Source organism: Meles meles, chromosome 11 (genome assembly GCF_922984935.1).
Source record: "Meles meles chromosome 11, mMelMel3.1 paternal haplotype, whole genome shotgun sequence".
NCBI classification, from domain to species: domain Eukaryota; kingdom Metazoa; phylum Chordata; class Mammalia; order Carnivora; family Mustelidae; genus Meles; species Meles meles.
The window spans coordinates 22393548-22537726 of record NC_060076.1 but is presented as its reverse complement, the minus strand read 5'-3'; the positions used below and the strand labels follow the sequence as shown (position 1 = coordinate 22537726).

At 38.9% G+C, this 144179-nt stretch overlaps 1 protein-coding gene and 1 pseudogene across 1 annotated transcript; one reads left to right on the top strand and one right to left on the bottom strand.

Annotated features, from left to right (window-relative positions):
- Positions 1 to 9305: 9305 nt before the first annotated feature.
- LOC123952549 lies at positions 9306 to 14880 on the bottom strand (annotated as a pseudogene).
- Positions 14881 to 51818: 36938 nt separating this feature from the next.
- Positions 51819 to 142332, top strand: MUSK (muscle associated receptor tyrosine kinase). The gene is made up of 14 exons (XM_046023209.1): positions 51819 to 52234; positions 62685 to 62811; positions 67861 to 68012; positions 72872 to 72999; positions 73888 to 74029; positions 100018 to 100142; positions 110025 to 110184; positions 120142 to 120148; positions 126849 to 127112; positions 131901 to 132076; positions 138183 to 138384; positions 138884 to 139075; positions 140224 to 140372; positions 141528 to 142332. The coding sequence occupies exons 1-14, from the start codon at positions 52156 to 52158 to the stop codon at positions 142208 to 142210; spliced, it is 2586 nt and encodes an 861-aa protein (XP_045879165.1). The 5' UTR covers positions 51819 to 52155; the 3' UTR covers positions 142211 to 142332.
- The last annotated feature ends 1847 nt before the right edge of the window (positions 142333 to 144179 follow it).

Here is a 144179-nt window from a genome sequence, read left to right as displayed (position 1 = left end):
GATGGTATACATGACTAAACCTAGTTAAATCCTCTAAATAAACTTAAGGTTCTGGTAGGTGGGTATGGAGGTCTACTGATCTTTCAGCTGACAAGTCTCCTATCTAAATTCCCTCACTTTATTAAACCTGCCATCTATCAATCTGGAGTGGTCTGCCTTTTTGATCTCTCACTGCCCTGAAGGCAGAGGGGCAATTTTCAGATTACACCTGGGAAACCTTCAAATTTGAGAACCAATAATATAGATATTATGAAATATGTATCAGTAGTAACCTATGGTTAAGTAAATTCAATATTGTAAACCTCCCAAAGTGTCTATGTCTAATATAAAATTTTCAAATTCTGGCTTTGTGTACATAGCGGTTTCTGATGATCTATGGAGTATAACCCCTAAAACTTAATGACTTAAAACAATTATTATTAACTTTTAAGATTCTGTTGGTTAATTGGGATCAGTTGACTGGGTCTCATTCAGCTCTCATGGGATTCCAATTACACAGAGGCTGTGGCTGGAGTTACCTAGAGCCTCAACCGACAAGGACATCCAAGATGGCTTCTCCACTCACAATGTGAAACTCAGTGCATTTCCATGTAGTTCTCTTTCCAAAAGAAAAGCCCAGACTTTTGATATGGTGGCTCGCAGCTTCAGCAGGCAGGAAGCAGAACCACTGGGCCCGTTAAGAGTGATGACTGGATATGGCATGCTATCACTTCAGCCATTCTCTAATGGTCAAGCAGACAGAAAGCCTATCTAATTTTAAGGGGGTGGAGAAAGAGACTCTACCTCTTGACTGGGAAGCAGTGAGATCAACACTGCAGAAAATCATGTGGAATGAAAATTATTATCGTGGACCGCTTCAGAAAATACACTCTGTCACTCAGTATTAGAAGCAAATCTATCACTTTTAAGGATCTCTTACCTATTCTTCAACTTGCCAGCCTCATAGCTAAGGATTCTAAGCCTTCAAAGAGCTTTAATGTACTCAGTGGGTCTTAAGCTGATGTAAAGTCTAAAAAAATAGTAACTTTCTCTTATTTCACTACTTGATAAAGGACCAATTTTCAGTAGCTTAATTTATCCCTTATGGAATGTGATTTGATCTCAGACTTACAAAGTTTGCAAACTTGAACAGTTTAAAATGAAATAACATACTCCACTAACTTCTGTTCCTCCTGTTAATCTGTGCCTTGTTTTCTTCTAGCCAGATGTTTCTCATACTTCATTTGCCTAACAATATTCAGACTAGGAAACGATTCTAGCATTAAAATGATGCACCAAGCATACCCACATTTATTTTCCATATCCTTGGCTCTTTCTAGATCTGTCTTGCATTTTTCAACATCCTTAATTTCTATTGGACCCAGATGGAATCTAAGTTTGCCAGGAAAGAAAGAAAACCAAACATGCGCCAGTATTTTATACTCTTCCATGCTATATGGAAAAGGTCTGAAGATACAATACGCTCTTTAAAATCATGCACACCAGGCATTTAGTTGAAGAAAGCGTGGTAGCCAACTTCTGAAATGGCCCCCAGTGGCCCCTAATGACCTCTGCCTCCTGATATCCATGGAATTTTGTAATTCTTTCCCTTTGAATGTGGGTTGGACATAATGACTTACTTCCAACAAGTAAAATATGACAAAGTGTTGGGACGTCACTGTCAAGATTCGGTTTCAGAAGACTCTATTTTCCATTTTTTCACTCTCTCTCACTCTTTCCCTCTCTTGTTCTGAGGAAAGCCAGCTGCTGTGTCATGAGATGCCCTATGGAGAAGTCCACATGGCAAGGAACTCATGTCTCTGGCCAACAGCCAACAAGGCCCAGCAGCCTGTCTACTGTCACGTAGTAAGCTTCAAAGTGGAACTTCAGAAGCCTGTCGACAGCTGTATGTTCCGAAGCTGACCCTTCCACTGTCAAGTCTTGAGATAAGTGCAGCCCTGGGCAGCATCATGACTGCTACCCTGTGAGGTGCTCTGAGCCAGAAAACCCAGCTTAGCAACACCTAAAATTCTGAACTATGGAAATGTCAGATACTAAACACTTGTCACGGAAAGCCACCAAATCGTAGGGTAATTTGACATGGCAGCCGCAATTTGGGTACCTAAAATTTATAGAGAAAGCTCATGTCTTTGGCTCTAAGAACAAGGAAAAGTCCTCCTGTGGTCCAAAGTGTATGGAGGGAATCAACATTTTTTTTTCTCTCCTTTCTCTTGCTACTTCATTTTGAGGGCAGCCCTGGTAGCACAGTCTCTATACAGAGAGGGGGGATAAAACTCTAAAAGAAATTCTGGCTTTTTACCATAAGAGACAGAAAGCATAGGGGAAATTCCAGGGACTAGAGAGCTAGAGGAAGATTCCCTAATTCTATGTATGAACTGATACAAGTTGTCATTCATGAGCTGCAAGTGCATGAACAGACACACAGAAGAACAGCTTTGAGAACTGAGATGCAATATAAACCACTACCCATAACCCTGACTAACCTCTCCACAGTGCATGTATGGAGCAGACGCATGCAACACAGGAAAGTGTTTGAAAACTAAACTTACACCAGAATCACCACCCACAGAAAGAGAGAGAGAACTTGTGGTCTAAACCTAACTGGATTGATTGTGTGATAACATAAAATAACATAACATAACATAACATAACATAACATAACATAACATAGCATAACATAATGTAACAAGATTGGCATCTCCAAGGGATTTTAAAAAGACCCAGAATCTCACAATACCATACCCAAATATCCAGGATATAACCCAAAATTACTTCAGAGAAAAAGAAAGATCTGATCACTTTTGAAGGGAGAAGACAGTCAACAAATTCAGACCCCAAGATGTTTGGTATCAGACAAAGATGTTAAAGGAGCTATTTATTATACACATGCTCCCTAAGGTAAAAGTGAATATTCTTCAAACTTTTTTTTTCCGTTTTTTTCTCTTTTTCTTAATTTTTACTATTGCATGCAGAGATAACATTTCACCTACATAGAGGCATTTCTTCCAAAGAGCGTTTTTGTTCAAACTGGGTTTTTTTCTTTTTTCCTTTTCTTTCTTTCTTTTTCCTGTTGCATGTAGAGATAACACTTCACCTACAGAGAGGTATTTCTCTCACAGACCTTTTGTGTTCAAGTTGTTCTTCCCTTTTCCTTTTTTTTTCTTAAGTTTCACTGTTGCATGCAGAGATAACATTCTACCTACATAGAGGCATTTCTTCCATAGAAATGTGAATATTCTTAAAATGCATGACAAGCAGAATTCTTGAGCAAAGAAATTGTAAAAATGAACCAGATAGAGATTTAAAAACTAAAAAAATACATTATCTAAAATTTTAAAAGATTAGTGGCTGAAGGGGATGACAGAGGAAATATTTAGTGAACTTAAAAGTAGGTAAATATGATCCAGTTTGAAAGACAGTCAAAAAGATTTGGAGAAAAAAAAAGAACACAGGTACAGTTACCTGTGGGACAATATCATAGTTTTAATATTCATGTCATTGGAGTCTCAGAAAAAAAAGAAGAAACTGACTGATGCAAATATATATATGTGTGTGTATCTATATATATATATTTAAAGAAAATATAGGTAGACACTTCTTAAATTTTGCAAAAGACAAATATATAGATGCAAGAAGTTCTGAGAACCCTACAAAGGATAAACTGAAAACAAAACAAAACAAAAACCCATGCTTAGCCAGATATACCAAACCAAACTACCAAGAAACAAAGATAGAGAAATAGATAAAACACACAGGGAAACAATTTGAATGACTGTGGATTTCTCATCAAAGACCATGTAGGCCAAGGATGGTGAAATAATGACTTTTAAGTGAAAAAAAAAAAAAAAAGGAATAAAGGAATTGTCAACCCCAAATTCTACATCCGATCAGGAATGATGGCAAATAAGGATATTTTTAGCTGACAGGAAACTAGAAGAACTAGGAACTAGCAGACCAGCTCTAAAAGAAATATTAAAGGAAGCTCTTAAAGTTGAAGAAAAATGATACCAGAGGGAAACCTGGAACTACGGAAATAAAAAAGAGTGACAGAAATGATAAATATAAAGGTAAACATAATAGATTACTTTTCTCCCTTTTGAGTCCTTTAAATATAACTGTCAAACGCAAAAAGTATAAAATTAATTGTCTGGGGAGGCTTTCAATGTGATTATGTGAATGTATATTAAAAGTATAACATAAAGAAAAGAGTATAAAGGGACCTATGTGGTTATAAGGCTTCTACATTTCTATGTGTTCCAATTAAAAACAGAGACTGGCAAATTAGATTTTAAAGCAGACTCAGCTATATGTTGACTACAGGAAATCTATTTTATATATAAACACAGATTGATAAAAGTAAAAGGAAGGTAAAGGATATATTATGAAAATACCAATCAAAAGAATACTGTAGTAGACATATTAACATCAGAGCAGACTTTAGAACAAGGATATATTATCAGTATAACAAAGGATATTAAATTAATTATTAAATACTAATAAAGGGATAAATTCTCCAAGACATAATAATCCTTAATATGTGTACTGCTAACAATAAGCATCAAACTACATGAAGCAAAAACTGATAGATCTAAAAGAGGAAGTGGACAAATTAACAAATATAGTTGGATATACCTACAGTCAGTAATCAATGGAAGAATCAAATGGAAAAATCAGCAAAGATATGAGACTTGGGGCACCTGGGTGGCTCAGTGGGTTAAAGCCTCTGCCTTCGGCTCAGGTCATGATCTCAGGGTCCTGGGATCGAGCCCCACATGGGGCTCTCTGCTCTGTGGGGAGCCTGCTTCCTCCTCTCTCTGCCTGCCTCTCTGCCTGCTTGTGATCTCTGTCAAATAAATAAATAAAATCTTAAAAAAAAAAAAAGATATGAGACTTAACACTAATTGCCATTTATAGAACACTTTATCCAACAATAGCAGAATATGCATTATTTTCAAATATTCATAGAACAGTCACCAAGATAGATCATTTTCTAGGCCATTAAAAAGTCTTAATCAATTTATAAGAATTGAAATCATACAAAGTATGTGCTCATTATAAATGTAATTAAACTAGAAATCAATACAGAAAGACATCTGGAAAATTCCAAGACATTTAGAAATTAAACAACGAATGAGCCAAGAGAAAAATCTCAAGAGAAATTAGAAAATATTTTTAACTGAAAGGAAATGAAAATGCAACCTATCCTAATTTATGGAATATGGCTAAATCAGTACTCACAGAGAAATTTGTAAAATTAAATGCTTATATTTAAAAAAAAAGAAAATTTCAAGTTGGTTATCTAACCTCACATTAAGAAACTAGTGAAGAAGAACAAATTAAACCAGAATAAGCAGAAGGAAGGAAATAATACATACATTACTACGGGAGTGTATTCTTCAAATATATGAAGAGATATATATGGAGTAGAAAACAGGAAAATCAGAGAAAATCAATTAAACCAAAGAATAGATCTCTACTAAAACCCCAGCCAGACAAAACATGGAGAAAAAATAACACAAATTACCAACATCAAAGGGAAGATAACACTACAGATCTCACAGATACTACAAGGACAGTAAGAGAATACTACAAACAACCCTAAACCCATAAATTCAACAACTTAGATGAGATGGATGAATTTCTTGAAAACTATCAACTACCAGAAGTCACGCCAAACCAAATTTTTGGTGACTGGAAGGCATTCATTCATCTCAGAAAACTCTCCAGGTGTTATTCGGGACAATTCCCTGCTCCCAGGTGCTATTTCTCCAGCATCAGGCTGACTTCCCATCTCCACCCTCCAGCTACCAACAGAGATTAGTTCCAAATTTTGGCCATTGATTCTCTGGTTGCCCCTTTTCCTTATAAACTTCCAATTTCATCTCTTCACCACCCCCTCTCTATCCCTACACCCTCACGATTTTTGTTGAGAGGAGAATATAATCTTCGGAAAGGATAGCCTAGGCTTCTATGGAAAATTTTTTGAAGAGTGTCTGATTAGCTTGAGTCCCTCTCCTTCTTATCTGCTGCCCAAACTTTCTCAGCAGCAACGTGTGCACTTGGTATTGGTGCTCATTCAGGAAGAATCAAAGCACTTCCCTGCTACTCTGTACGTGGCCAAGCTCTCAATCAAGAGCCTTTCTTCATCTAGCCACACTATTTTCCAAATCAACCTGTTATCAGTAGCATGTGGTTTGTCTCAGGAGCTTTATTTCCTGCTTTGAAGAATCAACAGAGTTCTCAGAGTTGAAGAAGGCTCCTTGCTCAAATAATCGTGATAAGGTTAGGATGCTAAAAGGACATCTGCTATAGCTCTTCCTTCTAATTTATACAATTTATGCCTGTAGATCTTGGTTTATGGATTAACTTTTAGGGTTCCTCCTCTCTTGTCAACTTCCCAGGTAGTCTGTGTGAGTTTATAATAAAATGGGAAATACATATTCAAAAACACAATTCTCATCTCTGATAAATGATTAAGAAGATTTTTACCAATTTCTTATAATTTTGGAGTTGTATCCCCCAACTAATACTAACACTGGACAAATATATATTCTCAGGCAGCATTTGCCACTCCCTTGACAGGTATGACGAGTTACATTCCTGGCAATATTTTGAGAGAACACAAGAGCAATGGAGTTTGTAATAGATTCACTAATGAAGCCAAAAAGTTATAACGTTTGAACTTCCCAAAAGCCGCCCCCATAATTAATACGAATTTCTTTAAACCACTAGAACTGGGCCTCATTCCTCTCCCACACTCCCTGGGAATTCTGACTGCCATCCAGGATCTTCCCTATGATTTAAGACCAAGAGGACATGGTCTTTATGGTGTCTCCCAAACCGGACTTCTCTTAGTTACATGTTGACTACCCGTTTCTCCTTGAAGTGATCCCCAACTTTGCAGAAACACCTGAATGCTGGCACCAACACCTCTCTGAGCTGAGCCCCTGCCGTGTCTTTTTAATTTTTTTTGTAACCAAAATCCATGGTATGTGCTTCTCTAAGAAAATACAACTCCTGTTCCCTTCTTTTCTGTCTTTCAACAGCTAGCAGGCACTGCCTACCATCCCTCTTACACAAAATTACCTCTTTATGTTCTACCCCTTATTTAAACAGGTATTTCCCTCTTTTGTTCTCTTGTTTCCCTTTCTAAATCCCTAGGAGTATTACATTTAGGGCTTGATTTTCACTTGGAAATGTTTTCCATATTTGTGGCACCAGTGCCACCAGAGGACTTATAGTAGGTCAAGTGAAGAAAAACAGTGCAGAATGAATGGAGAATTAAAAAAAAAAAAAAAAAAAAAGCTAAAACTCTTTTGCAACAGATCAAAATGTCAGTCAATTATTTTCTGCTAGAACACATTTCATCAAATAATTCATGGCTATTCTAAGAACTATTGCTAGTTGGATTAATCAAAAAAAATGAATTTGTATAGTCATTCTCCTTTAAAACACAGATTTTCAGATTTGAATGTCTGAGGAATTTTTTAAATTCTTTTAAAAAGATTTATTTATTTTAGAGAGAGAATGTGCACATGGGGAGGGGCTGAGAATCTCAAGCAGACTGCCTGCTGTGTGTGGAGCCTCATGCAGGACTTGATCTCACAACCCATGAGATGGTGACCTCAGCCGAAAATAAGAGTCAGACACCCAAGTGACTAAGCTACCCAGGTGCCCCAAATGCCTGAGGACTTTTTAAAAACACTAATACCTGGGTCTCAGTCACAAAGACTGATTTAGCTTGTGTGAGTTGCAACCTGGGCATTAAGATTTTTCGAAGTTCCCCAGGTGACTCCATTGTGCAACAGAATGACTTTACCGTGCAGCCAATTTATCATGAGAACCATCACCAGAGTCTAATAAAACACAGATTGCTAGAGTTGCTGATTCAGTAGGTTTGAATGGGACCTGAGGATTTCCATTCCTAATAAATTCCCAGCAGAAACTGTTGTTCCAGAGGTCATACAGTGAGAACCACTGCTTTCTTTCTTCCCTTTTTTTTTAAACATGTAATGTATTATTTGTTTCAGGGGTACAGGTCTATGATTCAACAGTCTCACACAATTCACAGCACTCACCATAGCACATACTCTCCCCAGTTTCCATCACCCCACTACCCCATCCCTCCCCCGCCCCACCCCAGCAACCCTCAGTTTGTTTCCTGAGACCAAGAGTCTCTTGAGTTTTGTCTCCCTCTCTGGTTTCATCTTGTTTCATTTTTCCCTCCCCCTATGATCCTCTGTCTTGTTTCTCAAATTCCTCAAATCAGGGAGATCATATGATAATTGTCCCTCTCTGATTGACTTACTTCATTTAGCGTAATACCCTCTAGTTCCATCCATGTCGTTGCAAATGGCAAGATTTCGGGGGTTTTGATGGCTGCATAATATTCCATTGTGTATGTGTGTGTGTGTGTGTGTGTGTGTATACCACAACTTCTTTATCCATTCATCAACTGATGGACATCTAGGCATCTAGGCTCTTTCCATAGTTTGGCTATTGTGGACATTGCAGCTATAAACATTGGGGAACACGTGCCTCTTCGGATCACTGTATTTGTATCTTTGGGGTAAATATCCAGTAGTACAACTGCTGGGTTGTACTATCTTCAACTTTTTGAGGAACCTCCATGCTGTTTTCCAGAGTGGCTGAACCAGCTTGCATTCCCACCAACAGTGTAGGAGGGTTCCCCTTTCTCCACATTCTCGCCAACATCTGTCATTTCCTGACTGGTTAATTTTAGCTTTTCTGACTGGTCTGAGAACCACTGCTTTCAAGTGCATACAAATCACCTACAGGTGCAGAGGAATCCTGTAAAAGGCAGGTCTACTTCAGTCTGTGTGGGATTGGAGTAGAATTTCTGCATTTCTAATAAGCTTTCAGGAGATACTAATGCTGCTGATCCACAGACCATACTTTATACAGCAAAAGATTAGAGCACAGGAAATTAACTATTAGAGTAGGACATTCATAAAATAAATACGATTTTGTGAAATAATGAGAAAAAAAATTTAGTACCAAAACACCATTTTGAAGCAAATTTTCAACTGTAATTTCAGTATCATCACACGGATATATGAGAAAAATTTCATGACCTTTGAAAATTATGAAAAAATGCTTGAAGTCATAGAATGAGAAATTCAAAATTACTTTTTTCAGGTTTTATATGTTTATTCAGAAAATGATTCAATTATGGATGATGAATTTTTAGCACTATGAAATCCAACAGTTTAAAATCCCTTTTCCCTGCAATTCTGTTTATTACACTTTTTTTTTGTAGTCCTGAAGAATTACTCTTAAGTTTTTCATGCATTCAGGAATTTTGCATGATCTCTGATATGATCAGGAATAAAGGCTGCAGTGAAGCTGTATCTATCATCACAACCCTCTTAAACCTAAAAACAAGGACTTTCTTTTCTGTGCAGGCAGCTATGAAGTTACCAAGCAGTGACTGTCCATCTGGAAGGAACTGGTCATCTTTTCCTTCATCAATTATTATGTCTAGCTGAGCACCTGGATAGGACTTTGCAAGCTGGATAGCATCATAAGTCTTCCATTTATTTTGATCTGTCCCTAAATATCTACTAAAGGATTTTTTTTTTTTTTTTTTTTTTTTTTTTTTTTTTGTCCCAAGACAGAGCACTGGGTTGCAAACTGGAGCAAAGGCAGATACAGATTTGTATTTTCCAGGATTCTTTGGAGCACAAATCAGAGTTTCATGGCCTCCCATGGAGTGGCCAAAGACATCCTTTGGGGGTCCACTGGAAAACTGGCATTTATAAGTTGGGGAAGTGCCCTAGTTACATAAGAATACATTCTGTATTTGGGGCTCCTGGGTAGCTCAATTGGCTAAGTGTCCAACTCTTGGTTTCGACTCAGATGATCTCATGGGTGGTAGGATCGAGCCCGGAGTCAGGCTCAGTGGGGAGTCTGCCTGACCATTCTCTCCCTCTGCCACTCTTTCTCTCTCTCCCTCTCTCTCTCAAATACATAAATAAATCTTTTTTAAAAATGTAAGTCTTGTGGTAGTTTTTAAAAATCAGTGCCTGAAAAGTGCCTACAGAGTAAGAATTGGAACCACTGGGCTCCTGAATAAGTAATAATTTGAAGGCCATTTTCACAAAAGAGTTCTAATATTACAATTTTATAATTCTGTTTCAGCTCTCATATTTTTTATTTTCTAGGCTTGAGGTTAGCAGACTCAACAATTTTTACACTCCTACTCTGCAAGTGTTTATCCAGTTTTACGTAAATGACAAATCAATCCCTGAATTTTGTTAAGTGCTTTCTATTTTTTGGATAGTGAAGGTCTTATAATAGGGTGGAGAGAGAACATTTGGTTCCTTTTGTGACCTTCTCATACACATTTTAAAGCAATGGCTTCAGTTTTAGGAACTGCTGGCTTTTGGGAAACATCTGAATGTGAGACTTCCAAATTCTGAGAGAATAAGCAAATAACCAAATAAAATGGCATTATAGTGTGATAACTGAACCTTTTAGACTCAAGATTCTAGATTTTAGAGGAAGTGGCCAATATAAAAATGGCAAGAAAGAGATCTGTTAGAAAATGATAAAGAATGAGATAAAGCCATCCTTCAAAAGCAGGAATAAGACATTAAGCAGATTTTAGTAAAAATAAAATCAATAATATATATATTTCTCCCTTGCAAAATTAGGATTATTCTCACCAGTCTGAGAGCTCATGTTTGACGGTATAGAGGCTCTGGGTGATCAATACAAGTAAACAAGACCTGATGGGGTGACAGCCCGTTTGGGCTCTCAGTAAAATGAGAAGGTTCTACTTGACACTGTTTCTTAGTCTATGGGGGCAGGAGGAGGACACACAACACTTTGAGAAGCTTATGAAAGCTATAGATCCTCTCTCCAGAAAAATTCACAATTTGCATGTGATTCCATAGATTCCAGATGCCCTGACCAGGGCTGATGGATGGGGTTGCTTAGAGCCCAAGTGAACACACACGTTACACAGTACTTGGCACAGAGGAAGTTCTATATGTTGGTGATGATGGTAATAAACAGTTTTGTTTCACGAGGTGAAGAAGCAGGAAAAAACCCACTTGTTTCATATATGGGATTTCATTCAAGCTAGTCATTAGAGAACACTCCTCCCGGATTCTGGCAACAGGCGATCAGCCTCTACTGTCAACATCTGTTATTTTGAATGCTCCTTCTTTCCTGTTTTTAATCAATAATTTTTGGCAACTTGGGAGAAGATCCATTTAAGAACTACTGACTATTTATTAATTCCTTTGTACCAAGCTCTCTGATAAGCAATTAGTCTGCATTAGCTCCTTTAATCCACAGAAATCCTAGTAAGTAAGGTTTACTAATGAAGAAGTTGAGGCTTCCAGTAGTAACTAGTGATCCCACAGACTATTGTGTGCCATGAGCAGCTCCGTTCCACAAAGTGAAAAATAGATAAAACACTATTCATTTTTTAAAATAAATCAACCTTCGTTAGCCCAGGAATTACTGAAAATTTCTTCCCGGTTCTTTTTTTTTTTTTTTTTTTAAGATTTTATTTATTTGTGTAAGATAGAGAAAGCGAGCACAAGCAGAGGGAGCAGCAGGCAGAGGGAGAAGCAGGCTCCCTGTTGAGCCAGGAGCCCAACATGGGACTCGATCCCAGGACCCTGGGATCATGACCAAGCCAAAGGCAGACACTTAACTGACTGAGCCACCCATGCATCCCTTCTTCCAGGTTCTAACAACAGTCTGTTAATACTCATTTTCACTGTCTGTTATTTAGATTGTCATTATCTCCTGATTTTCGTCAATATTTTCATGTGAACTCTGGACAAGGTAAACTAGGAGCCGCTAGCTCTTGAATACGCCATTCTGACCAGAACTGTCATTTCTACCACGTAATTCCCAACATTGTCATTTGGTTTCCTTTCTAGCTTTGGCCTTCGTCAAGAACTTGCTCCCTGGAATATAAAATGAACCTGATTCTATGCTCTATACTTGCATACCTTGTTTTCCTTTTCATTCATCTTGGTTTCATGCTAAACATGAAATTAGCTAGAACATTCCACTTCAAAGTATTCACTGCAAGGTTGTGAAGAAAAGAACACCATTTCTGTAAAGACTACCATGCTCGACTTTACTTGGTAAATATTTGCCATTAATGTCAGTAGGTGATAGAAACTGCTCATCCTGTGATCATCTGCTTTCTCTTTATAGGCTTTTAGCCTCTGCCCTCTCCTCTCACCACTTAAAAGCTTTTCTGATGCATACTCACATTTTGGCCTCATATTGTCATACTCTACACATTATCCTTGAGTGGCTTCATCCACTTTCAGATATTCATGACATGCAAAGCTCCATTCCCAGCCCAGACCTTTTTCCAAACTCTCGACTTATTAAATCATTAACAACTTGGATCAACCATCCAGTTTCCTGTGGGCATCTCAAACTCCACATGTCCAAAACAAAGTTATTATCTTCAACAATCCTTCTACCTCCTGAATCATCCACTTCCCTCCCACCATTCACCCATACAGAATTAACTTCTGATGTTTCTCACCACCCCACAATTATCACCTGCATTAATTTATCCTTGTGAAACTCAGAATCACCTATATTCATTGATCCATGAATTGTTAATTGCTACTTTCTGCATATGCAAATAGGAAGAATAACATTCACTTACCCCAGGAGGGTGGGGGTTGGAAGGAGTTGCAATTGTTTGAAGGCTCTAATGTATTTTTGTGTGATTAAAATGATGGTATACCTTTGAATGAATTTAAGTATAAAAGGCAAACTATTCCATCCACTTAACTTTTTTTCTTTTTGGCTTAGAAAATGTTAATATTTTCACTCAAGCCATCTGGGTCTTGGAAATATCATGTGCCTTTGATGACTATATGTGAAAACTATTTTTTGCATCTTTAAAAATTCCTGAAGGAATGCTATTACTCAGTTTGTTTTCCTTTCTATTTTTCTGACAACAAATTACAATTAACTTGCAATTCAAAAGACAAATCTGAAATACATTTAAGCAGTTCCAAGGGAACATCACAGATATCAAATGACCATATTAATAGCTATAGATAATTCAAGGGTCTCCTTGACTAACTGTCTTTTGTTTGGATGTAATTTTCTCTCATATTTAAGAAGTCCTTCAGCACCATCGGCTCCTATAATACTTTGCCATGTTTAAAAAATGTTATTCCCAGACACGGAAGTTTTGAAATTATTCCATCAAAAAGTTTCTTAAAGAAAATAAATTGGAAAAAGAATTTCCATTCCTCCTAGCTTGTTTCTTAACAAACAGCAAAGAGGACGTTTGTTACCCAAGAAACACAGTGCTACACGAATATTTTGTTATAATCAGACTTTTCCCTTCTGATTTTCCCTCTGATCCTAAGGCTAACTAATACCTGAGGGAACAATATTTTATGTGCTATATGTACAATCTGTGCAATAATATGCCTTTCGGAGATGCAGGTCTCATTTTTTAATCGGAACTATAAAACGGGGTGAATTTTCATGTAGTCTTGTCCATTTTATGGATAGACACTGAACAAATGACTACATTGCCAAAATAAATTCCCCAAGGGAAGCTGATAGACTGGAGCAGTAACACCAGTAAAAGAAATCCAACAAAGGAAATAGATTCTTCCTCTATGAAACCGAAGCATACTCTTAGAGAAAAATCAGACTTTTCCAGGGCACCTAGGTGGTCCAGTTAGGTGGTTAAGCATCTGACTCTTGATTCTGGCTTGGGTCATGGTCTCTTGGTCATGGGACGGGTCACTAGGGAGTCGGCTTGAGATTCTCTCTCTCTCCCTCTGCCTCCCACCCCCCACCCCAGGACCCTGGGCCCTCTCTCTCTCTCTGAAAGAAATAAATTAATCTTTAAAAAAAAAATAAAACTTTTCCAATTTTTTAAAGATTTTATTTATTTATTTGACAGAGAGAGAGAGAACACAAGTAGTCAGAGAGGCAGAGAGAGAAGCAGACTCCCTGCTGAGCAGAGAGCCCAACGCGGGGCTCCATCCCAGGACCCCGAGATCATGACCCAAGCCGAAGGCAGAGGCTTAACCCACTGAGCCACCCAGGTGCCCCAAACTTTTCCAATTCTTGACAGTGGTAGTAGAAGATTAGGCAGCTGACTTTTTCAATGTGTACAACTCCAAGTCAGTGATATTGATTTAGAAATATAAACAAGTGGCATTAGGATAGTGATACTGACATTGTTGTATACAGAGTAAGAACAGGCCAGTTGTCTTCCTGAGGAATTCCAAGTATGGATGCTAAATTGTTTACAGATCTATTCATCCTTTCAGTCATTATTAAATATACATCGAACACCTGCTAGGTCTAGACTCTATATTAGTTTTTGGAATGAATCAATGATTTTCTTTTAATTATAATAAAATGTATTAATTATCTTGTAGATGTAATTTGGACCTCCATCCTCTGGTATTTTTCTACCTGAATCCATTTTCCACACATGAGCCAGAATTTACTTTTTTTTTTCAAAGATTTTATTTATTTATTTGACACAGAGAGAGAGAGAGAGAGAGAGAGATCACAAGTAGGCAGAGAGGCAGGGAGAGGGAGAGGGGGAAGCAGACTCCCTGCTGAACAGAGAGTCCGATGCAGGGCTCCATCCCAGGACCCTGAGATCATGACCTGAGCCAAAGGCAGCGGCTTAACCCACTGAGCCACCCAGGCACCCCTAGAATTCACTTTGTAAAGTTAAAATTAAATTGCATGATAATGCTCAAACTCCCTTATAATGGTTTACAAAGACCTTTACGGTTTGACTCTTGCTTACCTCTCCTGCCTTGCTGTTCCACCTTGCTCTCCAGCCATATGAATTACTAACCATTCACAAACAGGTCTTTGCATGCTGTTTCCCTAGCCAAATGCATTTCCTCCCCCTCCTTGTCTGACTCTTTCCCCCTGACCTTTAGTTTCTAGCCTAAACATCTCTTTGGCTAAAACTTCAAGGACTAAAGCGTGGGCAGGTGAGCCTCTTAGGCAGTCAAATGCTCTGCTCCTGAGCTACAGGCAAAGGTGAACTTCTCACACACCATACAACACTCCGGGCCTTATACCGTGTAGCCCCTATCACGGCAAGTGATTTCCTTGTCTCGCTCCTGCTAGACTGTATCCCCCTCAAGAACAGCACTACACTTGGTTTGCTCTGCAAACCTCATGACGTGAAATACAGCCTTGGCACATCTTAGTGATAATAATTTGCTAAATGAGTAAGTCGAAAGTTGAACTATGCTTCCTTCCCATTCATCTTGGTAAGGTCATTTTACAGTGATAAGCATGTGAGATAAGGAAAATTATCCTTAGCCTCACTACTTGACTGCATAAATTCAGACATCTGAGGGTAAATGCACATAGTAAAGCATCTTCTCTTTTCCCCGCCTCATACATTTTAGTTATTTATATTATTTTAGTTATTTAGTTCAGGAAAATGATTCATCATGAAATCAATAATGTCTGATCTTTCCTACTGAGAATATTAAGTGGCTTCTTCTTGCTTTATGTTTTATGATGGATCAAAATACAAGGCATCTCCAAAATCAACTTAAATCTTTTTTTTTTTTTTTTTTTTAAAGTAAGGTAGAATGAACTGCTCTAGAGAAATAGTAGAGAGATGAGAACTCCATCTGGATAAATTATTTGGGCCCGCACAGTGTAACATTAAAAAATACTGAACTTCTTTTTTTTTTTTTTTTAAGATTTTATTTATTTGACAGACAGAGATAAGTAGGCAGAGAGGCAAGAAGAGAGAGAGGAGGAAGCAGGCTCCTTGCTGAGCTGAGAGCCCGATTCTGGACTGGATTCCAGGAACCTGGGATCATGATCTGTGAAGATCATGATGAGTGAAGGCAGAGGCTTTAACCCAATGAGCCACCCAGGCGCCCCAAAAATACTGACCTTCTGAAAAAGTTTTATTTCATTGGTATTTTCTCTTTAAATTTATTGATATGGATATGGCACCCCCGTTTTACAGCATCATTTTAAGAGATATCTATAGATCCCAAGATCAAATCTGAAAACTAAATAAACATATATCTACATATATTTGACCGGAAGGAATTAGATCAAACGTTAATGACAGTTACCTATGGCTGCATTTTATTTTCATTTTCACTCCTCTCTATTTTCCTAAAGTTTGACCAAAACGTCAAAAGAAAACCAACAAACATTTAACACACAGGAATGAACAGAAAAGATAGTAAGATTGTTCAAGAGAGAAATTAGTAAATATGGGTGTTCTGTAAGTTTATACTATCTTTAAAATTCTACAATTTTGGGGCGCCTGGGTGGCTCAGTGGGTTAAGCCGCTGCCTTCGGCTCAGGTCATGATCTCAGAGTCCTAGGATCGAGTCCCGCATCGGGCTCTCTGCTCAGCAGCGAGTCTGCTTCCCTCTCTCTCTCTGCCTGCCTCTCTGTCTACTTGTGATCTCTGTCTGTCAGATAAATAAATAAAATCTTTAAAAAAAAAAATTCTACAATTTTATGACTTCTCAATTGTATTATGCAAAAATCTGTAAGATTTCAGTCTGTACTAGATGCAGCGGGGATTCAGATAGAAATGTCTATTAAACGTTCTTTCACAATAGAAATAATTAACGAAATAGTTTACATATGACCTTGGTCATAATTAAAGGTGAATGCCTTGCACCTAGTAGTCACTGAATAAATCCACTGATTGGTCAATGAATGGTAAATGACCTTGGTGTTAAAACTGTGTCTCTGCTGCCCTCCAGTGGCTCATGTGCTTAACTCCAAAAGAGAAAATCAAGCGCCTTCCATTCCCAGACCCTTGTTTGAGAGGAGTATGAGTGCTCAGATTTGGGGGCTTGGTATTCCTTTTGGGAAGAATTTTGTATTCAACCTCTGTGATAGAACCTTGGTAGGTCAAGGCCAAACGCATTATCTGTCTCCTTCCACCTGCAAAAAGCCAAACTGAAGCAATTGCAACAGATGGTGTCAATAAACAATATGTTTATGTTCACATTTCATAGGGATTTTTTCATTTGTGTCACCACAAACTTTTAGTAAGAAATTGTAGTGAGGGGTGCCTAGGGGGCTCAGTCAGTTAAGTGTCTGCCTTTGGCTCAGGTGATGATCTCAGGGTCCTTGGATTAAGCCCTGGCTCTGCCCTCTCCATGGCTCGTACTCTCTCTCTCTCTCAAATACATAAATAAACCCTTAAAAGAAAAAAGAAATTGTGGTGATAGTAATAATAATAATTGCAACTCCTTTATTAGAAATAGCTCTGGCTCCTTGTTTTTTTTTTCTTTAAAAAATTTTTTTTAATTATTTTTTTAATTTATTTTTATTTGTTTATTTACAGCATAACAGTGTTCATTGTTTTGGCATCACACCCAGTGCTCCATGCAGTACGTGCCCTCCCTATTACCCACCACCTGGTTCCTCAACCTCCCACCCCACCCCCCACCCCCCCCGCCGCCCCTTCATAACCCTCTGGTTGTTTTTCAGAGTCCATAGTCTCTCATGGTTCATCTCCCCTTCCAGTTTCCCTCAACTCCCTCTCCTCTCCATCTCCCCATGTCCTCCATGTTATTTGTTATGCTCTACAAATAAGTGAGACCATATGATACTTGACTCTCTCTGCTTGACTTATTTCGCTCAGCATAATCTCTTCCAGTCCCGTCCATGTTGCTACAAAAGTTGGGTATTCGTCCTTTCTGATGGAGGCATAATACTCCATTGTGTATATGGACCACATCTTCCTTAACCATTCATCCGTTGAAGGGCATCTTGGTTCTTTCCACAGTTTGGCGACCGTAGCCATTGCTGCAATAAACATTGGGGTACAAATGGCCCTTCTTTTCACTACATCTGTATCTTTGGGGTAAATACCCAGCAGTGCAATTGCAGGGTCATAGGGAAGCTCTATTCTTAATTTCTTCAGGAATCTCCACACTGTTCTCCAAAGTGGCTGCACTAACTTGCATTCCCACCAACAGTGTAAGAGGGTTCCCCTTTCTCCACATCCTCTCCAACACACGTTGTTTCCTGTCTTGCTAATTTTGGCCATTCTAACTGGTGTTAGGTGGTATCTCAATGTTGTTTTAATTTGAATCTCCCTGATGGCTAGTGATGATGAACATTTTTTCATGTGTCTGATAGCCATTTGTATGTCTTCGTTGGAGAAGTGTCTGTTCATATTTTCTGCCCATTTTTTGATATGATTATCTGTTTTGTGTGTGTTGAGTTTGAGAAGTTCTTTGTAGATCCTGGATATCAACCTTTTGTCTGTACTGTCATTTGCAAATATCTTCTCCCATTCCGTGGGTTGCCTCTTTGTTTTGTTGACTGTTTCCTTTGCTGTGCAGAAGCTTTTGATCTTGATGAAGTCCCAAAAGTTCATTTTTGCTTTTGTTTCCTTGGCCTTTGGAGACATATCTTGAAAGAAGTTGCTGTGGCTGATATCGAAGAGGTTACTGCCTATGTTCTCCTCTAGGATTCTGATGGATTCCTGTCTCACGTTGAGGTCTTTTATCCATTTCGAATTTATCTTTGTGTACGGTGTAAGAGAATGGTCGAGTTTCATTCTTCTACATATCGCTGTCCAGTTTTCCCAGCACCATTTATTGAAGAGACTGTCTTTTTTCCATTGAATATTTTTTCCTGTTTTGTCGAAGATTATTTGACCATAGAGTTGAGGGTCCATATCTGGGCTCTCCACTCTGTTCCACTGGTCTATGTGTCTGTTTTTATGCCAGTACCACGCTGTCTTGGTGATCACAGCTTTGTAGTAAAGCTTGAAATCGGGTAACATGATGCCGCCAGTTTTGTTTTTGTTTTTCAACATTTCCTTAGCAATTCGGGGTCTCTTCTGGCTCCATACAAATTTTAGGATTATTTGCTCCAGCTCTTTGAAAAATATCGGTGGAATTTTGATCGGAATGGCATTAAAAGTATAGATTGCTCTAGGCAGTATAGACATTTTAACAATGTTTATTCTTCCAATCCAAGAGCATGGAACAGTCTTCCATCTTTTTGTGTCTTCTTCAATTTCTTTCATGAGTGTTCTGTAGTTCCTCAAGTACAGGTCCTTTACTTCTTTGGTTAGGTTTATGCCCAGGTATCTTATGGTTCTTGGTGCTATAGTAAATGGAATCGATTCTCTAATTTCCCTTTCTGTATTTTCATTGTTAGTGTATAAGAAAGCCACTGATTTCTGTACATTGACTTTGTATCCTGCCACGTTACTGAATTGCTGTATGAGTTCTAGTAGTTTGGGGGTGGAGTCTTTGGGGTTTTCCATATAAAGAATCATGTCATCTGCGAAGAGAGAGAGTTTGACTTCTTCCTTGCCAATCTGGATACCTTTTATTTCTCTTTGTTGTCTGATTGCCGTTGCTAGAACTTCTAATACTATGTTGAACAGAGTGGTGAGAGTGGGCATCCTTGTCGTGTTCCTGATCTCAACAGGAAGGCTGCAAGCTTTTTCCCATTGAGGATGATATTTGCTGTGGGTCTTTCATAGATAGATTTTATGAAGTTCAGGAATGTTCCCTCTATCCCTATACTTTGAAGTGTTTTCATCAGGAACGGATGCTGGATTTTGTCAAATGCTTTTTCTGCATCAATTGAGAGGACCATGTGGTTCTTCTCTCTTCTCTTATTGATGTGTTCTATCACACTGATTGATTTGTGAATGTTGAACCAACCTTGCAACCCAGGGATGAATCCCACCTGGTCATGGTGGATAATCTTTTTAATGTGCTGCTGGATCCTGTTTGCTAGGATCTTGTTGAGAATCTTTGCATTCATATTCATCAGTGATATTGGTCTGAAATTCTCCTTTTTGGTAGGGTCTTTGCCTGGTTTGGGGATCAGGGTAATGCTGGCTTCATAAAAAGAGTCTGGAAGTTTTCCTTCTGCTTCAATTTTTTGGAACAGCTTCAGGAGAATTGGTGTTATTTCTTCTTTGAAAGTTTGGTAGAATTGCTCTGGCTCCTTGTTAAGGGCTGATGGTGTTGTCATGGGCCGTTAGACATCAAAGTTCCCATCAATGGTGCATATTAATGAGCTGCCCGGAACTCTAAACTTACAGATCACCTAAGTGTAGTACTAGAGAAAAATGTTAACTCGGCAGCAAATACCGTCAGCAAATATCAGTGCTGCCACTGGCGAACACTAGGACTATATTTTGGTATTGCCCTCATCTGTGAGAGTTATACCCTGAGCTCATTTGGTCGTTACAGTGGCTGGAGGACACCTTCTAGTTTCCAGAACTTTTTTTTTTTTTTGACATTGGTTATTATCTATTCTGAGATATCCTGCACTTCAGGCCTCATCCTGCCATTTTAGAAAATCCTCTCCAAATGAGTTATCTTCTCCATGACTTTTTTTTAGATTTATGTATTTATTTTAGAGAGAGACAGAACAAGAGAGTGTGAGTGGGGTGTGGCAGAGGGAGAGAGAATCCCAAGCAGAATCCCCACTGAGCCAGAGCCCAACTGGGGCTCAATTCCAGGACCCTGAGACCATGACCTGAGCAAAACTCAAGAGTCAGACACTTAGCTGACTAGCCACCCAGGCACCCCTATGTAACTTTTTAATGCTTATTTTCCCCTGTTATTGTAGTTGTTCTGGAATATCCTTCTAGTGTAGAGCAAGGAGTCTCTTGATTCCTTGCTCATCTGCCGCCACCACACCGCCACGTGAGATGATTACTTCTATCTTTCTCATCTGCAGTCTGAGTGAAAGTCTCTTATTTTATTTCGTCTCTTACTTTCTTACTCAAACAATTTTTTTCCTTTTTGGTGGTATGGAAGTATGAGGTATTAGCCTTCATAAACAAGTATTTGTGTTTTCCTTATCCTTTATTCCTTATTTATTCCTTATCCTTATTTTTTCCTTATTCCTTATGAGAATTTTGTGTATTATATTGATGTGGGTTTATTTGGCAAATGTATTGTTTTGTGCTTCTTTACTTCACAGTAATTTTGTGACTTGTTTTCAATTAAAATACTGGGAATATTACAAAAGAACATCTTATTTTTACAACTAATCTTAAGAGAATAATTCTCTCACAAAAGCCTTATTTTATAATACTGAAGCATTTAAAAAAATTACGTGGTAATGCAATAAAACCAAACACATTATTTTTTTTAAAGATTTTATTTATTTATTTGATAGAAATCACAAGAGAGGCAGGCAGAGAGAGAGGAAGGGAAGCAGGCTCTCCACTGAGCAGAGAGCCCGATGTGGGACTCGATCCCAGGACCCTGAGATCATGACCTGAGCTGAAGGCAGCGGCTTAACCCACTGAGCCACCCAGGCGCCCAAAACCAAACACATTATAATACCATCTCTATTCCATCTGTTCCAATCCACTACTAGCAGAATATATTTGAGATCAGAACATTAAGATAATTTCATTGACCAGTGGGCATTATTGAGTAAGGGGGAAATTCATAAGTGGAAACACACTGCACTTGAAAAGCGAAGACATCAAGCTTGGTTTGCAATCATAAAATAATAAATTAAGAAGACATTTTTCCTTAAGAACTTACACACAAAACTAAAGGAAAGGACTGGATTCTGGTACGCTTTTCATTCTTGCTGTAAAAAAGGTGAACCAAGAACACAATGAGAATTTGTTTTAAAACACCAATTTGTGGTACTTAGTTATGGCAGCCCTAGGAATCAAATACAGTTTTCTTAGGGAATTATCCATTTTCGCAAGGTCTTAAAATTTTATTTGTATCGACATCTATAAAGCAGTCCCTTGTGATTTTTAAATGCTTTCTGCTTCAATTTGTTTCTACTCAATTTTTCATTGTGTATTTTTAAACTTTTTTTCTTGATTAAATTAGTAGTATTTTGTCAATTTTATTTTGCCACAAAATGGGGATTTTATTTATGAGTTAGATCTACTGTTTTCTCTTCTAAACCTCAACAATTCTTGATTTTATCTTTACTATTTCCTTGCTTATTTCTTTCTTTGGCTTGCATTATTTATCTTTATTATTCTTGTTTGTCCCCCCCCCCCCCCCGCCTTGTATTTTGATCTGGAAATTTGATTCATTTATTTTCATTCTTTCATTTTTATTCATAAAAATATTTAAGTCTATGAAGTTGCCTCTGACCAGTACTTTAAATATATCCAATAGATTCTGATACATAGTATTTTCATCATTAGTTTTCAAAAATTCTGTAATTTCAGTTTGTATTCCCTCACCATCTATTAGGCAAGAGTTGAACGGAACACTTTCAAATTTTCACTTGGACTTCTGTTTTAATTTTTATTTTTTGGCTTTGTGATAAGATAATGCAGAATATTTCTACTTTATGATCCTGACTGCTATTTTCCTCATGACATGATCTATGGTCAATTTTTGTAACTGCCATGTGTACTTAAGGAGGCTTAAACGAGAGTTTAAAGTTTTATATATCCTTGAGATTTTTTTTTCTCTTTAAGATTTTATTTATTTATTTGTCAGAGAGAGTGCACAAGTAGGGGGAGGAACAGGCAGAGGAAGCAGCAGACTCCAAGCTGAACAGGGAGCCTGATGAGGGACTTGATCCCAGGACCCTGGGATCATGACCTGAGCTGAAAGCAGATGCTTAACCAACTGAGCCACCCAGATGTCCCTTCCTTGAGATCTTATTATCAGTTTGGTGTTTGTTATCTCAAGTCTATCATATTATTTTATAATTACAATATATATTTGTTGAGTTCTTTTTCTATATATTGTATCTTTTCTTCACCCTTTTACCTTTTAAAATTTCTTTTCCTATTTAGAAAGTTCTAGTGTTATCCTTCTTCTTACTCCTTTTAAATGCCTTTAGTCCTCTCTTTCTTCTTTAACCTTTTACTCAGTATTTTATTAGTTTTTCTGATATCCATTTACTCTCCCCTATTCCCTATATTAAAAGAAGAATGAAATTATTCTACCTTCCTCTTTGGCTGTCCCTTCTCCTCTCATATTTTCGTTGCACTATTTATACTCATCAAAGAATAACTTCTAATATATAGCATACAACATATTCTTCTACCATCCTCGTCCGCATTTTTTTTTTAAAGATTTATTTATTTGACAGATAGAGATTACAAGTAGGCAAGTAGGCAGAAAGGCAGGCAGAGAGAGAGAGAGGAGGAAGCAGGCTCCCAGCCAAGCAGAGAGCCCGATGCGGGGCTCGATCCCAGGACCCTGGGACCATGACCTGAGCCGAAGGCAGAGGCTTTAACCCGCTGAGCCACCCAGGCGCCCCGCATTTTTTGTTTTGGTCTTACTGAGATCTACAACCGAATGTATTAAATGTGTGCCGTTAGCCTTTTTTGGTTGAAGTTTCAGCAGTTGTATCTTTGGTTAGAAGAAGCTCTTGCTCTAGTAGATTACTCAAGAAAGGCTGTTGAGTATAGAATGTCCTGCTCTTAGCATATTAGCACAGATAGATGAAAGACAACTTGCCTTTACATAATTCTTGGTTCACACCTCCCTTCTTGGAGCTGTTTGAAAATGCTGTCAACTGATGCCTTGCTTTATATATGTTCCTCTAAGAAATCTGACGCTGGTTTAATAATCTTGTTCTTATAACTTATTTGATTTTTTTTTAAACTGGTGGCCTTGAGAATCTTTTTCCTCATTTTTAAACTATACTAGTTTTAGACTCATAGGTCTAATAGAGTATATCACCACATTTATCATGGTGGGTCAATTTTTCCTTGTATATGGTGGGCCCTTTCAATATGTAAATATAGGTCTGGTTTGTTTCCAGAAAGTCTATTAGATTAGACTTTTAAGTATTAGTTCTGTTGTACTGTTTAATTTTTCCTCCTTCTGAAACTGCAATTATACCTAAGCTAGTTCTTCTTTGCTTGAATACCATCTTAATCACTTTCCTTTGGCCTTTAAAAAAAATCTCTGTTTTTCATTTCCATTGTTGCTTTCTTACTATCATTCATTGCACTTTATTAAATGTTCACTCATATTTTTTCTTCCTTGGGTTCTCCATAATTTAGTCTTTATTTTTTATATGATTCCCCTTGCCCCCTCCAGTTCAATCAATTCCCATTTTATTTCTTCCTATTTTGGCTCTTGGATTTTTGATCCAATCTGTTTTGTTCTGTAATGTTTTGCTTTAATTCCCAAATGCTAGTTTCAGAATATCTAATTCCACTTGGAATATCGTGTTATAGTTTCCTTCTGCTTTGCTTTTCTTTTGTTTGAGGAACAGTTCCTCAAGGGCCAGGTGCCCCTTATGAAATTCTTAATTCAAAAACACCTTCTTCTGTCAATGTATAAAGTATAATTTCTTTCGAGATGGTGCTTGTTTTTCTGTAGGGAATAAAGAAAAATGTGTGCTTTTTGACATTTTTATTTCCTTTTGTCTTCCAGGATCTTAAATTTTGCTCTTTTGTTTCTTTTTTTCATTCACTCTGAATTTTCCAAGACAAGTCTCTCTCATCTTTTTAAGCCTTATCTCCCCCTCAAGATTTACTCTTTTCCAATTGCTTCCTTATGTCCTCTGTACATTTTTAAGCCCATATCATAAGGTCACTACTCCTCTTCAGTATTTTTACACTTAGGGTTGATTTTCTTTCTCTCAAAGTGATTTTTAGATCAATATTAGGTCCACTGACAGTTCCCTTTCTCTCTCACACAGTTTTGAATGGGCTGCTATTGCTCTCAAATTACACTTCTGTCAGGAGTATGAGATAGAGTTCACTGGTCTTTTGTTTGTATTTTTCTAATTTTACACATAATTTAAACTCTACTACAGAAGTTTTTTTTTTTTAATATTTTATTTATTTATTTGACAGATAGAGATCACAAGTAGGCAGGGAGGCAGGCAGAGAGAGAGGAGGAAGCAGGCTCCCCAATGAGCAGAGAGCCCGATGCAGGACTCGATCCCAGAACCCTGGGATCATGACCTGAGCCGAAGGCAGAGGCTTTAACCCACTGAGCCACCCAGGAGCCCCTACTACAGAAGTTTTACATAGTTATATTTGTCCCTATTGTTCTGACTTTTTTTAAAAAGAGGCTATGGTGGGAGATTTGAATTTACACCACTGCCTTTGCTTTGGGCTCTCCAGATGCCACCAATTTTAAGTGGTAGATTTTAATATATTTATATGTTTAATATATTGTCATCAACTTGATTAAAAGTAACTTTGAAAATAATGTGCATTTTTTTAAAGCAAAACATCCCACAAAGCTGCACAAGATGCTTTTCAGCAAAAGACATGTTGAAGTTCAGGCTTCTGCTCAAAGAGCAACTTCTTTTGCAACAACCAGAATCACTACCAAGCATATCTGACATATCAAGGGGACATGGGACAGTTGCATAGATATCACAAGTGGGCAAATACTGTTAAAGTTTTCTCAACGTGAAAGATGGATTAAGATAATTATAGCAATTTTGATTCTGTGCCTCAATAGTGTTATAGAATGGTTATTGAAAAGGTAGTGTGCAACTGCTAAGATGAACCATTAGTTGAATATGGGTTTGTTGTGAAAAAGTACTATCAGATTATCTGGACTCCTTTTTTTTTTTTTTTTTTTTTTGACAGGATAGATAGAGTTGGGGATTACTGTAGATGCAATCCAGAAGTGTGAATACATTTGACAAATCTTTTAGTAAATCCTTTTGGACAAATTAGGAAAATGTAGGCTGTATATTTCTTATTTGTTTCCTATAGGCTATTGGACTTATCTTTGTGACAGATACTCACTCCTTCATATAAAAGAGGTCCATCAACACATTCTTTTTCACTACCATTGTCCTAAACAATTTTTCCTTATTTGTTTCTTGTTTATCTTTACCTGAACTTCTGACCTGATTTCATTTTCCTATTTATGACTTCAACTTGACCCTTGGAATTCATTACAATTTGCTGGCTCACAGCTATATTTGGCTAGAATTCATATTCTCTTGGATAATTTCTATGAAAGAGGAGGCTATAAATTAAAGGTGATAGAGCTATAATATAAAACAAAGGGATAAGAGAATATTAGAGTGCATATTTCAGATTTTGAAAACCATTTTAATGGTATCAGACATAGTTAAACTAAGTGAATTTCACAAGATTTCTTCTTATGTATTCCTCTTTTTTCTCAAATATGTTATAATGTTTGATTCTGATAATTATTGACTTTCCTATGTTCTCAAATTTTTTGTTGTTCTAGGGAACACTCCCGACATGATCAGCAGATGGCACTGCTAACTTGAAGAATGAATTTCTAGATGCATTTAAAACTGAAGACATGACTTCTTAAAACTATTAACAGACACTATTTTTTCATCACACATGTGTCTTGTAGAATAATGAGAAATAAAGTTAAACAGATGGAAGAAATTTAATGTCATCCATATACAGTTAAAGTCACTATGAACAATTCAGTGCATAGCCATGTTTTATATTCATATATTTAATAAAAATGGAATATCTCCTGCAAGAGCTTAGTAAGCAAGTTTTTTAATGAGCCATGTATTATAAACAAATTACCAGGTCATATTTCAAAAACAAAATTTTTTGTGGCTGTAACTATATTATAATTTAGTTAACCAATAACACGTCTGAAATTTGGGTTATTTCCAATTTCTTATTCTCATAAATAACACTGTCATGAACATCCTAGTGCCTAATTCTTTACTTACAAGGTCACATAACTTAACTGCCTCCACAGGACAAATTCCTAGAAGTAGAACTTCTATTTTAAAAATATCTATATTTTTAAAGTATTATTTTTAAATTGGTCCCAAGAAAGGAAATACTAATTTACACTCTTTTCTCTCCTTGGTTTATATACACTGTATATTAAAATATCATTTGCTTCAAAATAAGTACAAAGCGTAACTTTTAAAAAGTTCTTTGATTAAATATTTTCAAACATTTTATAGGTTTATGACCTACTTGATTTTTGTGAATTTCATTAAATTCATGTCTTTTACTCTTTTTGAAAAACAAAATAATTCATGATTTCTCTACTTATTTTGTAAGCACTCTTGACATATTAAGGTTATGACTGCCATTAAGTTTATCCTAAATAGGGCACTTGAGTAGCTCAGTCATTAAGCATCTACCTTCAGCTCAGGTCATGATCCCAGGTTCCTGGGATTGAGCCCCACATTGAGCCCCACATTGGGTTCCCTGCTCTGTGGGAAGCCTGCTTCTACCTCTCCCACTCCCCTGTTTGTGTTCCCTCGCTGACTGTCCCTCTCTCTCTCTCTAATAAATAAATAAATAGATATTTTTTAAAAAGATCATCCTAGGGGCGCCTGGGTGGCTCATTGGGTTAAGCCGCTGCCTTCGGCTCAGGTCATGATCTCGGGGTCCTGGGATCGAGTCCCGCATCGGGCTCTCTGCTCAGCAGGGAGCCTGCTTCCCTCTCTCTCTCTCTGCCTGCCTCTCTATCTACTTGTGATCTCTCTGTCAAATAAATAAATAAAATCTTAAAAAAAAAAAAGATCATCCTAAATATCCTAGTGCCATTAACCCAGGAATAATGTAGAAGAACATTCTTTTACTTTAGAAATAATATATGTCTCATTTTTAAAGTTTATTGAATTATTCTTTGGGTGTTATTTTAGGATTAATTTTAATAAATGTCCTCAGGGGCTGCAAAAAGAGTTAGTCTACACTTGTATGCTATAGAATTCAAAATTTACAATCCTGTTATATTTCTCAAATCCTCTACATACCATCATTTATCTTTTGACCACTTGGTTTCTCATAAAAAACAGCTGCTAACATTTTCTGCAATCTACCGGATTCTTTCCTTTACATATTTTACCATTATATTATTTGATGCATTAAAGTTCATAATTAACATTTTCGGTGTGAATTTTGCATTTTGGTTCAAAAAAAAGTTCTTTGCCCTATTTCAGTTGTTTCTCTCTATCTCTTTAATCTCAAATTATACTTAGTATACTTCTTAATGTATCAATTAGTATGTTAGTAATATATCAATCAATAGATACTTCTAAAGTGGTTGAAAAGTTTGATCTTTCAATAGCCCTAAATATTGTACTGATAAATGTTTTCTACATTTTTTCAGTGGTTTCCTTCAAATGGTAGCCCTTCCACATACCACATATTATGAATTATTAAGGTCTAAATTCCATAATATAAATGTTATAAAGAAGGATGTGTTTCTTATGTACTCAGTACTTAGGGACCGCCTAAACTGGAATAAAATATTCCCATTGAAATTAATGGATTTTTAAAAATAATGGTCATTCCCTTAATGATGGTTTTCAGGAATAATTTAAAATCTTTAAATATGGGATAGGTATATTTCCTTATCAAAACATCCATACAAGGTAGATATTATTATTATACTATTTTAGAGATGAGGAAACAGAGGTTAGATTATTCCCCCAAGGTAAGGCGGCCAGGATCCAAACCCACATGACAAAAATATCTAAATTTGTGGTTTTATTTCCACAACCATCCCAGAGAGAGAAAAACCTATGAATTTTTAATGTCTTTTGTTGAATCACCTGTGGGAACTTTCATCTTATTTTATATAGTTGACATAAGCTCTTTACGCACTATAGTTAGTAATCAGTTACAATGTCAGTGACAAACATTCACCCTTAATTTCTCTTAGGGAGAGAATGGTTCTACCTCATTCCTGATGTCTATGTGTGAACTCTATTTGCATACAGTTCCTAGCTATTTTCTGACCTTGTTATCACTCTTCCGAAGGAGAAGAAGCATGTGATCCCGCTGATGAGTTTTGGAGGAAACTTCCCCCTCAGTGAGACAAGAGGAACAAGCTCTGTTCTGTTCCTTTATGTTGTAAGTTTGACCGGGCAGGCTCTTTATGTAAAGGTCTAGGTTGGTGGAAGGTTGTCTGTGAGTGAGTGGGTATACCTGCCTAATACAGGGACTTTATACTAGTACACCGCCAATCACTGTAACAACATTCTCCAACATTAGCTTAATAATGACAGAAATGGTATTTGGGCCCCTATTGACTGATGACCTCTTTTATTCTTCAATAGGTACAGAAGTTGGGCAGAGAAGAGAGGTAATATTTACTGGACAATTTGCATTTCAAAAATTTGGTGTTTTCGGGGCACCTGGGTGGCTCAGTGGGTTAAGCCGCTGCCTTCGGCTCAGGTCATGATCTCAGGGTCCTGGGATCGAGCCCCACATTGGGTTCTCTACTCAGCAGGGAGCCTGCATCCCCCTCTCTTTCTGCCTGCCTCTCTACTTGTGATCTCTCTCTCTCTCTCTCTCTGTGTCAAATAAATAAAAAAAAAAAAAAAAAAAAAAAAAAAAAAAAAATTTGGTGTTTTCTTCTCAATGATGTATTTTTTATAATATAAAATATTTTAATTTTTGTGAGTCAAATTTATTGCTGCTTTTTTTTATTCCTTAGATTGCTTTTATCCTTAGAAAATCTTCTCCTATGCTAAGAGCATTCAGGATTTATCTATATTTTCATCCAACTAATATACAGTTTGGCTTTTTGTTATTTAAATTCATGTAAAATTAGCCTATGTACATGATGAGAAGTGAAGATTTCTTTCCTAAATAATTAAGAAAACACCCTGGCACAACTTTTTAAATTTTCTTTTTTGGGTGCGTGGGTGTCTCCACCAGTAAAGCGGCTGCCTTCAGCTCCAGTCATGATCCCAGCGTCCTGGCTAGGATCAAGACCTGTGTGGGACTCCCCACTCAGCAGGGAGTCTGCTTCTCTCTTTGCCTCTGCCCTCCCCCCACCCATGCATGCGTGTGTGCTCTCTCTCTCTCTAAAAAAATATAAATAAATAAATTTCCTTTTTTCACAAAATTGCTATAATTTTATCATATACCACCTACTTATGTGTGTATATATACATATGTATTTATGCAAATGTGCACCTATATATATGCATGCCTTTACCCACATATTAGTACTGTCATGTCTCTATCAATTACATACCCTGTTGATTCTTTTGCTAAAGTTCTATTTTTCAATTACCACAGCTACATTTTTTTTATTGAAGTATAGCTGACATGCAATATATACCTATTTTTTTTTTAAGATTTTATTTATTTGACAGAGAGAGAGATCACAAGTAGGCAGAGAGGCAGGCACAGAGAGAAGGAGGGAAGCAGGCTCCCCGCTAAGCAGAGAGCCCGACGCGGGGCTCGATCCCAGGACCCTGGGATCATGACCTGAGCCGAAGGCAGAGGCTTTAACCCACTGAGCCACCCAGGTGCCCCTATACCTATTTTTTTAATCATGTAAGGAAAGTTCTACTTTGCATATCTGATTATGTGAATACATGTTATAATCTACACCATAACGTAAAATACTATTTTGCAGCTATCAAGTTTGCAAGCAAATGTTTAAATCCATTTCCTACAATAGCTTTTATTATTTTATAAGTATGATATTAAGCACTGTCCATGTGTACGAGGAGTCTGTGAGCTAGGCCGTGGACTGTACTGTGGATTGTGCTACCAGCTGGCCTGTTGCATGACAGAGAATGGTCACCACCAGTCACAAATTACATCTGTTTGTGCTTCTATTTGTTAGACAATCTGGCACCAGTAACAGCTGAGAAGAAAGATTTGCCAACAGCTTGCTTGATTGATGTGTCTAGAGTTATCTCTAAATCCAAGTAAAATGTTAAGTGCTATCAAGAAATCATAAATCAGGCATATCTCTGATCCATGAGGTCTTGCTAAAGCTTTTATGACACCCATGTGGGAGAGGTACGATTGGCTGATATTCAAAAAGAGAATTTGGATCTGCTTGTTCCACACCATTAATTTGGTCACATTTTTTTAAAAGATTTTATTTATTTATTTGACAGACAGAGATCACAAGTAGACAGAGAGGCAGGCAGAGAGAGAGAGGAGGAAGCAGGCTGTCCGCAGAGCAGAGAGCCCGATGCAGGGCTCGATCCCAGAACCCTGGGATCATAACCTGAGCCGAAGGCAGAGGCTTTAACCCACTGAGCCACCCGGGCGCCCCTAATCTGGTCACATTTTTTACCTGATTGAGCTGTAAGGTATACCAGAAGGCCTACCACTTAAGTCATGATAATAAAAAAACAAAAAATAAAAAACAAAAACAAAAGTGGGGGGTTTTGATCAGGTAAGAGGAATATAGATAGCATCAACTAAGAATGCAGAAGGTGGCTGATACTAAGGAGTATGTTGGGAAAACAGATGACCTGTGATCTAGGTTACCTGTTTTGGGGTAGCCAGACATCAATCCGGACAGACATGAACAGAGCAGTGAGGCTGAACACCAACCAGTAGGACACAACCTTGGGGGGAATCCCAGCACTAAACCTTCATGGGTTATGACAAGAAGTCTTCACATTTTATATCTGTGAAAACTCTAAATGCCCACGAGAGCATGCAAAAGTACCTCTTTATCAGGCAAAACTTAAAAAAAAAAAAAAAAAATCCTGATCTGTTGTATTAGATGAATACCACCATTGACTACCACCTCTGCCTAATTTAGGGGGAAAAGGAATTACAGGAAGAGTATCATGAAGCTCACAGAATCAACAGGAAGGCTGGCGAACCAACCTTGGAAACGGGGTAAAAATCGAAGACAAGTTAGGCGGGAGACACTATGTCAAAGCAAGGGCCAAGGAGTCACTGGGCTCTGCAGACATCTTGGCAAGAGCACTTATGGCTGGACTCTGCTGCCGCCATGTCCCCTGCCGGTGAACAACATTCTAAATTACCATTGGCTCCTATCTGACTCACTCAAGATTCAAGTTCCTGATTCAGAGCATCTGATTGGCTGGTCCTGTGCGTGTGCCCACCTGCTCTGGAGGCAAGGGTCAAGAAACTGAGAAGTTGAACTTCTTTAATGTAAGGGGTGCCTTGACTCCTTAGTAAGTCCTGAAGAGTAGGAAGGGAGAAAGTCTACATGTTGGGTAGCAGAGAAGAAAAAAAAAAAAATAGCACCTCCTACATACACACATAAATATATCAACAATGTAGTTCTATACCTAAAATTTAAACATTATGAATATTTGTTACTTATATAATAAAATTGTTACTTATAATAAAAACCTCTTTCTCTTTCTGCAATACTTTGTTTTGAAAAGGATATTTCTTAAGGTCTGGTTTTGGTTTTGTTTTTTTCTTCTCCTTTTGGTGAGAGAAGTATCTTCTGTTTATTTATTCTTTTGATAAGCACCTGGTATATCTCCAAGAAACTGGGTGCTTGGATGGACCCTTCTGGATTTCCCCCAAGTAAGGCCGAGCTCTAGCTCCTTGATACAGTAGCCCAAATGGAGTACAGAGGGATCTGGGTAGCGAGCAATCCTGGCAGGTAAATCTCATTTCTGGGCTTTCTCATCTGTGTCTCTCCAAAGTTACATATCAAATACCTCATCCTGTATGTCTGGATCTCACTCCTGGTGCGGCCTCAGCTATGGAAACCCATGCATAAATCATGTCACTTACCGGAGACTATTCCGACTTCTGCCTCCTCCTAATTTAGCACTCTGAACAGTTAGTGGCCTGAGTCTTGGCAAAAGTTTTACAGTGTTGCCATTGTTAGCAGCCAGTGACTTGACAAAGCCTTCCTTGGTTCAGAACTCTCAGGATGGTTACTCTTGAACCCTGTTGGACTCCCCTCCAACACTGACACCATCAAAGTCTCTAAGCAGCCACTGCCAAAGGCCTTCTAGGAGGAGGGTTTTCCTATGATCTGATGGTCCATTTCCAACTCAAGCCTTGGACCATATAAATTAACGTATGTTTATAATTCTTAATTTTTGCAAAGCTTTAATTTCGAGGGCAATGCCTTCTTGGTGTTCAGAAGGCTCCAATCTTTAAGGCAAATGATTTGCAAGTCAATCCTGATTAGTCTTCTTTAAACAGGTCTCATGTGCCCTTTAATAACAGAAATTCTAGCATTTGGACGGCACCCTTGCTAGTTTCTTGTATGAATGCAGTTGTTTCTCCATTTCCTGGCTGATTCCACTAGTTACTGGGAAGGGAAATGCTAGACATCTGTTGTCAAGTAGCCAACTTGTCCCATAGATGGCAACGTGATCTGCAATCTTTTTTTATGTATTTTTTTTTATCTTCTCCTTTGAATTCTTGTGTCTTTACTCTCTTTCACCATTGACAGAAAGGTAGGAGGCAAAAATGAATTAAGCAAGAAGGGAAACAGCACATTTCTCGCATATCCCCACCTCTTGGAGAGGCTGATTCCTGTGAGCTTCATTTCTCTCCCTGCCCTCACACCTACCTAGCTAACAACTGCTCAGCTCAAATGCTACCCTCTCGGTGGGGGGAGGGGGGGATCTCAGACTGCCCTCCCCATTGCTGGACCCCCCCATAAGTGCCTAGAGTGCCCCCCAGAGTGCTCTAAACAGGCCTCTCTCGCACTTATCCACACTATTTTAATTTTTGATGTATTCACCCACCTCCCCAGCCAGACTGTGAGCTCCCTGATAGAGAGGGCTCGTCCCTGTATTCCCAGGGTCAAATTCAGTTGGTTAAAAGAATGAACAGGTTTGGAGAAGAGAAGAGTCAGGAAGAAAGGTTTCCTTAGAACCTCTAGAGAGTTTCTAAATTGGCAACATTTAAGATCGCTCATGCTTTGTTCGGCCAATACAGGAGGACAAATGGGAAGAATAAAGAAAGAGCTGGATTACTGGAACTGATAACCATTTTTGTTTATGTTCTGTTAAAAGCACAGTGTTAAGGGTTAATTTAGTGATTGTAAATAGTTACTAATAGCAAATAATTATAAAACAGCTTTTGATAGTAGCTTCTACACAACCCCAGTTCTTTATAATTCCTGCACTATTCGGTACTGGTAGAAAAATGAATTGTTCACTGTGAAAATGCCACCCATTAGTGCCACAGCTCCCAAACGATATACAGTCCTGTGTTTTATGGCTCTCAGCTGCACACTGCCTGGAAGATACTTTAGACATGAGCCAACTTTTTACATCTAACAAATGCCCAGTAAAAGACACTTAGAATTCCAGTTGGACTAAACTTGCCCCTTCTCCAGAGGGCACATAAATGAATAAATACAAGGAAATCCCCTCCCATCGCACACACACATATGCACGCACGCAATCCTCAGAGCAGCTGTGTTATATTATAAGTTGGAGGCCTTTTGTTAGTTCAGATGTTTCAGGTCTGCAAAGGCACTCTGGAGAAGAAATAAATATTATGAGTAAGTCTCGTTTCCATGCTTGTAGTGGGGAAACACTTACTAGTACCGTTTACTACAGTCTTATACTGCAACAATCTCATAAAAGAATACCAGCATTACTCACTCAGCACATGACTGCTAAGACAAGATGGTGTCTGTTTTACTCCCTCAATATTCAAACATGATTTCATACAGACGCTTTCCCAGATGGACTTTCTTTTCAGTAAAACTAATCAGAACAATCACAGAATGTGCTTGCTAAATCCAGTCTTTTTTTTTTTTTTCCCCCTAACCATTCATCTCTCTTAACTTTTACTGGGTAGAGCATGTAAATGAAACTTCACAGACAAGAAAGACTGGATATTTGCAGGTTGTCAAAGGAAAGGCAGGTTGGAGTTGCTGGGGAACTCAAGCTGGACTCCAGATCATTCCATTGGAGGATCTGGTGTTCTGCTGTGAAAGCTCAGAGCCTGAGGTTGACTAATTTGGGAAGAAGATAATATACTAGAGATTGATATAAATGTGGCTTTATTAATTTGGGAGGAGAAAGGACTCTCCTAATAACAAAAATACTACAACTCTGCACAATCATTGCATTCTCTTGTTATTATGAAAGCATGTGTGAAGCCAAAGTATAATAAGATTGTTTAATGAACATAAAGTCAGCACAAGGGGACACAGAGAAATCTATTTTTAATGGCACTGAGAGCTCGATGTGTCCATCTCCCTCTGAGGTTCTGTTGAAGGGATTAGAAACACTCTGCCAAACTCAACCCGAAGCCTGGTACATTCTCTCCCCATTCTTCACTAACTTCCACTAATCCATCTAATCTCAGCTCAATTATCACTTTCTTAGAGACGCCTTTTTTGGTCTTCTTGTCTAAGAAAGGGTCCCCACCGGACACTCCAGAGCACTCCGTAAGTTCTCTTTATAGCACTTCCCTCAATGCTTAGATTCTTATCTAAGGTCCGTCTGCCTCTAGACTGTAAGCTCTAGGAGAGCAGGAACCACGTGTGTTTGGAGTCCTCCTGGCTTCTCGGTGCCAGCCAAGTGCCTGGCATATCTATCTGCAAGCATTCAGGACACACTTGATACATGAATAAATGAGAAAAGCTCACCCAGGAGGTGTGCAGGGTAATGGCGAAGGGCACAGGTGCTAGATTCAGAAATCCTGTCTCTGCCTCTTCAGTAACTACGTGAGCGTAAGCAAGTTACCAAACAGGATTCTTTATAAAATGGGAAAAGTGAAAGGGCCTGCCTCCCAGCATTCTAGTGAGGATTAAATAAATTAATAGATATAAAGCACCACAGAGTGAGCCCTCAAGCAGAGTTAGCTCTTAATACTGTCTTACAAAGGATAATTCTAAGAGAAACTGAAACTTAATTGCTAAAACTCAGTTTCCTTGGGATGTTACTGGGATGGGTAGAATTCATATGAACCTTTGAAGATATGTATTCATGTTTCCATGGTTTAGCAACTATCTTTCTGATGACTTCCATTAAGGATGGAATGTATTCAAACAGGTTTTACCCAAGCCCTTCCAGCCTGGAAGTCACTTTATCTTCTTTCATGGTGTTTTGTGTCTGTGTACTGACCCATTATGCATGAACATCAGAACTGAACTCTAATGGCAGGTGTTTTTTACCCTTTTTTCCATGTTCTTGGGTGGGTTATGCTTGTAACAATGCATTGTGGATAACAATATTCATTATAGCATTTAGAAAGTAGAAAAGGACATAATAAATATTCATAATTCTGTAACAAGAGAGGTAATCATCGTTGTATTTGTTTTATTTGGTTTTAAAGGCTTTACTAAAAAATATTATGGGGCAAAGCACCATATTTAACAATCACATATTATAATGTTGTCAGGCAAAACTGGCATGGTTGTTAGAATCTTAGCCCTTGGTTCATTTGTTGAACATGTTTTTGTTGAGTGTCTAATATGTGCCAACCAGAGATCAATGGAACAGAATAGAGAACTCAGAAATAAATCCATGAATATTAGTTCAACTAATTTTCCATAAAGGCACTATGAATACACAATGGAGAAAAGATAGTACTTTAATAAATGTTGTTGGGAAAACATGATATCCATATGCAAAAGAATGAAATTGGACCCCTATCTTATACCATATACAAAAATCAACTCAAAATGGATTTAAGACTTAAACATAAGACCTGAAATTATAAAACTCCTAAAAGAGAACATAGCAGAATAGCTCCTTAACATCAGTCTTGGCAATAATTGTTTGGATTTGACACCAAAAAGTAAAGGCAACAAAAGGAAAAATAAAAAAGTGGGACTATATTAAATTAAAAAGCTTCTGTACAGCAAAGGAAACCATCAACAAAATGAAAACGCAATCTATGGGATAGGAGAAAATAACCGTAAATCATATATCTGATTAGGGACTGATATCCAAAGTATATGAGGAACTCATACAACTCAAGAGCAAAAACAAACAATCCAATTAAAAATGGGCTGGGGGGCACCTGGGTGGCTCAGTGGGTTAAAGCCTCTGCCTTTCGCTCAGGTCATGATCCCAGGGTCCTGGGATCGAGCCCCACATCGGCTCTCTGCTTGGCAGGGAGCCTGCTTCCTCCTCCTCTCTCTCTCTGCCTGCCTCTCTCCCTACTTGTGATCTCTATCTGTCAAATAAATAAATAAAAAATCTTAAAAAAAAATGGGCTAGGGGCTGAATATCATTTTTCCAAAGAAGATATACAAATGGCCAACAGGTACATTAAAAGGTACTCAATATCACTCATCATCAGGGAAATTCAAATCAAAAGCACAACAACACACCACCTCACACCAATTAGAATGGTGTCTAAAAATCATAAAATCTAAAAATCATAAAAAAATCCAAGAGATGACAAGTGTTGGGAAAGATGTGGAGAAAAGGAAATGCTTGAATGCTTTTGGTGGGAACATGAACTGATAGAGCCATTATGAAAAACAGTATGGAAGTTCCTCAAGAAATTAGAAACAGAACTTAGAAGCCAGCAATTCAAAGAAAACAAAATCATTATGAAATAGACATCTGAACTCCCATATCCACTGCAGCACTACTCATAATACCCAAGATAAAGAAACCACCTAAGTATCCATTAATGGATGGGTGGGTAAAGAAAATGTGGCATATACATACAGTGGAACATTATTCAATCTTAAAAAAAAAAAGGATATCCATTCGTGACAACATGGATGAACCTGGAAGACATTAACGCAAAAAGAGATAAGCCACACATTATGGTACAGTATAACTTCTATGCAGGATCTAAAAAAAAAAAAAAAAAAAAGTCAAACTCAAAGAAACTAAGAATAGACCAGTGTTTGTCTGGGAAACTGTAAGGTGGTGGAAATGAGGAGAGGTTGGTAAAAGGTACAAACTTCCAGTTATATGATCAATAAGTTCTGAAGACCTAATGTACATCACAGTGACTGCACTTAATAACACTGTACAGTATACCTTAGATTTACTAAGACCATAGATCTTATACATTTTCACCAAAAAAACATAACTATGTGAGCTGATGAAGGTACTACTTAGCTTGATTGTTGGAATCATTTCACTATATATATATATATATATGTATATACATATATATATATATCGAATCATCAAAATATCTTAGAAATTTGTCAAATAAACTTCAATAAAGCTGAGGGAAAACCTACCACTTTCCACTTGGACTATCAATTATAGAGATATATTAAAATCTTCTCTAGCGGCTATAGATTTGCCAAAGTCTTCTAGCAATTCTATACATGTTTCCTTTATGTATATTGGGGCTATATAATTTGATGTATTAAGCTACAGTGTGTAACAGGAGGTCAAAAAGAACCATATATTAATGGAACACAATGTACAAATATACAGAATATTTGATATTACCCTCCCATTTGTATGCTCATGGGAGAAATCAGTAGTCAATCATGGCATGCCAGTCTGCTCCAACATTACTCCAGAATATGTTTTAATATTCCACTCTACGCAGTCATCTTAGTTGTTGCTCAGAGTAATTCCTTTTCCCTTTCCCTGGCCTACCTTAGTATGTTCCTGAAGGACAGAATATTCTAAAAAGATAGAATTTCAGATAAATGGGATGAATAAAATATTATTCAAGAAATAATGGTAGAACAATTGATGCTTTAGGAAAGAATGCCATATTCTACTTTCTATGATATAATAATTCTGACTAAAAAAATTCAATATAAAAATAATCAACTCCTAGAAAGTCTAGAAGAGAATATAGATGTAATCTTTTCTTGGGATCCAGAGAGCTTTTATGACCATAAAACAGAGGTGGATTTGCAATGACATGGGTGGAACTAGAGGGTATTATGCTGAGCGAAATAAGTCAATCAGAGAAAGACAATTATCATATGATTTCTCTGATATGAGGAAGTTGAGAGGCAGAGCGGGGGTCTTGGGGGTAGGGAAGGAAAAAATGAAACAAGATGGGATCAGGAGGGAGACAAACCATAAGAGACTCTCAATCTCACAAAACAAACTGAAGGTTGCTGGGGGGTGGAGGGGTAGGGAGAGGATGGTTGGGTTATGGACATTGGGGAGGGTATGTGCTATGGTGAGTGCTGTGAAGTGTGTAAGCCTGATGATCCACAGACCTGTACCCCTGGGGCAAATAATACATTATATGTTAATAAAAATAATTTTTAAAAAATGGAGGTGAGGAAGAAGTTATAAGAAAAATCTCTGATAGATTAAGATTTATAAAAATTAAAATCTTGTTTTTCAGTCATAAAAAAGCAAACTGAATGAATGAGGGAAAATTTAGCAGTGTGTACAATAGTTAAAGTTCTTAATGCATAAATATCTTGTAAATTGAATAAGAAACAGACAAACATCCTAGAGGAAAAATAAACTAGGAACAAATTCATATAATTTACAAGAGATTTAATTAATTATTAATTATTATTAATTATTATTAATTATTAATTATTAATGACAAATACATCGCATAAGGTTACATTTCACACTAACAATAAAATAACACAAGATACCTTTTTTAATCATCAAATAACCATGAAGAGCTCAGAAATGAGAAAGCTGTGGGGCACCTGGGTGGCTCAGTGGGTTAAAGCCCCTGCCTTTGGCTCAGGTCATGGTCCTAGGGTCCTGGGATCGAGCCCCACATCGGGCTCTCTGCTTGGCAGGGAGCCTGCTTCCCCCTATCTCTCTCTGCCTGTCTCTCTGCCTGCTTGTGATCTCTGTCAAATAAATTAATTAATTAAAAAAAAAATGAGAAAGCCATGACAGACTGCACATAGGGGAAATATCTGGAACGAAATTTGAAAATACGCACCCAGGGCCCCATAAGTCCTCACACACATTGATTCAGTAATTCCATTTCTATAATGATCTGAATTAGATATAATGATCTACAATTAGAACATCACGTGAAATAGAATGGATGAGATGCTGACACTTTATTCCTAATAGGTAAAAATTGGAAATAACTAAAACTGGTGAATGGTTACAAAGACAACAGTATATCTGTACATTAACAATTAAAGTTGTAATAATCAATGATGGTGGAAATATACAAGAAACCATGTGCTGTGTGCTTCAAATTTTATTTAACATGCATTTTCTATATATTTAATATGAAAGAGATTGGAATATAAATGCACAAACATGACAATGACGTTTGTTTTCTAAGTCTCTGCTTGACCCTGAAGTGCTTGGCTGTTGTTTATATTCTCGGTATTTTATGATTGTTTTCCTATTACTTTTTAAAAGTGAAGTAATCAGAAAAAGATTTCTCAGAAGAAAATGTCAGAGAACAGAGAGTGCCTAAAAATCACATCAGTTTATTGCAGTTCCCAAATATTTCCTAATGCAGAGAGACACAATCAAAACTGTTTTATTACACTATTGTAATATGCCCAAGAAAAATCTCAAAAATCCAGCTTTGCTCAGGAAGATAGAAGACGTCTCCTTGAGTACACATTGTAATCCTGCAGAAAGGCGTGTGTAACTCATGGCTCAAAATCTCTAGGACTGTCCCTCGTCAGCACAGTTCAGTCCGGCCCCTTGCCCTGGGCTAACCTAAAGCAACCCCTAAGTCTGGTCCAGAGGCCACACAGCCAGGCTTTGAGAAAGAGCCAGAAGCCCTGTTGGTTTGCCTACCCTAATCCTGTGATTACCAGAACATTACAAAAATAAGACTTATCTGTGGGTTTATATTTTTATTAAATTAAGTCTCCTGAGAGCATCATGGTTATGCATAAACCACATTTATTAATCCTGGCATAGCTCAGAGAGATCACTGCAAAAATAGACTATGAATAAATTGACCACGTCATACTTACTCAGTGTGCAGTGTAATTTTCCTAGTGTTATTTTGTGCCACTGAGCCACTGAATGGCTGAGGGGCTAAATGAAGGCTTCTCTTTCCCTGAGGTAGTGTAGTTTTCAAAACTGGAAAATTCCTTTCCACGCAGTGTTGACATTAGTACACACTTTCTGAGCCTTTATTTATCTAGCAGAGTCAATTTAAGTGTACTGCACTTTTACAGAAGATGCGAGAAGATGCATCTAGCATCTAGAAGCCATTCAAAATGACTGAATTCAAGACTATAAAGAAGCGTTGTCATAATCTGTGTGTGTGACCAGCAATTACCGCTAGGAAAGGTGAAGGACAACTTGACTGCATTCATTTTCTGATCGTTTAATCACATGGCCAAAAAAGGGGCTAGTTTTGGGAAGCAATTTGCAAAGCTACTTTAAATGTGGTGTTAACAGTCCAAACACATTCTGCTTCAGATTTCCAAAATGAGGATTCCATGAATCAAATTAAGTCGAACTGAAATTTCATACATGCATAGTTCTCCTAAGACAAAACATCGTCCGCAGTCTTAGCCTTTCACTCTGCAATTTGAAATATTCCTCCTGCTCAGGTCCCCAGCAACCAGCCTATGGGCAGATCAGACGGCGCTCCCATTCCTGAACTCCCTCATCCTCTCAGCGGCCTCTGACCAAGTGGAGGGCTCCCGTCTTCTTAAGGAACATCTGTCTCTTTCCCCCAACCACGTACAGGCCCGTACCTCCTCCGGCTTCTCTGACAGTTGTTTCTCACTCTCTCCTGCCTCATTAACTTGCTCTTCCTCCTCAATACAGCCTCTTAAAGCCGACGTAACTAGGAGCTCAATCCCGGGCCCTCGCTTTTGCTCCGTCTGAACTCGCCCACGACCTTCCATGGTGGCTCATGATTAAACAACATCCATGTGCTGAAAGCTCCCCCACTGGTTTTCTGAGCTGCACACCTAAGTCGGTCCTACCTAGCAGGCATTTTTATTTGGAGGTCACGTGGCTTCCCAAATCGGAAATCACGATTAAGAACACTGCCCTCCCTAAACTGTTTTTTAATCCGATCTTTAGCATCTTACGACACGTCACCACATGCACCCAGGTGCTCTCTCCCAAATCCTCAACAACACTTCTGCTCCCCCTTCTGCTTCGCCAAGTCCTATTGTTCTGAAACCCCTGATAGAGGCAGCAATCTTTTTAGAACCTCATCTCGGAAGTGACCCATCATCACCTCCGCTGGGTTCTGGTCATCAGAAGTGGGTCATGAACTCCAGACCACACTCAAAGAAAAAGGATTCCGCCGCTGGCGGCCATCTTGGAGGCTGCCTGCCCCACCGCTAAGGCAGGCTCCCTGAGGGTTGCTCTGAACCCTGCCAAGAGCTTCTCTCCTTACACCACCACATGGCCTACTGGAAGCAGTTGTCGATGTTTCCTTTGGACTCCAGGGCCTGGCCTAGCGCCTCGCCATGACCTGCTGAACTGAACTGAATTGTGCATCTTTCAGCCTGGATCGGAATATATAAACAGTGCTGGGACTCAACCGAGAAATGAAGCTCCTAAGACAGGATGTTTCCTTTGGAGGTGATCTCCCGGTCCCCTAAAAGCAAGTCTAACATATTTGAGGAATCTGTGGTAGGAGTCTGGAACACTCCAATTATAATGAAGAAGCGGAAAGGAGACAGGCAGTGAGAAAGAAGGATGGCTCTGTCATCCTGGTAGGAGCTTACATAATGGTTTTCAGTCTTTTGTGTCTACTCATCATACCTGGGGAAACTCCAGATGAGGTCTGTGATGAAGGGAAGAAGAAAAGAGAAGGCGACAGAAGGGAAAGTTGCAGGGTATTCAGGTGCCAGTTTTATCATAAGAGGAACCAAGGAAGGGCATTTGCTTACCACCTTCAGGTTCCCAAATGAGAAAGGCTACGGAGGCGCCACATCAAATCCAATCAAAGACACTCTGTTTCTGTATACAGAATATGTCTTGAATTCCTGCTCACCCTTCCCCCTCTAATTTAGCCAGGTAAGTAATACAGATAACCTTTCCTCTCTACCAAAACATAGACTTCACAAATGCAGCTCTCCACAACTCCAGCTCTGCCTTCCCTCCAGCATTCAGTGGGCCTCCAAACAATCATTTCCCCAAGCTGCAAAATGTGGTTCTGCATGACGTAATATTCCATATACTACCAAAAGGAAAGGCGTGGGTGAGGGGGAGCCCTAAGAGAATAAGCCAAGGAAATCTCTTTAATCTTCACTCCTCTATCAAGAGAATCCACTAGCAAGGCCTAAATTCTTAGGGAGAAAGGAGGATGTGGTTATTATTATTCCCTCCTTCATCATAAAATAGGTACCAAGTGCTACAACATTGAGTACTCTGCTAGGCACAGGAATCACAGACATAAAGGACACAAAAATCAGCCTTCAACAGGTTCGCCTTCTTGTGGAGACACAGAGGCAAGAGCAGGTTAAGAATTCTACCATAACAGGGGCGCCTGGGTGGCTCAGTGGATTAAGCCGCTGCCTTCGGCTCAGGTCATGATCTCGGGGTCCTGGGATCGAGCCCCACATCGGGCTCTCTGCTCCGCAGGGAGCCTGCTTCCTCCTCTCTCTCTGCCTGCCTCTCTGCCTACTTGTGATCTCTCTCTCTCTGTCAAATAAATAAAATCTTAAAAAAAAAAATAAGAATTCTACCATAACAGCATGCTGTGCATTGAGAAAAAGGGGAGCACAGAGTGTGAGCTCCCTGATGAGAGCCCGGGACATCTGACTTGGACTGGGCCATCAGAGAAAATTTTCAGGGAAGCAAGAACCAGGTGGAATCTTGGAAGGACAAGCCATGACTGGCTCAGAGTAAACAGGGGAGTAACAATCCAGGAGACAGGAAACCATGCGAAGAAGCAGGGAGATCAGAAAGGACGTGGCGGTGATTTCAGGGGACTCCAGTGACTCCTCAGACAAAGAGTGTGAGGAAGGCAGGATGAGGAAGGAGAGGGCGACCAAGGATTGCCACACGAGGGAGCATGGAGGTTACCCCAAAAGCAGCAGGAAGTCATAAAACATCCCAAGCAGGAGAATGACGTAGCCAAATGTATTTATAGAAGGAGCTCTCTCACATTAGTGGAGAGATCTGATTGGCAGGGAGACCCACTCCCTGCTGCCATAGTAAACAGACGGTAAATTAGTGAGAGCAAAAAGTGAGCTGTGGGAGCAGATGAGGGACGGACAATTCAGAAAGAATGTAAACTTGATGGGACTCAGATAAATACAGGGTTAAGGAAAAAGAAGGGTGTTAGGGATGACTCACAGCTTAGCGGCTTAAGAAGCTGAGCAGAAGATGGTGATATTCACTGAAACAAAAGATAAAGGAATTCCCAGGTTTTAGGGGAGATGATGAGTTTAGCATTGGACATACTGATGTTATAGGGACTTAGGACCAATTTCCCCAGGTACTAGGATCTTGCATTCATTTAAAGTCAGACAGACTCTTCAGTCAGTAGAAATCTAGACTCTAGGTCTTGAGAACCTTGGGAAAAAGTTTGAATTTCACCAACTCTGAAACTATAGTAACTTCCCTAAGCTGTCTCCCACCACTCTCCATAATAACATGCCTCTTTCATATAAAGCTGGGATGGTCGGGAAGTGAACAGTGGAGACCACCACAGCTGTATCGAGGTAGTGCTTTTCTCATGCTGTCTTATCCCTGAGGGCACTTGAACACTGAGAGTCGTGTGTTACAAGTCAACTTAGAGCCATGTCAAGTGGGAAAAGTTCTGAATTTATATGCAACTTGTATGTAGCCAGTAATAGCCTGTTAATAGCCAGTCACACTCTGAAGTACTTGTTTTCCTAGAACTCACCAGTAAGAAAAAGCACATATGCTCCAACATTCCCACAGATACCTTTATTTATAGGTGCTTGCAACTGGGTCCAAGTATCTGGAGGCATGTTGGTTTCCAGACAGATTTTAGGTCAACAAGAGCGCTAGGAAGCCAAAATGGAGACCGGCCTATAAAAATGGCATTCTGTTTTCCTAGGCAGATATTTAAACATCAGGCAGCCAAATGGATTCATCCTTATAGGACTTCCCGGTTTTGTGTCATATCAAAGGTGTTTACCACGGGAATATATATGTATGTAAAATTTATAAATTTACTCACTTATTCATATTTTAGATGTATATGTATCTCCTGCAAGAAAGCGTGTGTGTGTATGTATATGGGCATATGTCCTATAACTCAAGAGAAAGGCTTAACTTGGGAGAAAAGAAATGTTTTGGAAGGATACCAGGTAGCTTATGGAATACTTGGGAACACTGGAGAGCCAGGCAGGAACCAAGGCAGTCAGTCAGGTGGCAAGCCCCACGGCCAAGATCTCAACAGAGGAACAGCCTGGTCAGGGTGACACAGCTCTGCTGCTGGACCCTGGGCACAGCCGCTGGCACGGCCATCACTGGACACTGGATACTGCTGAGGCTCTGCCACGACTGCGGGCTACTCTTGGCACCACTGCCACCGAACACTTGATGCCACCACCACCGGGATGAAGTCCAGCTACCTCCTTTGTGTCATTTGCTCCAAATTCAAAGTCCCAGCAAAGGCGTCTCATTGTCTGAGCTTAGGTCGCTCATCCATATCTAGCTATCGGGGTTTACGAGAGCAAGTACTTATTTTTCTTGGCTTATAGAGGCAGACCTGGGACCTGCCTCCTACCAAAATTCAACACGCAAATGAAAGAAGAGGTTCAAATACTGAGTTAAAAACCAAAACCAAAACAAATTCCCGACAGAGGATAATACCTTCCTCACTAAGATGTTTTTGTGATTTGTACCTGGTCATAAAATGACATCTGTAGCTGTCATAATTTTTTACATATTAAAACTTTAACCAAAACATGAATTGGATAATATCATTGTACTTGACTCTTTACAAACATTCTTTTATTTTTCAATGAACAATAATAATGCCTCATGGACTAACTGGCTACCTGGACTAACTTAGCTAGTGCATAAAGCTACACATTCTTTTTTTAAGCCTTTATTTTTTTAGAGCAGTTTTAGGTTCACAACAATATTGAGAAGAAGGCCCAGAGAGTTCCCATATTCTACCTGCCCCTACACGCACTGACCTCCTCCATGATCAACATCACTCACCAGGCTGGTACATTTTTTGGCAAGGATGAACCTAAACTGACCCATCATAACCACCTAAAGTCCAAACCTTACCTTAGGGTCCTCTCTTGGTATTGTATCCTTAGTGTGTTCAAAAAAATACAGAATGACACAGATCCATCATTATTAGATGATAGAAAATACTTTCACTGCCCTAAAAATCATCTGTGCTCTGCCTGCTCGTCCCTTTCACTCCCCTCCTACTGCCCCCAGAAACCACTGATCTTTCTACTGTATCCATAGTTTTGCCTTTTCTAGAATGCCATACAGTTGCAATCACAGAGAACGCAGCCTTTCCAGATCGCCTTCTTTCACTTAGTGATATGCATTTAACATTCCTCCATGTCATTTCATGGCGCAATAGCTCATTTCTTTTTAGCACTGGACAAGTGTCCATTGTCCAGACGCGCCACAGGTATTTTATCCACTCACCCACTGAAGAACAGCTTGGTTGCTTCAAGTTTTGGCAACTACGAATAAAGCTGCTATAAATGTCTGTGTACCGGTTTTTGTGTGAACATGTTTTCAACTCCTTGGGTAAATACCAAGAAGCACGATTGTTGGATCCTATGGCAGGAGTATGCTTAGTTTTGTAAGATCCCGGAAAACTGTCTTCCAAAATGGCTGAATCATTTTGCATTCCCACCAGCAACGGCTGAGGGGGTCCTACTGCTTCACACCCTCACCAATGTTACAGATTCTGGGCATTCTAATAGACATGTGGTGGATAAATTTTAAAAGTAAAAAATATCTCTGGCAGCAGCATTAAAGGTCTGAATAGCCTATGGCAGCGGCATCCCGGGGAGGCTTGTGGAGGGCTTCTTCCCTCAGCATTACTTAAGCCATGTGTATGAACTTCATGTCTTTGAACTATAGCCGTATTGGAGTTTTCCAGTGGGTTTTCAGACAGACAGTGCGGCTGGATGAATCAGGAAGAAGTGCTGAGATCATGGATATCATCAGTAGGTTAGAGGTCATCTTGGAGAATAATTTTGTCCCATAGTACAGAAAATCCTGACAGATCCATACTCTGGAAAAGCCCCTGTAACACACTGGAGTACTGAAGATGTACCTCAGAGGGGCCAGAGGTAATACCACAGAGAAGTAGTGTAGTCAAGTCTTTGGGAGCAAGTGGAGAAGTGGGTTAAAGTGTGGCATGCTGACTGAAAAGGTCATTGTTGTAGACAAATGGGAACACTTGCATGCTCTTTTTCTGGAGTCTGACTTGTGCTCTGGGAAAAGCTGGAACCCTTTAAAGAGACCAGCTGGGATATCCTTCCATTTATCCTCTAGCTCTTTGTTGTTGTTCCCTGTGGTATGCCTATGGAAACTGACTTCTATGAACTCTATCAATGGGCTTCCTTGCCCTCTAGTTTCCTATTGGGTTTGGCCAATGGTGAGAATCTGCCAGAAATCAAAAGCATTCCCATGGGCTGGCCAAATCCCTTAACCAAAGATCTCAGTTCCCAATAGGAAGCTTTTCTTCAACACAGTAACCCCTGTCTCTGGGTTGGAATAAGTGGTTTTCTGCCATTTTGACCCTCAGGCCTGGAGACGGCAAAGAACACCTGTTAGAGGTTCACGGTCTCCACACCAATTCTTGTGGCTCATCAACACCTCACACCCTTTATTCTACTTGAGGAGGTTACTGATTTCATTTTGGGACCCAGACAAAAGCCTAAGATAAAGATTTATAAATTTTATGGGACATAAATCGACCATTTTAGTAGACAGCTTTTTTTTTTTTCTTTTTGGAAGTTCCTACCAGCATATGATTCAACTCCACTATCTACGTTCACTCAATTTTTCTTCCACCTTCCCCACTGCCTTGCCCACCCACCCAGCCATGAGTTCTCCAGGTCTCCACATTCCAGCAGCCCATCTCCACTCAATTTTTCAAGCTGGAAATCTGGTATTCATTTTGACTTTATTCTTTCCATATTTGTCTACAATCTACCCTTTCCTCTCCCTGCACCTCAGTGTCCCTCATGTGTAGTTAAAGGGGCTTCAGAGCTGGTGTCCACTCTGAGAAATGAACTTAACTGAATATAAGCAAAATGGCCACAGGTCAAGGTTCCCAAGATGAACCCCTGAACTGGTTTAAAGCTACCCACGTCCCTGAATCTCTCGCTTTCCAGCTTTTGCTCCTTCTCTTGTCCATGTTCCTACCTTCTTTGTGCTGCCAGTATCATCACCTGTTTATTGACTGTGTCTATTCTCAATACATCCACTTTGCACCCTCGCATCACATTTCCTTCTCTCTTCTAGAATGCTGCTTCCCTGGATTAATGTATCATTAACAAATGCACTTTTGTCGCCCCAACCCCAAAAATAAACCTAACCATTCAACATCTGTCAGTTGCAAAGCTGAGAAGTGCTAGAGAAAAAAAAAAAAAATCGCACCAGAGTGTATGACCGCAAAACTTCAGTGACAACCTCAACTGTGCCCTCTCTTATGTTCCAGAATAAATGTCTCAAATCTCCTTCAACCTCGCCTTCTACATCACAGAGATGATAGAAGTCATCAGATGAGGGCTCAGTAAACTCTCTGACATTCCCACATACAAATGCGGCTGCTTATCCCCATCCCTTCCTCATTACCTTCTACTGCAAGATCCTACGCTCAGGACTACCCACTAGCTGCCTTGTGTTAATCTCTTTTTCTCGCTCTTTATCTTTCACTGACTTTGAAAGGTTGGAATCTTGCATGGCTCAGCTCTAGGGCTTCCTTTCCTTCCACGTGCTCCCCTGGGTCCATCTGCTTCACTGCTGTAGCTTTCACGGCAGTCTACATTCCCATGGTGTTTCATTGCTCACAGAATGAAGCTCTTACTAAGACAAAGACCCTGACTGACCTCCCCTACCTGCCTCTGCAGCTTTCGCCCTTACTTCCTGCACTCGCAACAAAATGACTTTTTTCATTTCCGTCACAGCACGATGGTCCTCCGTATCCTGGGCCATTCTTCTCTCACTGCTTGTTACAATCCACCCCACACCTCCCGAACTGGGCTGTCTGACGTTTAGTCATCCTACGGAGCCAAGCCTCAGTGGCACCTCCTCAGAGAAGCATTTCTTCCTTCTCTTGCTTCTCTGACTAGGCCAGCCTCCTTTTTTTTCAGGCTCACTTTTTATATAATTTTACAATATAGTGTATCTCTCCAAATTATGATTTAATTAGTTACGTAATTTTTATTATTCATTCCCTCACCAGACATTAAGCTCCACTGCCTGTTACTGAATGTTCGATATCCTGTAGGTATTCAGGATAATACATTAATTCATTGAACAAACATTTTCTTTCAAGAGTCCTTTCCAATTTTATAAGACGTAGGTCTCCTGATGCACCTCTAATCACTATCCTAACAGTTCATGGGAGATCTATCCATTTTTAAAAATACAACCCCACACTCTCTTTGACTCCCCAGGAGTTTTCTGGAAAGGGCAATCCATGTGGCATTCACAACCCAGCCGTCTGCTGACCAGTGAGGCAGACAACTAGGTCATTGCCTTCGTGATCATTAGAAGGGTCTCTTTGCCAAGCTTCTTCACCAGATATATGAGAGCCTGGTGCAGACCAGAAGCACTAACGTGGTGATGGGCTGACTCTGGCAGGAACTGGGCTAGTCTCATTAGCTGCTGTGCAGCTGAATGCCAGTATCTAGTTCAAGATGCGGCTCGAAATGGTGCTACTTGCTCTTTGAGCCTCCTTCCCAGGAGTTTTGGCCAGCTTCTGAGATGAAGAAGCAAAGACAGCAGAGGTGGCGAGGCAAGCTTCATTGGCAGCCAACTGTATTTTATTAACAGGAAGACTGGCCATCAGCCCCATGTACTCTCCTTATGCCCGAAGAAGCCGTTAAAGAGTAGCACCCGGCCTCACCCTCTGTGGCTGAATGAGCCTACTAGTGTAAGAAATAGATCTGCTGGCGTGGTAGGATGGAAGGCCATTTTGTATCAGGGTTACAAGAAACTGCTGCAAGGAGTATAACTGGGGTAGCCTCTGGCTGCTCTGCATTGGAATCCACTGCAGTGGGCATCCCCCAGCCATTCTGGGTTCATTTCGAACCAGCACTCTCCCTCAAATTCAAGCTGAATTCTCCCTCAACAGAGTTTTGTCTCCCCTTAGCACTGCATGGTACTGTGTTCTCCTTGAGATGTAAGTTGTGGTGGAATTTGAAGCCGGAGATAATTTCCTGGAATGACTGGTCTAGGGGGTGCAGTTCCTACTGGATTCAAAACAGGTGCCATCACTGCTCGGTCTATACCATAACGGAAAGAGGAGGAGGAGTGCTCCTTCGCAAATCTTCTTCCCGGATACCTGAAGGAAGAGGGCCCCTGGAGGGCTCACCTTGGCCTTCCTTCACTGATGGCCAGTACCGATTTAACTCACAAATCTAGAGTCAGCCAAATTTCTAGAACCCTGCACTTTCCCTGGTATTATTTATGGAAATGACAGGCAGCCACATTGTTCATCCTGCTGATTCCTAAATTGCACATGAAATATGTGCTCATCTTACTAACATTCAAATTTCCCGTGATATATATAGCATTCATAGGATATTCTCAACAGAAACCTCATCAAATCTCTACCTCTTCTATTAAAATTATATGAGGATTATTTTGGTTACAGTTTAAGGACTCAAACTCATATGAGCCAAGCCCCCCAAAGGGTGAATTTATTAATTCAAATAACAAAGAAGTCCAGTAGATAGATCTGGCTTTGCACATTATTTCTTGTTCATGGAGCATAAAAGCTTCCAACAGCCCTGGCTTATCTGGTCATCACAGGTGCTGATCTAAGAAGGAAGTGCTTATTACAAAAGGCCCAGGAAAATATAAGACCTTGGACTAGCCAATATGAGCTATAAGCCAGTTTCTAAATCAATCACTATGGTTAGGTAGTAGACGTGTTCTACATGGAAAATATTTGCAATTTATGTAACAGACCAATAACCTAAATTTTTTATAGTGGGCATACATTAAAATTCCCATAAATAAGAAAAAGAAAAATAACCAAAGAAGAATACAGACAAAAGCCGAAGAGGAATGAATAATAAAAACAATGAAAAAATCTCATTACCAACAGTGTTTAGTGAAATAGTGTAAATTAAAACAATGAAATACCATTTTTATTCTATTCAAATATAAGAATTCAAAGGCAGATGTTGATCAGAGTGTGGGGAGACAGGGCCTCTCATACGCCGCCGGGAAGTAAATACACCATCATATATCCATACATGAGATGACCATGCTGTCAACAGAAATAGTGGGTAGTGTGGTATGTGTTAGCATGGTAAAGTCTCCAAGACAGACTGTTCAGTGGGAAAAGGCAATTCACACAGTAGAATGCTTTGAAAGCTGTGAAGGTCCAACTCAGGAAACCTCGCTGCAAGGAATGTGACTGGCTGACAGCCAACAGCAGCCAACTCCATGGACTCATGAAGCCACAGAATGAGGGTACATCAACACAAAGCAAAACACCTTAAAGCAGTGTGGTAAGTACAATGATAGAGATGTGCACAATATAGCCACAGAGACGGAGATCTACAGAAATACAGACATAGACAGATATGTGCATGCCCAGAGAAGCCAAACCCAATGCAACTTTGGGAAATCTGAGACTTTGGGTCTGGGATGGCTCCCAAGAGGGAAGATGATCAAGCTGAGATGTTAACTGGGGGCAGAGAAGAGGAAAGCACTCCAAGCAGACAGAACAGCATGAGCAACTCATGGAGGGAACTTACGACAGGTTGCTAAATATTAGAACAGAGGTTTGGATTGTAACAGATGAGGCTAGCGAGATGGGCAGAGTCCAGCAAGGCCTCCTTTCATCAGAGAGAGCCTGAATAGATTTTCATGTGGCGAGAAGCCACGGCAGGTTCTGGAGTGGGAGAGTCCATCTGAGAAGAGATTAGAGGATAATAAAACACAGGTGAGAACAGACAGGACGCTGTCATTCAGAGGAGGTGAACATCTGGATAGGAGATCGGGATAGCGTTGTACTAGTCAGAATCAATGGAGGGGAAGAAATCCAGGAATATGGAGTCTGTGCCATCTGTAGGAACTGGTAACGGGCAGGAAGTAGGAGGTGGGGTGAGAGATGGGGAGGAGCCCAAATGATACACCCCAGGTTCTGGTGTGAGGCAGAGAGGTGGTGAACTGAATCAGATCAGGAAACCTCTACCTCAGGGAATACAGAGACAGTTGCAAAGGCATCTAGTGTTGTCCTTCTGCCACTGTCTTAAAAGGGATTCTAAAGGGATTTTCTTTCCCTTGTTCCTCCAGCACTACACTTGCATTACTGGCCTAAGTGGATACTCACCAGCTGGCCGTGTCCATCACTACAGCCAAGTCTGAGAATTCCTGATTATACTTAGAGCCTGTGGAGCTGCTGACACCAACAGTCATTAGCAGACGACCCTTTTGTAACCAACTATGCTTTAAAATGTAAACTGTGGGGGCATTTTCCTTGCATTGTCCAGAAGGAACTTTCTCCTGCGTGAGCCTGGATTAATCATGAGAGAGCTCGTCAACATTCCACTCGTACATATTCTTACTTTGGTTGCCTTCAGCGGGACTGAGAAACTTCCAAAAGGTTTGTTTCAGGAATCTTGTCTTTGTGTTGCCTTGTCACAGTTCTAGAGTGTATGTGCGAATATGTGTGCGTGCTCCGATCGAGACCAGTTCATGGGATGGTGGGCATGGGTGTTGCTTGGTGAAGTAGGAGTGCGATGTATTGAGAGGGAGAAAACTGTATAAATAAGTGGTTGATTGATGGTCTCATTTCTACAGGCATCCCTCCCCCGCTTAAGTTCTGCAGTAAAAGCTTAGCCGCATAGTGGATGCGGAGCTCTGGTTTGTAGGGAAACATCAGCAGGTAGACTGCAAGTTATCAAGGTCTGTTTTGTTTATGTGTGTGTCAAACTTCAGGGTGGTCTAAATGGAGGCTGAAACATTTTCCCATTAGGTTTGCCGGGAATATAATCAACCCTACTCCCAGATGTCCAGAGTGTTTGCTTCTGAACAAAAATCCTTTCCATTTTCAGTTTCAGTTTTGCAAAATTCTTAGTAAATATTTTAGTTCCTTAAAAATTGGAATTAGAGAAAGACCCACACCATTTGCCTATATAATAAAGGCCTGAAGACAATGAGTTCTCAATAACTTTGAGGTTGGAGGCATGGTTTGGCTTGGCTAGAACTGTGAAAGTTTTTTTTCGGAGCCTTTGGAATGTACCGGAAATAACACCACCTCAGGGAAAGGAAAGCAACTTAAGAAACTGACAGACACCTGTTGCAGTAGCAAGAATGTCCACAGTGATATGGTTTCTGGCCAGTGTATTATGAAACTGAGACTAGCGTATTTCAAATCAGGAAGAAAGACCGGAAAATATGTGATTTGCAAAGTGACTGGGGCTTCTTTGAAATTTTTTTTAAAGACACGATTAAGATTGAATGATACCAGGGGCGCCTGGGTGGCTCAGTGGGTTAAAGCCTCTGCCTTCGGCTCAGGTCATGATTCCAGGGTCCTGGGATTGAGCCCCGCATCGGGCTCTCTGCTCAGCAGGGAGCCTGCTTCCTCCTCTCTCTCTGCCTGCCTCTCTGCCTACTTGTGATTTCTGTCTGTCAAATTAAAAAAAAAAAAAAAGATTGAATGATACCAGTTAAAGAGTTTTCAGATTAAAGGTATTCAAGTAAAAAGAGTTTTGGGTTTTCTGATACTCTTGAATTATTTTCCCTCTACGTTACTTTCCCAAAGAATTGAAAACATTTGTATTGTATAGATAAGTGAAGGTATAGTATCTGTATGTAGATGGGAAACGTAGCTTTACATTTTTTGGTTCACTAGACTTTCAGGAGCCACAAGGACAAGACTGCTAATGAGATACAACTTTCCTCACAAACAATCTGATTTCATAGATTTATGTTGTTTTGTTTTCCCTATTCTATCTTACATGAGCATAATGGTATCTTTAGATGTATTTAAACATTGAATCGCCAAGTAATACTTCAGGTTATCTCTAGATAAGAAAGAATCTGGATCTTTTCAAACAGCTAATAATAGACAGAAAGACTTAACATTGGCTTCAGATTATTTTAATACTTCCTGATCATACAACGGATGTCCGGTAAGGTAGCACCTGAATGTTCACACTTACAGACTGTGCTAAGTCTTATTTACGCTCTTCTAAACCACAAAGTTACATAAAAATGACACAGTTAAATGTTAAAATTTACTAAAATTCAGTATCATACAGAGCAAAATAATTAATTTTGATGGTTCATGTCAGGATTGGGTACATTAAAAAAAGCCAACCTCTCTATATAAACAACCCCTAATCTAGATTCCAGAAAGAAATGATTTATAGTTTCCAGACTTTATAGGTAAAGCCCTTAATTCAAATGAACACTATCTCTATTTTGAAAAATTCAAAATATGGTGACATAAAGAAAACAAAGCCAAACATCCTGGCTTTTAAATAAAGTGGTCCGATTGTTAATTCAACTTTGTTTATAATTTATTTGTTTATAACTTATTTACTTATTTATGGTAAAATTTAAACTAGGATGAACTTAACACCAACCCTAGCCAAAAATACCAGGCCTAGTAGAACAAGCATCCATTAACTACACACATGTGCTCTGAGAATAAACTATCATAAAAACACAGTCCTTAAAATTTTAAATGTCAGCGTTCATGAAATATACTAGCACAAAACCCACAAAAATATGCTATTATTTTAACACTACAAAGAGTAATGAGGATGTTCCACACAAACTATCTCAGTTACTTTCTCTATTCTTGACAGAGAATAAAAAGTTTTTAGATGAATACCTTTGTCCTAAGTCCTTTATCATAAATGAATCAAAATAATGTGTTAAAAAATAGACTGACAGATTTTTAAATAGTGCGAGAGTATTTAGTGGATTTTTTTCAAACTGTCCATATACCATTTCCTCAATAAAGTAACAGACTTTGTAGAATTAATAGTTTATTGTTTTAATTTTAGTTGAGATTCCCAATGTTCAAAGACAAGGGGGAAAATTCACTTGCTCTGAATCATTCCGACTAGTGATACTTTCAATGATGAGCTCAATATCGTAACCCACAAGAGAAATATACAAGCCTCTGTGTATGAAAGTAACCCGTATTTCATTGCATACTCGCCTTAACCACATAATTCAATAATATTTAGTGCTTTATTGGGGAATATTAAGTGTATGGGGGGATTTAAAGTCTGTAGGAGTACAGGAGTTTATGTAAGCAGCACTGTTTGTTTAATATGCACAAAGAACTCCTGTCCAAACTCCACTTTTTAAATTACCCCATTTACTCCAATACCTAGAAGTTTCTGAGTCTAAGTGGTTTATCTTCAGATATATTTGAGTAACCTCCTCTCTTAAATCATATGTATACAAAGATAGGATTCACAGATTCAACATATGACTAAGTCAGAGCAGGCACAGCTGTCATTGAAATCCAGGACACCGAGTCCTGCATGAATATTGACATGCATTGAAAGATCAACTCATTACGTGTCTGGGGAAACACAGTTGCTTTAAATATTATTGGCCTTAACAGAAAGAAGGAGCAGAAATATCAAGATTTCTGCCACATTTCCAGAATAGTAGGCAACTTCTTGATAAAATAGGACTTAAGGTCATGGGAGAAAGGGACAAGTAAGGAGAGAGAACGGGGCCTGAAGAATGTGGCCCCATTCAGGAAAGTGAGGGAAGGAGAAGACCAGAGAACACAGAAGAACTCCATGGGGCATGCTGAGGACCCAACCGGGCTTGGGGGCTGAGCCTTTGTCGTGGCCTTGACCTGCACCACTGTCTCCCTCATCTAACTATACTGTATGCACATAGGAGCCCCAAGGACAGCTGGTTGGATTAGTTCAAGGTTGGTGCTCCCCAGGGTCAGTGCAGCTAAAGGACTAGAGAGTAAGGGAGCTGAGATTATATGGCAACATATGTGCAGTCTAGGCTGAATAACAAAGGCAGTAAAGTGAGGACATTTAAAGCTTGGAAGAGAACATTAAGATCAAGTTCCTTTTCCTAGTCTCCAATGTCTTTCCATGTGTCGTTAGGGAGAGCACATAGTCTCTGTGAGCCTCTGTTCCCTGGTAAAATGAAGATGTGCATGGTAGTCTTGAACCTATAGTGTTATATACTATGCTAAGGACTGTCAACAATTGGCAACATGTCCATTCTTGGGTAACATGCACATTTTAGATGGATCTCGATGAGACCACATCTTTTTTTTTTTAATTTCTTATTTTTTATAAACATATAATGTATTTTTATCCCCAGGGGTACAGGTCTGTGAATCGCCAGGTTTACACACTTCACAACGCTCACCATAGCCCATACCCTCCCCAATGTCATAACCCCCCTCCCCCTCTCCCAACCCCACCTCCCCCCAGCAACCCCCCGTTTGTTTTGTGCAATTAAGAGTCACTTATGGTTTGTCTCCCTCCCAATCCCATCTTGTTTCATTTATTCTTCTCTTACCCCCCTAAACCCCCATGTTGCATCTCCATATCCTCATATCAGGGAGATCATATGATAATTGTCTTTCTCTGATTGACTTATTTCACTAAGCATGATACCCTCTAGTTCCATCCACGTTGTCGCAAATGGCAAGATTTCATTTCTTTTGATGGCTGCATAGTATTCCATGGTGTATATATACCACCTCTTCTTTATCCATTCATCTGTTGATGGACATCTAGGTTCTTTCCATAGTTTGGCTATTATAGACATTGCTGCTATAAACATTCGGGTGCACGTGCCCCTTTGGATCACTATGTTTGTATCTTTAGGGTAAATACCCAGTAGTGCAATTGCTGGGTCATAGGGTAGTTCTATTTTCAACATTTTGAGGAACCTCCATGCTGTTTTCCAGAGTGGTTGCACCAGCTTGCATTCCCACCAACAGTGGAGGAGGGTTCCCCTTTCTCCGCATCCTCGCCAGCATCTGTCATTTCCTGACTTGTTAATTTTAGCCATTCTGACTGGTGTGAGGTGATATCTCATTGTTGTTTTGATTTGTATTTCCCTGATGCCGAGTGATGTGGAGCACTTTTTCATGTGTCTGTTGGCTCAATGAGACCATATCTTAACCCAAATGAATTCCCCCAGGAGAAGCAATTTCAGACATTCTAAGAAGCTGGGCCAGAACTCCTACCAGCCTGTGCCCCATACCATTTCTGAAGGCAAGGACCACTTTGTTCCGTGACAAAGAATGAATGATACCACATTAGTAAGTGACTGAGATTATCCATGAAGTTTACAAACTCCAAAGGCATCATCATAAAAATTAACTTGCATTTTATTATAACACCAGCAGAATAAATGTGTCAGTTTCTAAGATAAGCCAAATGATGAGCAATACTGAATATCCTCTTTCTTTGGGGAATCTGAAAATTTTCCAGCACAAAGTGTTTTCTCATACTGAAAAAACAATACTGTATTCACGATGTCAGGAAAAAAAAAATGAGCATATCCCAAATGTGAGCTCTAGTTTTACTAAAAACAGAAAGGAGCAAGCACACCTGGCTTTTTGGTTTACTCGGTCATTTAGTCATGTTAATCAGCAACTATTCAATCAGAAGCTGGTAAGCCAATGGCCATGTGATGGAGCCCATAAAAGGGTAATGTCACGTCCTTCTCATCAAGCAGCAAGGATTCAAGTTAAGCTACTCTTTGGGTACAGGAAAGTGTTGTGCTCATTTTCATGTATTTGTTATTCATGTGGTCCTTGGATTGAGGGAGGAAATAGTGCTCTAGTTTAAACAGACTCTGGCTGAGATGAAAGTTGGATAAGGGAACGAAAGTAAACAGGAGACAGTCTGCTGAGTCAACAAAATATCACTAAATACAATGATGTGATTTTGTCCGTAACAATTTGAAAGTGGATTTGTTTGGATAATTTTGAAAGATGGGCAAAGTGAACTTAACCAACTCTATCCTACCTATGCAAATTGATATTAATGTAAATCTTATTTTTCCTCTCTGAGTGAGTAGTAGTATGCTGATGACGTGAAATAGCTTAGAGTTAAAAGACAGAAACTTTAAACCAGGCTTCACTTTGAAGGTCAGCTCTAACACTTCCTACTTTCATCATGTTTAGACAGGTTACTTAGCCATCCTTAGCCTCTATTCCTCATCGGCAAGTGAGAATAATAATAGTATCTGCTGTTATGTTTGTTCTGATAAATGAGATAATGAATGAAAAGTCTAATGCACAGCCCATGGCAGGTTCTTAATTCTGGATGCTAAAATTATTAAAAAACAGAGTTAAACATGACCCAAGACTGCCCGGCCACTGTACACGATGGGAAGGCGTTACTCCAATAAAAGTTCTTCCTAACACCTCATGTATATCTCCATGAATGTCAAGACATTGTAACATGTACTTCCTTGATCTTAACTGATCTCCCAGTTTGTAAAAATATTAATAGTATGCCTATTACTTCTGTCACTTTGAAGTATCAAGTGAGAAGAAACTAATGAATCGAGTTTATTTTCTTACAACACATGGCCATGAAGAATCACTTTGAAAATACAAAATATAGAAAATCTTGAAATAGAAAAAAATCACCCCAACTTCCAAGACTGTTAATGTGATGGTATATTTTGTTCCATTTTTTTCTATATGTCATAAAATACTGTTTATACAATTCTGCTACCTGCCATTTCTACTTAACATAAATGCATGAGTTTATTCTATATTATCTATACTCTTTAAAATACCATTTGTAGTGACTGTAAATAATATCGTGTTTAGACAAGCGTTACTGATATATGTTTAATAGCCGCCTCTCTGAGACCAAAAAAAAAAAAAGACCCTCATTTGTTGCATTTGTTGATTTCTGTAGTGTAAATACTCTGACCACAGTCGATTTCAAGCAAACGATGAATACTGAATCGGGAAGAGATGTGCCGTAGCATACCTTTATATACTATTTCTACTGTACAGATACATTGGATCTAAATTACTTCAAGAGCATGGATAATAGTATATTGTAGTAAAATAATTAGGAAGCAATCCATTTTGAGTATTATTACTTTGTTTTTGAGATGATTTATTTAATTATAATTTTTTATTGTTAAGCTGAGTAGAGTTAACAATGTTAACATTAGTTTGAGGTGTACAACAGAGTAACTCAACTCCTCTAAACGCTATGCTCGCCCATCACAAGTGCAGCAAGTGACCCTCTGTCACTTAATTTTATATAATTTGGTTTTTAATAATGGCTGTATTTAACAACTGTCTCACAAAATACTGGAAAAATTAGTGCTTGGCTCTGTCTAGCAAGCCAGTACCCTAGCTAGAAGGCAGAACTGGGTGCCAAAATTTTCTTCAACTTCAACATGATTAGTACAATTTAGTACAATTAATCTGTTTTATACAGTGAAAGTGAAAGGCATCTATATGCCTTTCCATCTTGAGATTCTTTCCTTGGGATAGAGTCCCAGATGTAATTATTCGTGGTAAATTTGCAAGTCATCCAGAGACCAGGAGAACCACTGCACTGTTCAGGTTTATGTTTCTAAATTACCAAATCAAATAACACACAGTGTTCCCTACGTGCAAAGGACAATTTTAAATGCTTATCATATACTCATTTAATGACTCCTCCTGACAAGCCTTTGTGGTGGTTTTATTATGCTCTCCAGCTACAGTCGAAGATTCCGAGGCACCTGCTGGGTGGACAGGGAGTGATGGAGCAGGGATCTGAACTCGAGCCCTGTGCAGCCCCTCTTGCTGTCTGGCTGCTCTATGGTCTTTCCTTTTATTTTTTTTTTTAAAGATTTTATTTATGTATTTGACAGAGAGAGACACAGCAAGAGAGTGAACACAAGCAGGGGGCGTGGGAGAGGGAGAAGCAGGCTTCCTGCTGAGCAGGGAGCCCGATGCAGGGCTCGATCCCAGGACCCTGAGCTGAAGGCAGATGCTTAAGGACTGAGCCACCAGGCGCCCCTGTATAGTCTTTCCTTTTAGAGAATGAAAGCATTCAGTGGAGGGATGGGGCAACTGGGGGTGGGCATTAAGGAGGGCACGTGATCGGTTGAGCACTGGGTGTTATACGCAACTGATGAATCATTGAACACTACATAAAAACTAAAAATGTAAGTTGGCTAATCGAATTTAAATTAAAAAAATTTTTTAAATAAACAATGAAAGCATTCAATATGATCGATTCACCTTGGGGTGAATTCTTCATTATTTGCATCCCACAAACTTAATAATATTTACTGTTTTTATTTCTTAGTATCTGTATTACTCTACAGTTGATTGCTTACTTCATCCATGGAAACCTTCCTGCCCCTGTATAAAAGATGCCATTTCACCTAAAAATTCTGCTCTCTTATTTCAGCTATTCTCTTTCCATCTTTAAAAAAAAAATGCCTTTTATAATAAAAGTCTCAGAAATACAGTTCATTGAAACATCACATCAGTCAATGTGCTAAGCCTGGGGATAGAAAAAGGTCTAAGACAGGGTCCCTGGCCCCAAAGCTCAAGGCTTTATAACTGAGTATGGGACAAAAACATAAACAGATCATTTTAATCACATCTGTGTGACAAGTGCTATTAGAGTGACATTTGCAGGATGACCTAAGGTTAAGGGAAAGGGCATCTGGCTCTGTCTAGCAAGTCCAGGAAATTGGGAGAAGATGCTACTTACACTGGATCTTAAGAAAAGAACAATATTAAGGAGGATGACGGGAGCCTAGTGGGACACTCACAAGCACTGTGTTCCCTCACTCTCGGCCCATGAGTTTGTCTCTGAGTTTACTTAAAAAAGAAGGTTCATGAGATAGTGGATGTACGTTTTACGGCCAATGTGCCAGTTTGTTTCATGAGGCTGTCACCCTCTACCCTGCAGCTAAAATACTGTTCACACCACTTATTTGGTTGTCATTTGTACCTTGTATTTTAACTAAAATGACCATATAATTTACTGCCCAAAGTCAGGCACTTTGTGAGTGTAGGGGGTACTATTAATAACTGTGCCAGGAGAGCAGGCATAACTGACTATTATAACTATTTTATGGGTCTATCCATCCTCATTATCTAGATTGTGGCAAAGATAGGTTTTACACATCTTTTTGCTTCTAGTGAACCTGGTGCTTCCTGCATGGAAAACAGTAAATAAATCTCTGATAAATAATAATAATTATACCAAAGTAGTAATGATGATAGTTATCTTAAATACGATTATGCAATGGGGTAGATTTCCAGACTCACCCAAATACAGGTGTGGGCACTTTGCCACACCATTTAGCCCTTGAGATGCCCAGGCCCCCACCCTGTTTGCTTTGGCCGATCCATAGGTTTCCTTAAGCAGTAAAGAGGGGGTACATCTTACTCCCAACCTGCTCTCATCGTTTTTAACTTTTGTGTCTTCCTAATTCTTGTAATCCAGGTTACCCTCATTTCATAGGGGGACAGGAGGAGAGAAAGGACCATAGGACCATATCACAGCCTCTCCCTCTGTTGTCCTTCTGTGGGACACACACATACACACACACACACACAGGCACACACAGAGGCACATACACACACACAAACCAACCAACAACAAAACACAAAAACAAAAACATGAACAATAGCTTTGGGATCTAACTCACATACCACACACGTTAGCCATTTAAAGTACACAATTCACAGAGTCGTGCATTTATCATCAAACTCAAGCTCAGAACATTTTCGTCACACTGTCCGTTAGCCACCGATCATCACCCCCTAATCCCTCCGTCCTCTCCCCCGGTCCTAGGCAGTCCCTAACGTATCTTCTGACTCCAGAATGGCCCATCTGGACATTTCACGTCAATGGAACTATACAATATGTTTGGCTTCTTTCATTTAGCTTGTTGTCCCCAAGATTCACCCATGTTGTGGTGTTTAGTACTTCATTCCTTTTTATTGTCAAATAATAATCCATTGTATGGATATACCCATTTTGTTGACCCATTAATTTGCTGGTAGACACTTGGTTTGCTGCCCCCTTTTGGCTACTGTGAATAACACTGCTATGAACACAGTTGTCGAAATGTCGGAGTCCCTGCTTTCACTACTTCTGGGTATATACCCAGAAGGGGAACTGCTGGGTCATGTGGTAATCCTAGGCTTCATTTCCTGAGGAGCCACCACACTGTTTTCCACAGCAGCTGCACCATCTTACACTCCCACTAGCAACGCACAAGGGTTCTAATTTTTCCTCCTCCTCGCCAAAATTTGTTGTGGATGTGAAGTGGTATCTAACCGTGGTTTTGGTTTGCATTTCTTTAACAGCTAATGATATCAAGCATCTTTCCTTACACATGCTTGTGTCTCTAACACAAATGAAATTTATACAAGTTCTTTGAAACAATGTCTATTCGGATCTTTGCCCATTTTTTATTTGGGTTTTTTGTCTTTTTACATATTGAGTCTTTTTCTAATCTACTCATAAGCAGACCTGAATTCTTTGTAAATCTGGTGAAGCTTGAGCTTCAAAGTCTTTAGTTTGCAGGAGCTCCCTTCTAAAACCCCCAGTGGGCTCTAGCAATGTGTTCATATGAACTATATTACTATGAAATTTGGGGGAAAAGTTGTTTTTAAACAACTGTTAAGACCTCTTTCCATTCTGATTCCCTTCAACTACACTTCCCTTCAAGTTGATTTGTGTTGGGTGGCCACAGATATTTTGAATGTATAGTTTTATATTATTTTCCTCAAGGTTGCATACCCATATTTCATAACTTTGGGCTTCACAAAACCCAAATTACGTAACTTTGGGCTTTACAAAACCTGGATCTGCCCCTACTTATATAAAATAAATTCTGTCCTACTTTCCTGAGAGCCTTATCTTTTGATCCTCAAATGGCAGCATGAAATAGAAACAAAATTCTCTACATAAGATCTTCCTTTTGGCAACTTTCTGCTACGAGGAAATATAATTCTCATTTAGGCATGTGGATGCCTCTGACTGCTCACAGAGGATTAGTAAACAGCATTCTAGAATGTTCTCATCTGTTTTCTCCTCTCCTTGTAGCTCCTGTCATCACTACTCCTCTGGAAACAGTGGATGCCTTAGTTGAAGAAGTGGCTACTTTCATGTGTGCAGTGGAATCCTATCCCCAGCCTGAAATTTCCTGGACCAGAAATAAAATTCTCATTAAGTACGTATTCTGCCTTTTTCTGATAAGAATGCCCACTGCTGCCTTGCAATTTAAATGTCATAAATGGAATCATAGCTCTCGGTAGTACAAAAGCACACATTCTAGAATTTGAAAAATGCAAATGTCCTCATTATATAAATGTAAGATCTGAATGTCAGTGATTTTAAGAGACTTGCCCAAAGCAAAACAGAGATTTCACTGACATGGGGACATCTGGGCTATTTCCAGGACCCCATTAAGAAACATCATGACATCCTAGGTCTGGGGGCACAGAGCTCATGTTGCAGGACACGCTAGGGAATTAATACAGACCAGACTTATCTCCTCTACTTTACTTTATTGGGGTAGTAGAAACTACCCCAATAAAGTAAAAGTATGCTGTCTAGGAACCTGACCTCTAGGTCAACGTAACTTTTTCTTTTGAAAGTCAGAATATGAATAGATAGATAGATAGATAGACAGATAGATAATGAGGCAGCCTCTCCAACAAATAAAATTCCCACTTGACATGAAAAGGTCATGCTATCTTTTCCTCATTTGCAATAGTTAGCTGATCAAAAACACTTCCCAGGCTTCCCAGCAGGCAAATTAACTTTCCACTAGGGCCAGTGTGCTTACGCTGGATGGAGGTCCATGAACCTGCAGGAGGAAAAATCATGACTTTACTTGCACTAAACCCTAATGAAAGTTAATGTTTCCTTCTGTGATACATGTTGCAATGTGGGAAAGTACCCTGTGCCACGGTCCCCTTCAGGCTGTCTCCCAGGCAAGCTATTCCCAAAGTCCTGGAATAGGAAGCCTCAAAATAAGATGCCTGAAATACAGTTGACCAAATCCATTTAAAATATATAGATGGAGACAAGGGGAAAGAAATGGGAAAAGTTAATGTACTTAGAAACCTTGGTTCACTCAGTGTTTCTATGTCTAGTTTCTGCAGTGCCTCAGACTTCCCCACTGCAGTGTTCTTACAAGGACCAGCATGGAGGCTGAGCCCACAGGTGGAAGGTGTCTGAAGCTACTGACATATCCTTGCTCTGTTGAAAAGGCGTTAGCACACCTGGCCATGACTCTAGCTTGCCAATGAGCCTGCTGAACAGCCATGGATTTTAAGGGTGTTTCTTCAGTAGAGAGCATAGGACCATAAAAGGACCACATATTTATTTTTTGAGACAGAGAGAGAGAGAGAGGAGGGAGGGGCAGAGGGAGAGAGAGAATCTAAAGCAGTCTCCATGCCCAGCACTCAGAGCCTGATATGGTGGTCAATCCCACTACCCCAAGATCATGACCTGAGTTGAAATCAAGAATCAGATGCCCAGCTGACTGAGCCACCTGGGTGCCCCAAGGGACTGCATTTTATGTCACTGATGGGTGGTTGATTTAGGGGTGACAGAGCTGTCCGTCTAGAGGTGGCATGATTATAAACTTGTCTTTCCATCCCTTTCTACTTGAAGCCATACTCTTCTTTGTTCCATCATATTTTCTATTTATTCTGTCAATCTTGGGTAGGTTGCTATTTTTTACTACTTATACTCAACACATCTTATCTGTCCTCCCTGTATTTCACAGGTCACTCTCCTGCCTCCCTCTCACAAGTCATTGTGCTAATATCTCCTAAGCTATTAGTTTTACAATTTGTATGCTCCACATTTTCATGAGTTTTTATCTGTTATTCATATCTTTGTCTTCTATAGTAAAATAAATAAAATAATGTCTTTTAATAATACAGAAAACCTTCATTGTAAATATGGATTGTGAATCACAGTGGTCATAAAAGAACCCATGAAGTTATCATGGAAGTTAGAGAGCTCTGTATTATATTACAGCTGTTGCATATATCTTGACATATTTATACCCTTCCCTACTTTGAAATTATAATAGCTGTTAGACAGTCACATTCAGTATTCAAAGGTCGATCTTGAAAGACTACTCTCCCCACCACAGCCCTCCAACTTGTCTGGGAAGGAAGTCTGATGCCTGCATCATTAAATAGCTTTGAAAAATATAGCCCTATGATCCTCTCGTATGTTTATCTCTCAGCATTATACAGAGAAGAAGAAATGGACAATGCAAGAGGTTTTGTAAATTACACAGAGAAAACCAGCATTGCAATATTTATTATATATTTATTTCTATATAAATAAATAAAAGCTTATGCTATCTTGGCTTGTAATAGTATCACTTAATACATTTGAATTTAATAAAATCACTTAATATATTTGAGTCTTCCCTTTATTATGAGGCAAAATGTTACAAATAAGTAAGAAGTAAATGGAGCTATAGGTTTGAATAGTTAGCTGTTAGTCAAAGGATCTGTGAACTAGGAAGAAACTACATTTTGAAAATCTATTTGCATGCCCCTTGAGGAATAATGAATATCTGGGCACAGAAGAAACCCGACAAGCACTGCCTCAGCCAGGTGATCAAGTTCAATACGAACAGCGAGAAATGACATTGACAACATACATTTGTTACAGTGGGCTGTGGCACTCTGCTTTTGCAGTCTTCCTCCCAAAAGCCACAAACTCAGTTTTTTGTTTGTTAAAAGATTTTATTTATTTGACAGAGAGAGACACAGAGAGAAAGGGAATACAAGCAGGGAGAGTGGGAGAGGGAGAAGCAGGCTTCCCACCAAGCGAGCAGAGAGCCTGATATGGGGCTTGATCCCAGGACACTGGGATCATGACCTGAGCCGAAGGCAGAGGCTTAACCCACTGAGCCACCCAGGTGCCCCCACAAACCCAGTTTTATCATGATAAAAACACAAGGCAAAGTCCAGGAGAGGGGCATCCTACAAAATACTTGACAAGTACTCCTCAAAACAGTCAAGGTCTTCAAAAACAAGGAAAGTCTTAGGAACTGTTGCAGTCAAAAAGAGTCTAAGGAGATGTGACAAATAAATGCAATATAGTGTCCTGGATGAGATCATGGAACAGACAAGACATTAGGTAAAAACTGAACAAACCTGAATAAACTAAGACTTATAGTATCTGGTTAATACTGTATCAATATTGGTCCATTAATTATAACAAATATACTACATTAATCTAAGATGTTCACAGCAGAGGAGACTTATATGGGAGGTATACAGTAGTACTATCTTTTCAATTTTTCTATAAATCTAAAACTGTTGTAAAAAATGTACTTTAAAAATTATAAATACTTGAGAGTTCCTCACAATCCACAAGCAATTTACTCTAATTAAGCAATAATGATGCAACAGCTTATAAATCTTGAACGCTTTATATTTCATAGAGAGCCTACTCTGGGTCCACCAGGTATATCTGTTAAAATATTCTGATGTTCATATTTTTCCATGAACATTTACAGATAGCAAAACAAAACAAAAAAATCTCACAAAACAAACTGGGGGTTGCTGGGGGGAGGTGGGGTTTGGAGAGGGGGAGGGGGCTATGGACGTTGGGGAGGGTATGTGCTATCGTGAGTGCTGTGAAGTGTGTAAACCTGGCGATTTACAGACCTGTACCCCTGGGGATAAAAATACATTATATGTTTATTAAAAACAAAAATTTTGGAAGGGGAGGCGAACCATAAGAGACTATGGCCTCTGAAAAACAACCTGAGGGTTTTGAAGGGTCAGGGGTGGGAGGTTGGGGGAACAGGTGGTGGGTAATAGGGAGGGCACGTTTTGCATGGAGCACTGGGTGTTGTGCAAAAACAATGAATACTGTTATGCTGAAAAAATAAATAAAATGGAAAAAAAATCAACAAAATTACATGAGATGGAGTGTCATGGCCTGCCACAATTATTTATTGTGAGCTAGTGAACTACTCAGTGACTATATTATCCTTAGTCACATTAGACCAAAATCTACTGTATGTCTTTTGGTTCCTCTTCGGGATCAGAATATGACGGTAGTCACCCACTGAGATTAGAACATCAAGAATCCACTTCCTTTCCCATTTTTTGTTTTCACATTAGTCCCCTATTTCTACTGTAACAAATGACCCAAAACTTAGTGGCCTAAAATAACATAGATTCATTATCTTACAGTTCTGGGAGTCAGAAGTCTGAGATTGGTCTCTCTGGGCTAAAATCCAGGTGCTGACAGAGCTGCATTCTTCCAGGTGGCCCCAGAGAAGAATCTGATTTCTTGCCTTTCCAAGCTCCTGGAGGGCTACCTGCCTTCCTTGGCCCCTCCGTTCCTGGAAAGCCAACAATGCTATCCCTCAGCCCTCCACCACCACTGTCGCATTGCCTCCCAGTCTTTGGCTTCCCTCTACCACCTTTCAAGGACCATCATGATTACTAACCTGCACAAGCCATGATACTCTATTTTAAGACCACTGGTACCTGTAAAATCCTGAGGATTAAAACGTGGATTTGGGTAGGGGGGGACATTTTCCTGCCTAATGTATATATTTTTGCATAGAGAATCTTTATTTGGTCATAAAACCCACTTTTATGTTGTTGCTTCCCCTCATGTTTTTCTGTTTCCCTAACTCCCTTCTCAACAAACAGCATGTAATTTAATGAGATAATGTATGTAAAACATCGATTTTTACAGTTTGAAGTTGTTTTGCTTCCTTATATATTCCAAGGAACTAGAACTGTGCTTGGCACTGTCAGACACTCAACAAATATTTGTTTAATAAATGAATGCCCAGTTAATTGTTAGTTACTTCTATAAATATTACATTCTTCCCACTGGTCACATTTACATGTGTGTGTTCATTCCCTGGCTGCTACCTTCCAGTAATTATGGGGAGAAAACTCATATATCTTGGTAGTATACTTTTCTGAATAAAGTAAACTTTATGTTTGGTCTTATCAACACACGTGTTACCCTTTGAAAACGTGCTGGAGGGACTCCTGGGGGCTTTGATTGTTGGAGCGTGGGGAAGATTAGAAGGCATTGCTAGCTTTATATTAGCAACTAAGGTTATCCTATTATTCAGAACTCATTCAACTTCCCTTTTGCTATTAATCTGCTTTCTCCATTGACAAGTCATCTGTTTTGATCAGTGAATCACAGCTGAAAACCATCACACAGGAGGTCCTAACTTGCCATTGCTGTCTCTGACCCCCAGGCTCTTTGACACTCGGTACAGCATTCGAGAGAACGGGCAGCTCCTCACCATCCTGAGTGTGGAAGACAGCGATGATGGCATCTACTGCTGCACAGCCAACAACGGCGTGGGGGGCGCCGCGGAGAGCTGCGGGGCTCTGCAAGTGAAGATGAGTGAGTGGGAGCCTCTGCTCGTGAGGTTAAAGCTGATGTGGGACACCCCAGAGCAGGCAGTAAACCGCCCCCACCCCCGTCACCCCGCACACCTGGAGGCTCAGCAACCAGCCAAGTTCAAGATCAAAATGCAACCTTGAGGCAGTGATTTCTACACCTTGTATTCCTGTCCTCAACTGCAGAGAACCCCTTAGTGCTCCAGTCTCCTGTTTTCTCGACCGTCCACAGCACACTGTTTGCTCCATCCTGCCTTCTGCCATCAGGGAACCTCCCTCTAAAACTCTTCTCCCTGTATCTTTGAAACACGTGCATTACAACCAGATGCACGTTTTATCTCTAACCTCTTCGCAGACACTTCCACCCTCTGCCTTGTTTTAAATTTGATTTTCTTGGATGACTTTTCAAACTTGTGCTTTCACTTGAGTGGCTTTTCTGCTTCACTGGAACTGTTTCTTTTCCCCCACTTTTCTGTCTGCGAGGCTAGCAAGGACCCCTAGCCCCCTTTCAAGCCATTACTGCTGTGCAAAATCTTTCCTCTCATGAGGGCGGGAACCATTCTGACTGCTCTCTCCTGTACATCTACTCAAGTTATCTACTCACTTCTAGACACTCCCCTGCACACTCCCCAACATCTACGAAAGACTTCAATTCCAGACTCATTATCTTTCTATCCATCCCCACTCCTGCCACCATCCTAAGGGATTTGAACAACCCTGGAACAGCCTCTAGCCATTTCATCCTTACAACTCCTGACCTCCACAAGTCCAGTGGTATTTGCCTTAACTTTTCATCAGCCAACCCCATCAATGACCTTGTCACCCCCCAGGAAATGCGTCTGTATTTAAAATCATAAGCTCCAGTATGTCACACTCTGAACATGAACACTCCTATTTCTAGCTCTGTCCCAAGGAGAAAACACTTTCCCACACTCATGATGTGCCTCCACAGAGAAGGCACAAACTCCATCTCTTTCTCAGCTAAGAACAGAGTCCAGCTCTCTCGCTCCGTTACTCCCACTACACAGCCATCACCAGCGTGCTCACGTTCTCCTGCCCTTGACTCCTCTGTTCTCTCTTCCACTGACCCCCAATCGGGACTTCCTCAGTTCTCTGTCCACTTGACTTTCTCTCCTACTTGGTGTTCTAGCATCTTACCAGCACCCACAAATCTCATGACCTTCTGCCCTGGAAGCCCTAGCTGTTTGCAGATGTCCACCTTGTCATAAAATAACCTTTATTTTCTTCTCTCAGACACCACGCTGCTGATGTGAAAAATCACATCAACATGTGGGTGCCATACAACTCAGCGGGGTCCAGTTCCACCCGGGAAGTTTATTGCAAGTTTCATTATTATCCCTGATTGTCATCACCATTTCTTTTATCTTTTACCTTTCTACTTTGTGGTCATTGTTTTTTGCTGAAGGAAGTCATTTGCTGCTTCTTTTCAAAGTGTGAGCATGTGATCATATAAAATCTGAGGATATTTTCTGAATCTTTGCATCACTGCAAGTCTTTGTTTTGCCTTTACTCCTGGATAATAACTTGTCTATGTACAAACAAGAATTTTAAAAAGCCCTTTCCTGGGCACCTGGGTGGCTCAGTGGGTTAAGCCGCTGCCTTCGGCTTGGGTCATGATCTCAGGGTCCTGGGATCAAGCCCCGCATTGGGCTCTCTGCTCAGCAGGGAGCCTGCTTCTCTCTCTCTCTCTGCCTGCCTGTCTGCCTGCTTGTGATCTTTCTCTCTCTGTGTCAAATTAAAAAAAAAAAAAATTAAAAAGGCCCTTTCCTTAGCTTTTATTAAAAAATTATTCACTGTCATAGAACATTCCATGCTGCAGCTGAGAAATCTTTTTCTAATTCCTATAGGTAAGTCTAGTGTTTATCTTTCTTAAAAAGTTTAGCAATTTCTCTTCATATCTAGAATTCATAAACTTCAAAAATTCACAAGAATATGTTAGATGTGTTTTCTTTTATTATTCCTACTTAGTTTTAGGTGGGCCTTTTGAATCTAAAACCAAAGGTTTGTTGTTGTTGTTTTTTTCCAAAATGAGATATACTTTTCCTATTTTTCTTCCTCTTCATTTTACTTCATTTTTAAACTTTTATTTTTTTACTCTTAAACTTTTAATTAACAAATATTAGATCTCTTTCTTCTTCCGTTTTTCTTGACCCCAATATTTTCTCTTCATATTTTCTACATGGCTATCTTGATATTCTACCTTCTTGGAGATTTATTTAACTTTTCCTTCCATATCATGAACTCAGGTCTTCAATATGACCATTCTACTATTCTGCCCGTATACTGACTATTTTGATATTAAAAACCCATAATTTTCATTTCTAGGAATTACTTCTCTGCTCCTTCTTTTTCAGAGCAAATTCTATGTGTTATATGATGCAATACTTGCTCAAGTCTCTGTAAGGGTATTGCTAATTAGTTCATTTTTATTATTTTTTTTAAAGATTTTATTTGAGAAACAGAAAGAGCATCACCAGAGGGGAAAGACAGAGGGAAAGGGAGAAGCAGCCTCCCCGATGAGCTTGGAGCCCACTATGGGGCTCAATCACAGGACCCTGAGATTATGACCTGAGCTGAAGGTAGATGCTTAACCAACTGAGTCATTCAGGTGCCCCAACTAATGCATTGTAAAAATATATATATTCTTCCCTTTTTGCTTTATTTCCATTTTCTTCGTAAGTTTTGGTTTCCTTTTGGTTTTTTTCCATGTTCATGTTTTTTCTCAAACATCTATTAATATTTTGTGTTTGATCATACTTATAAATGAAGTCCTAGAATCATTAGAATAGGAATGTAGAGGGACTAGTTGGACATTGTGTGGAAGCTGGTGTGGGGGTTCTGTAAGTGGGTAAGGGTGAACCCGCAAGAAGGCTTTCTTTCAGCATGGAGGGCAGTGAGGAAATCAAGTAAGGAAACAAGCATGTTCTCCTTTGCTAAATAATGAAGGCTTGATTCTGAAGACAGCACATTTAAGTATTTCACTATTTTGTGGGGCTACCTTTCCTTTCAACATTTCTCATATTCTCTCTGGCTGTAAATGTTCCCTAGTTTGGATCTATCCTAAATCTTCTATTCTTTTTTCCACCTTCTCCTTAGGAAAGCCCACCCAGTCATGTGGGTATACACAGGTTTGGCCATCCCAGTTGCTAACATTTTGGAATGCTCCCACACTGCTTTAGTAGAGACCTTCCTGAGACTCCCAAGACCCTGGCCTCCATCACTACTCCAACTACCCTAGGATCTCTCTCAGAGCTCCCTCCTCTCAAGTTCCTTGTGGTCCATCAACTAAGGGTTCCATGCTAGCATAGCATGATGCTTCCAGCATCCCATTTTAACATGATGATGAGCTCAGATGAGCCAGTGCTCATGGGTCCACCTAAAGAGTGTTCCCTTACAGTGGGGAATCCACGATTCAATATCAATGCTTAACTCATTCTCAGTTCACTTTATATTCAAGTTCCACAAGAGTTCTCCTCACCTCTTCCCCAACAGATGACCAAGACATCTATTTCACTGAGAAGATAGGAGCCATTTGCTTTAAACAAATGCTTAAGACATCTGGCATAGGGATCAGTTCAAGGAACCCAAGGAAAGGAATGGATAACACCTTCTTGGCCTAGGTCACAGGAATATCAATTCTTAAGCTAAACTTTTGCCAGCAGCCATATGACAACTCAACTCACAACTGAGGTGCCTGGCCATCATCTAAATGTAGGTGTCCACTATTGTTGATGAGGAGAGTTGTGTACTTTAGATAGCAGGCAAAGTGACAAAGTTGATATTTTCCCATAACATGCTTCAAGTCTATCTTATAATTTTGCCATAATCCAAGATCATACCAACTCTAAATGGCAATAAATGCCTAGAGTAAACATGAATAGACCATGCAATCTTTGCAAATATCACTTCCAACCACCACCAACCCTCACACGCACAATTAAAATAGGAGGAAAGAGTCCTTATTGCATGCTTTTATCCATCAAAGTAACATACTGATTTTAGCCCAGAACCTGAAAGAAATAAAATATATCCATTTCTCAGTAGTCTCTCCTGCAAAGACAGTTCTCTGTTTTGTCTCTGTAACATGATATTCCTAAGGAAATAAATGTAGTTTTCATTATTTATGAATGTTTCAAGTAGTAAAATAATAGGCTTCCTGAACTGGTTGATTCTTCTACACATTAGATTTAATAACTTCTTCTGAAAGCTTACTATTGGAGAATAAACAGTAGCTGGCATAAACGATTTCTTCTGACAGAATTAATTTAAAACCGGTTCACAGAACAGTAAATTACAAGAGTCTGCTTCACAGAGTACAGTTACTCTAAATTGTATGACAGAATTTTACCAATTATAAATATAATAACGTCTAGTTCTAAAGGATAAATATATCTAATGCTTAATCAACAAATTTGAGTCAAAGTGAGACTAAAGGGAAAGGGAAGGCATAACTCAGAATTAGGTAAAAAATAGATCAAAATCATCTCTTCAAATTTTTTTTGTCTATTGCTATGAATTAAATAATGTTGAATTGTTATGGTGACAGTTCATTTTAATCAACTTTTCATCAGCTATCTTTTAAAGTGAAGAATACTACAACTTCAAACTACTAATATGCTTCCTGAATTTGTGTTTTTCCAATAAGATATGAATAAAACCAAGATAACTGAAACTTTGAAAAATGATTCCTGTTTTATATCCACTCAAAACCTGTCTTAGCATTTGGTAAATTCTGTAATATAATAAATTATTCTTAAAGTGGATATTTAGACTTAACCAGAAAGGAGAAAGTTTAATGCATCTGTATTGTCTTTCTGATTTTGAATTTTCGTTTCCCTTTAGAGCCAAAAATAACTCGTCCTCCCATAAATGTAAAAATAATAGAAGGATTAAAGGCAGTTCTTCCATGTACTACAATGGGCAATCCCAAACCATCAGTGTCGTGGATTAAGGGGGACAGTGCTCTCAGGGTAAGTGATTTTTATGAATACACATCTATACAACTTGTTTTCAAACACAACAATTCTTTGCAAAGTCAGTTACATCATTACAAATTCCTGGTATAAAATTGTTCCCTTATATAACAGTTAAACCAAACTTAAATATTCCTCTTCCCATACACACCAACTATAAGGCATTCCTGTTGGGGTAGGCTAGGGGAAAAAAGATGGGAACCAGTAGTTCTTTACAGGGATGGCCAAAGAAGCAGAGCAAAGGCGAAGCTAGAGTATTGCTTTGTTGACTGGTCGGTTAGTTGAATAATTTATTTTTGACATTGAATCTTGGAGACACAGGAGATAAAAAAAAAGAAAAAAAAAGAAAGAGAGAAAGAAACGAAAATTCAGGTCTTAGACCCAACAAACAGTTTCTGGGAGGAGAGTGAGAAAGGCAGTTCGGAAGGAAAGGGATGAGAACCTCTGGAGGGAAGTTAGAGCACAAACATCATCAAGACCTGACAAATGCCTCCGTCACAGAGCAGTCAGATTAAAAACCTATTATGTACATGCTTATTTTGTATTGCTTTTGTATCTCAAAACGACATTTACTGGTAAATGATTACACTGCATCATCATTGTCCCCTACTAACTGTGAATTCAGTGAGGTTTTTCATCTATGCTCAGAATATTCCACAGAGAATATGCAGGTGTTGATATACGTCAATTAACTAAAACGAGGTACAATATCGATTAGCTTTGTTTTATTTAAAATAAAACAAATAAAGTTGTTTGTGATAATCTATATAATTTCAAATGCTATTTTTGATAATAGCAGCAATGGTGATGACCTGATGAAGTAAGGCAAATGATATCTTGATAAAGCCATGGACGTTTTAAAATTCATGTCCCTATCCCTGGCAGGAAAATTCCCGCATTGCAGTTCTTGAATCTGGGAGTTTAAGGATTCACAATGTGCAAAAGGAAGATGCAGGACATTATCGATGTGTGGCAAAAAACAGCCTCGGGACGGCATATTCCAAATTGGTGAAGCTGGAAGTTGAGGGTAAGGAGTTGTATTCCTTCCCGTTATGGGGCTATTAGAAGGGCCTCACGTTCTACTGTGAAGGCTGGACATTAGCTTGCAGAGGCAGATGTGTGGGTAGACCAGTTCCCTCAACTGTTCCAGAGACTAAAGCATAAGGTCAAAACTTGGAAAAGAAAAACTGAAAAGAGAAAGAAGGGTGCCCTGGTATAATGGGTCATATTCTATCCATTGCCCACAGTCCCTGGTAATTTTGACCAAAACAGATAAAATTCACTAAAATACTAATACAGCAAGACACCAGTTCAGAACTTCATTTGACTTAGACAATTCTCCCTTGCTTAGAAATTTGAAAACCCTCATTTTATCTTTATCAGCATATAGACATGACTTTAAAAAGATTAAAGAAAAAAAGTAACATTTTTAGGTTGTATTCTGTCACAAAGCGTTGAGAAAAATAAAATACTGACTCAAAATGTGTAACTAAAACTATTCCTAGTTCCGTGAGTTATATTGTCAAAATATTTTTCATTTATTTAAAATGTTCTCTTAAAATCAACCAATTCAGCAACTAGTTGTAAAGGTCTTCACTGAGAAATCAGAATCCAGATAGGGTTAGGTGTTCTACCCATATGATTGTCAGATCCTTCTTGACCTAAAATTACATCACATTTTGCTTAAAAATAGAAACTACCAGCATGCCTGTGCTCAGTGAGCAAACTAAGTACAACACTCTTCCCAGCTCTTCCTGTTCTATGCTGTAGAATTAATCTCTCTGGCTCCCAGTTTTCTCAACTGAGAAGTGGATTTGTTATGAGTATTCAGGGAGGTGGTGTTGAGAGTAGCTAACAGAGTGCCTGGCCCTTTGTAAACACTCAATAAATTTGACTAAAGGAATCACCTATTTTTCTACTTTTCTCTTATCTGACTGATAAAGTACTTGGACTTTCTCACGCTGGACCATATTATAGTTCATTTGGGAGAGACCCTGGGAGTTTCCCCTAGCTTACTTTGATTCCATCCTATTCACGTAAGCCCACATCTCTTCCTTTTCAATCATACAGTTTTCTACTAGCTCCTTTTAGATTATATTTATTTCCTAGGTAGCCCTTCCTCTGACAGCATTAAGAATCTCATTTCCCACAGCTGTTTCTAATTAAGGTGACATCTTTATTACATCATTGCTTCGATTGCTCAGAGAATCTCTGTTAACTCCTCATAGAAAAGAATGAGGTTGATGGGATAATGGCTGTAAGATGTAAAAAAAAAAAGATATATTTTCAGCATAGTTGCTGTAATTTAGTATCTTCAACATTAGCAATGGTATTTAAGGCTCAGTATGCAATAACCACTTGATACAACTTATTCAGTGAAAAATAAATATACAAACATTCTCAATCACATATTTGGACACTATACACCTGAATTCAGTGGTTCCTTGAGATGTACGTGGCATAATACAGAGTGAATGTTATCAATTTGTATAAAGTGTCACAAAGATTTTCCTCTTCAAGATATTAAATAAAAGCCCTCCCTATTGTAATATTAAATGTTGATAGTTTAGGTCAGTATCTTCATAGATATTAAAAATATTTGCTTCAACAGTGACCTAGAGAAAATGAACGCAAATCACAATTACTTGGAGTCCAATTACATAGTTTGGTCCTGCTTTGCCATTTAATTTTGCATCACACATATCAGTAAAACTGAATACTGTCTTCTTTCTTCTTAACACTTAAATGGTCATGCTTATTGCCTTAATAGTTAATATACACAGAGGTTATATTAATCTTGCTAGTACTGCAAGCACATAGTATCATTTAAAGTTACTCTAACCATAGGTAAGATGATCCTTTTAGCACACATCTATTTCTACTCCATTTTAGTCCCTATTAAAGCATCCAGTATATGTGAAAATTTGTGACATGCTGAGCACAGTATCTGATACATAATAAACATTTAATAAATGGCATCAATTATAATCATTACTATTAGAGCATTAATTATAGCAAGTCTGTGTAGTTTCTCTTGAGGTTCTGAAAGGTTGGCTTCCACTTAAAGAAATAGTTAAGACATTTCCAAAAGATATAATGTAGACATGATCTATTTAAAGGAAGGGCAAATTTAACCAACAATTCAGAACAGGTGAAAAACCAACTGAAAAGCAACTGGTATGACTCTGAATGTGTCTGTAAAGACCTACTAACTGGGCAATAATGAGGGCTGAGGATACAGCTGGGCCATAGTCAGTGAGGCAGGTGACCATTTGTTACGCATTGTGTCAGTAACTCTGAGAATTATTTTGAGCTGATTAGAATGAGAACTCCATAATGTCATTCAATGCCGAGTTACATGTACTGTATGGTCATGCCATGGAAAAGCTGTTTGCCTTTGTCAGTTTCTGATGAGGAGAAGTATACCAACTGTGGATTTGGTAGAGTGTTTTGACTAAATCTTAACTGCTGTAACAAACATGAAATAGCCTTCAACACAAAAGTTAAGCTCCCTTTCTAGATTGCCAGTCTTTGGCTGCTGGATCTCTGGAATGACGGCATGAACATATTCTAATTTTCTGTCTTATCTTAAAAGGTTCAAACAGTGACATATAAAATTACCAATGAAACCATCTAACTCAAGCATAGCCAAACATGGATGTATTTCCAAAAGGATGAGCAATGGGATGGCTAACATTTTAAAATGCTAAATGCTTACGTGGATTATTTTATTGAATCCTCACTAACAGTCAGGGAGGAAGGTCCTATCACTGCATCATTTTAAGAAACTAAGGAACAGAGAGGACATCTAACTCACAGAGGTGTCTAAGAGACTGAGTAAAGCTAAATACTGTGTGTTCTATTAAGGAATAGATATTCATATGTGACATTGCCAAGAGTAGTGTCAGAACAGGGGTGAGAGAAAAAGCCAAGATTTTATAAATGATGGAGAATAGGAGCTGAAAAAAAGAGACAGTGGATATCAACAAATTTTCCAATAAATTTGGTACTGAAAAGGGAAAAGCCAAAAAAGTGAGCAGTAGCTAGAGGTATATATGGTACATATGTAATGTTGTTTTGCAAGATTTCTTTTAAAAAGATTAAAATGTTAAAAAAAATACTGAAGATTTTAGAATATGAATGAGAAGGGTCTCAGAGAAAAGGACATTTAAACATAAAGGGGAGAGGTAGAATATTCAAGGGAATGTGGTACTTGAGAAGTCAAAAACAGTGTATTGAGGGGACAAGTAGAGTGATAAGCCCTATATGGAGGGTGACCACTTGTCCCAGTTTGCCCAGGACAGTTCTGGTTTACACCTGTTGTCCTGGAATAATTATTAATAGAGTCCTCCTTGTACCTTCAAAAGTATCCAGGCTTCGATGATAAATTATATGATCACTGTACTTAGGAAGAAGGAACTTCCTTCCTTGTAATAGGCAGTAGAAAGGGAGTATATTCCAGTATAAACAAGTTAATGAGTTTGGTAGATGGAATTTGAGAAAGCTCTGTTGGTTTCTATTTCCTTTAGGAAGTAGAAAGTAAGTTTATCTTCTGAAAATACTTCTGTAAAGGGAGGTGGAGGGGTGAGGAGAGTGGAAAGGTTTTAAAATAGCTATTGGGAATGGGAGAGATGACTCACAAGGGTAACTAGGATTCCTACATAACATTAAAGTTTTAGTAGAGAATGGGACTGTGAATACAGAGTGACATCAATGTGCCTCATTGCAGAAAAAGTAGAAGATGTTCAGAGAAAGTAGAATGGCAAATCCAAAGGCAAGATACATGCACTGGAGTTTGCCGGTAAGGAAAAAAGGGCAAAGGATTTAACAATTATTGCAAGAGAATGGTTGAAGGAATTAATCATGGCATCTTGTCACACCAAATACACAAACGTAAGTTTAAACACTGACAGCACCGGCAATATGACAGACGAGATAACATGAATATCTCCCTATTACAAACACCCAGAATTGCTGGGTTAGTCATACAACCCGCAGGATAAAATTATATTTCCAGCGACCAGGAATAACTAGAAATTGAAAAAAATAGCAGCAAGCTCATGAGCTGGCTCTACATTGTCCTGAAGGTAAAAGCACAGGTGTCCGTCTCTATAACCTAGAATATTTAAGACTCTTAAGGGGATGGGAGACAAGGTCTTGGGCCCCTGTGAAGGAATGTTAGCCCTGAGAACCTTCCATAAAGCTGAGAATCACAGAAGTGCAAAGATGGACCAGAAAAAGTCCATCCAATGGTACATAAAGACAATGCAGAGGCTTCTTTGTCTACCTGAATTCCGGGTATGAGAAAGAAAAAACCAAGTTTTCTTATGAATAAATCTGTATTCAATGCTTAGAACTATATCTCATATAGGTTTAACAGTGAATTCATACTGCCAGCACAGGACGGTGCTGCCAAGCTAGAGAAATTAACATAAATATTGGTCCCAGACCAAAAATTTAACAACAAAAAAGCTTTAAAAAATACCTTACCCAGATTATATAGGATTTTCATAATAAAGCCACACTAAGGATGAGTTCACAATGCAAAATTATAGCATCCACAGGAAAATGCCTTAAATGAGAGTTCGCTGATACAATATACAAAGGGATCAAAAACCCAGGAAATTCAACTAACACAATATGAGGCTTGAAAATAAATATGTGTAAACTAATTAAAGACACAAAAGGAGAAAGAAAAATACATTAGAAGAAGAAAAGCAGTTCTGGTAAAGAATTAAATAATTTTAACATATGCAAAACATAATTATAATTAAAATTCAATGGATGAATAATGGTATTTTAGAGATAAAGAGAGAATGCACACATTAGAAGTCACCTCTTCAGAATTTAAAATTCAGTGCAGAGAGATGGAAAAGATAAAACTGAATTAAAGAAATAGTTATGGATATGCATTACAGAAAGAGCGAAGAGAGAAAATATGAGAGGCTATACTCAAGAAGCCTAATGACTGAGTACTAGCCAAAATTAATGAAAACTTTAAATCTTCAAGTACGAGAAACACAATGAATCCCAATCAGTAAAACCAAAGAGGAGATACACTAATAGTTCAGACCCAGATTCATCATAATAAATACCAAAGACAAAGAGGTGATCTTAAATTATTGAAGAAAAAAACAGATTACTTATAAAGGACAACAATTAGGATGACAGCAATAAAGAAACCAACACTTTCAACTATTCTTATTATTTGGTATAGTCTAGTGGAGGTGTTTTTCTTCATTCTTAATAAAAATCAAACTTTAAAATGTGTACACATGTGCTTCAATAATTTAATTCTGATCATTTATCTAGAGGAATTATATATATATGTTCAAGATTATCACAAAGCTAAAAAAAATTATCAGTTATTTACAATAACTGACAAATTTTTTAAAAATTATTTTTAATTTTATAATTATTATAAAAATTTCATATATATTTATATATTTTATATAATACATATATTTTATATAATTTATATATTATATAAAACTTTTAAAGAATTTAAATTTGCAAAAAATAAAATAAATTTGCATCAATAGGAAACTGACAAAGGTATGTGAAAAAATTCCATGCAGCTATTAAGAATGAGCTCAAGCTATACACTTTAACTTCTACAATTACCTACCATATATGTGATTTGGGTCTGTTTTCCATCAGTGAGCCTCAATTTCCTCATCATTAAGATGGGGTAAAAAAAATAGCCCTTACCTCTTCGGTTGTCGCAATTATCAAATGAATTAATATAGGCACACAGCAAACATTATACAATTACTTGCTGCATTTATTATTATTTGATAAGTACTTATATAGTGCTATGTGCAAGGTTCTGTTCTATCTCATTAGAAATATTAACTCATTAGAAATTTTAATGTGTTCATAAGTGAAAAAGTTGAAAAGTATGTTTTAGATATTCTATATTAGAATGTATGAACTAAGCTGTTAATAGTCACCATCTCTGCATGCAGAATTACATAGGAGGTAAACGTCTTGTCATACACTTTACATAGTTCTTTATACTTTTTAGATTTTTATAAAGAGGAAGAATTAATACACGTATTCAAGTTTTGGAAAAAAATCATTTCTTCCAAACATTATACGATTTTCATAAAGTAACATCAACCTTTCTGTTACTGGTTTGATGTTATTGGTTTCTGTTATTGGTTTGCAGTTCTGCTCCATGCTGCTCTAGAACAAACTAAGGGATGGGAAAAGTTATATCAAAGGCAATTGGTTCCTATGTTGATTAGATATTCACAACACCTGGGCACTGGCTGAAGAACTGGGGTTGAGGGCGAGGTCCTGATGAAAACAACATGAAACACGCCATTTCCTTGGGGACAGAATCAGTCCATAAAGACAGTAAGTTTGAGGCAAGAGGAAGGGACTCACCTGGATGGAGTGAGAAGTGAAGGAGTTCAGAGGGCAGCACCTACTAGTGGGTTCTGCCCCCATCTGACTCTTCTTTCTTACTTATGGGCAGACCTGGAATCTATGATTCCATAGTGGCTTGGAGGCTCCAACACTAAAATTCAGTTTGGGTTCTGATTTCTCAGTGAGCATTTTCTCCATGTGGTTGGGTGTTACTGACTCAAAGGAAACAAAGGAAGTTCCCATGGAAAAGTGAAGCACTACCACTAGGTGAGAACTATACAGGTATACTGATTTAACACTGGTGTAGAAGTATCTATCATTTCCCAAATTCCATACTCACCTGAAATGCAGCAAAGAGTGGTCCACCTCATAACAGTGGAGGCTCTTCCTTTGGAAAGTTCAACCCCTGTCTCCTCTCTGACAATGGCCTTTTGGACAGGTTTCATGGCAGGATGTGATGAGGGCAAGGAAAATGTCCATATCACATTCCATACATTCTAAGATGTTCATTTTTAAATATTTTACCATGGCTGGGGGGAATCTCAGAGATAATAGTTCCTTACAATCACCACTTGCTAATATTTGTTTTCTTTGTTGTGCATTTTAATATCTCTGAAATTCAGGTTTTTCTTACCAGTCTTAAAAGAGAATCACAGTTGGTTTGTGGTTTCTGCCCTCAAGCTGAGATCATTCTCCAAATATGAGAATGAAGATATAAGGATAAAACAAAAATAAATCAATCATATTAGCTCATAAATATCTCCTAATATTTAACTCGAAATATCCCTTCCTTTTGAGATCATTTCTTTCCATCAGTTCCCCACAGAGATGAAAACAGCATCTTCAGTGGCATGATCCAATGCAGTCCCCCATCCCCCACTACCACCAATTATATTTGCTATTAGTTTTGTTAGGTTGAAAACAAAGACACTTTTCAGTGCCCTGCAGAAGAAATTCTGAATCAAGAGAGTTTCTCCAATCTACCTCATGTCCTACTTTAGGTATGGTGGGTATCCAAAGAATGATCCGTACTGTCTCTGTTACGTATCTCTACTGAATCAGTTTTCTCCAAGTACTCTAAAGGCCAGGAAGACAGACACTCAGTGGCACAGGAAGTGGCAAAGGAATGGGATGACTTGGATGGCAGGGCCGAAGTTTTTAAGGAGAGATTGCATCATGGAGGCTTTAGATGACCTCTAAAATGCAAGATTCTGATTTTTATCTTCCTGTTTTTGACCAGAGGAATATTCTCTCTTTAAAAAATCATGTTGAATAAATACTACACCACAGAAATTAAACACTTTTAATATGTAATATAATTTTTTTAGCAGAGAAGTCATTGTTGAATTTTTTAATCATTGAAAAAGATCCACTTAAAAATTTACAAATATCTAATTTTCTTGTATTTCCCTATATTCTTACATGATTCCCTTATATGCTTTGACTTAACTGTTATGAAATGATTTATTTCACTGGAGCTGAGTGTCGATTTTATTACTTTCTGTGAATTTCACATTCAGATAAATTCTGCTTTGTGTATACAAACTGATTGAGTGCAGAATATTTGAGACTCCATTAAAAATAGATGTATGTTGGAACATCCTGGAATCCCAGTCAATTGCATTTTCTATTATTACCTTGTTTACTCTTGGAGGTTTAAAGCCATGAAGGAAAAGACTGGGCAGAAGAGGAGCTGGAACCAAGGGAGGGTTCTCTGTCAGCAATCAGCAGTGGAGAGAGGTGGCTTAGCACCAGTATAAAGCTACAGATGAGAGCCCTTGAAGCAGACCAAGACTAAGAACAGAATCCTCTGAGGTCGAGTGTTAGTGTAGGCTTCCCAGGTGTTTAGACTATATCTCATTTGCTGGAGGTCTCAAAAAGCAAAACCCTGTCTCAACACTTGAGAGAGACACTTTGGGGAGTGAGGAGGGAAGGTGAGCCACCTGGTGAATGTAAATGGCCTTAGTGCAGGAGCCCCGATCACCTTTCAAGGCCCTAGAGTGTTGTCTGTCTGTGTCTGTGCGGTCTGAAAGGCTTTCTCATGTATCCTTAGGGCTGACTTGGTCTATCAAAGGTTTCATGGGGAAGATTTTTTGCAGACATATGCAGTATATCAGACAACAAGAGAATCCCAAAAGATAAAAATAAATCATTATACATATACATTATATATACATATCTGTATCTATGCATATAAACATATATAAATACATATATGTGTACACACACACATGTAAATATGCATACACACACATGATGTCCCAGAGGCAAATGTCAATAGATCCAACTAGAGGAGACCAGCACTGTCTTCAAAAATGTTAGACTTCTGGCAGCCTTCTTTCCTAGAGATCAGCTTTCCTTATTGCATCCAGAAGAGTGGAAGTGATCATGCAATGTGGACATAACATTTGATTTGCTTTTTCCTTTGTTTATGCTGCAGCTCTTAATATGACAAATGCCACAGAGAGAGGTATTTAAACCCCAATGTGTGCTGTGCTCTCAGTGATTTGCAGTTTTAATAAAATTTGCAGTGGTCCTGTTCCCGGCATCAATTCCACTTGCTTGATGCCACTAACAGGTTTGATTTGCTGTCATGAGTACACTGTGTATCTAAAAACCAAACCAAAGAAAAAGGCATAAGTCTTTGCTATCCCTGGGGGTTATCACGGGGAATATTAAACCTGCATGATTAATAAGGTGCATGCTCTAAAAGAAGAGTTCTAGCCACTGATACTCACTTAAGGGGCTATTCCCAACAAAAAATCCCATAGTGCTTTCAAGAAACAATGGTATAGCTGTCCTTTAGTTGAAGAGTTGTCACTTTAGTCCTCTAAGAAACAGTTATATAATAATTATAGCACTGAACAGATACTACATCAAGTGAAGAAAACAGGCCCTCTTTAACTGCAGGTTTGAAGAAAAAGAAATGTGCCTCAAAGTTTTGTCTTAAATTGTTTAATATAACATGGACGTTACATTATTTGAAAATGAAAAGTTACTGCAACCTAAAATACACATACTCTAATCAGAGTAAACTCTGATTTTCATTTTTTAGGTATCAAAATGAGATGCACAATTTCAAACATACATAGTAAAAAAAGGAAACGTTCTTTCTCTTTAATGTGCTGATTTACTCAACAGAGACTCATCTCACACCACGCAAGACAGAGAAGGCCACATCTCTACTGGCCTTAAATTCAAAATGTAACAACTTTGAATCGTGGAAAGATATAATAGAAAGCTATTAGAACTCAATGGCAATATGGAATTCAAATACTATTACTTAAGTTATTTCCTTCAGGAATCAAATATATGACCTTCAAATTGTAATTAGTATATTCATTTCCATGAATGATAAACCAGTCAAGGCATGATTTTTAATATAATTTATTTTTTTATAAACATATAATGTATTATTAGCTCCAGGGGTACAGGTCTGTGAATCGCCAGGTTTACACACTTCACAGCACTCACCATAGCACATACCCTCCCCAATGTCCATAACCCCACCACCCTCTCCCGACCCATCTCCCCCCAGCAACCCTCAGTTTGTTTTGTGAGATTGAGTCTCTTATGGTTTGTCTCCCTCCCAATCCCATCTTGTTTCATTTTTTTCCTACCCCCCAAGCCCCCCACGTTGCATCTCCACTTCCTCATATCAGGGAGCTCATATGATAGTTGTCCTTCTCCGATTGACTTATTTCACTAAGCATAATACCCTCTAGTTCCATCCACGTCATCACAAATGGCAAGATTTCATTTCTTTTGATGGCTGCATAGTATTCCATTGTATACATATACCACATCTTCTTTATCCAGTCATCTGTTGATGGACATCTAGGTTCTTTCCATAGTTTGGCTATTGTGGACATTGCTGCTATAAACATTCGGGTGCACATGCCCCTTCGGATCACTACGTTTGTATCTTTAGGGTAAATACCCAGTAGTGCAATTGCTGGGTCGTAGTGTAGCTCTATTTTCAACTTTTTGAGGAACCTCCATGCTGTTTTCCAGAGTGGTTGCACCAGCCTGCATTCCCATCAACAGTGTAGGAGGGTTCCCCTTTCTCTGCATCCTCACCACCATCTGTAATTTCCTGACTTGTTAATTTTAGCCATTCTGACTGGTGTGAAGTGGTATCTCATTGTAGTTTTGATTTGTATTTCCCTGATGCCGAGTGATGTGGAGGACTTTTTCATGTGTCTGTTGGCCATCTGGATGTCTTCTTTGCAGAATGTCTATTCATGTCCTCTGTCAATTTCTTGATTGGATTATTTACTCTTTGGGTGTTGAGTTTGATAAGTTCTTTAGAGATTTTGGATACTAGCCCTTTATCTGATATGTCCTTTGCAAATATCTTCTCCCATTCTGTCAGTTGTCTTTTGGTTTTGTTAACTGTTTCCTTTGTTGTGTAAAAGCTTTTATCTTGATGAAGTCCCAATAGTTCATTTTTGCCTCAAGGCATGATTTTTAGAGGGAACTTAATGTACTGGCTAATGTACTTGGGCTCCTGAGTCTAGAGTAAACTCCTGAATTCAGAATCTGGCCCCAACACTTGGGGAATGTCAGGTAGTTTCCTTAGTCTCTTTGCACCTCAGTTTCCCCACCTGTCCAAGGAAGTTAATAATACTTTGTATCTCGTATGTTGTAAAAAGGGTAAACTAAGATAACATAATTTAAAGCTCTTACAAGACTGTACAGAGCAGTTGCTCAGACAATAGTTATCAGTGTTAGTTCTCGGACTAATGTAACTTCTGTGTAACAGAGGTGATGATTTTAAAAAACACCTGTGGAACTATCACAGCTCTTTCATCCATGTGTCATCTTTATCTTTGAGGTAGAGCAATCAAGTTCAATGGCAAAACAAAACAAAACAAAACCTATCTTTTTCTTTTAAAGAGAGTTGATTTTTAACTTTGGTTCCATCAGAAGAGTAATCATAGGTCTTCAGTCTGAAGTGGTAATTCCAACCCCTGTTCCACAGATCAGGAAACCTGGGACTAGAAAAATCAGTACTTTCTCCAAGTTAGCAAGGACCTCAGACATCTTGGTTCCCAGGCGAGGACAGCTTCCATTACCTGACTCTTGAGTTCTCCCTTTCTCTGTGTTTCTATTTCATAGACCAGAATGGTGGAGTGCTCACATGTTTTAGCATCAGACAGATCTGGTGCTAATCCTGACTCTGCCACTTGTAGTTACGTGAGGCTGGATGACTTATTCAACCTTTGCAAGTCTACTTCCTCATTTGGGAAATGGGGAACATATTACTTACAGCGTAGGGTTCTTAAAATGGACTAAGATAGCATATATGCTGTGTCCACATGGGGGCTTCTGGATAAATATTGGCTGTTGGTGGTCTTGTTGCCTGTTGTTTATGTTTACATTCTACCAAGAGAATATTGCTGGTTAGGTCTCTCAGATTTCATAAATAGAATGTCAACATTACCAACTGCTCCTCTTGTTTCCAAAGAGCATAAATCTACCTTCAATCAGCAATGTTTTACACTGGCATGCTTGGTACTTGTTAGAGATTGTAACTTTGGTTTGGCCCTACTGGGACAAGTGATAAGAGAAAGCTTATCTAAGAAACTATATGAAGATGTGCCTTTACTGGCAAAGGGGAAACGGGCTGTTTAGAGCCAACCTGTACAAAAAAACACAGCATCCGCGGTAGGAAAATCAAAGCAACCTTAGTGCACACCCTGGGCTTACCACATATTTAACTCACTACAGAAATAGCAGTTTGCCAAAAAATCTTGTTAAAAATATTGATGATTCCATCATTCACTACTTTAAGGTAAATATTAAGTAAAAAAATGCTTTAAAAATTAAGTGCCTGGGTGAGGGAGGAATGGCCTCTCCTGAGAAAGTGAACTTTTGTTTCCCTCCTTGTGGTAAGAATGCTGTAATTTATTTTTACTTTGTTTTTTGCCCTACCTGGCACATATCTCAGAATCCACGTCGTAGTATCTGTTACACTAAACCGACCAGAAGTCTCCTTTGCCCTGATACTATGTGTTTGTTATTTCATTTACTTTACTGTCACATCATTAATTATATTCACTTCAAAACCTCTATGGAAAGAAATGGAAAAATAACAAAACTGATGGATTAATACAACTCTTCCTCCAAGGTAGTAGTTCTCAAACTTCAATGCACGTCAACAGCCTCTGCAAATCTTAAGGAAAGTTATGGCTCAAGGATGCATTCCCCAGAGATTCAGATCTAATAGGTCTGTGTTAGGGCCTTCTAACAATTTCCCAAATGAACCTTATCCGAGTAGTCTTATTACCACAAATTGAGAAGCACTGACTTGAGGATTTCTACTTGGAATGTCTTTATTCCAAACAAAGGTTAAAATTTAAGGGAAAATCTTAACTATAACCCATAGGATAAAAGTTAGAATAAGCTTTAAACCTATTCACTACTGTATTTCTTGGAATGAGATTATTCCTAAGGATACAGAGATAAAAAGATGGCTCACTTCTGGAAAAGTTTTCAAATTCAATGAGGAAGATGAGCATGTAAGCAGGTAATTACAAAAATTAAAGTTCAACCATTTGCAATGATAGAAGTACAGGGCAGGGGAGATGGTGGGAGATCAGGGAAAGCTTCAGAGAGGTGAGGTCCATCAAGGCTTTGATTGATTAACAGCAGCTCATGGTACAGATTCTATCACAGTGATGGGGGTGGGAAGAAGCAGATTTATCATGAGAGCACAGGATGCTGCTGAGTCAGGGAGTAAAAGACAGACTAGAGAGTATGAGACAGTATCTACTGGGGAGCCATAAAAACCAGAATGAGCTGTAATTTGACTTACAGACTAACACCGAGATTATAACATGTGGTGTCCTTTCTTAGACATGGTTTTCAAATGTCATCTCTTCGGCATGGGGACCTACAGTTTAGAGGTCATGGTCCTATTTGGACATCTGGAACTCCATCTCAAAAACCACAGAAATGTTTCCAAGCCAAGCCTCTTTAGGCAACCAGGATATCACGGTGTCACTTAAGCTTAAGGTTATAGCTCCTGTTTCTTTTCCCAGTTAAAACTTCTAGTGAGCTAAAATAATAATAATAACAATAATGTAATAATAATCATTATTTTAAAATTTAAGAAAATCTTGTTCTTACTAAACTTTACCTACTTTAATTGTTGTCAGAGCTCAAGTACCTTCCATTTCATGAGATTAGGTAAAAAATGTGATTTAAAAGTGAACTAAGATCTTGATAAATGTACTATGGTTATGTAAGATGCTAATACTAGAGGATGGGTGAAAATTACTGGAAACCCTCTATACTATCTTTGCAACTCTTCTGTCACTCTAAAATGATCTCAAAATTAAGCCCTTAAAAAGGAGAAACCAAGAAAGGCTTCTGTCCTGGCAATCAAGCAGCTCAGCATCTCTTTCCATGAAACCCAGAATATACACTTTTTTAAAGAATGGAAAACTTGAATCACAACTGAAGTCCAACATCTTCCTTGCCTTACGGTTAAAGTTCGAATACCTTTTCAGAACGTTTGAGCCAAAACATTCTTATTAGTGGCTCCCACCTCCATCTAGGACTAAACTAAGAACAAGTTAATTTCGTGTGGCTCGTACCTGATTTACTTGATAAACACTTCTTGCTCATGGTCATGATTCACCATCCATATTTACAAGCTGGGAAAATGTTATTATCTCAAAGGCCACAGAAACGTTTCCAGCCCAAGCCACTTGAGAGAATCGTGATGTCACAGAGCCAGGCCAGCCTTACTTTGAAGATGCAAAGGAAGGCTGTTTGTGAGGGGGCCGTGCATGTTTTCTGAAGGAGCCTGTATTCTGACTCCCTCAGAGACCGAGCCACAGTGGATAAACCTCACGCACTGCTCTGCTTCAAAGGAAACAGAAATGTAAACAGTGGCAGCGCACCAGGGTCATGTTTCTTTGCTTTGGCTCCCCAGAAGTCAGCAAAGAAAATGCAGGTATTTACTCCGGTTTATTATTATTATTGTCACATGTTCTTTTAATGACTGGAAAAGAAAAGAATCTATCCAGAAACAGAGTGCCACGGAGCCTCAATATGATTACTTTTCAACAATTCCCTGAGCCAATTTTTTTAAGTAAAAGGTAAAACAACTAAAATGACCCTTTTTGCTGTCTGAAGTGCTTGTCTTCTACTAGGTATCTCCAATGCAATAATTCTTAAAATACAGTGCTAGGTGAGACAAATGCAGTCTTTTTAAGAATGGATTCAAATAATCTAGTATTGACTAGCATCCATATTTTAATAAGGTCTCAACAATGGACTTCTCTTTCTACAGAATGATTCCTCTCTTCTCAGGTAAGTGAGGAATGGATTTAAGTACATGCTTTTAACACCTATAAAAAGGGTACTCAACACGATCAATATCTGGAACATAGCTCCCTAAGGCAGGTTGAAATTTAAAAATAAAATACACCTTCTTTCTTTAAAGACAGATGGAGAAATAGCTTTCATCAGTCAGGAAGATAAACATGAGCTACAAACAGCTCTGGAAAAAAAAAATAAACAAAAGAAAGACAGAGCTAGAAGACCTGACTTCAAAATTAGCCTCCAGTACTTTCTAGCTGTGTGTTAGTCTCTTTATTAACTGCTTGGTGCAAATCATTTTATTGAAAAATGAAAAAGTCCTAGAATGGTGTCCTGACAATACCAGACGTTCAGAGATTTCTTGAAGCTTTTGTCTATGAAGAAAATTATAAACAATGCCAACCTACAAAGAGCAAGAATGTGCAATGGCCGCCTCTACTGAGATTTTGGTCTAGGTGGCCAGATTCCTGTTACCTTCTTGGGTCTCCTCATCCTTGCAGTCTGAAGGGATGGGGTGCATCCCACAGTTCTGCCTGTTTACTCTTCTGGTCTCTTTCTTTCTTTCCCCAAGGTCTATGTGACTTATGTGATCTTTTCTGCCAGGGAATCTTGAGGGCTTTCCCTCCTCCTATATAATACATTTCCCTTCAAATTTCTTCTCCAATCAAGTAATACAGTGAATTGAATAGGAAAAACTTCATTTTTCTTAAAATCAAATCATATTCACATACACACACAAGTTCAAATTTGAAGAGCAAGTATAAAAACAGGTGTTGGATATTCATGATTTTCAATGGGATTTGACCTAACTGCATTTTTATATAAATGCATATAAAAACATATGTAAACTTATAGTCACAGAAGTAGAATATTAGAAAGAATATTACTATTCTTTGAATTTGTGAGACTCTCTATGTGTGTGTTAGTTTTAGTTCTGGGGGTAAATTAAGATAAGTAGGTAAGATAAGAAAGCTCAAAAGTAAGCAATCAGCATGGTGACCTGGGGCTAGTAAGCTTGGAAAAATGAAAATATTTGATGGATATTTATTTTTTGGTTCCAGTGGATAGGAATAGAAACTAAGTCTTGTGGGTGGTAATTATAAGAAGACTGATTTTCTTTATTTAGAATATATTCCTTTTTTTAAACAGTATTTTAAATGGGTTGGTATGATAGTACTAAGTTCCCCATAAATCCAAGTATTCAAGAAAATGATGGATAAACTGTTTAACTCAGATGTTGATTACATCTGCAATTATTCCAATAAGAGAAGTCTCTGATTCTCTATTCTAAATGTCTTATGGAACAATTTCAAGAAAGAAAAGCAAAATGAATCACTACCCAGCTCCTTGTTTAAGTATTTTCTTCTTTTCTACAAGAGACTGTGCTAAACTTTAGGGGGAGAAGAAAACATAATGAAGGTAAAGTGTGCTACGCCGTTCCCTGCCTCCACCCCCCAAAGGAGATTACACATTAGTTTGGAAGACAACACTGATGCATTATACATAAAACAGTTAAATGGGAATAAAGACCATAAAGCCAAATATTTAAAAATTGATAGGTGGTAAAACAGTAGGTTTTATCTACTGAACTCTGAACTCAGAGGTCAAGAGGGATCTTAGACTAAGCAAGCAGGATACATGGAAAAACTAGGCCTATAACCTGACCTCGAAATGACCAACAATCTCCTAACACCGAATGAGTGTACTCAAGCTTAAATAGGTTTTGTAGATTATTCTTGCATCATTTTCTCTAATTTAAAGCAATATTGTGTGTGCATGTGTGTGAATGCAGTACGTACTTGTATAAATATATAAGCACGTATAAATACATCTGTATAGAGCTGTATATCTGTACTTATGCCTAGAAAGAAATGTTGAGAGTCTCTATATTAAAATATAATTTCTGGTCGAATTTTTAGGCCTCCTCTTAGGAAAATGGTAAATCGTAGACAATCTTTCATCTCTTGAGTTGGTTTTGTGGATCCACAGGGGAGGAAATGGGTGCATTCTTTCAAAACTTCACACTGCTCCCAGTTCCAAACAAATCAAGCAAGATGAGCAGTAGTAACAACAGTAAGTACAAAGAGATAGCGGAGGCAAGTCAGCATGGTCTTCATAGTATACTCTCAGGTACAGTCCAGTAAAAGATCAAAGCAAAATTAAGCAAAATTGAAAGGAGATTAGTGGTTTAGGCCACTGCCTTCGGCTCAGGTCATGATCTCAGGGTCCTGGGATGGAGTCCCGCATCGGGCTCTCTGCTCGGCAGGGAGCCTGCTTCCCTCTCACTCTCTCTGCCTGCCTCTCTGCCTACTTGTGATCTCTCTCTGTCAAATAAATAAATAAAATCTTAAAAAAAAAAAAAAAGAATACACCTGCACTTGCTCCAGAACTCAAAAAAGAACAGTGTGTGAGGGAAGAAAAAAAAAAATTATGAGCGAGTAAGATTCTCAAAATTTACTGAGGACTCTGAACTTTAGTGGAAAAAATTTTTGAAGATAATAGCTGCCAGGGAATGAAGACATTTCATATCCCCGAGGAGTCCCAAGCCCATCTCAGCTACTCACAGATAGTTCCTCGTCTGGTGAAAAACAAAAATAGTAAGATTTGGAAATAAGCACATTTGTGTTAAGGAACTAGGAAAATGTGTTTAGCCCAAAGGCGTTCAAATGCAATTTTTCAGGGCTAATCTGGCCCAAACATGGACCTTCCTTTATTTTTCCTAATTAATGCCTGTGTTAGAAACCAGGGATCTCAACAGTTTCAAATATCCACATGATCAGTTTTCAGTGTGAAAAAAACTAGTATCAAATACCAGGCAATCTTGGGGGTACTGTTAAAAAAATAAGTAATTTTATTTGTTTAGGTACATTTGACAGAAAATTTCTAACTCTCCTTGTAACCATAAGTGTATTCAATTTAACAACTTTTAAGTCATCTTTGACCTTGAAAAAATAAAAGAGGAAGGTGCCACTGACGTGGTTGATGGAGGCAGGGAATGTTCAATCACAATAAAATTTAAAAGGGGAAATTGTAAGTTTGCTTACATTTAAGGGGACTGAGTATTAAGCACAACAATGAGGATTTCTTACTATGAAGCCCGCTAGAACAGGGAATTATGTATGAAAACTGGATTGTGGCATTTCTGGCTCTAAACGTACAGCAAAGATCTGAGTCTCAGATTCCTTGTCTGGAAAATGGGCTGAGTAATATCAACGCACAGGGATAGTGTGGGTACATATCCATAACCTATAACTAGCTATGCAAATACATTCTTAGCATTCAAGGTCGTTAACAATAGCATAGCTCCTATACTTATAAACAAACGCTACAGTGTTTGTTGGCTGTCACAAATTTGAAGAAAGACCTACATGGACACAAACTTTCAGGGAAGAAAAACAGAGCTCCATGTGGGATCTACCTTTGATATAGTTATCATATTAAACATTTTGGAACTACTAATTTGACAGTTGTCTCTTTTCTGGGATTTAAAAAAAAAAAAATTACAGATTCTCAAGTCTGCATACCCAGTGCAGACATTTTTACATTTTACTTTGTAGCTTGCTCCTCCCTGCTCTCTGTGCAGCCTCTGGGAGTGGGTATGGAGGAGAGAATCTCTGTTGGTGGTAGGCTCTGTTCTGCAGAAACCCCCTAATCCTCTGTTTACCACAACATGAGTCTATTGCCATAGAAATGATAGTTGAGATCCCAGATTCAAGCTCACTGACTTCACAGCAGGGCCTTGTAAAAGGAGAAGCCACGCTAACAAAGGGAAAACACAATTTATCAGAATAGTAGGCAGTCTGTTGCCTCGAAAGAAAGGGTAATTGTCAGCATTAAAATAAAAATGCATGAAATGAGCTATGTTGTTGGGTATGCTGTAGTTTATTTTCTGTGTAGTACTGCCCGACTAAAAGTAGTAATTTGAAATTTTATGTCACTTAATAGTTTGCTTGTAAAGGTCAGCAGTTTCCCTTGATTGCATTTGTTTCTTATTGAAGTAAGAAACAAGCAGATTCTAATTAATCTTGTTGCACAACTGATGTTTCTGTGGTCAAAGATTTTCCTTTTTCATGATGTGTTGTTTTTGTTTGTGTGTTTATTGTGTGTTTTTGTTTTGTCTTGTTTCTATTAATAGAAGAAAGTGAACCTGAACAAGACACTAAAGGTATTTTTTTTTCTTTTTGCCCTGCTTCTTTTAAATATATGGTTCTTTTCAATTGTTTGGTTTTGCTGACCTTATAAACAATTCTAAGTGCCATTATTTTTTTTAGGAAATAACACACGATGTATGGGGAATGTTGTCAGCATTTGACCTAGTGTTATTATGGACTGCTTTATTTTATAATGTATATATTGACCATTTACTTTTATTAAGTAACCTGAAAATGCAAACAAAATGACATAAATCAGCATGAGAATATAAATCTCACACAGATTGGAATAGAAAGGTACCTTTTGATTGAAAGTCTTTTTTTATGGGGGGGGGATGAGAGGGGTGTTACAATTTTTTGAGGAACGTAAAAATGTTAAGATGCCAGCTTAGGTTTTAATTACTACTACTCCAAGAAGACAAGTATGATGTAATTGCTTCAAACCAAACTAAATCAATCAAATTTAAATTAATTTTAATTGCCCACAGATACATACACATATTTAGTGGAATATGTTTGAGGAAAGTAGTTGGAAATCAAATTGGGGGGGGAACCCTACTTTGTAGAATAAGAGTTTTTCTTCCAAGAAAGCACCTTCCATCCTGATTAAGATCCAAACTTTGTGCCATTCTAACCTAACCTTTTATGTTTCTTGGGTAAGACTCACAAGTTCTCATATAATACATTTTGGCACTAGGAAGAAACCTTTTAGGCTGGTAGTATTCGAAATAGCACCTCCTTATCTGAGCATCCCAAATAAGGTATTTGAGAAACTTTTCTATTTCTAAACATCAGGCTGCTTACGACCAAATTTAGATAAAATCATTTCACCTGCTCCTGTGTGATTGTTTTTGTTTTTATTTGCTTTCACTTCAACTCTGTCATTGCTGTTTAGAATTAAGTAACCTAAAACACAAAAACAAAACAAAACAAAATCCTCTTTAAAGGACACTAGAATAAAATAAAGAAAGGAAAAAATGAGAGAAAATAAAATCCATGTGAGCTCATTGTGTCCTTTGAAATAATTACTCAGAAAGAGAATTTATAAGGGCCTTGAAGTATTCCTCTGGCCCTACTCCCTTAACAAGAAAGGAGAGGAAACTCATCTACAGCCAAATGGCTTGTTCCTTTCAGGACTTAATTAGGATTCTCTGCCCTAGGCCCTCCATTGCACCACCACTGCAATTTCAGACTGAATAATAGCTCTACCTCCTTACCCCAAATTCAAATTATCCCTTAAAATGACAATCAATAGTAAGATTTATTATGTATCTGAAAGTGCTTTGGAAAATGGAAAGAGAGAGGGAAGGAGGGAGGGATGGGTGGGAATAAGAACATAATATAATTATGTTATAAAGGACTCCGGAATCACTGGCTGCTGAAGCCCAATTTTGAAAGTACGATTCTCAACCTGCAGTTAGCACTGTAAATTTACCCAAGAGAAATTAAAGCCCAAAACTCATGAACAAATATCATGAGAGGAAACCCAGGTATAAATAGATTGCCCATGTCTATTTCCCATGATGCAGATGAACACTAATTTGCTTGCCCACAGGAACTGGAGAATAATGGATAAGACTATAGAAAGAGCTGCATCCTGTTTTTTCTTTAAAAATCCATACCGAAACAGTTGTAAACATTTTCCAAATTACTAAGTAATGTCGTACCCTGTCTATTAACTCATTTATGTAACAAAAACACTTTTATGCTGTTTTGGATGCTAATAAAATGCACGATAGAGATATTCAATGAACATTTTACTTGATATGAAATATACCACATTACTTTTAAACTGATGGCCTAGAATACATTTTCGGTTTGGGGCTACCAGCAAAGTAATGGGACTTCATTACTGAATTACATCTACATTTATTATTACCAGTGTATTTTTATCCATGGAGGTTAGGCTGGCATTTATTTTTAATTGCAACTGGCCTTGCTGTTTTCGATGCTTGATAAATGTGGTGGAAATTCTTTCATCCTCCTTCACCTCTTCTGCCTGGAACTGGTAACAAAGGCAGATGGGTATAAAAATACCAGTTTTATTGCTGATAAAGCTGGATTGAAAAATAAACCTTTCTACTTTTTCATCTAAGAATTAGACTAACATCTGTTTTCTCATCCTCCTAAGCCCCTCCCTACTCCTTAACCTTCCACCCCAAGTTGTAGGATGGAGAACCCCATACCCTTGTTGTATGAGGGTAGCTGGGAGAATGATGGCCCCAAGAGGGCTGAGATACTCATAGACAAGTCCCTTTGTCCAGTCTCACCAATCAGAACAGTCACTCATTCATTCAGTTCATTGATTCATTCAATCATTCAACAAATATTTATTGAATGCCTGCTATGTACCATGCAGGGCTCTGTCTCCCCACCTCCCAATCGGCCTGTGTTAATGAGCAAAGCAAGCTCTGCCCTTGTGCTGCTTACATTCCAGAGGAGGAGACAGCCAACAAACAAACAAATTGATTATTATGACATGGTGATAAGTGCTATGAAGAACCACAAACAAGGGTAAGGGAATGTGTTGAGAAACATTCTGATAAGGAGACATCTGTGACCTTCTTTGGGGGCAAGGGGAAACTGGCAGGAAGGGTGGAAGCCATCTTTCAATACTGAAAAAAAGGGGGCAAGTTCCTATTTTATCTTCTGGCAAGAATGGGGTATGCAGAAAATAGTTCCCCTTTTATTCCTGGCCTTTTCCCCTCTTTGTCCACTGGACTTAACCATGTGTGGAGAAGCTGGGCTGGAGAAGCATGTGTGTACTGAATGAAGAGCATGTAGACTGGGACCTGATGAATGAGGGGGCACAAGACACCCACACAGGCTTGGTAAGGAGCTCCTCAGCATCCCAGCTCCCACTCTGGGGAAGTGAAACCCATGGGTTCATTGTGATTGAAGGCGTAGTTTAAACCACCCTCACAAAGGAAACAGAATCACAAGATTTATCATTTACAAATCCCAGAAGCCAGGGTCTGGGGAGCATGCAGTGAGCCCAGGGAAGGGAAGTCCTCTGTCCCCAGTCACAGAGAAGAGGACAAAGAGTAGGAGTAGCAAGGGGTGCACCTGGGTGGCTCAGTGGGTTAAAGCCTCTGCTTTCGGCTCAGGTCATGATCCCAGGGTCCTGGGATTGAGCCCCGCATCGGGATCCCCACATCCAGGCTCATCTGGGCTCTCTGCTCAGCAGGGAGCCTGCTTCCCTTCTCTCTCTGTCTGCCTCTCTGCCTACTTGTGATCTCTGTCAAATAAATAAATAAAATCTTAAAAAACAAAAAAAGAGTGGGGTAGCAATAACCTATACTTATAGGAGATTGGGATGCAGGATACTAACTTTTCTCAGGCCTCACTCTAAGTGGTCATTTTAAAAGTTGCCCAAGAAAAGCAAAGTGGGAGCTTACGATGGACACCCTAAACTCAAGTCCTTATCTAAATGTCTAGACTCTGGGTGTGGTAGGGTTATCATAATGTAAAATGCCAAGGCAGCAACTCAAAAACACAAAGTCATTTTTTCAAAAGGTGTTTTTCTCACCACACAATCAAACCCTGGCTCAGCCAAGGGTCTATCTGCCCTTTTGGAGGAGACCAGAAGCTTATTAGCACAGTCACACCTTCAGGAAGTCATTGCAAATGCCAATACTGCTCCTTCATGTACCATCCTGTGCCCCACTGGACCCCCCCCACCCCCCCACCCCAGAAGGTTCTGATATGGGGCAGAGCAATATATTAGGCAAATTCACTGCAAGGCCATGTTGCGTCTATCTTATTTACCATCTCCCATTATGCATAGCTGTGTTATGCAATATAGATCATCAAAAGTTCTGCAGTAAGTCCAAATGATATTCCAAATAATGTAATGATAGCCAAAAGGGGGAAAAAAGCTATAAACTAGAACAAAATAAATCCTCCCTTATTACTGCATTTCCAGGAAGAATTTACAGTCCCCAAATGAAAACTCTTGCCTCTATAAATTAAAGCAGAAACAGTGTCTAGATTTTCTCCAACTTCTTAGTCTTCTTCACTTTAGCCAGAAGGCTATCATTCAGGTTCAAGGGTACAGAGTTCTCTACAGCAGCTGCTGGCTACACTTTTCCAGTACCTATGGGACTGAAATAATCCTATTCCCAATCTCTAAAAGATCCTGCTTTTTTCAGATTCTGAGAGGCAATGGGACCCATAAGATGATGAGTACAGTAGCCCCACACTCAAAAAATGTAGGACACACAAGTATAGTCCCAACCCCGAAAAGTTCTTTCAACCAAATCATGAGCATGGACTCAGCTATGTTGTGCAACCGAGATCTCCATCACTGTTGCCAGAAAACATTAGAAAAGGAGAAAATACCTGAGAGTGGTCAGTCTCTGTCAGTTGTCAAGAGTGCACAACCTGTGAGCTTAGACTGAGTTGGGAGAAATCTCCCATCAGGTGGTCAGATGGGTCACCATGTGTCACTCTGGTAAATCTGGAAAAAATGTGCACTGCTTCCTCACTGGCTCGTCTGTTTGAGAAATTCAGAATTTCCAGTGAGGAGAGCCTCAGTCACTTAGTCTTGATTGACACTTCCTTCAGACTCATTCATTACGTGACTTTTTATTTCCTATTTCACCTTGGAGCCCGGCTTTTCTGGAACTTCAGTCGAGGGACAGGCTTCACTCCCTCTTTAAGGTGGCATTTTTATCCCTGATGAGCAGGACTGGCTCCATAATTTGTAGGCCAGGTGCAAATGACAATGATTTTAATTCAAAAACCACGAGTAACTTCAAGAGAAGGACAGCAGAATGTTGAGCCAAGCATGAGCGCCTCTTAGCACGGTCCCCTGTGAGACCACACAGGGCCACTCACTCCTGGAGGCAAGCCTGCTGACCACTACAGCTACCGCCACTCGCTCTGCCAAGAAATTTCTCAGGCTGTATATATCACCTGCTAGGAAAATTTTCCAACATTCTATTTCAACTTGGAGTCATTCCTCATAGAATTTTGATCTAAAACTGTTGTAGAGGGACACCTGGGTGGCTCAGTTAGTGAACTGTCTGCCTTCAAACCTGATCCTAGAGTCCTGGGATCAAGCCCACAAAGGGCTCCCTGCTCAGCGGAGCCTGCTTCTCCTTCTGCCGCTCCCCCTGGTTATGCTCTCACTCTCTCTCTCTCTCTCTCTAACAAATAAATAAATATAATCTCTAATTTTTTTTAAAAAAAGGGCTGTTGTAGATATTTCTGAGGCTCTTAGGACCAACATCTCTGCCAAATTTTCCTCCTCAGAGCCTTATGTTTCTTTAGTTTTGGGGTTTTCTAAAACTTGATGCTATTTAAGTGGTGGAAGAAGGGTGTGTCTCATCACATGTTTTCTGGAGCTGCTGGGTTAGGCTCCACAGCAATTTTTCAAAATGTTACTATAAAACTTTCAATCTCACAAAAAAGCAGATATAGTAGTATAGTGAACTCCCACATTCCCATGACCCTCCAGCAAAAATGATCAAGAGTCTACCAATTTTGTTTCCTCAATTCTACTACTATGTTATTGACATTAGTTCCATCAACCAATATATACATTAGTGTAAGGATTAAAAAAAAAAAATCACATTACCATGTTAATTACTCCACCCATCCCCAATTAGCACTAATTTCTTATACCATTTACTACCAGGACTGTGCAATTTTTATCCAGTTATCTCAAAATATCTTTCTATATCTGATCTGTTGAATAAGTATCCAAACAAGATGTACACCTTTCATTTGGGGATATGCCTCTTAAGTCTTTATAACTCTACAATAATTCCCCCATACAAGTTATTTATTCAGAAAACTAAATAATTTGCCCTACTGAACTGTCTATATTCTGGATTGGAATGAATTGCATCCCTGTAACATTGTTTAATCTATTCCTTAATCTCTGTTCTTTTGTAGGTTGGTAATTAGTCCACAGCACTTTTTAAAAGCAGGCTCAGTTTTGTTTGGGGGGGGGGCAGATTCGGTTGTATTTTAAACATTTGGTGTATTTTTTTTAACCAACTGTTGCCTTAAAAATGGAGCCTTCCTTGCTTTTCCTTTCTTCTGGCTTTTTGCCCAACTCTGTATTTCTGACATGCTCTGCTAGACTCCATCTCTTAGAGTCCTCAATATCAAAAACAGGAAGTTAAATTAATCTGTACCTACAAATCTAAAATTAGAAACTGCAAAAAGAATTCAGTTGTTACATCATATGTTCCCTGAACTTTCTCTCAGTTAATCAGTAGGGATTCAGTCTCAAAATATTAGTTACCTATTCTCCTGCTCATGCTTGGCCTAAAATATTTTTCTTTTTGGCCCAATGGGCTCATCTCATTCTCTCAAAAGCTTGACAAATATTTTCTGTCCTCCCACTATGATACAGTTGAAGATAAAAAGCATTGATTATTTCCTTAATTCAACTAAATACTATTACTTTGGTCAGGCACCCCTCTAGGTACTGAACAAAACAGGCTTGGTTTTGGTTGCCAAAAACTTACAATCTACGGAGGTGGGAGAGAGATAGACAATAAACAAATAAAAAATAACTTCAGATAGTGGCAAGGTCTGTAAAGACAATAAAACACAATGATGAAAAGTGAATGGGGGCAGGTTATACCTTCTATTGGGTGGTCAAGGAAGGCTCTTCTGAGGAAATGACACTTAACCAGAGAGAGGATGATAAAAGGAACATGCCACATAAAGATCTGGGAAATGAGTGTTCTAGGCTGAGGGAAAGCATGGACAAGCTCCTAAGGAAGGAATGCAGTTAGACTGTCCTAGAGTGGTGAGAAACACAGGGTTATAGCATAAATGGCTTAGAAGCCAGGGCATGGCATTTGGTATTATGCTTAATGCAGAAGGAACATGGAAGGAATTTACACAAGAGAACACAATTTGATTTGCATTTTTAAAAGACCACTCCAGGGGCACTTGGGTGGCTCAGTCATTAAGCATCTAGCTCAGGTCATGATCCCAGAGTCCTGGAATGGAGCCCCACACTGGGCTCCCTGCTCAGCTGGGAGCCTGCTTCTCCCTCTCCCTCAGCTGTTGCCCCTGCCTGTGCTCTTTGTGTCAAATAAACGAATAAAATCTTTAAAATAAATAAATAAAAGATCACTCCAGCTTGAGCATTCGCTATAGGAGTCACTCACCACTTCTGTTTTCCTAACAGTTTTTGCCAGAATCCTGCGGGCTCCTGAATCCCATAATGTCACATTTGGCTCCTTTGTGACCCTGCGCTGTACAGCAACAGGCATCCCTGTCCCCACCATCACCTGGATTGAAAACGGAAATGCTGTGAGTGCCATCTATATGGGGACTTGTCTGGGGGAAGACTCACTGGAGAGGAATTTCAGGATATACCACATATTTGTGATGTTATCCTGACCTCTGTCATTGGTCCCACCTGTACCTCCATTTTTCAAAGCCTTCTAGGATTTCCGTCCTAGAAGTCACTGCCCTTGAAACTGAGCTCTGTGGGTTTGCTTCTTTCTTTGTATCATAACAGAAGAGTAGAAAATCAATTGCTTTTATATAAAAGGGAAGAGCTCATAATTCCTTCCAATACAGGTAAGTAATTCACACAAACCTCACCAGCTTAAGAATTAGTTCACTGGAGCTAGAGGCTACTTTGATGAAAACCAATTCAGAATTAGAATCCATAACCATCAGTTCAACATTCTTTCATTTTTTATACTGATAATAATAACCATCATACATTAAGTGGTTACTATGTGCCAGGCTCTCTTCTAAGCACTTTACGTATAAACATTCATTTACTCATTCTACAAACATCTACTGATTATCTCCTGGGTATCAGGCACTATTCTAGGCATTACGGGTATAAGAGCAAACAAAATAAGTGAAATAAGTCAGTCAGAGAAAGACAAATACCATATGATTTCACTCATACATGGAATTTAAGAAACAAAACATGAATATAGGGGAAGGGAAGGAAAAAATAAGAGGAAAGTGGAGAGGGAGGCAATACATAAGAGACAGTGAACTCTAGGAAACAAACAGGGTTGCTGGAAAGAGGTGGGTGGGGGATGGGGTTACTGGGTGATGGGCATTAAGGAGGGCATCTGATGTAATGAGCACTGGGTGTTATATGCAACTGATGAATCACTAAATTCTACCTCTGAAACTAATAAAAAATATAGTATTATTTTCAAAAACAAAACAAGTAAAGTTCCCTGCCCTCAAAGAGCTTACATTATGATGGGGAAAGAAAACAATAAAATAAAATAGGAGAATATTCCATGCAGAGTGTCAAATACTGGACAAAAATAAAGCAGGAAAATAAAACAGAATGTGAAACCTTACGAGAAAGATTCCATTCTCAATAGAGTGGTCAAGAAAGCCCCATTTAAGTGAAGACATTTGAGCTAAGATCTGAAGGAGCTGAGGAGGAGGCTGTGTAAATAACTATGGGAAGAAAATGGAGGAAAGTCTCTAAGAGAAAGTCGCACAAGGTATGGCAGAGGAATAGCAAGTAGGTCAGTGTGACCAGAGGTGAGTGAGCAAAAGGGAAAGAAGTAAGGAGTGAGTTTAGGAGTTACGGATCATATTAGCTTATGCAGAGCACTGAAACAACTTCAGCTTTTATTTGAGTGAGATGGGATGCCATGTTAGGTCTCCTCCTGTTACCTGTTTTCCTACTGACTCTTGTTCATTGTGTTTTGTTTCCTTGTGTGCCTTGTTATCTTTGACTACCTGCTATTCACTCTTTTGCAGGGGAAAAAAGGGATTAATTGGAGGTCTAGATAAAGGTATTTCCCTCCATAAAGAATTTTTGTTTATTTCTGCAAAGGACTGGGGGCAACTGCTTATTTTGGACCATCTTAAACCTAGTTTGAGGTCTGACGCTCCTTGGTCATTCCAGATAATTGTAACAGAGTCTGCAATTCTGTGTGGGCTATTTCACTTGTATGTCACACTGATAACTCTCTGGCAGCTGATTCTTTGAGATTTTGATTTGTTGTACCTCTTAAAACTTCTCATCTTCAGGGAACCTGAGTTTGAGTTCTGTCTGCTCACTCCTCAAAGGAAACAAAATTTTCTCAGTTGGAAAAATGTCTTAGGGAGAATAAAAACTTCTAAGTTTGTTATACCTGGTAGAAATATTTTTCCATAATTTTAATTTTTTTTCAGTGTGAGAATTGGTTTGATAACCCAGCTAGCCAATATCTGAAATAAGAATCTTTCATGGATTATCATCATAATTATTTTTTATAGACTTTAATCACTTGTCTGTTTGGTTTGCATTTGATCCCTAGTTTCTGATACTCTTTATGAGGTTAAGATGTTTATTTTAATCTTAACAAAATGTTTTTAACATAAACATATGTTAAATTCAATAAAATGCCTTGTCATTAATTATTTTAACATACAATTTTTCATTTTAAATTGGAAAGTTTCCTTTTCATTCTTTAAAAATGTTGCTTCTTTTTTTGTTTGTGTTGTTTCACTTTGCTGTAGTTTTCTTTATGATTATTGCATCTATTTTCAAAAATGGGAATAGTCCAGTTTTGGGGGGCTATCATCCTCAGGTTTTGTTAACAGTATTATGCCAGGCCTATAGAATCAATTGGCAAGTTGATGTACTTTCTTATGATACAGAACTCAAAGGAAGGAACTTGAGATGCAAATCTCTCTTAAACACAGGGACATTTTCCTCTATTATATCCTTAATAATTGCTTCTCTCTTCTCTACATTTTTTTCTATGCAGAGCATAAAGATTAGGAAGAATGTAGTTGTAACAGAAGTTCATCAGACCTTTATTAAATAAATTTACTTTAAAATTACAATCTTTCGGGGCGCCTGGGTGGCTCAGTGGGTTAAAGCCTCTGCCTTCGGCTCAGGTCATGATCTCAGGGTCCTGGGATCGAGCCCCGCATCGGGCTCTCTGCTCCGCAGGGGGCCTGCTTCCTCCTCTCTCTCTGCCTGCCTCTCTGCCTGCCTCTCTGCCTGCTTGTGATTTCTGTCTGTCAAATAAATAAAATAAAATAAAAAAAAAATTACAATCTTTCTAATCTTGATGCTCTACATATTTTTGTGGATGGACAGAGGGAGTCCTATGTAACCTGCCAACTTTTTCTCAGGCTCTACTGCCTACCATAAATGTCCCCCACAAGAACCCACTAAAGAAAATCTTATTCAGAGGCTCTAGCCCATGGACAGATGCCTCAGTCTAGTGCTGTATGTATACATAATACTTCAAACATTCTTCTGCTGGTTTTTTAACTCTCTCAAAATCTGCTCCTACTCATAGCCTTGTTATCCGAACTCTGGAATTTTCCATGACTCTATAGGGACAATTTATCCATTCTTCTCTCAGGGAAATTCAAGGTTTCAGCGACTTGGTTGATATTAATTTTTCTATCAACTCAGTCACATCTCTTTGTATCTTCCAGAAATTGCTGAAAATTTCTGCCCCTTTAATTATGATACCCTTCTACCTTTCTAGAAATTTATTTTTTCCTAATTTTAGGTTTGATTTATCTTTTGGGATTTCAGGTAGAAAAAGGAGAGCTAAACATGTGGGCTGAGATCATCTTTGTGACTCGGATGCTGAGCAGGCACGACTTGTAACATAATACAACCTCATTTAGTATCTTCTGTTTCTTGTAAGTCTCTTCAGAAGGGCAGGTTCTTTTCTCACCATTGGCGCCTACCCCAAGCAGGCTCTCTGACTGTTCCAGTTCTTTTAGGTGATCTTACATCACTATCACTATCCCAATTTGGTAATTCTGAGGGCCTAACCCTAAGTAATAACCACGGTTTCCAACTGTAATTCACAGATGGGACCTTTCTCTTCTTTTTTTTTTTTTTTTAAGATTTTATTTTTAAATAATCTCTCCACCCAAGGCGGGGTTCAAACTCCCCACACTTGCACACTCTACAGACAAGCTAGGCTCCCTTTCTTAAGATGACTACATGCATCCACCTGCCTTCCACAAGTCCTGCGGTTAGCTGCTTCTCTCACCCTCACTCATTCACTCTTCCCCCACTTCCTAACTGCTATTTAAGACTCCTATAGGTTTGGGATTGGAAGAAGTGAGGAGCAGCAATTAAAGTGGAAAAGTTCTAATTAAACCGATACTCTTTTAGCTTGGCTTTCCATCACTGTGCCTGACAAGTATTTAAGACAACTCTTTCCATCATGGACACATTCAAGATTCTTGAGAAATCAAGGGATATTCAAGATGACCTCAGTGACTCATTTTCCTCAGGGCAGCCATATCCCTCTTAGTCCCCAATTTGTTAGTTGATAGGAAGTCTTCCTGTTGGGGTCCCATCAATGCCCCAAATTTGGGGGAAGAATGAAAATAACTCCAAACCAGATCTTCTTTAGAACCTGTATTTCCACAAACTCTTAGACCACTGAACAGAGCTACCCCTTCTTTGCTTCTTCCATTAGAGCTACTAGGCAGCCTGCTCTCCTTTCAGATTTTACAGGTGTGTATCAGATACATCTCTGCTGTGTCAACAAACTGCAGGTGTGTCAGGGTCCCCAAGACCACCCTCAAGTTTGATGACTCACTAGAAGGACTCGCAGAACTCAGAAAAGCCATTATCCTTATGGTTATATTTTATTACAGTGAAAGGATACAGACTAAACTCAACAGTGGGTAATCAGTTGTTCTCTCCCTGTGGAGTCCCATGGAGAGCACCTAATTCTCCCAGCAATGATGGCAACTTTTATGATGTCTTGTACCCAGGAAGCTCACCCAGCCATGGTGTCCAGTTTTTCCCAAGGATCAATTACAAAAGCATAGAGGGTTCACATGAATGACCTTAGCTAGTCTCCAACCTTTCCAAAGGTCAAACTGATACAGTATAGCCTAGAGTCCCTGCTGAACAAAAAGAGCTATTCACCATAATTTTCACTGTAACATAAACTATCTGGCATGGCTCATGGTCTCAGATATACAAAGACACTCTTATGAGACAGGATTTTCCAAGGGATGAGAGATTATCTCTTAGAAGCAAGTCAAAGGCCAGTTCTTTCTTTCGAATGTGCAGAGTTTGAGCACCTCAAGTCTACTTTACAGTTAACCCTTTACTACACAGCAGGGGACATATGCTAGCCCTTCAGGTGGTCCTTCATATCTTAAGGAGAGGGGATGCTTTCTGAACCAGTCCCTTAGGTTGTGTGAGGATGGTTCTCACTACAGCGAAACAACTCAAACCTTGATGAGTCATCTAAGGGGTTCTTGGCTATTTGTACTTTTCATGTCCTCTGGAATAGTCTCTCCCCAGCTTTTTAGGATCTTGGTTGCAATGTCCGTATGTTGTTATATTACAGTATATTAACAGCAGCATTTTAAAGTCAAAGGAGTGTTCTAAATGAGGAGAAAAAAAGAAAGAGAGGAAAAGCAGGTGAGGAAGGTGAAGAGCAGTAGGACGCTAGACGTGGGAAGGAAAGAAGGTGGGGAGAGAAGTGTGTGGGAAACAAAGCACATCCCTGTGTGAAATTCTGGTGAATGTTGTGGACCAGGTAAAAGATGCCAAATTCTTAGGCTACCTCAACTACTGAAGAGGGTCATCCTGCAATAGCAGCCTCTTGGGGGCTTAAATTCATTTATTATGTTTGTTTTCACTATTGTTCATGCTGAAGGTTTTTTTCTGATACTTGCACAAAATTATTTTCTCATAATTTGTGTGTCTACCATGCATCTGAGCGCCTACCATACATCTCTTCAAAATAGAGACAGTGAACAAAATAATGTCACTTTATGAGCTTGCTGCTTGAGGGACAATAAATAAGAAGAGGTGAACAGTCAGCAGACCTAGGCTGGAAATGATCTTCTTCGCGCATGTTCATTGTAGGGAAGTCGACTTGCCTCTGAGACACTGATTTTCCCATGTTTGTAATGACAGAGGTATCAGGTGGCTGGAGAAGATGATCCCTAATATGACATCAGGGGTATGGGTCTCGAATGTTCTTAAGTTATAGTCAAGTAACTTGTAGTTCCTGTTCTTCTTTAAGCTCTCTAATTAAACTTAAAATGTCATTTAAAATTCAAATCTTATTTGGCGATCTGTTTTGTGGCTCTTCTGTGGAAGCTGTTGTTGTTGTTGTCTTTGGCCTCTCAAAGTAGTGTAAAGATATGTCCTAAGAAAGCTGGTGGACCGATGATAGGACTCTGCTTATTTGACTTCCTCTGTAAAAACAGGAATAAGAAAATGGAAAGACACATGCTTTAAAAAAAAAAAAAAAATCAGTGTTTCCAAAGGCTCATATGAGTTTAGAACTAGAAGATACAGGATTAGCCTCTGTCGGAGTTCGGGAGTAATAAAAAAGCCAGATGGTTTGAATTAGTTTCAGTCCTATTGAGACCCCAACTTAATCATTCAAGATGTGATTCACCAAAAGCAGGAAGCAAAATAGACCCACTGCCTCAGATTCTAGGGCAAGAATAAAATGAACTGATAGTGACTTTCTTCCAGGAAGAAAGCAAAAGTACATCTGCGGTTCTCATGGTCAGGGAGAGGGCTGCTCTTACAGCCAGCTTTCGGTCATGGGGATACTGCCCAGGGCCAACTAGAAACCGAGATGATAGTGCTCGTGCTGACACAAATCTCAGGAAATGGAGGCAAGCTTGGGCACTTACTGTACAAGCAGCAAACCAGAAGATCCTCCTGAAAATAGGGAAGAGCCCACAGCCCTGGTGTTATTTTGGGTGGACTGAACAAACATGAATGCAGAGCTGGGAGCTCACAGGCACAGAGTAAGACAGTTTGAGCTATGGCTCTTCACTAAGGCACTACTAAGAACAACAGGTCCTCTAGAGGATGTGACGGCTCCTTTCCTCGCTGTGAAAGTATCAATAACCTAAACCTCGAGCACTCAGAACAAGAGAGAGGCTAGCTACATGCCCCAAAGTGATCAAAAATTATTTTGCTTTCTTCCTACAGAAATGTCATTCATTTTTCATGAAAATGTGTAGTCTTAGATGAACTTCAAAGTGAGCAGTAATATTACTTTTTGGTTTTACAACACTAGAAGTGGTAGTTTCATGTGGACAGAACACAGCTTACTTTTCTAAAAGAAAATAAGCTTGTATTTTGATAACCAGATTTATTTCAAGTTATACTGATCATATCTCCATTATTTTGGTATTCAAATGAAAAATGTCAAAAAATTACACATCTCTTTTTCCAATAAATACAGTTCCTAAAATATTTTAAAAGTTGAGTCATCTTAATTTGTTAAAAGAGTTTTATAAAAATAAATAACCAAATTATCTATATTGAAGATTGTTTCTGAATTTTCTTAAAGGGAGGCTCACCTTTATTTACACATATTTTTTAAAAAGTAGTATTTTGGCTTCAAAGTCCATGAACTTTGGAGTCATTCAACCAGCTCTGTAAATTAAAATAATTATGTATATCAGCTGGGATATATTATGTGGAATATTGCAGCAACCAGATTAAAAGAGGTCACTACTTATAGTAATGTTGACCAAAAACAATATGGGAATTTTTCTCACTCTGTTATCCCTTTTTCTATGATGCATAAACAGACATTTAAAACAATCCTATTACTGTATCTCCCAAAACATGGACCCTTCTGGGTCATACCCTATAGCTAGCTCCATGCGGTATTCTCAGCAAGCTGGAACTATGTACAAGACAAAGCCATCCGAGGTCTTCCTATGCCAAGGTCAAGTTGCAATGAAATGTAAGATTCTCCATAACTGTGAACAGATTCTCTCAAACCAGCATTATTAATGTATTAATGGCATTTAAAAATATTCCATAGGTCAATACTAGTTTGCCACTTTCAAAAAGCTTTTATATACATGTCTCACATGCAAATAAGTACTCCGATTTATGACAGAGTTTCCTAACTAACCCCCTCCTTGTCAGGTCACTCTCTCAAAAAGAGCACCCACATACAGAGCAGAGTGCTGCTTATCCAGCTCCTCCTTCAGGTCAGTATGGCTGGGTGACCGGCAGGAAATAACATATTTACTGTAAATACCAGATACAATCACCTCAATTAAGCACTCAGTTTTGCCTCGGCATATCTTGGTCAAAACTCAGTAATAATCTGAACCTGAGGGGCAAGAAGATCAAAATGGAGGGCAAAGGGTTGTTTTTATTTTTAGGTCATCAAAAAATACTAAACTGTTGGTCAGGATGATCCATGAAGAAAGAAAAACAAATTCAAACTATGACTAACAAGGCCTGCTGTGCATGAGTCACAAACTGAATCAAGATAGGCCTCTGGAAACAGGAGGAAAAGCATCTAGGAGCCACATCATAATCAAGCAATGAGCCTCGTCACTTGTTAGTCTCTTTGCTGAACTATTTCAATAGCTTGATGGAATCTAGGAGAAGAGAGGTCAGCCTTAAACTCATCCTCTTCCCTACCAAGAGTGTCTCAGTGACCTTGAGGAGGAGTGTAGGAACGACTTTCTTAGGTGTGAACATGAAAATAGTGCTGGTTTCTTCAACCTTGGGGGTGACTCATTCCCCAATTGTGTCCTAGGCATTATGCTGACCTACTTCCTGAAGGAGGGATTAACCTTGCAAAGGGGGAAGGTGATTGTTCTACAGATTTCACTTCTATAAACTGGAAAGGGATTATATTTATAAATGAGATATCCCAATAGTATAAAGCGTGTTGACTGAGCACAGAGGTTTGAGGCCTTTAGCTTTTTTCTCCTTTGTTGCTTGGTTGCTAAAATTCGAGAGAGACCAAAATTGCATTTCCAATTGTTCTGTCTTTTCTAGCTAACTTGGAGATTCAAATCCATAAGAGGTTGCGCTTCTGATAAATACGATAATGACGAATCCTATCTGAATTCCCAACTGAGTGTATGTCTCTTAAAGAAATTTTTCTCTCTGCCTTGTCAATTGCTCACGAAGTCCAGGCTGTTTATATAGGGAAACCACCATAGTACCTCATCTGACTTAAACTGATGCTCACATGAAGTTTTTATCGTAAGGATTGAAACCAGCAGTGCAGAGAAGGAATAAAAAGGCAAAGAAGCTAACTGGAAGAACTTCATGCTTAATCACTACAGAGAGTGTTTGGATCCAAGACCAGCCAGCCACCTGGCAGCAGAAAGAAGCAAGCTGGTTTCACCACAGGGCTTCCCCTCCCCTGTGAAAACAGGCAAAAGAGCAAAATAACTGGCTCCAAATTGCTTATTTCCAGCCTCGTTCCCTACCATGGGACAGAGAGATCTTTCAAGGCCACCCCTCTGAGATAAGGTCAAGGTGAATCATGGCCTGATTCCTTAGTCATTCCATTCAAATTTCCCTCAAACTGGCATTTTCTCCTCATAGAGTAACAATTAAATAATTATTGTAACTAGAGTAGGAATTCTAACTCTGCATCTTCACAGAAAGTGCTGGGCAGCTGTCTTTCCCCCAGAGCTGAAACGATGGTGACTAACAACCACTTACATAAATTGCCCCACCAGTTGGGTGCTAATATTGCATTGATATCCTGGCTCTTTAAGGACATTTGATTTTCTGATTTAAATAGCATGGCATGATGTATGTCATGCCTCGGAAACAGAATTGGCTTTACAACCATTTTTCTTCATCACCGCCCAACCATCTGGTGTGCATTTGTGGGGAACTGAACACGAGTTAACCATTTCCTAATGCTCACAAGTCTGTGGGTTGTCTGGGTGGTTTTGCTGATTTGGACCATGATTTCGTGGTCTTGGCTGATCTAGTTCCTGTGACCGGCACACTGACCAGGGGCTAGTCGATCTAGAATGGCCTCGCTTGTGTATCTGGTGGTTGTTCTTGGCTCCCAGCTGAGGCAATGAGGCTAACTGGGCCATGCGTTCCTCCTCCTCTACTGGGCTAGCTCTGGGTTGGTCATAGGAGGCCACAGGTTCCAAGAGCAACAAGAAAGTAAGCCACAATGCGCAAGACTTTTACAAGTCTGTTTCTGATTTTCTAAAACAAGTACAAGGCCAGGTAAGATTCAAAGCACGCAGAGAGATGCTACCTCTTGGGGGAAGAGCTACAAAGCTACATTGCAAGGTCATGGGCATAGGGAAGAAAAAGGTTTTGGCTATTTTTGCAATCTACCATGTGCCCTTTGATCATCATTTTGGTACTTTCTCTCAAATCAACTGATGCAGCATATTAGGGAAATCATTGACCTAATTCTATCCATTTTTTTTCCTTGACTCCACCAGGTTTCTTCTGGGTCCATTCAAGAAAGTGTAAAAGACCGAGTGATTGACTCAAGACTGCAGCTGTTTATCACTAAGCCAGGACTCTTCACATGCATAGCTACCAACAAGCATGGAGAGAAATTCAGCACTGCAAAGGCTGCAGCCACCATCAGTATAGCAGGTAGGATGGATTTCCACAATCACACTGCTCCAGGAGAGGGGAGAGGTGGCACTATCCCACATCTCATTTGGGGGGAAATCTTTTTTCTTTTATGTTTACTCCAGTCCCCTTTGGGTGATTTCTTCCTCCTTGGGGACATTCCAGAGGTTGATCTACAATTGATCTTAGGTGATTTATTGCCTTAAAAACAAAATCCTCCAATACCTGTCCATGGGATAGGCAGCAGGTTCCAGAAGTTCATTTCTAGTTCTTTTCTCCCCCTCCCTCTGTCCTCTTTTTTACCTTTCTCCTTCCTTTCTTGCTTTTTTTAATCTGTTGGTTTTTTTTTTTTTTTCATTTCTTTCTTTCCTCTCTCTCTTTCCTCCTCCTCTTTTTTCTTTCATGGGGCTAATCACACTATCCAAGCTCTCAAAGAGTAACTTGGCAGATACTTCACATGGTTGTGCCAACTTCTGCAAGGCTTTTTCTTGAGGGCATTTCTACTTAGGAGTATTTGATCTACTTTGTGGTCTTTCCCTTTCCTGTTTCAGGAAAGTGATAGCAGGACTTACAGGTGTTTTCAAGGAAAAGAGCTGACATACAGATTTCTAGGATATTTGTGTTTAGTTATAAAGGTTTATTTTTAAAATGTAAATGCCCCAAAGCCTTCTGAGAACATTTGTGGAATTCCTAGAGATGGAAATAATCCCTGTATCAGGAAATGCCAGGCATGTTACACTCATAATGTGTCCCCTGCCCAAGGGTCAGCAGAGTTGCTTGGCCTCACATGTGAGGCAAGCACTGGTAGAAACTGTGCCCAGGGCCAGCTCCCCAGATCCCCGCTATGTCTTAATACCATGCCACTTCTTTGATCTTCCATAATGGGGAAATTCCTGGTAATGTTTGTGATTTTAATATGAGACTGAATAGAGACCACAGATATATATATATATATATATGGAACACTGGACAAGGCTGGCCTTCTAACGCACGCCTATGAAGAAGGAGAAGATTCTAAAACCAAGGATTCCTTCTGCCTTCTTCTCCAGGGATATATCTGCTGATAGTACCTTGAGATAACATATCAATTATTCTAGAATTTCCACTGATGGGAAATCATTTCTTCTAGAGAATGGCTGAGAATTCTAACAGTGAATTCAACTCAATTGAACAAATAATAATAAAATGATTATTGTTTACATAGCACCTTGTTGATAAAATACTTTTGCCTGCATTTATTAAATACTAGATTCAAGCCATCATTAGGTAGAATAAAGGATGCAAACTTAAGTAACAAATGGAATAATTAGCAATGGAGTCCCCACCTTCCAGGGGCTCTCAATCTAGAAAGGAGGTCAGTCAGCCATATATATTATGGCACGGACTATGTTCTACTGCAGAAGCACAGACAAAGAAAACAGTTGGCTAGCAAGCTCAGAGCATGATGGAGACTGGAAGTGAGACAGAGAACGGGAAGAAAGGTTTGAAATGGGGGCTCTGGTCAGGTGAATAGCCCGAGTAGGTTTGATGTATTCTTCAATCAGTGGAAAGTCATCTAATTATTTTAGAGGAGACAAGTGATACACTCAGATATATCTATTATCAAATTAACAGATGTTGGGTGTAAAAGACCGGGAGGCACAGCATGCAGTCAGGAGGCTATTCCAGGAATCTAGAAAAGTAATGAAGGTCTGAACAACAACTGCAGAGAGAAGAGGAGAGATTTAGGAGACCTATCAGGGTAGAAACGATAGCACTTGAGAGGTGCCTGGGTGGCTCTGTTGGTTAAGTGTCCAACTCTTGATTTTGGCTCAGGCCATGATCTTAAGGTTGTGGGTTCAAGCCCCATGTCAGGCTCCGCACTGGGTGTGGACCCTGCTTAAAGAGTCTCTCTCTTCCTCCTTCCTCTGCCTCTCCCCCCACCTGTCTTAAAAAAAAAAAAGGATAGGATTTGAATGTGCTAGAATGTAGCCGTGTACCAGATGTGAAAGTTTGAGGAAGGTGTCTAGGACAAATAATAATAGATAAAACAAAGTAAAATAATAAGAACATGAGAAGATCCAGGAGATGAAAAAAATTAAATTTTTAATGCCTTTGAATAACCTGGAATTATTCTAGTCTCACGATCTTATGTTTTATTTGATATTTGATCAGGAACCAGTGTTAAATAAATACCTTTTTGTGGTATCTATCCATCCCTCCATCCATCTATTTATGTAATGTGTGTGTATAGAGAAAGAGAGAGAGAAACATTTACATGTGAATACTCATATCCAAGAAAATAAACCGATTTAATCTAGTTTAACCTACATCTCCTAAGGGTGGAAGAGAAAAAATAATGTTGCTAATCTTAAGAGCATTTCATTTTAGGTAATTATTCAGTTACTCATATATTGATTCCCTGCCAGGGCTCTTCTTCCCCTTCCTCCCCTCTCCCCTAGATGGCAGGAGAAAAGGACTTGGAAACTGCAGTGGTGACCTCTGGAACAAACCCCTACCCCATCCTCTGGCGAAGTCTACAGCTGGAGAACTTGTGATCTCAATTCTTGGCTTTGTTAGGACCCAGAGGACACCCCTGGCTGGCTTAGCACCTTTGAGTCTCCTCCTGTAACAGCACAGTCCTCTCCATCTCTGTCACATCCTTCATCAAGGCCCTCTCTGGAGTCTACTTTGCAACCTCTGCGACTTGGTCACCCTGTCTCTCCCTGCAAAGGCATGCCTGCTGAATTCCAATTCAGCTCCTTCCTTATCCCTCATGGGGCCTGAAGTAACTTCTGGATCACTTTCATGTTATGCATAATCCATTTGTTATAAAAATCAGGAGAGATTCAGCCCTATTGACCCAATTCTGCTTTTTACCCAATCATGTCATGCTACCATTTTTAGACTAAGGTGGTCATTCCATGTCACAGTAAGTGATGCCTATAAGGTTCCTTGCTTCTAGAGATCCAAATAAAAAGTAGGGGAAAGTCTCTCTGCTTTAGCTTTTTCCTTAATTTATACCTCTCTTTTAGGATTTTGGTTCAGAGAAAGCAATCTATAAAATGTATCCAAATTCTTTTTTTTAAGATTTTATTTATTTGACAGAGAGAGAGAGTACAAGTAGGCAGAGAGGCGGGCAGAGAGAGAGAGAGAGGAGGAAGCAGGCTCCCCACCAAGCAAAGAGCCCAATGTGGGACCCGATCCCAGGACCCTGAGATCATGACCTGAGCCAAAGGCAGAGGCTTAACCCACTGAGCCACCCAGGCGCCCTGTACCCAAATACTTAATTCCTCTACCTTCCTTCTTTCCACAACATACCAAGCTGGAGAGACTCCCCATTTATTGTAGTAACTTCGGGGGCTATCATCATAAGTACACAGATGAGCATGAAGGCAGTGCTATGGCAATAAAGGAGAATCTAACATAACAGGTATATCTACATCACACCAAGGCAGATTCACTGCATGGACATGATCTTTAAGATGCTGAAATGACTACAGAGCATGACTGCCACCGTACTGGATACAGCAACATCACCCCTTCACCCCTGACCTAGCTGATCAATCACCATTAATAAATGGAATATACCTGATGAGAGCCCAATCCAATGCCATTGATAAATGGAATATACCAACAGAGAAGGCAATAATGCTAAAAGAGTAAAGGTATCTTCTGGTGGTGAAAAGAACCTTAAGTTATGGCAAGCAGCATAGAAAGGCAGTGCCTCAAGATGAAGGGAAAAGTGGTCTTAGGCATCAATGCTGAGAAAAGACCAGAGTGAAGATGGAGGACAATGGTAGCTTGGGGGAGAACAGTACTAATGTTTGTATAGGGGAAAAAACAGTAGAAGCAATTCATGGAATGGTATACAGCAGCAGAGAGGACTTGAAATTTCCTGCCGCACAGATGAGGAGTGGTAACCTCAGTAAGGGCAATGGTCAAGTAGGCTGGAACAGCAGTGACTTGACTTTAGCTAATGGGCCTGGCAATGCCTATTTAACAAGTGTTAGGTGATATATGTGAACCAGTAAATGTGAATCCTTCTGCACATGGAAAAAAAAAAATGTTACTAAGATGAATGAAGAGAGACTCCCTTAGGAGCTAATTCATAAAAAGCTACAAGATCCTTTTGTTCATTCCCTGATCAGTTTTTCCTGTTGGATCTCAGGGACTATGAGGCCTGAAGCTCCCCTACATTTCCTAAAAATTTCCCCAGGCAGATCTAATGAGGGTGTCTCATGAGTGCAGTGGAGTAAGACTTTTGAACACCAGGAGACAGCTGCCATTTTCTCTTCTCCTTGATCCTTTCTTTTCCATTATGTCTGCTAGATGCCTCACAATGCTCCCAGCGCCATCAATAAGGAAATTGCCTCCTGACCCTAAAGGGCTCCCTGAGGCAATATTCTAGAAAAGTGAGGCCACACTGGTGAAAACAAGATCCATGGAGCCACTTAATTCAGAATCATTTTAAAGCACGAGCTTATGCTCCCCAGACCTCCTAGAGCTTGGATATGGCATCTGTTTTCTCCATTCCTCCTTTCAGCCCCTCTCTTCTCTGGCCTCTGATGGCCTCTGATGGCCTCAGAAGTCCAGAGTTTTGAGTCAGACATTGTGCTCCTGACATTCTGGGAATGCTTCCTGACCCCAAACTCTCCCTTCTCTCATTTCAGCCATCCCCATCCTCCCCTAGTGTTCGGTAGTCAACAGCCTCCTTTGTCACATTCTCTGTGTTTCACTTTGAAGCTTTTACTCCATCTGTTTATTTACTCATCCCAGCAGGAAAACTGGAAATGGAAAAATCTGGTCTAGCGCTTAGGATTATGTCTAATGATATTTCTAGTGTTTGAAGGAAAACAAAAAATAAAGATCAGCCTTCATTTTCCCCAAACTCTTCCATGTGTAGGCCCAAATCCTCATGCACTGTTTGAGAAATGTGATATACTTTTCTGACTCATTTACATTTGCTGTTAGTCATCAAAAGGAGTCAGGAAAATTTTGGAACCTCTCCCTACGAACCAGGAAGTTGCATTTCCTTCCAGCCACAACCCTGAAAGGCTCAAGTTGCAATTTAAAATCACCAGGATACTGGGTATTTGGCCAGGTGCCTTCTCTTTGTCATTAGAACCCTCGGCTCTGTGACAGAGACCAACGAGACAGTATATGATGCCTGTAATGAGCATAATTCTGGAAGAGCCAGATGGCACCAAAAGAGGCACCGGTACTAATTCTACCAAACATTTAAAAGAAGAATTAACACCAATTCTTCTCGTCCTCTTCCAAAAACTGAATAGGGGTATACTCTTAAACTCATTTTATGAGACCAGCATTACCCCAATTCCAAAGCCAGATAAGGATATTACAAGAAAAGAAAACTACAGACCACTTTCCCTGATGAATATAGATGTAAAAATTCTCAAGAAAATATTAGCAAACCAAATTCAACACCACATTAAAAAAGAGCATTTATCACGATCAAGTGGGATTGATCTCTGGGATGCAAGGACGGTTCAACATGCACAAATAAATAAAGGTGATACACCACATTAATAGAATAAAAGACAAAAAATCATGTGATCATCTCAATAGCAGCACAAAAGCATTGGAAAAAATGCCATGTCTTTTCATGATAAAAATGCTCAACAAACTGGGGATAGAAGGAATATTCCTCAACACAATAAGGGCCACATATGACAAACCCATAGCCCACATCATACTCAACAGTGAAAGTTTGAAAACTTTTCCTTTAAGATCAGGAACAAGACAAGGGTGCCTACTCTCACCACTCCTATTCAACATAGTACAGGAAGTCCCGGCCAGAGAAATTAGGCAATAAAAAGAAATAAAAGGCATCCAAATTGAAAAGGAAGAAGTAAAATTGTCTGTTTGCAGATGATATGATCTCATGTATAGAAAATCCTCAAGATTCTACAAAAAAAACCCATCAGAACTAATCAACAAATCCAGTAAAGTTGCAGCATACAAAATCAACACACAGAAATCAGTTGTGTTTTTATACACTAACAACAAAACATCTGAGAAAGAAATAAAAAAAAAGATCCCATTTATAATAGCATCAAAAATAATAAAATACTTAGGAATAAGTCTCACTGAGAAGGTAAAAGATCTATATGTTGAAAACTAAAAGATTTTATGAAAGAAATTAAAGACACAAATAAATGAAAAGATACTGTTTCATGGATCAGAATTAGTATTGTTAAAATTCCCACGTCACTCAAAGCAAGCTACAGATTCAATGCAATACCTATTAATAGTCCCATGGCATTTTTCACAGAAATAGAACAATCCTAAAGTTCATATGAGACCACAAAAGATTGTGAACAACCAAAGCCATCCTGAGGATGAAGAATAAAACTGGAGGCATCATACTTCCTGACTTTAAACCATACTACAAAGTACTGAATTGTCATAAAAACAGACTCATAGACCAATGGAACTGAATCAAGAGCCCAAAAATAAACTCACATATATATGGTCAATTAATTTACAGTAAAGAAACCAAGGATATACAATGGGGAAAGAACAGTCTTTTCAATAAATGGTCCTGGGAAAACGGGGTAACCATACAAAAGAATGGAACTGGACTCTTCCTATCTTACACCATACACAAAAAACAACTCAAAATTGATTAAAATCCTAAACATTAGACCTGAAACCATAAAACTCCTAGAAGAAAACATAAGCAATAAGCTTGATATCAGTCTTTGTGAAGATTTTTTGGATATGCACCAAAAGCACAAACCACAAAAACAAACAAATGGGATTATATTAAACTAAAAAGCTACTGCACAGCAAAGGAAACCATCCACAAAATGAAAAGGTTTACTATGAAATGGGAGAAAATATTCTCAAATGCATATCTGAGAAGGGATTAATATAAAATATATAAACAGCTCATACAACTCAATAGCAAAAAGACAATCCAATTTTTTTTTTTTAATTTGAATGAGCAGAGGATCTGAACAGACATTTTTCTAAAGAAGACATACAGATGGCCAACAGGACGTGAAAAGGAGCTCAACCTCACTAATCATCAGGGAAACGCAAATCAAAACCACATGAGATATTACCTTATAACTGTTTGGATGACTATCAGAAAAAAAAAAAAAAAGATACGAGTTAGTAAACGTTGACAAGGATGCGGAGAAAAGGAAACCCTTGCAGACCATTGGTGGAAATGTAAATTGGTTCATCCACTATGGAAAACAGAATGGAAGATCCTTAAGAAATTAAAAGTAGAAGAGCCATATGATCCAGCAATTCTACTTCTGGATATTTATCCAAAAGAAATGAAAACAGGATATTGAAGAGGTATCTGCACCCTCATGTTTGCTGCAGCATTATTCACAATATACAGAAACAGGAGATACTAGTTAGAAGATATGGAAACAATCTAAGCTTCTGTCAACAAACTGATAAAGAAGATGTGATATATATAAAATACCTCATTGTGTATCTTACAGTGTCTCATATACATATATACATATAATGTGATACTATTCAACAATGATAAAGAAGGAAATCTGGCCATTTGGGACATGGATTAAACTTGAGGGCATTATGGTAAGTGAAATAAATCAGAGGGAAGACAGATATGTATGATATCACTTATGTGTGGAATCTGAAAAAGTATAACTCATAGAAACACAGAGTACAGTGGGAGTTACCCTGTGCTGAGCAGTGGGAGAAATGGAGAGATGTTAGTCAAAGGGTTCTAACCTCCAGTTATAAGATGAATAAATTCTGGGAATCTTTGTCCATATGATAATTATAGTTAATAATGCTGCATTATATATTTGAAAGTCGCTATGAGAATAGATCTTCAATGTTCTCAGCACAAAAAAGAAATGAGAATTATGAGGCATGATGGAGTTGTTAGCTAATGCTGAGGCAGTCATCATTTTGCATTATATAAGTGTATATAAGTGTATACCTTAAACTTATACAACATCATAATTATATCTCAGGAAAGCTGGCCAAAAAAAAGAAAGAAAAGAGAAGACAAAGGGATTCAGTAGAGGAAAAGTTTGTATTTCCCATGCTCAGTGGCATTAACAGGTCCTTCCTGGAAGACTGAGGTTCAGCATTCCATCTATTCTTATCCAGTCTGAGAGTACAAGAATGAGTCTATATTTCACCATGTCACCCCTCACTCCACCAACACTCCCACCCCCTCTATCTGCAATGCTTCCCCTTCTCTGGACTGACCTCAGGATCTGGGGCTTCCAGTCACTGAATTTAAAACTCGAATGAATACATGGAACATAACCAAAAATGGGCACAGGGAGGGAGGGGTCCGATGTAGTAGTATTGGTGTTCCCCACCCCTCCGATGGACCACATAATTATATACTCTATGAGCACTGATAGTTCACACTACTACCAAAAAATAAAATAAAATAAAAGTTTGAATTATATTTTCACCATCAATATAGCTAATTGAAATGTACTACCCCGTTCCATGGACTCTCTCCTGCCTGAGAGTCATACTCCACGTCCCCCCCCAACCGCCCCATGCTCTTCCCGGTTATGAGACATGTGGAGAGGCCTCAGCACACGACTAGCTTTACCAGCCAGTGCTTCAGCCGGGATAGGGAGAGTGCTCTGACCAACAGAACAGATGCTGACCACGGGTGTTTTTACGGTGGCTTTATCTGGTTTCAAATTAATTCAAGGTGTTTGTTTTTGTTTGCAATGAGAGGGAAAAGAATCAATGCGTAACAGCCAGTAGCCACTCTAATCACTCTCAGCTCTTTTTTTTTTTAAGACTTTATTTATTTTATTTGACAGACAGAGATTACAAGTAGGCAGAGAGGCAGGCAGAGAGAGAGAGGAGGAAGCAGGCTCCCTGCTGAGCAGAGAGCCTGATGCGGGGCTCAATGGGGGACTCGATCCCAAAACCCTGGGATCATGACCTGAGCTGAAGGCAGAGGCTTTAACCCACTGAGCCACCCAGGCTCTCAGCTGTTTTGCAGGGAGGCGGAAGAGCAAGCATTCTTTTTCTTTCCCCCTCACCATAGCACAAACCCTCCCCAATTTACAATCAGGCAGCTTTCCCATATTAAAATCACTGAGTGTGTCAGAAGACAGCTGGAGTTTTACTGGCTTTTCCAGATAATTTTAAGGATACTACAAGTATTGAGGACAGTTGGCAATTTTTGGAATCTTAAAAAATATCTAGTTTGAAATCAAAGCACTTTGTTTATAATTATAACCTTCTTGGACCCTTCCTGCTCCCCACCTTCTAAGAGAAAATGTGATTGGAGGAATTTCTGTCACAAACACATGGAAAACTTCTGATTCTCTTACTATTCTTGACACATCCAGGCACTCCTGAATTTCTCCTTCCCTACTCATCCTTGAAATAGAAGCCTACTTAGCTTATTATTTCCTCCCAAATACTACAGCTGGGTTCTCTTTGGCACTGGCACATCTTCAGGATCTCGAATCATCCCTTTACATCGTAAACTGAGGGCTCTCTCAGGTACATAACCTTGGCCTCCTATTAGAGGCTGCCTTTACCCCTCCAAAGTATAGGCCATTTTCTCTAGAAGAATTTCCTGATGTCTCCTTTCATCTTTCCTCTCTGCACAGTGGCAGAACTGTCTTGCAGCTTGGGTCCTATAAGTGCTTTCTATAGGCTGGTTTCTCATCTTTAGGCTGTTTCCATGATATGAAGTCTCTTGGTGGCCAGTGGCGGGGAACTGGGAGCTCTGACACTGCCTGGGCTGAAGATGCCAGTGGTGGACCCAGCCTGAAAAGAACATCGTTCCCGGAGACGCTGTTTTCTCTTATTAATCTCCTCCAAATCTGCCTGTTAATGCAGTGTCTGGCTTCCTAATCAAAGAGAACTTTCCAGAAATAGGCATTAGAGGTTTCAAAGCTATCTTTTGCAAATCTTAAGATTCAAATGTACTAACTTTTGTTTCTTTTCCCCTTTAATGTGATTTCCGGTGGGAACTTCCTTTCCTGTTCATAGAATGGAGGTAAGATAGCGCTGTGACATCCATGTTTTGTTGTGGTGTTTTTTATTTGACCTGCCGTTTATTGCTATTTGCTGAGTACAGTGATCTTTCAGGAACTTTCTAATTTCTAATCCTTTTAATACTCTTATGCGATGATAATGAAGATGAAGATAAGCCACATCTATTAAATACTTACTGTGTATCAGACACTGCTGAACAAGAGCTTTACATGCATTATTTAATTTATCCTCAGGACATCCATAGGAAACAGGTACTATTGTTATCCCTGTTGTACAGAAAAGAAACTAAGAGAGTTTCTTTGAAATGGAGAGTTCCAGTGACTTACACAAACGGTAAGTGATAGACTTGGAAACTGAACCCAGAACAGACTCTCCAATTCTCCCTCATAGCTTTATCTTGTAGATAAGAAAGTGTCACCTTGTAATATAACATTTTGCAAGGTACAGTGTTTTGTTTTCAGTAAAACTGACTTTCCTAAAAACTCTATGAAGCATTATAACTTTTTATCTAATCTTGTAAGTAACGAAACGGAGATTCAGAATGATCATAACAATGATAACAGCAGCTAAGTTTGTGGTACATTTATGATCACCACTTTTCTCATATTAATATTTCAGTGATTTTATGGGGCAAGACCTATTATCATCTCTATTCTTTCATATGAGGAATGTGATGCACTCGATAGACCACAAACTATAAACTCTCAATCTGAGCTCAGGTACACAGACTCAAGAACTTAGATTTGATAACTACTATACGAACCCAGATAGCACGGTAACTGAGCAGCCCCTAGAACTCCAACCACTGATTCTAATTCCATGGAGTAAAATAATTCATTGCATAAGAAAATTTGGTTAGTTCTTGATCTTGTGCCAATTCATGTAGCTTTGATGCATTCGTTCACTTTTCACAGTTAAGATTTTATTTATTTATTTCAGAGACAGTGATCAATCACAAGCTTTGGGGAGGGGATAGAGGAAAAAATCAGAAACCCCACTAAGCAGGGAGCCCGATGCGGGACTCGATCCCAGGACGCTGGGATCATGACCTAAGCTGAAGGCAGACACTTAATTGACTGAGCCACCCACGCACCCCACTTATCACAGTTCTAAAAGACAGTACTGTCCTCAAGGACTGTACAGTGAAACTGAGTATCTTCGGAACAGATATACAATATAAATGTGGTAAAAGTTAAATTAAAATGCAGGCTGACAAGAAAAGAGATGCCATCTTTCCTTTACATACCATTCAGCACTCCTGTCCTTCCAAAGCATTTTTAAACCACTTACTCTATTTCTGGCACTATATTGGAAAGCAGAAAAACAAAACAAGTTGTATGTACTCATTGCCCCCAAGTAATTTACTTTTGACTAGGTGCACATGTATGCACACACACAAAACATAATAATGGAAGCATGGACAAATTCCAAGGACTCCAGGACAGAAACAGATCATTCAAATGAAAGTAAATGCAAATGAAAAACCAAAAACCTATTAGTATCAATAAAATTTTAAAAATTCCATACTGTTTTTCACTTGTGATAACACGGGCAATCTTAAACCGCTGATAGAAAACTGCTATAATCTTTCTAAAGAGCATTTGGCAGTTTTTATCAGGAGCCTTAGATGGCTGTATCTGTTGATTGGATAAATCCAGTTTTAATAATCTATGCTAAGGAAGTAAATGTATGAACAAAACAAAATTAAAAACAACACTGTATTATTAATGAAATTTATGAGCAATGTCAATACCTACCATTAAGGGAAATTGGTGAGATTAAAAACCATGCTTTTGAAAAATATAATAGCACAAGCAAATGTTTAATTATATTATTAATTCTTATATTATTATTAATGCTTATTAAATCATGCTAAATAAAAATACAGGATGCAAAAATACATTTACAGAATGATTCAAATATACTGTATATATAACTATATAGTATGCATACATACTATATATTATATAGAACACTGTATATATTATACTTACATATATACTGATTATAACTGATGTACAAATATATAAAATAGTGTTTATATATTTGGCTAATATAATTTCAAATTTTTTAAACTTAAAAATGCTTTCTTTACATCATCATTTTCTGCATCTTTATTTTACACAAAAACTCAGTACTAATTTTAGAAGAACTACAAGAGGTGTTTCACAGGGGAAACTATGTCCTTGAGGACACTGGGTTTGGTATTTAAGAAAAATGACATTTGACATTTGATCTATGCCTTAGAGTAGGGGTTGGCAAACCCTTTTTCTGCAAAGGGCCGGATATTAAATATATTTGGCTCTGTGGACATGCAGACTCTATTGGAACTGTTCAGCTCTGCTACTACGGAGCAAAAGCAGCCACAGACAGTTCAGAAATGGCTGAACATGGCTCTGTTCTAAGAAAATGTTACTTATGGACACAGAAATCTGAATGTCACACAATTTCCACTTCTGATTTTTTTCAATCGCTTAAAAATGTGAACACCATTCTTAGCTCACAGGCAGTATAAAGACAGGCAGAGGGCAGTATTTGACCTGAGGGTTGCATTTGCTGACCCCTGACTTAGAGAATGAATCAGATACAGAGACAGTAGGTATGGAAAGAATAAAAGCAATCCCAGTTTGCTTTGCGGATTGGAAGTGGTATAGAAGGCCGCCATCACACTTACTGGGGAAGCACAGTAGCTGTAGGCAGTTGCTCTATAAGGAAAGATCTACCTCTAGAGTAGTTCTCTCTTATCCACAGGTGGTATGTTCCAAGACCCCCAGTGGATGCCTGAAACCATGGGCAGTACTGAACTCTACAAATACCATGGGTTCTTTCCTGTATATACCTATGATAAAGTTTAATTTATAAATTAGGCATAGGAAGAGATTAACAGCAGTAATAATACAGTAGAACTAGTATAACGATATACTGTAATAAAAGTTGTGAATGTGGTCTCTCAGAATATTGTACTGTACTCACCCCTCTTGTGATGATGCGAGATGAGAACATGCTTACGATGAGACAAAGTGAGGTTGAGTCGCAGGTGTTATGACCTAGTGGGAGGCTACCTGTGACCTTCCCACAGTGTGTCGGGAGAAGCAGCTTCTGCCTCTGGACTGTGGTTGACCGAGGGTGACTGAAACCAGGGAAAGCAAAACCAGGGTAAGGAGGAAGTACTGTGCCCGGGGACAGGTAGAGCTCTCTGGGGTGCCACTGCTAAGGAGGATGGGAAAACCCATGCCAGTTTCCACGGGACGCATGGGATTGCTTTAACCCAAACCAGCCCCAGGTGGCCATCTGGATATGCCCCACAAAGTACTATGTGTTCAAAGGAAATAGAGGTCTCCCTCTTAGAAACTGCGAGATCACATAGAAAAATGCCCTACTCGATGTGGTTCACACCTGTCAAAGCAGAGAGAAGTTAAGAGTAAAAAGTGTAGGGAGAATCCTTTAAATATTCAATTTAACCAAGGAAAGTGGTCTAAGTTAAAGGCGGGACTTGAGATCATATATCTGTCATTACTGCTAAAAAGAAACACTTTACAGAAAGGGAAGTCAGCCAGGTTTCATTCGTCAGGAGGCAAGAGAGGGGCTGGCTCCATGTGCAACATGAATGAGCATTTTTGGAGCCTGTCTGGCAGCCCATTCCAAAATAACCAGCATTCTGTGAACAGATCTCCATGACCTCTGCCCCACTGTTCGAAGGACCAACAGGACCAGCTGCTTCTGGTGCTATTCCACTGGCAGTTCTGAGAGCTGTGAGCAGAGGAACCCAACTGCAGCTGGACAGTTCACTTGCAAAAGATAGCAGAGGACACCAGTGGAAATTCTTTGCATTCATCTTGTCCCCCAGTTTTTGCTGTGAGCTTCTTTTAAATTTTTTTAAGCGATAGGGTTAGGAGGATGAGGGACCATGGCCCCATACACTTCCAGGTCTTGCCTCTGAAATTTGATACTATGAAAAATTAGAGGTTTATGACTCTACAAAAGAGAGGAAAAGGGAGCTGTTTAAACTCTGAAAGTGTAACTGGGCAGTCTCTGTATATGTACGTGTGTATGCATATATATATGTTATGCATGTGTGTATATGTAATACATATGTATATCCTTTATCTTGTAAAGCTGATCTTAGCATGGATACACTTCCGAAGCTAAGTCTTTAATGCTCCTAGGAACATCACAGAGGCACAGAAAAGTAATAAGAACCATATTCTTTATATTTCATGTCTTTTCCCAGCAGGGAAAGGGTTTCCACTGCTCAGAAAAGGCTACTTCTCTGCAAGCTGGCAGAAAGAAGAACCAAAATTATAAACCAATATCTCATTTCTAATCAAAACCTATTCTGCTTTTCTTTGGTCTGTTATTTTTTTTTCCTTTACATTATATAGCTAATAAATAAATGAGGACCCAGTACTATCAGGCCAATGGAGGGTGTTCCAAAGATTTTTCTAGGTCATTTATTAAGAAAGGCAGCAAACATACACAGAGAGATAGATTATTGTCAATAATCCTTATTTTTGAGGCTATTTTTATTAATTTTTCTTTTGTGCACCTTTTCTGGGATTTTCTTTTTTCTTTCTTTTTTTTTTTTTTGCTTGTATAACTAAAGGAAAAATCATGAATGTTTTTTTAATTTAAAAAATACTTATGGAAAAATAAAGAGAGCCATTCAGTGGTTAACATGTGACAGCAGAACCTGGATGAACAATTCTCAGCTCAGAGGTACTTGGGGAATATTTAACTTTTCCATGACCAAATTCTTGTGTTAAAGGAAAAGAATCCCACCTGCTTTTATCTATCTCCCCTTTATACCAAGATATTATATTAATATGTGAGACAATTTAGTAAACCAGTTTGAAGCACTTTTGATTATTAGGTATTATTCTTCGGTTTCTTAAAGTACAGCATCCTTGCCTTTCTTGAACTTTCTTAGTGTTATCACAGACCAAGATTCCCTACAAGACTGGGACATAAGCTATTTCTCTGGGTTTTTGCTGAACCTTTCTTGGCCCAAGTTTTCATGACATCTTTGGTTTCTAATGCAAGGCCTTCATTTTTAAAAGAACTACAAACTACAAGTAATGTAATAAAATGTGCATTGGCTAATCAGTAAAGGCAAGTCTGAATCAGAGGAAGATTCTATAGTATGAAGTATATTCATACTATATACTAGATACTAGAATATAGTATATTCTAAAGTATGGTGTTTCTTGGAAGTTCATCGTTTTACCTGAGTGAGCTGTATGCCATTTAATAAATTTGCTTTGAACACTGGTCAGCCATGGTTTCTAATTCAGCTTATCAATTGTTCTGATTCCAACAGGGTCTCTTAACAACTTAAGAATTTCTCACAAATTCCAATTTAATTCTCTTACCTTAAAATTGTTCATATAAAGATAATGAAATGTGGAATTTCAATAATTGTACAAATCCAAATGATAATACAACTTAGGTTTTTTGTCATTGTTAACAAAATATATGTGATGGAAAGCATAAGAATATGTTGAGAATATGTCAGTGTATACACATAATAAGTGCTCAATAAATATTTGTCAGGTGAGCATAGGAGTTATTATTATAATTGCAAGCATTCCATTAGGGGGCAGTGGGTATGTGCAGAAAGTACCAGCAGTATGTTTCCATTCTCCCTCTTATTCTCTTCAGTTGTTATGCCAGAGAAGTTTTCAACCTTATTTTTGTGCTAGTACTATACAATTTAAGTTTCTTCCTCATATATTACCCATTAACAGACGATCTGAGTTCAGAATAATTGCTTACATCACTCAACAGATTAGGCCCTTGGGGCTCTGAGTGACCAGATGACTCTCCCCAAGTCATGTGATGAAGAAAGAGCAAAGCTGAAGATCTCTTTAGCTCCTTTGAGACCCTGATCCCAAATTCCTCCTCCCTATATGGCTTTCTTTTTAAGTCTTTAATGAAATGCGGAAGATGTATGAGTGAGAGAATCTGGGTACAGGAGGTGTCACAAAGATGAGTGTGTTCCATAAAGTTCAGGGACTTCACTATCATAATACATAAACTATGTTCATAAAGCTGGGTCACCACAACTGTTATGCTCAATCATCTGTTAAATGTCACGATGTGTGTGTTTTTTTAGATGCACTTTACTTGCTGAAATCAGCTCCATTTGTAAGAAGCATAGGAAGTACCTTAACCAAGAGTAATTAAATTCTATTTATAATGTAAAATAATAAAACTACCCACATCTATTCAGTCCTTGATAGTTCCCAAAGCTTTCTACACCCATTATCACATATGACCCTCATCAGAACCCTGTGGAGCAGCTGGAGGTGGCAGGATGATAGCTGGGAAGGGAGACAGTATTCAGACAGAACAATCCGGTTAAGTTACTAGTCTAATCTACTGATGTGATGCAGAGGTGGAAATTTAAAAAATAATAGGGGCGCCTGGGTGGCTCAGTGGGTTAAAGCCTCTGCCTTCGGCTCAGGTCATGTTCCCGGGGTCCTGGGATCGAGCCCTGCATCAGGCTCTCTGCTGGGCAGGGAGCCTGCTTCCCCCCTTCCCCTGCCTGTCTCTCTGCCTACTTGTGATCTCTGTCAAATAAATAAATAAAATCTTTAAAAAAAATTTTTTTAAATAAAAATAAAAAAATAAATAATAATAAACTACCCAGACTGAATGCTAAGGAATAGCATGTGATGGAGAATGTTCATGTCTTCTTTCAGTAAACTTCAGAAAGATAACAAAGGCTACTGCGCCCAGTACAGAGGGGAGGTGTGTGATGGTGTCCTGGCCAAAGACACTCTGGTTTTCTTCAACAACTCCTACGCAGACCCTGAGGAGGCCCAAGAACTGCTGGTTCACACCGCCTGGAATGAAATGAGAGCCGTGAGCCCGTTTTGCCGGCCGGCTGCTGAGGCTTTGCTGTGCAACCACATCTTTCAAGGTTGCAACTCCGGAGCAATGCCAACTCCTATACCTGTTTGCAGGTAAAAGTTTAAAAAAAAAAAAAAAGAAAGAAAGAAAACAGTGGGAAGATTCTGTTGAATGCAAATTGGAAGAGTTTTCAAAAAAAAAAGCTGTCCCGTGCTATGAAAAGGTAGCTTTCATCCAAAATAGGAAGTAATTAATTGGACAATATTCCTGCCATGTAAATCACTGATGATATCCTAAAATACAAAGGCTCTGAACTTCTAAAAAGTGTCATAAAAGGTGTAATACTCTATTTTACTTGTTACTGTTCACATTATCATATTTATAAGTAGTTCTAGCTTTCTGTGAAATAAAAAAAAAAACAAACCCGCAAACATGGACCTAATTAGTAAGCTACACTAGAGAAGGAAAAGAAAGGTAATGTTTCAGCAGTATTTGCTGATGAATATGAGCTCTTGGTGACCATTTCAGAATATTAATTTCTATAATATGTGTATTATCTTAAAATACATTCCACCCAATGTTCTAATTTAAATACTAACATTCCTTCTCATGGTGGGGGGGAATTAATAGTTATTTCTTTAAAACCCCCATACTCTTTAAACATGGAAATTCATAACTCCATGTTTGATAGAATTATCTTGCCTTTATTTACTTCTTATGTAGGAAAGACCAGAATCAAACTGGCTTTTGAGCCAAGTAGAACAAAGTTGAAGTACTGTTTATACTGCTTTCTAGATACATGTAATCTTGGCTAACCGTCAGTTTCCTCATCTGCAAAACAGAGAGGATTAAAGGATAAGACATCCTCATGGCATATGTTAGAAACTGGATAGACACTGTTTTCTTCTGATGAAAACTACCAACATAGCACATTTCCACCTCTGTTTTGATAAAACCAGAAACTATTTAAATATTGAAATAATCATAGCACCCTGAGGTCATTAAAATAGAATGCTCTATTCCTCAACTCACTGCAAATTTTGAGGGTTTGAAGAAGTTGTAAGATGAATATAACTTGCTGTTCCTTCATTCAAGATGATTATATTTTCATCAGACATAACATCTAAGTATCTCTTGGGGAACAATCAGAATTAAAATTGAATTGTATCTTTATATGCTAGCACAAAATAAATTTATTGAGTAACTTTCCAACATGTCCTAGGCTAGCTTACATGCAAGAGCCACACACGTTCTTTTTGAGAATAATTTACCTTTTTTTTTTAGATTAAAAAAAAATCCCTTTCAATGAGATTTCAAATTTATTAGGATAGCATAATCATCTCCTAAATCTTTAAGCCGATTATAGCATACTTTAAAAAAAATTCCTTTCCTTAGAGCTTTTATCCTTCCAAGTGATTCAAAAGTCTTCAACCATTTTGCATTTCTAATTATTTCTAGTTACTTGTGAGATTTTTAAAAGCATTCTTTAAAACCATTACTCACGGTTTTCTTTTCTTTCTTTTTTTTTTTGGTTTCAGGAGTAGAATTCTGTGATTCATCACTTACAACACTCAGGGCTCCTCATAACAAGTGCCGTCCTTAATCTCCATCAGCCATCTAAATCATCCCCCACCACCTCCCTCCATCAACCCTCAGTTTGTTCTCTATCTTTACGAGTCTTGTGATTTGTCTCCCTATTTTCACCCCCCCATATGTTCACCTGTTTTATTTCTTAAATTCCACATATGCTCATGCTTTTCTAATCATAAATAGTAATTCAATACTTTGTCCAACTTTCCATGAATGACAAAGAATTTCTTTGACAAATATTTATTGAGCTTCTACTGGTCTCTAAGCACGATACTAGAGCATTTGTTTGTGGGACTTACATTCTAGCAGGAGAAGACAATGAGCAAGAGACACAATAAATAAGTAACTTATATATTACCTTAGGAGGTGTCTTGAATCACGGGAGAAGAAAAAATGAGCACCAGGTTAAAGGAGATCAGGGTGCCAAGGATGGCGGATGAAGTTGTGATTTTAAAAATAGGGTATTATCAAAAGAAAAGAAATCTTGCCATTTTCGATGACGTGGATGGAACCAGAGGGTATTATGCTTAGCAAAATAAGTCAATCAGAGAAAGACAACTATCATATGATCTCCCTGATATGAGGAAGTGGAGATGCAACATGAGGGGTTTGGGGTTAGGAAAAGAATAAATGAAACAAGATGGGATCAGGAGGGAGACAAACCATAAGAGACTCTTAATGTCTGAAAACAAACTCAGTGTGGCCGGGGAGGGGGGAGGAAGGTGGTGCGGTTATGGACATTGGGGAGGGTATGTGCTATGGTGAGTGCTGTGAAGTGTGTAAACCTGGCGATTCACAGACCTGTACCCCTGGGGCTAATAATACATTATATGTTTATAAAAAAATTTTTTTTAATTAAAAAAAATAGGGTGTTGAGGGTAGGCCTAATTAAGTTAAGCATAATTTTACTGAAGACTCCACACTTGGTCTTTGAAAATTTTATCTGGAATTATAAACCAGGTTAGTATTATCAACTGTGCTTTATCTGCCAATGATCAATTTCTAGACCATTATTTTTAGCTTTTACACTTGATTACATAATCATATATACAACCACCTGGTGTAGATCTGTTACTTATCCCTGATGCTCACTGTCATTCATATCATAGAAAATCTTTTTCTTAAATTCTCTATTTTTATTCATCTCTTGTTCAGCTGGAGTAGGTATTTTTTCAGATTACACGTAAAAAATTTTTTATCATAATCTTATGAGTGTATGTGTGTTTCTATTTAAGTCTTGTGTTACATTTAATTTTCCTGAAAATCTTACGCACTCTAATTGTTTTTTGGCTCTGCTGTAATGAAAAACATATAAGGCAATCCTGAATTTTGTTCCTTTGGAGGGAATATTTTCTCTTGCCAAATGGTGGGAGGATTATTTTTTCATCTTTTAAATTAAAAATATTTGTAAAATTCATCTGGGAGTAATCCTCTTTTCATTATTTTCTTTCAATAATGCAAAAATAATGGACAATGTACCTTAATTAGCAGGTTTACATCATTTTTGTCCCAAAAATATTTTCTTTTAGTATATCTTTGAATATTTTCTATTTCTTACATACTCTAGTTTTCTTATGGGGAAACATTATCTGTACGCTGGATTTCTTGCCGGCTCTTCCCCCTCAGCTGTCTCCTCACATATTTTCACTCTATTTTCACCATATTTTCTTCTGTCTGCATTCAGTTCAGACTTGTCAAGTTTTCCTGTTATTTGTCCAATGTCTTGCAGTGCCATTTCTTTATGGTTTTTAATGACAATTTTAAGTCTTTTGGTGTCCCTTTCACTTCTTTGTGGTCTTTACTTTTAGTTGCTACTATGTTCAAGTTAACTTAGTTTTCAGTTATTTTACATTTCATCCTGATTTTTTTCCCCTGTGAAAAACTCTTCTATAGAGGTCATCTTTAATACACATCAATGAAAACAAAGCAGAACAAACAAAAATTTTTCTCACGTGTTTTGCTTAAGATAAAAAAATAACTTTCCAGTGTTATTTGCTTCCTCCACATAATGTGGACCACAGAATTTTTTTCACCTGCCCCACATTATTTTTGTTCAGTCTAACAGTGCTGTATGAATGCAGGAAGTTGTGTTTGTGTGACCTAAGGGTGGGACCCAGGCATAAGAAGAAGCAAGCTAAGCAATACTCCTCTGCTTCTTCAAGTTCTCGGAAGCCTTGAAAGCCCCACAGCTCTCCCTTCCATTACAGAGACATCAAAAATTCTAAATCCTATTGTTGTTCTTATGACCACATTGTATCCCATCACATTCATATGCACGGCCCTTTCATTCCACACATGTTCAGTTGGCCCATATTGACAGGTGGCTGCCCAGAAAAGTGGCAGTGTCGGCATGAGTATTTTTAAAAAGACACCATTGGGACATATATATGTCCCAATGCATATGCATACACACACACACACACACACACACACAATTTCCTCCTCTCTGAATCCTTTAGATTCTGAATGAGCAACACTGCTATTATCTCTAATTTCTTTAATATTCTTTAATTTCCTTTTATTTTTAATCCCAAATATTTTAATTTGGAGTTAACCAGTTTTTTTTCTATGTCATCTATCCTATTTTCTATAGGATAAGCTTAAACAAATATCATGCACAAAATTCTCATTAGTCCAACTAGTCTTTCTTCAGCCTCTCCACTTGTAATAAAACACATGGATGAACATAACGTTTTATATTTAAGTAGACTAAATTACTCTGGCTTTCTCAAACAGAAGCGCACACAGCCACGGGCTAGGAGGCAGCTTCTCCCCAAGGCTAAGGTGGGCTCACATGCCCTCCAGTAACCCAACAGGAAGGCGATGTTCTTCCCTTTTCGTGCACAAAATATGCAGAGGTGCCAACTGTGCTCCTCAGTCCCTGCCCATTAGCCCTGAGATAACAGGAAAATCTCTCAGGCTTGAAACTGACTGACAATGACCTATGACGTTTATTATGCAGGTTTTTAAAACTCTATGTACCTTGTTTCTGTCCCTTTGTATTTATTTTCACATGAATTTGAGAGAATGCATATTAGGGATTCCTCATCTGTTACCTTCTGAACTTCACAATTCTTCTCCCCTAGGAGCATTAACTACACTTTGAAAACAAAACAAGATAGCGTTTCATCTCAGGGATAATATGCTATCCTTCATAAAGTCTCCAATTATTTACAATAAAAGGAAACTCTCAAAAACACTTTTGCAAGAACAGTGATGATGTTTTAAAAATACGGAATCTAGGCTCTGCCACAAATTTGACCTTGACGTGCTATGATTCATCAAGTTTTGTTCTCCATAAAATATTTTAGAGAATACTGCCTGGCAGTAAAGGAGCTCTTCTGTGCAAAAGAATGGCCGGCAATGGAAGAAAAGACTCACAGAGGACTCTACAGATCTGGGATGCACCCACTCTCCATGCCAGATTGCTACAAGCTTCCCAGCATGCACTGGGACCACACGGCCTGCACCAGACTGCCATATTTAGGTAACAGAGCTCTCTCAAGACTTTAGAGCTTAAGACAAATCTATTATTTTGAAGAAGCTAAGCTGTGAACTGAAATCTCCCAATATTTCTAGGCATTTCTAATGTATTTTTTGAGTTCTGCCCTTTTCAGATACGTAATTACAGAACACTGCTGTCTATTCTAATTACCCACATTAGCATTGGGTTTAATTTCATTTGTTTGAAAAGAAATTAAGGAGCACTTTTAACTGCTGCTCAAGATCTTATTTCGTAACAAGAGCTTGTAACATTTTTTGGAATGTGCAGAGAAAAGGCTAAGAAACCTCATATTGTGTCAGATGAGTGGAATAAAAGAATAAAGTCCCCCTTCTGAGCCAGCAAAGCAGATTTCTAAGCATGCAAAAATAAGCCACATGGCTGAAAATGCTGATCTCACAAAACAAAGCTGAATCTCTGCATGTTGTTTAATGAACTTCGTGTGGAAGGAATGATGTTGTTAGCCCTAACAGCTGGTTTAATTTCAATGACACAATCCTTTCTCATTCAAATGCAAAGAATGTTTTCCAGTTGTATATTGAAAAACTGAAAGGGAACTCACATTTCTTAGCACTCTCTCACAGAATATGTGAGGTTATCTGGATGCTCATTTAAAACAAATTTTTATCCTTTCCCCCTCAGATTATAAAAAGGAAAACTTAACAAGTAAGTAATTTTGTTTGTGCCCTTGAACCCTTATGTGTATGTAATTGGATTCGTGCATGCGTATTTACACTCATACTTAGGGAACAGAATGTACGGCCCCCTCAAAGGCTTTTTTTTGCTAAACTTACTGGCGTAAAACATGAAGGAAGATCATCAGAAATTTCAGCTGACAGCTCCTAATTAGGCAATAAAGAGCACTGTATTTACTAAATGATACAAATAATGTCCCCTACCCCAAGGTTATAACTTGCTTGATCCTTTCTATGGCTACAAAGTAAGCCAAACTGAAAATGTCACCTTTTGATTTTACATTTTTGATTTTCATAACATCTAATTATTTACAGATGAAAACAAATATTTATTTGTTCTTTGAGCCAATTCATGATCCTCATTTGTGACAACAGATCTTTCTTTTGGAAGATAGGTGTTAAGACAGCTAATTTCTAGCATAAAGTTTCCAGGGTCAAACCGAACAGTTTTAAAACTGGGTGCTTCAAAATCCCTAGGGAAGAATTCAAGAATGTTGCTTGGAAAGAGATGTCCTAGACACAAAGTTGTATCTGAGGATGCTTTAACCTACCAGAATGCAGAAATCTTCAGAATAAAACTAGAAAAGTTTTCATGTCAATTAACTTCCTCTGATTTGAGTGATCTAAGGTTTAAATCATAATAATTTCCTGTGATCTGTCTTTGGGGCCTGACTGCCTCTGCACCTGGCTGAGAGCCAGGCCTTGATTTTTCCAGCTTCCTTCAAGGACTGAGACTTAGAGTATTAAAAGAAAGAATGCTACTGGTCTCACCTGAATGGCTCGGTGTTAATAAACAATAGCAGCATGGGAACCCTAACAACCTATTACTCTGGAAGCCTGTCAAATTGTTATTTCCAAACAGAAGGAATGAAAAAGAAATGTTTCGATTCTTTGTCATACAAGCAGCTGGAGTTTAGTTTGACTGGACCTTTAATTGGTGACTGTGGTCTTTGATATCCCTTGATTGTTTACTCATTCATCCATCCAGGCATTCACTCCACTGTGTGGAAGGTGCTTACCTTCAGTCTTAGACTAAACACGAACACACACACAAAATCCCTATTTCTGCCTCGTATACTGTTTCTAAAAAAATTGTGAACAGCATAAATTAGTTACAAAAAACCAATTCCCTATTCTTAGAAACCTAGTTTTATGAAATCTTTGGTACCTGTAAGAAAATGAACTGCAAATGTCATCAGTGGATCATTTCACTTAGCCACGTCATGGGGAACATCTAAAACCATGCTCCCTGATTAAATGCAGTTATTATTGAAGAAATCGGCTCCGGCCTTTAAGGTAGGTTGATAGCTAAGCAAAGAAGGCATCTTGACTAGATAGAGTGTCCCATATTTTATGGAGTGTATAAAGCCCTCAAATATTTTTTAACCAGTGCACTTTGAAGGGTGATGGAAGGGTTTTTTTGTTTTATTTTTTTGCTTGAACACACACAGTAGAATTTCAGTAGTTTTCATTTCTATAATTTTTCTTTTTGCTGAGATGAAGTATGTTTTTGAGCTTGTAATGTCTTTGTACTATTTGCTTTGTCTCTTTAGCAGGCATTTCAATATTCCTGAATTCAGCAGAGCTGTACGCACTTTGTTTTTCCTCAGATGGGTTTATGGGTGACAGTCTCTGCCTCCCAGCTGATCTTCAGATTAGCTTTCTCTCACCTGAAGAGCCGAAAGCTGTATCAGCTGGACACATTCTTGAGTGACATTTCTCTTCCGTCAGTAATCTATAGATGTGATTTCACTCTTTTCTAGCTTCTCATTTTGAAAATGATCAGTCGTCTGATAGGAGTCTGGTTACTTTTTCCTATAAGCAATTTGCTGCTTCTGTTTAGAAAGAAACTTGGGAGATTTTTCTCTTTATCCTTATTATCTGCCTGGTGGAAATCCTCTATAATGGTGTGTTACTGAACATCTCTTTCCAACTCTGGAGAGTTCAGGCTGCAGGCAGGCAGATGATCTTTCTAAAGCAAAAAGCTGATCACCCTACTCCACTGATGCTAGTCCCACCATGATTCTCCCCATTTACGGCAGGGCAAAGTCCAAACTACCTACCTTGGCATGCAAGGCCTTTGACGACCCAGACCTGATCTCTGCAGCCCTACCTACACACACTCCCCAAGTCAACAAGGAAGCTTTTAGGTGCACTTTTAGGAAAGCACCACATCTGCTTGGTTTGGACCCTGAGATATGCTATTCCATCTTTGTGGAATACTCCCTAGCTCCCTGCCCCCCCGCCTTTCCTCCTGCTCCACCCCATACATATTCCTTCAACTGGGTATTCCCTAGTCAACCTTTACACTTAATTTAAAATTACTGATTTTAGAAAACCTACCTAGTATGTCGACCTGGAGCTGAGCTACTGCTGGATGTTCAGTAGCTTATCAGTCTTAAAAGACTTCTTACATTCTATTATAATTATCAATTTACTAATTGTTCCCCAGCTAAACACTTGAACACGAAGACTTGTCAGGTCCACCACAGTATTCTTGACACCCTACATCAATGTTAACTTAGTGAATACATTAACACATGGATGAATGAGTGAATAAAAATTCCCCTGATGTGATAAAATCAGTGAGAAGAAAAAGACAAAAAGAAGGAGACCTAGATTGATAATTTGGATCCAAAGAGATAATCGGTCACTAGGGAAGGTCACAGCAAATAGATCAGTAGCAATAAACAAGGAATAACAGAACTATCCAGAAAGGAAGGTATAATTAAATCAATGAAGCAAAATTATTACTCAACAATGCCAACTTCTGCATTTTGAAAATAAATCTTACTAAGTCTTCATGGATTAATCTCTATGTCTGACATATTTTTTTAAAGATTTATTTATTTTGGTAGGGGACAAAGGGAAAAGGAGAGAGACTCTGAAGCAGATCTCCTGCTGAGCATGGAGCCCTATCTCACAATCCCGAGATCATAACCTGAGGGGAAATCAAGAATCAGGCACTTAACTTGCTAAGCCATCTAGGCGCCACATGTCTGATATTTTTGATAAAAAAATTATCCCTATATTTACTAATGAGATTACACAACCAATTTTGCAAATTACATTACATTCCCTCATCTGTTAAATATGGTTTGAACCGCTCTGTAAAATCCAGATACAAAAACAGTCACCTCTTCCTGTCTTTCAATGCTTGCTCCTACTTATTATTAGCAGAAAGTTTAGCTTTCCAATTTAAGCCCCCCACCCCACCCATCTTGGGTTAATTTAAAAAAAGAAAAAAAAAGCCTTCATATGACTGAGTCCAAAGAAAGTCAATTTGGCTTTCAAGCTGATCATAAAGGAATCTAGGAAGTCAAAGTCCACCGCTGTGATACCTGATGAGAAATACTGTCACTGTTCCTGCACAAATGCCCTGCTGAGCTCATCTTCCAGTTCCAGTGCCTGAGCTGATGGTCTTCCTGCCACAGCAGTGACCTAACTTGGGTCTCCACAGTCTCTAAAACCAGTTGCTAGCCATTGGTGCTCAGACCATAGAAAATGTCTCCATTCCTACATTAAAAGTCATCCAATGGGCACCCCTTATAATCTCTGCCTACTTGTCATCACTTTTATTAAGCATCCCATTTATAATGCCTTTAGGCATCTACTGTAATAAAAGCTTTCTTTTGACTTTGGGATGTGCTGTATTAGTATATTTCCTTATATCAAACATATTCTTTTACTATATTGCAGCCAATTGCTAACACTTCATTTAGGATTTTTTTAAAATCTAATTCCTTAATCTATGTATGCATTTTTCCCTGTGCTAACACTGCCAGGCTGTGATGTTAGTATTTATAACTTTCTAAAATAATTTGATAGATTTTTCTCTTATTGGAACATTTTATAAGATCTGGAAATTTAATCTCTTCCAAGACCAAAAGAATGTATCCTTAATTCTATAATGACTTTTAAACTTCCTGGTTATGACTAACTTCAGATTTTCTGATTTTTCAAATTTGGTAATATGGTCCTATCATTTTTCTAAAGATTTAAAAAATGTAACTACACAATTACATATTACTGCATTTTTATTTCAATCTACTGTAATAACTCCTTTACCATTCCGAATTTCATGTTTGTGCCTTTCTTGTCTTTTAAAAATTAAAATTCCACTGATAACTGATAAATGTAAGACCAAATATTGACCTCTTTTTAAATTCTAGCATTTGTGGTATGTGTATTCTAACTTATTAATTTCTGCTTGTACATGGTTGTTACTTTATCAGCTACTTTTCTCTGTTCTCTGTAGTTTTTGTTTCTTTTTCCAAGTCTTGAGTTAAATATCTAGCTCATTCAATTTCATCCTTTTGATCTAATGGAGAAAGATAACTCTCTGAGTTTACCACTGAACTTCCCTTTGGCCAAAGCTCATATGCCCTATCAGGAAGTTGTTTTTGAACCTGTCACTATGGCTACTTTTTACTCTTTGAGTGAAAAGTTATTGAATTGTTTTTTAGATGTCCTAATGGATTTTACTTAGTCTACTGTTAATTGCATTTTAGTCAAAGAATAAATCCACATAATTTCTGCTTTTGAAAACTGAGATTTACTTTTGTGTCTTGACCAAAGATCATGTCTGTCAGTATTCCGCAAATATTTGAAAATAGGGTTTATTCTCTCCATGTCAGGTACGAGGTACACTGTTTGCTATTAGAACATTCTTGTCAATTTTATTGGATACTCTGTACCCATGTTTTTGTCTTTACTCAATCAATTAAAAGAATATAAAATATAAATTAATAGGGTTGTTTATTTTTAATAGATACACAGAGGACTTTACACTCTACAGAGTGATACAAACATGGCATCATTTGGTTTCCAGAGTAATACAGATTTTGCCTTGTCTTCATATTTGCATGGACCTTTTTAATGAAAGTTTGACAAGAGCTCAATTTTTGGATGAATTCACTTCTCATTTGTGTCCTTATATTTCCACTCTTCATCTTCTTCTATTATTTTTGTTTTCTTGTAAAACAGTAAATGTAATAAAAAGCTCAGCTTTAGACGATCCTGACCACAATTTCATGAAATTATTTCATTTAATAACTTAATTAGGTCCGTAATTGTTGTCAGGTCATAAACAACATGATGCAATTTAAGGAGCACTAGCCCAGGATCTGCATTTGTCTTGGGAAAATTGGTTCCTTTCTCTGGGTCTCATCTTTAAAATTCTGTGATTCTGTAAGCTGGACTGACAGCTGGATCTCTGGATTTTTACACTTGGCCTTTAGAAATATATAACCAGGGAGAACCTGGTCCACGAAACCACACTCTGAAAATTAAATTTAGTTTACTAAATTTGCTTGAATTTAGTGAAGATTGCTTGAATGCAAAGACTGCTTCTTAAAAGTTTAAGAATGAATGAAAAGAATTTTGTTTACTTACAGCATTCCCACCCATGACGTCCTCAAAGCCGAGCATGGACATTCCAGACTTGCCTTCCTCTTCCTCTTCCTCGTTCTCTGTCTCACCTACATACTCCATGACTGTAATAATCTCCATCATGTCCAGCTTTGCCATATTTGTGTTTCTTACTGTGACTACTCTTTATTGCTGCCGACGACGAAAACAATGGAAAAACAAGAAAAGGTGAGATTCTAATGTAAGCTAACCACATGTAGTAATGTTTTAAAACCTACAAACTGAATATTGGAATTGGGGGCAGGAGGAGGAATATATATAACACTGCGTCTCTTTATGACATCCATTGCCTTCCCTTAAGATGAAGCAACCCACCATGATCTTTAAAAATATCAGTAACTTTCTGCATAGGATCACATGTCCTAAGGTTAATTTTTTCACAGCAATAATTTGGAAGAATATGGCCATTCTTGCTCCCCATCTGCCCCCACTCCCTAGGCCCACTGCCATGCCAGATTGGATAGTGACAAAATTCCTAAGAAAAGGTACCTTCTGACTCCCAGACAAAAGAAAGTATTTCTTGCTCTAAAACTGAAGGATCTTCGGCTGCCTTGGTATAATTTGTTTTGTCTCCTCCTAACATCGTATCTCTTTAAAACCCAAGCCCGAGTACAAAGATCTCACCTGATCCTGAGTTTATCACTGGTCTTCCCTGTCTTACTTGCAGAGAATCGGCAGCAGTAACCCTCACTACTCTTCCTTCTGAGCTTCTGCTAGACAGACTTCATCCCAACCCCATGTACCAGAGGATGCCCCTCCTTCTGAATCCCAAATTGCTCAGCCTGGAATACCCAAGGAATAACATTGAATATGTGAGAGATATTGGAGAGGGAGCATTTGGAAGGGTCTTTCAAGCAAGGTAAAGTTACCCATATGAAAAATCTTGCCACGGAAATATGTTGTGTCTAAAAAGATACCAGACCACTACCTTGATGCCTAGGTTGCATGTGTAATAATTATTATCAAATAATTCTTCACATCATTAACCTCTTTTGACTGAGTACTATACTTTGAATCTCAATAATTTTTCCTCTCTGATGAAAAACAGGGCTGGGTAGGAGAGAATCTTCATGTATGTAGTGTTCAAATTATGAACAATTAGCAAAGCTTAATTTTATTTCCTTTTCAGAAAATAATTTTATCGTACATTTTAATCATAATTTCTTGCATTGTTTTTAGTGACCGTAAATTTTACTTCTCTTCCATTTTCTATTGCTATTTTCTCCATTTAAAATTTTCTTTGAACCAGTATTTCCATTTAAGAATTCAGAGCCTGACATGTGTAGATATTAAATAGATGTCCACAGAATGGCAAAGCAGAAAAGGCGGAAAATAATGTAAAAATTCCAGAAAACAATGAGCTCAGGGAAAGAGTATGTATAAGGGCCAAGTCTAGCCCATTTATTGCCTCTGTGTGAACTGGAAGGAAATGCCCTTTCTCACTGTGGCTCACAGACACACAGCTGGGCCACAGAATGTGGACTTGGTTTTAATCACCAATTGTCATTTTGTCCTGGTGTTCTTGGGCAGGACATAACCTTACTGTCACTCATAGTAGCCCTCCTATGGAGGTTACATGATTAATGAAGATCTCACACATATACTCATGGGGAACCAAAAATATGCAAAGGCACCACTTTAGATTTCAAAAGGCTATAAAGATGAGTAAGCCATTGTCCCTGCCATCCAGGAATTTAGATTCTGGCCAGAGATGAAGGGTTTAGGACAGTAATGACAATCTCATTGGATCTGTGTACTTCAGGATTCCCGACATTTACAAATAATGCATTTTTCAAACAACCTGTGTTGAAAACAGTCCCAGTGATTTTTATTAATTGGCATCAAAAAGGTTTAAGTACAGTCTACTCTTGCCACCTTTTTTTTTGATTCTGTGGCTCTGGGAAAGGCTGCAAAAGTGGAAGGAATATATATGAATGTGTGTAGATGAATGTGAATACGTGTATGCTCCTGATCGTTGATCTCTTCCTATATAAATGTATCTCTCAGGGCTCCGGGCTTACTTCCCTATGAACCTTTCACAATGGTGGCAGTGAAGATGCTCAAAGAAGAAGCCTCAGCAGACATGCAAGCAGACTTTCAGAGGGAGGCAGCCCTCATGGCAGAATTTGATAACCCTAATATTGTGAAACTCTTAGGTATGAAAATATAAAAGAGGAAATGTGTTGCATTTATTGAAATTATTTAAATTTATTGCAAAATGGAGTCTTTCCAAGTTTCCCTCCTTCATCCTACACTTGTGCCTTTTCCTTTATTTCTTCATCAGAGGGACATCTCTGTTCCTTCCCATATAATATTTTTTGCACCAGGGAATGGAACATTGTATTAAATAACTGATGTCAAAAAATTGTTTTAATTGCTCATAAAAATATGTTATCATTTCTTAATTTGTCTCTCTAGAATCTATAAATATACTGATTGCTAAATCCCTGGAATTAAAAACCAGCCCCCAAATAAAAAAGCCAAGATAATGGTATTCATTATTTCTCTTCCTTTTTGAACAGAGACTTCTAATTTTTGCCTGAAAACAGAATCCTAGATTCCATAATCTATTTTTAAGGTGATGTGAAGTTGTGAAACCCAAATGATTTAATATTTCAAGGTGTCTCATTTCTCTCTCAAATACAGCAAGAATTTAAAATTTGCAAATGTTCTCCTGGCACTAAATCTGAGACTCTATATGCACATTTTTTTTTCTTTCTAGAACAAACATTGTAAAACAAAAACTGTAAATTTTGAAATGTCTCACTGAGTACTTCACCTAAGATTTTTGCCATTGTTTTTGTCATCCTTTCCAAAGTTCATACATCTTACCCACCTTCTCCACAGAAGTAGAAGAAAGACAGAACATCACATGTTCAAAACAAGCATCCATTCCTAAATTCACTCACCAAATGCGTATCGAGCACTTGCTGTGCCAGATACCCGGCAGGTGTGTGGGATGTAAAAGAGTAAGACATGATTTCTGCTTTCAAAGCGCTAACAGGTTGGAGGAGAAACCTCAAACAAACAGATGATTGTCATAGGATGGCAGGCCCTAAACTGAGAGAAGGAAAAATCTGATCAGTAAGGCTGGAAGCCAAGGCCTTCTAGCGGGAGTGACAGATAAAATGAACCTTAAGGAAAATAGGGGATGTGTGACCAGACTGATGGGGTCAGGGTTGGGCTGTGATGCTGTCCAAAGAAGGCCAGGGCCCCCTATTTTCCAACCTTGGTCACTGGCTGTCGGAGCGCTCCTCGTGAAGAGCCACGGTAGACACCCCGCCTAACAAGACGCATGATTTCGGTTGCAGGTGTGTGTGCGGTCGGGAAGCCCATGTGCCTGCTCTTCGAATACATGGCCTACGGTGACCTCAATGAGTTCCTCCGCAGCATGTCCCCGCACAGCCGGTGCAGCCTCAGCCACGGCGACCTGTCCGGGGGGGCCCAGGCGTCCAGCCCTGCCCCGCCGCCCCTCTCCTGCGCCGAGCAGCTCTGCATCGCCAGGCAAGTGGCCGCTGGCATGGCTTACCTCTCCGAGCGCAAGTTTGTGCACCGGGACCTGGCCACCCGGAACTGTCTGGTGGGTGAGAACATGGTGGTGAAAATCGCCGACTTCGGCCTGTCCAGGAACATCTACTCGGCGGACTACTACAAAGCCAATGAAAATGACGCCATCCCCATCCGCTGGATGCCCCCCGAGTCCATCTTCTACAACCGCTACACCACCGAGTCGGACGTGTGGGCCTACGGCGTGGTGCTGTGGGAGATCTTCTCCTACGGCCTGCAGCCCTACTATGGCATGGCCCACGAGGAGGTCATCTACTACGTGCGCGACGGCCACATCCTCGCCTGCCCCGAGGACTGCCCCCTGGAGCTGTACAACCTGATGCGCCTGTGCTGGAGTAAGCTGCCCGCCGACAGGCCCAGCTTCCCCAGCATTCACCGCATCCTGCAGCGAATGTGCGAGAGGGCGGAGGGAACGGTGGGCGTCTGAGAGCGGACCGCTGCCCAGAGCAACACCACAGTGCCCGCTACGACTCTCTTGGAGGCCCCGGCAACACCGCCCCCCGGCCCCAGCTGGGAAGGAATGCTGGCGGACTCCGGGAGCATGCGCAGTCTGTGTCCCGGCCAGAACCGAGCCTGCGCAGAACTCACGCGGAAGACCGACGCGTGCCCAGTGCACCCCTGCCGAGGCAACCTGGAGCCTGATGTGCGAGGGGTCGATGGCGTCCTCTTCGGTCCCTGAGTTAGCTGGCGGCAGACTCAGACTCTGCTGCATTAAATTTTAATACGAGATGTGATGCAGAGCTTCATTTTGAATAGAGTTAATTCCCGTCCATTATGAAAGTAGTGTCTCTTCCTGGAAGACATTTAGGTCAAGTACGGAAAACTGAGAAGGAAAAAACATTGTCTCCCCACCCGAAGATGGGTGCTGGTGGTTTTTTTTTTTTCTTTATTGAATTTCTTTCTCGCATTTATGAGTAATTTTATATTTGTTTGTATTCTACAGAGTTGTGGTATACTTTATTGAGAGAGGGCTTCTAAGGAATAAAATGATAAATCAGTAAGGCTGTGTTCTTACTGTGATTTTTAAATTTCCTTTTCTGTCTTTGTGTTGCTTCTCCTATGGAAGTTTTTCTTTCTCTATGCCCTCGTCATAAATACCATCTGCTTATTTTATTACTACAGTTTTTCTGAAAAGACTTTTTGTGTCTCATTTACCTTTTTCTTTGAAATTTTTATTGGTATCTTTCCTTCACTTTATTTCTTTCACTTTCCACGAAAGTCCTTCTTTCGTTATTTAACTTTTTTTTTCTTTTTACTCATATATGCAACAAATACCCTGACAGACATAATAACTTTTAAAGTAACACTGTAGACTGATACGTATATAACTTCTGCAAAGTAATACCATTTTCTTCTGGACATGCTTCTGAAGCTACGCATTTCAAATTTGACATTCATTAATTTATTGCCACAGTCTATTAAATCTCTTAAACCATAGTTTATGAGATGTCACAAGATGGTCTTGTGGCTCTGAGTTATTTAAAACAATGTTTTTGTGCATTCTTTTTTTTTTTGACAGAAACCAATTCCATAGGCAGTAGAATTAATGTAGTGTTATTTATCAACTTTCTGTAGGACTATTAACCCAATCCTGTTACATTTTTATTGTTAAAACAAACAAACAAAAAATAAAAACAAAAAACCTCTGGCACTCAGATCCCAGGTACACAGATTCTTCAGAGGACTTCCACATGATAACATCTTTTTCTAAGCTCAACTTGAATAATATGAATTTGTTTAGGAAATTACATGAGCCCAGATTTTCTGAAAAGCAAATAAACAGGGTCAAGAAAATAACCGTATCTACTGCAGACCAACTTACTAATTCAAACTAATTGGTAGTTTGGACAATGGGGAAATGGTCTGAATTCTTAAAAGTAGATTTTCAGCCATCTGCTGGAAGAAGCCACCTGAAATCTCCAAATCTGCCTCTACACAACAACTTGTCCTCTTTGCTGGAAAACCTGCCCTTTCTTGCCCATAGCCCCTCCAGGCAACCAATACAAAAATATAGAAATTATCCTGGACTTTGCCCTCTTCTTCACCCCTGACAGTCTATCAGTTTTACTTTCCAAAACCCTCCTGCTCATATCCCTTGCCTTTCAATCCAACTGCCCATTACTCAGACTCTATCCCAACCTTCCTTCCATTTCAGTGCCAGCTGGATTCCATGGCTAGAACAACATGAGGACATGCTCATTCCGAGTTCTGATTCATCAATAGAGAAGTCAGAATTCAGGACAGAGACCCAGAGAGGTGCTTTGGATCAAAGTCAGGATTGTAAGTCCAAAATTAAGACAGTCATTCAAAGAGCTAGTTGAAGAATAAGATCGCAGTCTGTGTCCTAAACAAGAGGCCAAGAGGCCAATAAAGCAGAAAAGCTGGAGAGGCCCAGG

Excerpts from the sequence above, each read along its gene's own strand:
- MUSK (XM_046023209.1), top strand. The coding sequence starts at position 52,156 with ATGAGAGAGCTCGTCAACATTCCACTCGTACATATTCTTACTTTGGTT. Across the intron at positions 132,077-138,182 it reads CACCAGACTGCCATATTTAG|CATTCCCACCCATGACGTCC; the intron begins GTAACAGAGCTC and ends GTTTACTTACAG. Across the intron at positions 140,373-141,527 it reads TAATATTGTGAAACTCTTAG|GTGTGTGTGCGGTCGGGAAG; the intron begins GTATGAAAATAT and ends TTTCGGTTGCAG.